This window comes from Scyliorhinus torazame, chromosome 4 (genome assembly GCF_047496885.1).
Source record: "Scyliorhinus torazame isolate Kashiwa2021f chromosome 4, sScyTor2.1, whole genome shotgun sequence".
NCBI classification, from domain to species: Eukaryota; Metazoa; Chordata; class Chondrichthyes; order Carcharhiniformes; family Scyliorhinidae; genus Scyliorhinus; species Scyliorhinus torazame.
In genome coordinates, this window is record NC_092710.1 from 49,712,784 (window position 1) to 49,818,485 (window position 105,702).

The 105,702-nt window shown below is 43.4% G+C and overlaps 17 non-coding genes across 17 annotated transcripts; all 17 read right to left on the bottom strand.

Annotated features, from left to right (window-relative positions):
* Nucleotides 1-10,253: 10,253 nt before the first annotated feature.
* trnat-agu (transfer RNA threonine (anticodon AGU)) lies at nt 10,254-10,327 on the bottom strand. Its single transcript has one exon. It is a non-coding gene; the product is annotated as a tRNA-Thr (tRNA).
* A 7,937-nt stretch (nt 10,328-18,264) lies between these two features.
* trnat-agu (transfer RNA threonine (anticodon AGU)) lies at nt 18,265-18,338 on the bottom strand. Its single transcript has one exon. It is a non-coding gene; the product is annotated as a tRNA-Thr (tRNA).
* Nucleotides 18,339-19,912: 1,574 nt separating this feature from the next.
* trnat-agu (transfer RNA threonine (anticodon AGU)) lies at nt 19,913-19,986 on the bottom strand. The gene has a single exon. It is a non-coding gene; the product is annotated as a tRNA-Thr (tRNA).
* A 7,501-nt stretch (nt 19,987-27,487) lies between these two features.
* trnat-cgu (transfer RNA threonine (anticodon CGU)) lies at nt 27,488-27,561 on the bottom strand. The gene has a single exon. It is a non-coding gene; the product is annotated as a tRNA-Thr (tRNA).
* Nucleotides 27,562-35,915: 8,354 nt separating this feature from the next.
* On the bottom strand, nt 35,916-35,989 carry trnat-agu (transfer RNA threonine (anticodon AGU)). Its single transcript has one exon. It is a non-coding gene; the product is annotated as a tRNA-Thr (tRNA).
* Nucleotides 35,990-37,581: 1,592 nt separating this feature from the next.
* On the bottom strand, nt 37,582-37,655 carry trnat-agu (transfer RNA threonine (anticodon AGU)). Its single transcript has one exon. It is a non-coding gene; the product is annotated as a tRNA-Thr (tRNA).
* Nucleotides 37,656-43,237: 5,582 nt separating this feature from the next.
* Nucleotides 43,238-43,311, bottom strand: trnat-agu (transfer RNA threonine (anticodon AGU)). Its single transcript has one exon. It is a non-coding gene; the product is annotated as a tRNA-Thr (tRNA).
* Nucleotides 43,312-44,887: 1,576 nt separating this feature from the next.
* On the bottom strand, nt 44,888-44,961 carry trnat-agu (transfer RNA threonine (anticodon AGU)). The gene has a single exon. It is a non-coding gene; the product is annotated as a tRNA-Thr (tRNA).
* Nucleotides 44,962-46,538: 1,577 nt separating this feature from the next.
* On the bottom strand, nt 46,539-46,612 carry trnat-agu (transfer RNA threonine (anticodon AGU)). The gene has a single exon. It is a non-coding gene; the product is annotated as a tRNA-Thr (tRNA).
* An 8,902-nt stretch (nt 46,613-55,514) lies between these two features.
* On the bottom strand, nt 55,515-55,588 carry trnat-agu (transfer RNA threonine (anticodon AGU)). The gene has a single exon. It is a non-coding gene; the product is annotated as a tRNA-Thr (tRNA).
* Nucleotides 55,589-67,925: 12,337 nt separating this feature from the next.
* trnat-agu (transfer RNA threonine (anticodon AGU)) lies at nt 67,926-67,999 on the bottom strand. Its single transcript has one exon. It is a non-coding gene; the product is annotated as a tRNA-Thr (tRNA).
* A 3,259-nt stretch (nt 68,000-71,258) lies between these two features.
* On the bottom strand, nt 71,259-71,332 carry trnat-agu (transfer RNA threonine (anticodon AGU)). Its single transcript has one exon. It is a non-coding gene; the product is annotated as a tRNA-Thr (tRNA).
* An 11,899-nt stretch (nt 71,333-83,231) lies between these two features.
* On the bottom strand, nt 83,232-83,305 carry trnap-agg (transfer RNA proline (anticodon AGG)). The gene has a single exon. It is a non-coding gene; the product is annotated as a tRNA-Pro (tRNA).
* Nucleotides 83,306-84,891: 1,586 nt separating this feature from the next.
* Nucleotides 84,892-84,965, bottom strand: trnat-agu (transfer RNA threonine (anticodon AGU)). The gene has a single exon. It is a non-coding gene; the product is annotated as a tRNA-Thr (tRNA).
* A 4,909-nt stretch (nt 84,966-89,874) lies between these two features.
* Nucleotides 89,875-89,948, bottom strand: trnat-cgu (transfer RNA threonine (anticodon CGU)). Its single transcript has one exon. It is a non-coding gene; the product is annotated as a tRNA-Thr (tRNA).
* A 3,236-nt stretch (nt 89,949-93,184) lies between these two features.
* trnat-agu (transfer RNA threonine (anticodon AGU)) lies at nt 93,185-93,258 on the bottom strand. The gene has a single exon. It is a non-coding gene; the product is annotated as a tRNA-Thr (tRNA).
* Nucleotides 93,259-104,853: 11,595 nt separating this feature from the next.
* Nucleotides 104,854-104,927, bottom strand: trnat-agu (transfer RNA threonine (anticodon AGU)). The gene has a single exon. It is a non-coding gene; the product is annotated as a tRNA-Thr (tRNA).
* Nucleotides 104,928-105,702: the final 775 nt, after the last annotated feature.

The following is a 105,702-nucleotide window of genomic DNA, read 5'->3' on the forward strand; positions in this document are numbered from 1 at the left end:
TGTCCTCTGGGCGATCACGGAGACCGCTGCGCCAGTATCCAACTCCATCTCCAGCGGGTGGCCGTTGACCCGTACTGTCACCTTAATGGGGGCCACACGGGGAGCTGCCACACAATGCAGCTGCAGGCAGTCGTCCCCCGTCTCCACGTCCTCAGGAGTGGTCGCCGCAGGTTCATCCACATGGAAGGTACGGCCTCTGGGCTGGTCCCAGTTACGGCCCCTGGGCTGGTCCCAGTTTCGGTCGGAAACGACGGCGCCTCTGGCGTCCCCAGGACCGCCGTCCGCGACGGGGTCGGCGCCTACAAGTCTGACACGGACATGGCTCCTCATCCATTGGCTCTGGAGAAGGCTCCCTTCGGGCAGGAATGTCCGATGGCCACTGGCGTCGGTCTGGTCGTTGCCTCGCCCAAGGTACCGCAGGAGTGCGGGGGGACGTTTTTGGGCGGAAAGGGTTTCGCCCCAAGGCATGCACTTCCATTCCCTGTAGCTCCTGTACTCCTCGCTCTGCGCTTCTCGGGACAAGACTATTTGTATTGCCTGTTGAAAAGTCAATGTTGGCTCCGCTAACAGCTTTCTCTGGGTGGCCGCATTGTTAATACCGCAAACCAAACGGTCGCGTAACATTTCTGACAAGGTCTCACCATAGTCACAGTATTCTGCAATCCCGCGGAGCCTGGATAAAAAATCGGCAAGGGATTCTCCAGGGGTCCTCTCAGCGGTATTAAACCGGTAACGCTGGACTATCGTGGACGGGGTTGGGTTAAAGTGTTGCCCCACTATATTCACAAGTTCGTCAAACGTTTTGGTGTCCGGCGCAGCTGGGTACGTAAGGCTCCTAATCACCCCAAACGTATGCGGCCCGCAGGCGGTGAGCAATATGACCACCTGGCGCTCGTTTTCAGTGATATTGTTTGCCCGGAAATAGTAACGCATCCGTTGCGTGTACTAGTTCCAGCTTTCCAGCGCAGCATCAAAAACATCCAAACGTCCGTACAGAGGCATGGTATAATAGAAAACAACTTCCAACCTGTATCCAACAAAAATCCAGGGAGGTGGCTTCAGCAGTGTAGACAGCTATTCACTTTTACCTTCGTCGCCAGTTTTGTAAGGGCCCCGAAGAACCCAGCACGAGTTTTAAGGATACAAAATAATAAAGTTTATTTACTATAACAATATATACATAGTAGTAGCAGTAACTTCCCTTGCTACCTTCTCCTTCCTCCTGGTTCCTGGACTGGCCAGCTTATTTATAGTAGGAGTTTCTCCGCCCCCCTCATTGCGGAAGTTCATACTCCCATAGGATTGTGGGATATTCATTATTCCCCAGCCAATCGTCAGTAGGCAGGTTATAACACAAACTTAGGTGGATTGGCCATGATAAATTGCCCTTAGTGTCCAAAATTGCCCTTAGAGTGTTGGGTGGGGTTACTGGGTTATGGGGATAGGGTGAGGTGTTGACCTTGGGTAGGGTGCTCTTCCCAAGAGCCGGTGCAGACTCGATGGGCCGAATGGCCTCCTTCTGCACTGTAAATTCTATGATAATCTATGAAACAGGAAATGCTTGGTCGAATTGGGAAGTGAGTGAACATGATCAGAAATCTATTGTGGTATAATACAGGACAATGTCAGGGGAGAATTTTAACATGAACTGAAAATGTAGCAAACGTCTTGACAATTCTCCATGGCTGTTGCACTTTAGCAAAGATGATATTGTCACCCTTCTTCCATTTTCCCTGACCCGTTCTGCATTCTTTATTCTTCTTTTTTGTTGTTCATTGGGAAGCAAACGTCTTGAGCCAAAGTAAGAGCCCTGATAGGGACTTGAACGCTGGACCCTCATATTAAAAGTCTGAAGGTCTACCGAATGAGCTACCAAGGCCCAATCTTTGCTGGTTCTCATAAGTTACTTCAACATCTCATGAGGGATGTTTTGAATTTCCTTCTTTGGTGATGCAGCCTCTCCAGCTCATTTTACTCGCAGGCAGAGCAGCAGCCTCCGTTTGGCTTCCTTTCACAAATTCTTCAGCTTGCACCAACTACTCGCTTCTTACCAGTGACTTGTGATGTGGCATCAGTTGTTACCCCCGGACCTGCACTGTCACGTCAAGGCTTTGAAGATTACGTTTAATTCGGTGAAATCTAAGTGGGAAGCTACAAAGACACAGATTGTATTGTGAGAGAGAGTAAAGGGTGTCATCTGGTGTTTGTTGTGGCAGAGTGTGAATGCAAGTAAGGTTAACCGGTCAAGTTGCAAAGTGTCAAAATCTCAAAGTTTTTGGGTGGAAATAGATTTGTCAGCACCAAATCTTCATGCAAAACGGACCGCTATTTCTCCCGCCCGAATTGTTCTTGCTAACGTGCAGCAACAGAAATTGTTCAATATAAAAGCAAATTATTGCGGATGTGAAATCTCAAAGAAAAAGGGGAAAATATGGAAAATCTCAGCGGTTCTGGCGGCATCTGGGAAGAGAGAACTGAGCAATTTTTTCGACTCAGGGTGACTCTTCGGCAGAGCAAATCAGTTAATCATTCAATCGTTACACTCTGTTGTCGTTGCTATACTTTTAAAATGTTCCTCCAGGTTTTCTTGAGGTAAATCCTCTTATGCATTCAAAGGAAAATACCGCGGATGCTGCAAATCTGCAAGAGAAACTAAAAGTGAGAGGATAAAATCTTTAAAAATCTGAGGATATCCGTGGTGCCAGACACAGAGTTAAAGTTTCAAATGCGCGTGATCCTGTCAAATCCCAAATTTCTTTACCCGTCAGTCTGGCCTCAATAAAAGTCGAGATGGATTTGCAGGTACAGCATTAGTTATTTTATTTGACTTGCAAGCTTGATTCATCTCAGAGGCATAAGACACATCCAGTCTCCTACACCCCGGAAAGCGAATGAACAAAGAGACAAAGGGATCTCTGCAAATCAATTCAAATGGTATCAAGTTTCACATACACGATTCCCATAGGTCATCCTATACCCCTCCTGACCTAGTCAGACATTCTGATTGGCTTACTTCCAATCCCTTCCTCTGGCCCCTGTTACCCAGCATCCTTTTCTCCTCCTTTGGTGGACACACCTCCTCCTTGCTTTGCCAGGCGGTCTGAAATCATTTGTCTGTGAACTCACCAGAATGAGACTGGCGTATCTCTACATTACAGTAACTAATATCTCTAAAGTAACTATTTCATATCACATTCGTCATTCCCTCCTTTTATCATTCCATGATAACCGAACTATCAAATCCATAGCTACGGTCCCTCATCTAAAAAGTTCTGTCACTGCATTTCCAATTCCTGGCGTAGCTGCACCCCCATGGATTTTGACAGCTAAGATTTTAGGGGCGTTGATCTGTTCCAGTGTACCCCACATTCTACCCATCACACATTTAAGGATGGCTGGGCCCACAAAGATGCAGCCGATAGCCACCACTAAATGCATGACCATATTTATCAACCAGTCCTTCCAACCTCCAAATCCCCAGTTACCCCAAGCGCCAGGATCCTGCATTCCGTCTAGGTGATCCCGTATGTGATCCATAAATTTAGTGATGTTAGCGGTCAAGTCCTGAACTCCCATGATACACTTGTCCTGCACTATGGCGCATACCCCACCCTCACGGGCCAGAAGATAGTCAAGAGCATACCGGTTCTGCATTGCAAACAACCGTAGCTGAGGCAATTCCTTGGTTATTGCCCCGAGGGCTCCCAAGGTTTCATTTCCCAAGATGGTAAGGCCACAAATAAAATAATTCCTATTGCTGAAAGCCAAGGAACCCCCCAGTAGCCCAGTTTATCTAGCTTCGAAACGCCCATTCGGGCCGCCTAGCAATGCGGAAAGCCCTCGTCCCAACAGTGATATGAGAGACATTCCCCCAGCCACAAAGGAGCTGGAGGCCGGCGTTCAATGGAACGCAAGTGGTGTTGTAACAAACGCATTGGCCAGATGCCTGGGTGATATGGCACCTCCTGTCCGTACAGGTGGGAAACAGACATGTTATATTCGTTTCCACCTGTACCAGCAAACAGCCGTATCCTTCACTGCTGAAACAATTCTCGTACGACCGGGAATCCCTATTGGGAGTGAAGTGGCTAGGTATATATGCCCTCCACCGTTGCAGCCTATCATACTGTGAATGGGAATTATCCCGAGGAAGGGATAGGCAAATAGCCAGTGGTACGGAACCCGGATCGTAAGGAAGAGTGACTTGCTCGGGCGGTGGCTCGGAACGTTGACAATGAACCACCGTTTGGGGAGTTCCCCAAAGCGGTGAAACAGAAAATAACCTAGACACAGCTGCGGGTATTGGGTAGCAGACAACCCGTCCATGGCCATACAAGCAGTGGTAAATCTGGTAGAAGTGATTCATTGATTTTGGATGTGTTAAGATTGGTGCGATAAAGGTAACATCAGACTGTCAGGAGAGCGTAGGAAGAGATTGTGAGAGAGCGAGAGGGACGAGAGAGAGGACGGGGCGTGTGAGAAGGGAAGTACAGCTAGAACGTAGGTTATCGGGAGATACACTTAACACTCCGGGTTCCGTACCACTGGCTATTTGCCTATCCCTTCCTCGGGATAATTCCCATTCACAGTATGATAGGCTGCAACGGTGGAGGGCATATATACCTAGCCACTTCACTCCCAATAGGGATTCCCGGTCGTACGAGAAGTGATTCATACTACCCAGGTTTTCCTCAGTTTGGCCTTTAACTAAATTAAGTGTATCTCCCGATAACCTACGTTCTAGCTGTACTTCCCTTCTCACACGCCCCGTCCTCTCTCTCGTCCCTCTCGCTCTCTCACAATCTCTTCCTACGCTCTCCTGACAGTCTGATGTTACCTTTATCGCACCAATCTTAACACATCCAAAATCAAACTTACATGTACTCCAAAAACGAGGCAATGTCCATATAATGTTCCCTTCCCATCGCCGGGACCAGTGCAATTGCTTCATGACTCCTGCATTCTCCTTAACTTTGACGACCTTCCATGAGTCGATACCATGTCTTCGTATATGGGGGCAGCGAAGAACATCACCTTTGCATAGGTGATGTATCCTTGTAGATTGGTTGGGGTTACAAATATAGATAATATTCCCCTTTTCTATGTCCGTCGCCAATAACACTCCAAGCGAGGTGAGGCCAAATATCACACAGACGGTGCGTAGCCACCCCATCATGCTCCACACTTGTAAAATAGCACTGGAGAAGGGAGGCAGGTTAATCTGTCCAAGAAAATGAGGCCCGTTATCAGAACTCAACTGAGCTGGTCTACTGTACCGGGGAATGATTTCCCGCATCAGAACTTTAACCACAGTAGCAGCTTTATTATCGGTAGTCGGATATGCCTCAACCCATCTGCTGAACCCATCCACAATGACCAAAACATATTTATAACATTGACACCTTTCCAACTCAATGTAATCCAGTTGGAGCGTCTCAAAGGGACCACTGGGCAATGGGGTTTACCCCAACCCACAAGGGATACCTTTTCCGGTGTTATATTGCTGACAAATCAAACACCGATTACTGATACTCTGGGCCAACCCCTGCATTTTAGGGTGCCACCAAGTGTCCAGCAACAAATCACTAGACCCCTTGTCACTTGTCAGAAGCAGACATATTTATAGTAGATCGTTTAGTCTGACTTAACATTTTAGGCACCATCACTTGCTGAATTTGCGCGGCTGTCCGCGCTGCACAATCTGCTTGTTCATTACCAACGTCAACTGGGGTCTCACCATTTGTGTGGGCAGCGCATTTAATAACTGAAATCTGCGCGGGCATAAGGAGGGCCTGCAGTAAGTCATTAACTAAACCCCGGTGGGATATTTGACCACACATAATCATGTCAGATTGTTCTGACGAAATGTCACTCAAATCGACCCTTATTGTGGTAGTTTCCTGAATCAAGGCTAAACAGTCGTGGCCAGGTGCGTCTTCATGGACCACTAAGAAAACAGGCTGGATTGATAGTGGTACAGTGTTTAAATGTCAGACGTGGATTGTTCTCATACCTATTCTGACGAGCTGCGGTAAGATGCTGAGTCTGCAGTTGCCTCAGTAATGCGATGACCGAGTGGGAGCTATACACCGTAATATCCTGTTGGAGGGTGAGAGCATGTAACGGCTATGCGATGGCATTGATTGAACGTAAATCCTGTACTAATCGGTACTGGTCTGGTTTGGCTGGTTTAGGCACAGCAAGTATGGGGGTGTTACATTCTGATTGGCAAGGGACCAAAATACCCTGTTGCAACAGCTCTTGGGTTAATTTGTCTATAGACGGAGCAGCTTGGGATTTCAGGGGGTATTGCCGAATGGAAGGTAGCTTTACATGATCCTTAATCGTTACCTTTATAGGTGTAACATTTGTCTTTCCCACTTGTGATGGTTATTTCGCCCAGACCTGTGGATTGACATATTCCAAAACATCATGTCCCCAGTGATGCTGCAGTCGAGTGTTAATTGTTTCAGGGACCTCAAAATATTTTATGGCAGTGCCGTCCGGCATGACTTGAAGTGCGTACTCTGTTGGATCTGAATGATCCACTGCCCTCCTTACCATTTGCCCCAGATCCCTGGCATGGTACTGGTCGTGGACCTGACGTGTAATATGAGGGCTTACCGAAGCTGACTGTGGCCATAAATGTGGTGGTATTGTAACAAAATCGGCTGTACCTTCTTTTCCCGTGACTGTGGCTGTACCTTTGACTGGCCATTCGGTCCCAATTAATGGCCGGTATTTGTCCTCCAACTCCCTGTTTTGTCCGGTTCTGTCATAGGCCAGGGTAACGTGATGCAGTGACTGTTCAATGTCTAACGTCCACCACTGGGGGTGATAGAAATATAGCACTGTTGTCTCATCCTCCATGATTGGACCGTTACCCCTTCGTCTCCGTACTCTAGCTGCAGCTGGAAGATACACAGTAAATCTCGGGCCAACAAATTACTGTCCAATCCAGTAGTCACTACAAACTGATGATCTGCAGACTTATTCTCGCAAGTGACTGTCACAGGTTCAGAAATAGGATACTCACACACCTGTCCTTGGAACCCCGACAATTGCTGTGTGTGGTCGGATAATGGTAGTCGAAGTTCTGATTGCACAGAAGACATGGCTGCTCCAGTGTCGATTACAAATGAGTGACGTTAATCTCCAATCTGCAGAGAGATAATAGGTTCCCTGTCCGATTGGAGAGTCCTTATGACTAAATTAGCTAGTCAATCCTGTGTTGGGAAAGGGTTTGCCTGGGAGAAGTCAGTGTATCTCGTCTGTCCTCCCCTTGGTGGGTACCCCCTCCTTTGGGTCGGATAATCTCCTTCCGCTGCCTGTCTTTTAAAGGGGCATTCCTGTTGCCAATGATCTGCACGGCCGCAAATAAAACATGCATTTCTCCCTCTATATCTGCCCCGTCCTCTTCTCCCAGTAACCAATGGCCCCTCAGAGGGGGCGTCGGTTGTAAAGCTGTTGGTGCATACGGTGGGCCATAAAAAGGAGCTGAGGGTCCCTTTGGGTGGGTTTGATATCCTCCCCCTCGCTGATCCACCCACCCAGAGTCACAATATTGGGGCTCCTGCTGGTAAACTACCATTTCTGCCGCTTGTTGGGGTCGCAGATCATCCTTTTTCATTACATACTCAGTCTTAACCTTTGTAACCGAGCCTCCTTCCTGGCCTACACTCTCCTTCCAATAAAATCTGACTGCCCTTGCCATCTGGGAAGGGTCGTTCTCTGTCCAATTCATGTTATTACATTTCACAGCAGTAGCCACAGAAGGTGGTAGGAAATGCATTAACATAGCACAATATTGAGGGGAATTCTGACTATTTTGATATGGCAAGTCGCCTGACTGCCCACGGTAGATTTCATTAAAACGCTCCAGAAATTCCTTGGGCTCTTCAGTCTTCTTAGGTTTTAGGTCTAAGATAGCAGAAATATTTATGGGCTTTTGAAATGTGTTATTCAACGCATTCAGGATCTGTGTCCGTCTATCGTCGTCTAACGCATGGGCTTGCTGAAGTGCGGCGTGGCTAGCATAATTCAGGTGATTGGTATCTTCCTAATCGGCAACTGTCTCCGAGTCCCACCAGGGGGCACTCTAGCTATTTCCTCTGGTTCTTCCAAGACTTCAACGTCCCTCCCTGTCACGAGTGGGAGTTATTTCTCTTCAAAATCATCTGTTGCAGCTCCCTTTGTTCTCAAAATTTGCAGTTTCCCCTTGGTTTGGAGGGATTTAGGTGGTATGCTTAATTGTTTCTGGTTAGGACCAAGCCCTTCTCTCGCTGTCCGAGATCTGTTCCTAGAGCTAACTGGGCTTGCGGAACAGAGCTCCTCTTTCTCTACTGATCGTGAAGATGGTAAATCGGGACCCACACTATCAACCAAAAAGGGCTGGAGTTACTGGCATGATTAGAATCTGGGGAGCAGTGACTGGATATAAATTATTATACTCTGGTGGTTCTGGAATTAGTGCAGACAATGCTACAGGTGCAGTCAAAACTTTTACTGACATTTTTAAATTATTGAATTAATCATTTTCTGTCAATTCAAGGCCAGCCATTGAACTACGTAGCTCATCTTTTGTTTGACCCGAGCCTTTCCTGTCTCTACTTGCGCGTTTTGTTTTCTTGGCAAAACGATTGAAAAGGTTCTAACAGTGTTCTTTTAAAACATAAAAATGTTTGAAAATTCAAATTGAATTATTGCAACTTGCAAGCTTAGCTCTGATCTCAACTCAGAACTAAATTTACGATTTGCTTAACACAAACTTGTATAACATTTACAACTTAATTAATTCTTTATCTTAACAATTTTTCTTGAAACGAGTTTTTTTTACATTCACAAAAATGTTGGCAAAGTCAACTATCATCTCCAGATTTACACTTTTTAAAATGGTGTCAATGATCTTCTTTAAGTTTCTATTAATTCACAAATAAAATGAGATAAACATTATTTCAAGTAAGTAAAACTTAAGATTCTGGCAATTTCAATCAATTGCTTTCGAAAATAATAACTTTTATCAAAGAGGTGGAGAAACCCACTGGTTTCCTTTAATTAATTCAAAACGTAACTTTGCTGGAGTTCACTGACTCAAAGGAAAGGTATCCGATTACACTATAGGCTGCTGCTGTTATCATCGATTTCATCGAGACGACCTTTCTGTACCAACCGCGAGTGACCAGACTAATCAGACGATAAGAAGAGGGGAACAATCAATGCGCGGTCATTTTCCAGCTGTACATTGTGGGCCCTTTTTCCCCATCCTCCTGTTCATAATCAGTCAAATTCTGATTTCGCAGTTGGTCAGAACCGTCTTGAGAAATCCCGGGTTTCGGCACTAATTGTCAAATCCCAAATTTCTTTACCCGTCAGTCTGGCCTCAATAAAAGTCGAGATGGATTTGCAGTTACAGCATTAGTTATTTTATTTGGCTTGCAAGCTTGATTCATCTCAGAGGCATAAGACACATCCAGTCTACTACACCCCGGAAAGCGAATGAACAAAGAGACAAAGGGATCTCTGCAAATCAATTCAAATGGTATCACGTTTCACCTACACGATTCCCATAGGTCATCCTATACCCCTCCTGACCTAGTAAGACATTCTGATTGGCTCACTTCCAATCCCTTCCACTGGCCCCTATTACCCAGCATCATTTTCTCCTCCTTTGGTGAACAATTGTTCAATATAAAAGCAAATTACTGCGGATGTGAAATCTCAAAGAAAAAGGGGAAAAGATGGAAAATCTCAGCGGTTCTGGCGGCATCTGGGAAGAGAGAACTGAGCAATTTTTTCGACTCAGGGTGACTCTTCGGCAGAGCAAATCAGTTAATCATTCAATCGTTACACTCTGTTGTCATTGCTATACTTTTAAAATGTTCCTCCAGGTTTTCTTGAGGTAAATCCTATTATGCATTCAAAGGAAAATACCGCGGATGCTGCAAATCTGCGAGAGAAACTAAAAGTGAGAGTATAAAATCTTTAAAATTCTGAGGTTATCCGTGGTGCCAGACACAGAGTTAAAGTTTCAAATGCGCGTGATCCTTCTACAAGGCTGAAGCGAGGAGGAAATGCGATGGTGTAGGTGAGCAAAATTGAAGATGAGCGGAAAATGTGAGTTTAAAGGTTTGAAAAAATTGCTTCAGCACACAAGTGAACGCAAGTTTTAAGGCTCGCGTTGCAGGGATTGTGCCAACATTTTCTGCATTCACCATGAAAAGTTGAGCATCACTCCAGCTGTTAATTTCCAGTGAAGGCACTGCTGAGATTTAAACTCAGGATCTCCTGTTTACTAGACAGGCGCTTTAACCATCTAAGCCACAGCACCAGCATGCATGCTTAGCATGCAAGTTTAGAACAGATTTCAATCATTTTGATTCAACATCAGTTTTCCTGACATCTCATACGGGCCTTCCGAGTGCAAATTAAAATATTCATTGGCACTAGTCTTTGAAACTGTAAAATTGCATTTATTACTGGAAATGCTGGAGTTGCAGCAGTTCTGCATGGGATAAGCAAACAAACAGGATATGATTGGTCGAACTGGGAAGTGAGTGAACATGACCAGAAATCTATTGTGGTATAATACAGGACAATGTCAGGAGAGAAGTTTAACATGAACTGAAAATGAAGCAAACTTCTAGACAATTCTCCATGGCTGTTGCTCTTCAGCAAAGATGATATTGTCACCGTTCTTCCATTTTCCCTGACCCGTTCTGCATTCATTATTCTTCTTTTTTGTTGTTCATTGGGAAGCAAACGTCTTGAGCCAAAGTAAGAGCCCTGATAGGGACTTGAACGCTGGACCCTCATAATAAAAGTATGAAGCTCTACCGAATGAGCTACCAAGGCCCAATCTTTGCTGGTTCTCATAATTCACTTCAACGTCTCATGATGGATGTTTTGAATTTCCTTCTTTGGTGATGCAGCCTCTCCAGCTCATTTTACTCGCAGGCATAGCAGCAGCCTCCGTTTGGCTTCCTTTCACAAATTCTTCAGCTTGCACCAACTACTCGCTTCTCACCAGTGACTTGTGATGTGATATCAGTTGTTACCCCCGGACCTGCACTGTCACTTCAAGGCTTTGAAGGTTACGTTTAATTCGGTGAAATATAAGTGGGAAGCTACAAAGACACAGATTGTATTGTGAGAGAGAGTAAACGGTGTCATCTGGCGTTTGTTGTGGCAGAGTGTGAATGCAAGTAAGGTTAACCGGTCAAGTTGCAAAGTGTCAAAATCTCAAAGTTTCTGGGTGGAAATAGATTTGTCAACACCAAACCTTCATGCAAAACAGACCGCTATTTCTCCCGCCCGAATTGTTCTTGCTAACGTACAGCAACAGAAATTGTTCAATATTAAAGCAAATTACTGCGGATGTGAAATCTCAAAGAAAAAGGGGAAAAGTTGGAAAAGCTCAGCGGTTCTGGCGGCATCTGGGAAGAGAGAACTGAGCAAATTCTTCGACTCAGGGTGACTCTTCGGCAGAGCAAATCAGTTAATCATTCAATCGTTACACTCTGTTGTCGTTGCTATACTTTTAAAATGTTCCTCCAGGTTTTCTTGAGGTAAATACTATTATGCATTCAAAGGAAAATACCGCGGATGCTGCAAATCTGCAAGAGAAACTAAAAGTGAGAGGATAAAATCTTTAAAATTCTGAGGTTATCCGTGGTGCCAGACACAGAGTTAAAGTTTCAAATGCGCGATATCCATCTGCAAGGCTGAAGCGAGGAGGAAATGCGATGGTGCAGGTGAGCAAAATTGAAGATGAGCGGAAAATGTGAGTTTAAAGGTTTGAAAAAATTGCTTTAGCACACATGGGAATGCAAGCTTTAAGGTTCGCGTTGCAGGGATTGCAACAACATTTTCTGCATTTACCATGAAATGTTGAGCATCACTCCAGCCGTTAATTTCCATTGAAGTCACTACTGAGATTTGAACTCAGGATCTTCCTGTTTACTAGACAGGCGCTTTAACCATCTAAGCCACAGCACCACCACGCAAGCTTAGCATGCAAGTTTAGAACAGATTTCAATCATTTTGATTCAACATCAGTTTTCTTGCCATCTCATGCGGGCCTTCCGAGTGCAAATTAAAACATTCTTTGGAACTGTAAAATTGCATTTATTACTGGAAATGCTGGATTTGTAGCAGTTCTGCATAGAACATAGAACAATACAGCGCAGTACAGGCCCTTCGGCCCACGATGTTGCACCGAAACAAAAGCCATCTAACCTACACTATGCCATTATCATCCATATGTTTATCCAATAAACTTTTAAATGCCCTCAATGTTGGCGAGTTCACTACTGTAGCAGGTAGGGCATTCCACGGCCTCACTACTCTTTGCGTAAAGAACCTACCTCTGACCTCTGTCCTATATCTATTACCCCTCAGTTTAAAGTTATGTCCCCTCGTGCCAGCCATATCCATCCGCGGGAGAAAGCTCTCACTGTCCACCCTATCCAACCCCCTGATCATTTTGTATGCCTCTATTAAGTCTCCTCTTAACCTTCTTCTCTCCAACGAAAACAACCTCAAGTCCGTCCGCCTTTCCTCATAAGATTTTCCCTCCATACCAGGCAACATCCTGGTAAATCTCCTCTGCACCCGCTCCAAAGCCTCCACGTCCTTCCTATAATGCGGTGACCAGAACTGTACGCAATACTCCAAATGCGGCCGTACCAGAGTTCTGTACAGCTGCAACATGACCTCCCGACTCCGGAACTCAATCCCTCTACCAATAAAGGCCAACACTCCATAGGCCTTCTTCACAACCCTATCAACCTGGGTGGAAACTTTCAGGGATCTATGTACATGGACACCTAGATCCCTCTGCTCAGCCACACTTTCAAGAACTTTACCATTAGCCAAATATTCCGCATTCCTGTTATTCCTTCCAAAGTGAATCACCTCACACTTCTCTACATTAAACTCCATTTGCCACCTCTCAGCCCAGCTCTGCAGCTTATCTATATCCCTCTGTAACCTGCTACATCCTTCCACACTATCGACAACACCACCGACTTTAGTATCGTCTGCAAATTTACTCACCCACCCTTCTGCGCCTTCCTCTAGGTCATTGATAAAAATGACAAACAGCAACGGCCCCAGAACAGATCCTTGTGGTACTCCACTTGTGACTGTACTCCATTCTGAACATTTCCCATCAACCACCACCCTCTGTCTTCTTTCAGCTAGCCAATTTCTGATCCACATCTCTAAATCACCCTCAATCCCCAGCCTCCGTATTTTTTGCAATAGCCTACCGTGGGGAACCTTATCAAACGCTTTGCTGAAATCCATATACACCACATCAACTGCTCTACCCTCGTCTACCTGTTCAGTCACCTTCTCAAAGAACTCAATAAGGTTTGTGAGGCATGACCTACCCTTCACAAAGCCATGCTGACTATCCCTAATCATATTATTCCTATCTAGATGATTATAAATCTTGTCCCTTATAATCCCCTCCAAGACTTTACCCACTACAGACGTGAGGCTCACCGGTCTATAGTTGCCGGGGTTGTCTCTGCTCCCCTTTTTGAACAAAGGGACCACATTTGCTGTCCTCCAGTCCTCTGGCACTATTCCTGTAGCCAATGATGACATAAAAATCAAAGCCAAAGGTCCAGCAATCTCTTCCCTGGCCTCCCATAGAATCCTAGGATAAATCCCATCAGGTCCCGGGGACTTATCTATTTTCAGCCTGTCCAGAATTGCCAACACCTCTTCCCTACGTACCTCAATGCCATCTATTCTATTAGCCTGGGGCTCAGCATTCTCCTCCACAACATTATCTTTTTCCTGAGTGAATACTGACGAAAAATATTCATTTAGTATCTCGCCTATCTCTTCAGACTCCACACACAATTTCCCATCCCTGTCCTTGACTGGTCCTACTCTTTCCCTAGTCATTCGCTTATTCCTGACATACCTATAGAAAGCTTTTGGGTTTTCCTTGATCCTTCCTGCCAAATACTTCTCATGTCCCCTCCTTGCTCGTCTTAGCTCTCTCTTTAGATCCTTCCTCGCTACCTTGTAACTATCCATCGCCCCAACCGAAACTTCACACTTCATCTTCACATAGGCCTTCTTCTTCCTCTTAACAAGAGATTCCACTTCCCTGGTAAACCACGGTTCCCTCGCTCGACGCCTTCCTCCCTGTCTGACCGGTACATACTTATCAAGAACACGCAGTAGCTGATCCTTGAACAAGCCCCACTTATCCAGTGTGCCCAACACTTGCAGCCTACTTCTCCACCTTATCCCCCCCAAGTCACGTCTAATGGCATCATAATTGCCCTTCCCCCAGCTATAACTCTTGCCCTGCGGTGTATACTTATCCCTTTCCATCATTAACGTAAACGTCACCGAATTGTGGTCACTGTCCCCAAAGTGCTCTCCTACCTCCAAATCCAACACCTGGCCTGGTTCATTACCCAAAACCAAATCCAACGTGGCCTCGCCTCTTGTTGGCCTGTCAACATATTGTTTCAGGAAACCCTCCTGCACACACTGTACAAAAAACGACCCATCTATTGTACTCAAACTATATCTTTTCCAGTCAATATTTGGAAAGTAAAAGTCTCCCATAATAACTACCCTGTTACTTTCGCTCATATCCAGAATCATCTTCGCCATCCTTTCCTCTACATCCCTAGAACTATTAGGAGGCCTATAAAAAACTCCCAACAGGGTGACCTCTCCTTTCCTGTTTCTAACTTCAGCCAATACTACCTCGGAAGAAGAGTCCCCATCTAGCATCCTCTCCGCCACCGTAATACTGCTCTTGACTAGCAGCGCCACACCTCCCCCTCTTTTGCCTCCTTCTCTGAGCTTACTAAAACACCTAAACCCCGGAACCTGCAACATCCATTCCTGTCCCTGCTCTATCCATGTCTCCGAAATGGCCACAACATCGAAGTCCCAGGTACCAACCCACGCTGCCAGTTCCCCTACCTTGTTTCGTATACTCCTGGCATTGAAGTAGACACACTTCAAACCACCTACCTGAACGCTGGCCCCCTCCTGCGACGTCAAATCTGTGCTCCTGACCTCTATACTCTCATTCTCCCTTACCCTAAAACTACAATCCAGGTTCCCATGCCCCTGCTGCATTAGTTTAAACCCCCCCAAAGAGCACTAACAAATCTCCCCCCCAGGATATTTGTGCCCCTCAGGTTCAGATGTAGACCATCCTGTCTGTAGAGGTCCCACCTTCCCCAGAAAGAGCCCCAGTTATCCAAAAATCTGAAACCCTCCCGCCTGCACCATCCCTGTAGCCACGTGTTTAAATGCTCTCTCTCCCTATTCCTCATCTCACTATCACGTGGCACGGGCAACAACCCAGAGATAACAACTCTGTTTGTTCTAGTTCTGAGCTTCCATCCTAGCTCCCTGAAAGCCTGCCTGACATCCTTGTCCCCTTTCCTACCTATGTCGTTGGTGCCAATGTGGACCACGACTTGGGGCTGCTCCCCCTCCCCCCTAAGGACCCGGAAAACACGATCCGAGACATCACGTACCCTTGCACCTGGGAGGCAACATACCAAACGTGAGTCTCTCACGCTCCCACAAAATCTCCTATCTGTGCCCCTGACTATAGAGTCCCCAATTACTAATGCTCTGCTCCTCTCCCCCCTTCCCTTCTGAGCAACAGGGACAGACTCCGTGCCAGAGGCCCGTACCCCATGGCTTACCCCTGGTAAGTCGTCCCCCCCACAAGTATCCAAAGCGGTATACTTGTTTCTCAGGGGAACGACCGCAGGGGATCCCTGCACTGACTGTTTTTTCCCAGTCCCTCTTACAGTTACCCACCTATCTCCAATCTTTGGTGTAACTAATTCCCTGAAGCTGCTATCTATGATCCCTTCTGCCTCCCGAATGATCCGAAGTTCTTCCAACTCCAGCTCCAGTTCCCTAACTCGGTCTTGGAGGAGCTGGAGATGGCAGCACTTCCTGCAGGTAAAATCAGCAGGGACACTAACTGCATCCCTCACCTCAAACATCCTGCAGGAGGAACATTGCACTCCCTTCCCTGCCATTCCTCTAACTTTCTACCAAGATCTGGCTAACAACTAAATTAAATTTTTATAAAAAATAATAATAATATAATAAAAATATGGTACTTACCTCAGACCAATGGGTTTTATTATTAGGTTAGAGGAGGAGGGCGGGTGGGAGACACTACACGTGTAGTGTCTCGGGTTTCCTCTCCACCAGAATTTATTGGTGAGGGTCTTCCCAGACGTCCGCGGGTCGACTTCCTGATCCCGTCTAAAAAAACTAATTTAAAAAAAAATAAGAAAAATTCTCAGCTCCTGCTGAACTGACTCACCACTCACCAGCTGTTCTCCCGCCGAAATCGACTGGCCTGCCCCTGCAAAGAGAAGTGCTTTTAAAGGTTGACTTACCTCCCAGCAACCTCCTTCCGCAATGCTCCCGCTGAAACTGACTAACCAGCTGCTCTCACGCCGCCGAAATCGACTGGCCTGCCCCTGCAAAGAGAAGTGCTTTTAAAGGTTGACTTACCTCCCAGCAACCTCCTTCCGCAATGCTCCCGCTCAAACTGACAAACCAGCTGCTCTCACGCCGCCGAAATCGACTGGCCTGCCCCTGCAAAGAGAAGTGCTTTTAAAGGTTGACTTACCTCCCAGCAACCTCCTTCCGCAATGCTCCCGCTGAAACTGACTAACCAGCTGCTCTCACGCCGCCGAAATCGACTGGCCTGCCCCTGCAAAGAGAAGTGCTTTTAAAGGTTGACTCACCTCCCAGCAACCTCCTTCCGCAATGCTCCCGCTGAAACTGACTAACCAGCTGCTCTCACGCCGCCGAAATCGACTCAATTGCATGGGATAAGTAAACAAACAGGAAATGATTGGTCGAACTGGGAAGTGAGTGAACATGACCAGAAATCTATTGTGGTATAATACAGGACAATGTCAGGAGAGAATTTTAACATGAACTGAAAATGAAGCAAACTTCTTGACAATTCTCCATGGCTGTTGCACTTTAGCAAAGATGATATTGTCACCGTTCTTCCATTTTCCCTGACCCGTTCTGCATTCTTTCTTCTTCTTTTTTGTTGTTCATTGGGAAGCAAACGTCTTGAGCCAAAGTAAGAGCCCTGATAGGGACTTGAACGCTGGACCCTCATAATAAAAGTATGAAGCTCTACCGAATGAGCTACCAAGGCCCAATCTTTGCTGGTTCTCATAATTTACTTCAACGTCTCATGAGGGATGTTTTGAATTTCCTTCTTTGGTGATGCAGCCTCTCCAGCTCATTTTACTCGCAGGCATAGCAGCAGCCTCCGTTTGGCTTCCTTTCACAAATTCTTCAGCTTGCACCAACTACTCGCTTCTTACCAGTGACTTGTGATGTGACATCAGTTGTTACCCCCGGACCTGCACTGTCACTTCAAGGCTTTGAAGGTTACGTTTAATTCGGTGAAATATAAGTGGGAAGCTACAAAGACACAGATTGTATTGTGAGAGAGAGTAAACGGTGTCATCTGGCGTTTGTTGTGGCAGAGTGTGAATGCAAGTAAGGTTAACCGGTCAAGTTGCAAAGTGTCACAATCTCAAAGTATTTGGGTGGAAATAGATTTGTCAGCACCAAATCATCATGCAAAACGGACCGCTATTTCTCCCGCCCGAATTGTTCTTGCTAACGTACAGCAACAGAAATTGTTCAATATTAAAGCAAATTACTGCGGATGTGAAATCTCAAAGAAAAAGGGGAAAAGATGGAAATTCTCAGCAGTTCTGGCGGCATCTGGGAAGAGAGAACTGAGCAATTTTTTCGACTCAGGGTCACTCTTCGGCAGAGCAAATCAGTTAATCATTCAATCGTTACACTCTGTTGTCGTTGCTATACTTTTAAAATGTTCCTCCAGGTTTTCTTGAGGTAAATCGTATTATGCATTCAAAGGAAAATACCACGGATGCTGCAAATCTGCAAGAGAAACTAAAAGTGAGAGGATAAAATCTTTAAAATTCTGAGGTTATCCGTGGTGCCAGACACAGAGTTAAAGTTTCAAATGCGCGATATCTTCTACAAGGCTGAAGCGAGGAGGAAATGCGATGGTGTCGGTGAGCAAAATTGAAGATGAGCGGAAAATGTGAGTTTAACGGTTTGAAAAATTTGCTTCAGCACACAATGGAATGCAAGCTTTAAGGTTCGCGTTGAAGGGATTGCACCAACATTTTCTGCATTCACCATGAAATGTTCAGCATCACTACAGCTATTAATTTCCAATGAAGGTACTGCTGAGATTTGAACTCAGGATTTCCTGTTTACTAGACAGGTGCTTTAACCATCTAAGCCACAGCACCAGCATGCAAGCTTAACATGCAAGTTTAGAACAGATTTCAATCATTTTGATTCAACATCAGTTTTCTTGCCATCTCATACGGGCCTTCCGAGTGCATATTAAAACATTCTTTGGAACTGTAAAATTGCATTTATTACTGGAAATGCTGGATTTGTAGCAGTTCTGCATGGGATTAGTAAACAAACAGGAAATGATTGGTCGAACTGGGAAGTGAGTGAACATGACCAGAAATCTATTGTGGTATAATACAGGACAATGTCAGGAGAGAATTTTAACATTAACTGAAAATGATGCAAACTTCTAGACAATTCTCCATGGCTGTTGCTCTTTAGCAAAGATGATATTGTCACCGTTCTTCCATTTCCCTGTCCCGTTCTGCATTCTTTATTCTTCTTTTTGTTATTCATTGGGAAGCAAACATCTTGAGCCAAAGTAAGAGCCCTGATAGGGCCTTGAACGCTGGACCCTCATAATAAAAGTATGAAGCTCTACCGAATGAGCTACCAAGGCCCAATCTTTGCTGGTTCTCATAATTTACTTCAACCTCTCATGAGGGATGTTTTGAATTTCCTTCTTTGGTGATGCAGCCTCTCCAGCTCATTTTACTCGCAGGCATAGCAGCAGCCTCCGTTTGGCTTCCTTTCACAAATTCTTCAGCTTGCACCAACTACTCGCTTCTCACCAGTGAATTGTGATGTGACATCAGTTGTTACCCCAGGACCTGCACTGTCACTTCAAGGCTTTGAAGGTTACGTTTAATTCGGTGAAATATAAGTGGGAAGCTACAAAGACACAGATTGTATTGTGAGAGAGTAAAGGGTGTCTTCTAGTGTTTGTTGTGGCAGAGTGTGAATGCAAGTAAGGTTAACCGGTCAAGTTGCAAAGTGTCAAAATCTCAAAGTTTTTGGGTGGAAATAGATTTGTCAGCACCAAATCTTCATGGAAAACGGATCGCTATTTCTCCCGCCCGAATTGTTCTTGCTAACGCACAGCAACAGAAATTGTTCAATATTAAAGCAAATTACTGCGGATGTGAAATCTCAAAGAAAAAGGGGAAAAGATGGAAAAGCTCAGCGGTTCTGGCGGCATCTGGGAAGAGAGAACTGAGCAATTTTTTCGACTCAGGGTGACTCTTCGGCAGAGCAAATCGGTTAATCATTCAATCGTTACACTCTGTTGTCGTTGCTATACTTTTAAAATGTTCCTCCAGGTTTTCTTGAGGTAAATCCTATTATGCATTCAAAGGAAAATACCGCGGATGCTGCAAATCTGCAAGAGAAACTAAAAGTGAGAGGATAAAATCTTTAAAATTCTGAGGTTATCCGTGGTGCCAGACATAGAGTAAAAGTTTCAAATGCGCGATATCCTTCTACAAGGCTGAAGCGAGGAGGAAATGCGATGGTGTAGGTGAGCAAAATTGAAGATGAGCGGAAAATGTGAGTTTAAAGTTTTGAAAAATTGCTTCAGCACAAAAGGAAAAGCAAGCTTTAAGGTTCGCGTTGCAGGGATTGCACCAACATTTTCTGCATTTACCATGAAATGTTCAGCATCACTCCAGCTGTTAATTTCCATTGAAGGCACTGCTGAGATTTGAACTCAGGATCTCCTGTTTACTACACAGGCGCTTTAACCATCTAAGCCACAGCACCAGCATGCATGCTTAGCGTGCAAGTTTAGAACAGATTTCAATCATTTTGATTCAACATCAGTTTTCCTGACATCTCATCCGGGCCTTCCGAGTGCAAATTAAAATATTCATTGGCACTAGTCTTTGAAACTGTAAACTTGCATTTATTACTGGAAATGCTGGATTTGTAGCAGTTCTGCATGGGATAAGTAAACAAACAGGAAATGATTGGTCGAACTGGGAAGTGAGTGAACATGACCAGAAATCTATTGTGGTATAACACAGGACAATGTCAGGAGAGAATTTTAACATGAACTGAAAATGAAGCAAACTTCTAGACAATTCTCCATGGCTGTTGCGCTTTAGCAAAGATGATATTGTCACCGTTCTTCAGTTTTCCCTGACCCGTTCTGCATTCTTTATTCTTCTTTTTTGTTGTTCATTGGGAAGCAAACGTCTTGAACCAAAGTAAGAGCCCTGATAGGGACTTGAACGCTGGACCCTCATAATAAAAGTATGAAGCTCTACCGAATGAGCTACCAAGGCCCAATCTTTGCTGGTTCTCATAATTTACTTCAACGTCTCATGAGGGATGTTTTGAATTTCCTTCTTTGGTGATGCAGCCTCTCCAGCTCATTTTACTCGCTTGCATTGCAGCAGCCTCCGTTTGGCTTCCTTTCACAAATTCTTCAGCTTGCACCAACTACTCGCTTCTCACCAGTGACTTGTGATGTGACATCAGTTGTTACCCCCGGACCTGCACAGTCACTTCAAGGCTTTGAAGGTTACGTTTAATTCGGTGAAATATAAGTGGGAAGCTACAAAGACACAGATTGTATTGTGAGAGAGAGTAAACGGTGTCATCTGGCGTTTGTTGTGGCAGAGTGTGAATGCAAGTAAGGTTAACCGGTCAAGTTGCAAAGTGTCAAAATCTCAAAGTTTTTGGGTGGAAATAGATTTGGCTTCCTTTCACAAATTCTTCAGCTTGCACCAACTACTCGCTTCTTACCAGTGACTTGTGATGTGACATCAGTTGTTACCCCCGGACCTGCACTGTCACTTCAAGGCTTTGAAGATTACGTTTAATTCGGTGAAATATAAGTGGGAAGCTAAAAAGACACAGATTGTATTGTGAGAGAGAGTAAAGGGTGTCATCTGGTGTTTGTTGTGGCAGAGTGTGAATGCAAGTAAGGTTAACCGGTCAAGTTGCAAAGTGTCAAAATCTCAAAGTTTTTGGGTGGAAATAGATTTGTCAGCACCAAATCTTCATGCAAAACGGACCGCTATTTCTCCCGCCCGAATTGTTCTTGCTAACGTACCGCAACAGAAATTGTTCAATATAAAAGAAAATTACTGCGGATGTGAAATCTCAAAGAAAAAGGGGAAAAGATGGAAAATCTCAGCGGTTCTGGCGGCATCTGGGAAGAGAGAACTGAGCAATTTTTTCGACTCAGGGTCACTCTTCGGCAGAGCAAATCAGTTAATTATTCAATCGTTACACTCTGTTGTCGTTGCTATACTTTTAAAATGTTGCTCCAGGTTTTCTTGAGGTAAATCCTATTATGCATTCAAAGGAAAATACCGCGGATGCTGCAAATCTGCAAGAGAAACTAAAAGTGAGAGGGTAAAATCTTAAAAAATCTGAGGATATCCGTGGTGCCAGACACAGAGTTAAAGTTTCAAATGCGCGTGATCCTTCTACAGGGCTGAAGCGAGGAGGAAATGCGATGGTGTAGGTGAGCAAAATTGAAGATGAGTTGAAAATGCGAGTTAAAAGGTTTGAAAAAAGTGCTTCAGCACACAAGGGAAAGCAAGCTTTAAGGTTCGCGTTGCAGGGATTGTGCCAACATTTTTTGCATTTACCATGAAATGTTGAGCATTTCTCCAGCTGTTATTTTCCATTGAAGGCACTGCTGAGATTTAAACTCAGGATCTCCTGTTTACTAGACAGGCGCTTAAACCATCGAAGCCACAGCACCAGCATGCAAGCTTAGCGTGCAAGTTTAGAACAGATTTCAATCATTTTGATTCAACATCAGTTTTCTTGCCATCTCATACGGGCCTTCCGAGTGCATATTAAAACATTCTTTGGAACTGTAAAATTGCATTTATTACTGGAAATGCTGGATTTGTAGCAGTTCTGCATGGGATTAGTAAACAAACAGGAAATGATTGGTCGAACTGGGAAGTGAGTGAACATGACCAGAAATCGATTGTGGTATAATACAGGACAATGTCAGGAGAGAATTTTAACATGAACTGAAAATGAAGCAAACTTCTTGACAATTCTCCATGGCTGTTGCACTTTAGGAAAGATGATATTGTCACCGTTCTTCCATTTTCCCTGACTCGTTCTGCATTCTTTATTCTTCTTTTTTGTTGTTCATTGGGAAGCAAACGTCTTGAGCCAAAGTAAGAGCCCTGATAGGGACTTGAACGCTGGACCCTCATAATAAAAGTCTGAAGCTCTACCGAATGAGCTACCAAGGCCTAATCTTTGCTGGCTCTCATAATTTACTTCAACGTCTCAGTGAGGGATTTTTTGAATTTCCTTCTTTGGTGATGCAGCCTCTCCAGCTCATTTTACTCGCAGGCATAGCAGCAACTTCCACAAGACCATAAGACCGTAAGACATAGGAGCTGAAGTAAGGCCATTCGGCCCATCGAGTCCACTCCGCCATTCAATCATGGCTGATTTCAACTCCATTTACCCGCTCTCTCTCCATAGCCCTTAATTCCTCGAGAAATCAAGAATTTATCAACTTCTGTCTTAAAGACACTCAACGTCCCGGCCTCCACCGCCCTCTGTGGCAATGAATTCCACAGACCCACCACTCTCTGGCTGAAGAAATTTCTCCTCATCTCTGTTCTAAAGTGACTCCCTTTTATTCTAAGGCTGTGCCCCCGGGTCCTAGTCTCCCCTGCTAATGGAAACAACTTCCCTACATCCACCCTATCTAAGCCATTCATTATCTTGTAAGTTTCTATTAGATCTCCCCTCAACCTCCTAAACTCCAATGAATATACTCGCAGGCATAGCAGCAGCCTCCGTTTGGCTTCCTTTCACAAATTCTTCAGCTTGCACCAACTACTCGCTTCTTACCAGTGACTTGTGATATGACATCAGTTGTTACCCCCGGACCTGCACTGTCACTTCAAGGCTTTGAAGATGACGTTTAATTCGGTGAAATATAAGTGGGAAGCTACAAAGACACAGATTGTATTGTGAAAGAGAGAAAAGGGTGTCATCTGGTGTTTGTTGTGGCAGAGTGTGAATGCAGGTAAGGTTAACCGGTCAAGTTGCAAAGTGTCAAAATCTCAAAGTTTTTGGGTGGAAATAGAATTGTCAGCACCAAATCTTCATGCAAAACGGACCGCTATTTCTCCCGCCCAAATTGTTCTTGCTAACATACAGCAACATAAATTGTTCAATATAAAAGCAAATTAGTGCGGATGTGAAATCTCAAAGAAAAAGGTGAAAAGCTGGAAAATCTCAGCGGTTCTGGCAGCATCTGTGAAGAAAGAACTGAGCAATGTTTTCGACTCAGGGTCACTCTTAGGCAGAGCAAATCAGTTAATCATTCAATCGTTACACTCTGTTGTCGTTGCTATACTTTTAAAATGTTCCTCCAGGTTTTCTTGAGGTAAATCCTATTATGCATTCAAAGGAAAATACCGCGGATGCTGCAAATCTGCAAGAGAAACTAAAAGTGAGAGGGTAAAATCTTTAAAAATCTGAGGATATCCGTGGTGCCAGACACAGAGTTAAAGTTTCAAATGCGCGATATCCTTCTACGGGGCTGAAGCGAGGATGAAATGCGATGGTGTAGGTGAGCAAAATTGAAAATGAGCGGAAAAAGGGAGTTTAAAGGTTTGAAAAAAGTGCTTCAGCACACAAGGGAAAACAAGCTTTTATGTTCATGTTGCAGGGATTGTGCCAACATTTTCTGCATTCACCATGAAATGTTGAGCATCAGTCCAGTTGTTAATTTCCATTGAAAGAACTGCTGAGATTTAAACTCAGAATCTCTTGTTTACTAGACAGGCGCTTTAACCATCTAAGCCACAGCATCAGCATGCAGGGTTTGCGTGCAAGTTTAGAACAGATTTCAATCATTTTGATTCAACATCAGTTTTCCTGACATCTCATACGGGCCTTGCGAGTGCAAATTAAAATATTCATTGGCACTAGTCTTTGAAACAGTAAAATTGCATTTATTACTGGAAATGGTGAATTTGTAGCAGTTCTGCATGGGATAAGTAAACAAACTTAGGTGGATTGGCCATGATAAATTGCCCTTAGTGTCCAAAATTGCCCTTAGAGTGTTGAGTGGGGTTACTGGGTTATGGGGATAGGGTGAGGTGTTGACCTTGGGTAGGGTGCTCTTCCCAAGAGCCGGTGCAGACTCGATGGGCCGAATGGCCTCCTTCTGCACTGTAAATTCGATGATAATCTATGAAACAGGAAATGCTTGGTCGAATTGGGAAGTGAGTGAACATGATCAGAAATCTATTGTGGTATAATATAGGACAATGTCAGGAGAGAATTTTAACATGAACTGAAAATGTAGCAAACGTCTTGACAATTCTCCATGGCTGTTGCACTTTAGCAAAGATGATATTGTCACCGTTCTTCCATTTTCCCTGACCCGTTCTGCATTCTTTATTCTTCTTTTTTGTTGTTCATTGGGAAGCAAACGTCTTGAGCCAAAGTAAAAGCCCTGATAGGGACTTGAACGCTGGACCCTCATATTAAAAGTCTGATGCTCTACCGGATGAGCTACCAAGGCCCAATCTTTGCTGGTTCTCATAAGTTACTTCAACATCTCATGAGGGATGTTTTGAATTTCCTTCTTTGGTGATGCAGCCTCTCCAGCTCATTTTACTCGTAGGCATAGCAGCAGCCTCCGTTTGGCTTCCTGTCACAAATTCTTCAGCTTGCACCAACTACTCGCTTCTTACCAGTGATTTGTGATGTGACATCAGTTGTTACCCCCGGACCTGCACTGTCACTTCAAGGCGTTGAAGATTACGTTTAATTCGGTGAAATATAAGTGGGAAGCTACAAAGACACAGATTGTATTGTGAGAGAGAGTAAAGGGTGTCATCTGGTGTTTGTTGTGGCAGAGTGTGAATGCAAGTAAGGTTAACCGGTCAAGTTGCAAAGTGTCAAAATCTCAAAGTTTTTGGGTGGAAATAGATTTGTCAGCACCAAATCTTCATGCAAAACGGACCGCTATTTCTCCCGCCCGAATTGTTCTTGCTCACGTACAGCAACAGAAATTGTTCAATATAAAAGCAAATTACTGCGGATGTGAAATCTCAAAGAAAAAGGGAAAAAGATGGAAAATCTCAGTGGTTCTGGCGGCATCTGGGAAGAGAGAACTGAGCAATTTTTTCGACTTAGGGTGACTCTTCGGCAGAGCAAATCAGTTAATCATTCAATCGTTACTCTCTGTTGTTGTTGCTATACATTTAAAATGTTGCTCCAGGTTTTCTTGAGGTAAATCCCATTATGCATTCAAAGGAAAATACCGCGGATGCTGCAAATCTGCAAGAGAAACTAAAAGTGAGAGGATAAAATCTTTAAAAATCGGAGGGTATCCGTGGTGCCAGACACAGAGTTAAAGTTTCAAATGCGCGATATCCTTCTGCAAGGCTGAAGCGAGGATGAAATGCGATGGTGTATGTGAGCAAAATTGAAGATGAGCGGAAAATGTGAGTTAAAAGGTTTGAAAAAAGGGCTTCAGCACACAAGGGAAAGCAAGCTTTAATGTTTGCGTTGCAGGGATTGTGCCAACATTCACAGTATTCACCTTGAAATGTTGAGCATCACTCCAGCAGTTAATTTCCATTGAAGGTACTGCTGAGATTGGAACTCAGGATATTCTGTTTACTAGACAGGCGCTTTAACCATCTAAGCCACAGCACCAGCATGCAACCTTAGCGTGCAAGTTTAGAACAGATTTCAATCATTTTGATTCAACATCAGTTTTCCTGACATCTCATACGGGCCTTCCGAGTGCAAATTAAAATATTCATTGGCACTGGTCTTTGAAACTGTAAAATTGCATTTATTACTGGAAATGCTGGATTTGCAGCAGTTCTGCATGGGATAAGTAAACAAACAGGAAATGATTGGTCGAACTGGGAAGTGAGTGAACATGACCAGAAATCTATTGTGGTATAATACAGGACAATGTCAGGCGAGAGTTTTAGCATGAACTGAAAATGTAGCAAACTTCTTGACAATTCTCCATGGCTGTTACACTTTAGCAAAGATGATATGGTTACCGTTCTTCCATTTTTCCTGACCCATTTTGCATTCTTTATTCATCTTTTTTGTTGTTCATTGGGAAGCAAACGTCTTGAGCCAAAGTAAGAGCCCTGATCGGGACTTGAACGCTGGGTCCTCATATTAAAATTCTGAAGCTCTATCGAATGAGCTACCAAGGCCTAATCTTTGCTGGTTCTCGAAGTTACTTCAAAGTCTCATGAGGGATGTTTTGAATTTCCTTCTTTGGTGATGCAGCCTCTCCAGCTCATTTTACTCGCAGGCACAGCAGCAGCCTCCGTTTGTCTTCCTTTCACAAATTCTTCAGCTTGCACCAACTACTGACTTCTTACCAGTGACTTGTGATGTGACAACAGTTGTTACCCCCGGACCTGCACTGTCACTTCAAGGCTTTGAAGATTACGTTTAATTCGGTGAAATATAAGTGGGAAGCTACAAAGACACAGATTGTATTGTGAGAGAGAGTAAAGGGTGTCATCTGGTGTTTGTTGTGGCAGAGTGTGAATGCAAGTAAGGTTAACCGGTCAAGTTGCAAAGTGTCAAAATCTCAAAGTTTTTGGGTGGAAATAGATTTGTCAGCACCAAATCTTCATGCAAAACGGACCGCTATTTCTCCCGCCCGAATTGTTCTTGCTAACGTACAGCAACAGAAATTGTTCAATATAAAAGCAAATTACTGCGGATGTGAAATCTCAAAGAAAAAGGGAAAAAGATGGAAAATCTCAGTGGTTCTGGCGGCATCTGGGAAGAGAGAACTGAGCAATTTTTTCGACTCAGGGTGACTCTTCGGCAGAGCAAATCAGTTAATCATTCAATCGTTACTCTCTGTTGTTGTTGCTATACATTTAAAATGTTGCTCCAGGTTTTCTTGAGGTAAATCCCATTATGCATTCAAAGGAAAATACCGCGGATGCTGCAAATCTGCAAGAGAAACTAAAAGTGAGAGGATAAAATCTTTAAAAATCGGAGGGTATCCGTGGTGCCAGACACAGAGTTAAAGTTTCAAATGCGCGATATCCTTCTGCAAGGCTGAAGCGAGGATGAAATGCGATGGTGTATGTGAGCAAAATTGAAGATGAGCGGAAAATGTGAGTTAGAAGGTTTGAAAAAAGGGCTTCAGCACACAAGGGAAAGCAAGCTTTAATGTTTGCGTTGCAGGGATTGTGCCAACATTCACAGTATTCACCTTGAAATGTTGAGCATCACTCCAGCAGTTAATTTCCATTGAAGGTACTGCTGAGATTGGAACTCAGGATATCCTGTTTACGAGACAGGCGCTTTAACCATCTAAGCCACAGCACCAGCATGCAACCTTAGCGTGCAAGTTTAGAACAGATTTCAATCATTTTGATTCAACATCAGTTTTCCTGACATCTCATACGGGCCTTCCGAGTGCAAATTAAAATATTCATTGGCACTGGTCTTTGAAACTGTAAAATTGCATTTATTACTGGAAATGCTGGATTTGCAGCAGTTCTGCATGGGATAAGTAAACAAACAGGAAATGATTGGTCGAACTGGGAAGTGAGTGAACATGACCAGAAATCTATTGTGGTATAATACAGGACAATGTCAGGCGAGAGTTTTAGCATGAACTGAAAATGTAGCAAACTTCTTGACAATTCTCCATGGCTGTTACACTTTAGCAAAGATGATATGGTCACCGTTCTTCCATTTTTCCTGACCCATTTTGCATTCTTTATTCATCTTTTTTGTTGTTCATTGGGAAGCAAACGTCTTGAGCCAAAGTAAGAGCCCTGATCGGGACTTGAACGCTGGGTCCTCATATTAAAATTCTGAAGCTCTATCGAATGAGCTACCAAGGCCTAATCTTTGCTGGTTCTCGAAGTTACTTCAAAGTCTCATGAGGGATGTTTTGAATTTCCTTCTTTGGTGATGCAGCCTCTCCAGCTCATTTTACTCGCAGGCACAGCAGCAGCCTCCGTTTGTCTTCCTTTCACAAATTCTTCAGCTTGCACCAACTACTGACTTCTTACCAGTGACTTGTGATGTGACAACAGTTGTTACCCCCGGACCTGCACTGTCACTTCAAGGCTTTGAAGATTACGTTTAATTCGGTGAAATATAAGTGGGAAGCTACAAAGACACAGATTGTATTGTGAGAGAGAGTAAAGGGTGTCATCTGGTGTTTGTTGTGGCAGAGTGTGAATGCAAGTAAGGTTAACCGGTCAAGTTGCAAAGTGTCAAAATCTCAAAGTTTTTGGGTGGAAATAGATTTGTCAGCACCAAATCTTCATGCAAAATGGACCGCTATTTCTCCCGCCCGAATTGTTCTTGCTAACGTACAGCAACAGAAATTGTTCAATATAAAAGCAAATTACTGCGGATGTGAAATCTCAAAGAAAAGGGGGAAAAGATGGAAAATCTCAGCGGTTCTGGCGGCATCTGGGAAGAGAGAACTGAGCATTTTTTTCGACTCAGGCTCACTCTTAGGCAGAGCAAATCAGTTAATCATTCAATCGTTACACTCTGTTGTCGTTGCTATACTATTAAAATGTTCCTCCAGGTTTTCTTGAGGTAAATGCTATTCTGCAATCAAAGGAAAATACCGCGGATGCTGCAAATCTGCAAGAGAAACTAAAAGTGAGAGGATAAAATCTTTAAAAATCTGAGGATATCCGTGGTGCCAGGCACAGAGTTAAAGTTTCAAATGCGCGTGATCCTTCTACAGAGCTGAAACGAGGAGGAACTGCGATGGTGTTGGTGAGTAAAATTGAAGATGAGCGGAATATGGGAGTTAAAAGGTTTGAAAAAAGTGCTTCAGCACACAAGGGAAAGCAAGCTTTAACATTCGTGTTGCAGGGATTGTGCCAACATTCACTGCATTCACAATGAAATGTTGAGCATCACTCCAGCTGTTAATTTCCATTGAAGGCACTGCTGTGATTTGAATTCAGGATCTCCTGTTTACTAGACAGGCACTCTAACCATCTATGCCATAGCACCAGCATGCAAGCGTAGCGTGCAAGTTTAGAACAGATTTCAATCATTTTGATTCAACATCCGTTTTCCTGACATCTCATACGGGCCTTCCGAGTGCAAATTAAAATATTCATTGGCATTGGTATTTGGAACTGTAAAATTGCATTTATTACTGGAAATGCTGGATTTGTAGCAGTTCTGCATGGGATAAGTAAACAAACAGGAAATGATTGGTCGAACTGGGAAGTGAGTGAACATGACCAGAAATCGATTGTTGTTTAATACAGGACAATGTCAGGAGAGAGTTTTAACATGAACTGAAAATGTAGCAAACTTCTTGACAATTCTCCATGGTGTGGTGTTGGGTGTTCTGACACACAGATGAGCCAACACGGTTGCATATGGTACAACGCTATTTTATTTAAACTTACTATTTACAGTTTGGTCTTTGCACTCTGCACGTGGGGGTTCCCTGCTTGTGATGTTTTAACAGCTCTTTCTTGTTCCCTTCTCCCCAGACCTACTGACCACCAGGTGTCGTGCTCGTGCTTTTTATGTGGTTGGTGTTCTTGTCTGTGATTGGTTGTGGTGTTGTGTACTCTGATTTGCCTGTTAGTGTGTCCATCATGATGTGCGTGTTTGAGTATCATGACATCCCCCCTTTTTACAAAGATATGTGCCTACGTGGTAATAAATATGATCGTGTCGTGAGTGCATCTAAGAGTGTGTGTGTGTCGTGTGCAGCATGTGCATATGACGGAACTATGTACATGGGGCGATGTCGGGTGCGTCACATGAACCAAGTTGTACCATAACATCACATAATTGCGAACGAGAGAAGAAGAAAAAAAAAAACTTGAACAGTTGTCCAGTCAGACGACATCTGGAACGATAAACAACAACAGGTTATCATGTAAAATTGTGCAACTTGTTAAACATATGAACGGTATTATAAGTCCAGTCTAATGGGCTTGCGACGAGTTCGGGTTGACCGCCTCAAGGGTGGATCAAGAACCACCGGCTGCTGTGCAGGCATGGCCATGGGTGGCGATGGAAAGGGCGTGATGTGCGGCAGCTCCACAAAGTCATCCTCGGAAGCCTGTTGAGGATCTGGCGTGTGCGTACTTTGTGGCTGTGAGCGTGGAAGTCGGCGAAGGGCGCGCCGATTGCGGCGACGCACGGAACCATCCGGCATGCGAACCAGGAACGAGCGGGGAGCCACTTGTCGGAGGACTTAGGCCGGTGCTGACCAGCCACCATACGGTTGATGGATGCGTACTTTGTCTCCGGAGGACAGGGGGGGCAGGTCCGTCGCTCGTGTGTCGTACCGACTTTTCTGGCGATCACGCTGCAGTTGCATGTTCCGAAGAACCGCCTCATGGTCTGTTGTTGGTGCCAGGATGGAAGGTACCGTTGTCCTGAGGGAGCGACCCATTAGTAGCTGCGCTGGCGAGAGACCCGTGGATAGCGGGGCCGATCGATAGGCCAGCAAGGCAAGGTTAAAGTCCGATCCGGCAGCAGCCGCCTTGCACAGGAGCCGCTTGGCGATGTGGACACCCTTTTCAGCCTTCCCGTTCGATTGTGGATGCAGAGGGCTGGATGTCACATGAGTGAAACCATATGCTGCGGCAAAGGACGACCATTCACGGCTGGCGAAACAGGGTCCATTGTCTGACATGACAGTCCTTGGAATGCCATAGCGAGCAAATGTTTCCTTGCAGGCCCCAATGACTGCGGACGACGTCAGATCATGGAGAGGCATGACTTCCGGGTAGTTTGAGAAGTAGTCTATAATAACGATGTAATCTCTGCCGAGCGCGTGAAATAGGTCAACACCCACCTTCGCCCAGGGGGACGTCACCATCTCGTGTGGTAGAAGTGTTTCCGGAGGTTGCGCCGGCTGAAACCTCTGACAGGTTGTGCAGTTGAGCACCATGTTGGCTATGTCTTCATTAATACCCGGCCAATATACCGCCTCCCGGGCCCTTCGTCTGCATTTTTCGACGCCCAAGTGGCCTTCGTGTAGTTGATGAAGAATCATCTGGCGCACGCTGTGCGGAATAACGATCCTGTGTGATTTCATAAGGACCCCGTCTATGTTGGTGAGATCATCTCGCACATTATAAAACTGGGGGCACTGCCCTTTTAGCCACCCTTCCGTCATGTGGCGCATCACTCGCTGCAGAAGGGGGTCAGTCGCCGTCTCTGCGCGTATGTGGGCCAGACTAGGATCATCAGCTGGCAGATTTGCTGCTGTCAGAGTTACGTGTGCCTCAATTTGACGCACGAACCCCTCCGCATCTGGTGGTGTGCTCACTGCTCGGGAAAGAGTGTCCGCCACGATGAGCTCCTTCCCCGGAGTGTAGATCAGTTCAAAATCGTACCTCCTGAGTTTAAGTAAGATGCGCTGGAGGCGAGGAGTCATGTCGTTCAGGTCTTTGTTAATGATGTTGACCAGGGGGCGGTGGTCAGTTTCGACCGTAAATCGTGGTAGGCCATACACATAGTCGTGGAACTTGTCCAGTCCAGTTAACAAGCCCAGGCATTCTTTTTCGATTTGCGCGTAGCGCTGTTCGGTAGGGGTCATGGCTCGTGAGGCATATGCAACCGGGGCCCATGACGACCTGCTGTCTTTTTGCAGGAGTACCGCTCCAATACCAGATTGGCTGGCGTCTGTTGAGATCTTTGTAGGGCGAGTCGTGTCAAAGAAGGCCAGCACTGGTGCCGTGACCAGTTTGTGCTTGAGCTCCTCCCATTCCCGCTGATGCGATTGGTGCCAGTTGAATTCTGTCGATTTTTTTACGAGATGGCGCATATTTGTTGTATGAGAAGCCAGGTTGGGAATGAACTTCCCAAGGAAGTTGACCATGCCCAGGAATCTTAAGACAGCCTTCTTGTCAGCCGGTCGTGGCATGGCTGTGATGGCGCTAACCTTGTCTGCATCGGGACGGACCCCTGACCTTGAGATGTGGTCCCCGAGGAATTTCAGCTCCGTCTGGCCGAAGGCACACTTCGCACGGTTGAGACGCAGGCCATTTTGTCGTATGCGGGCAAAGACACGTCGTAGACGATGCATGTGTTCCTGCGGAGTGGTGGACCAAATGATGATATCGTCCACATATACACGTACCCCTTCGATGCCTTCCATCATCTGCTCCATAATGCGGTGGAAAACTTCAGATGCTGAAATGATGCCGAATGGCATCCGGTTGTAGCAGAATCTGCCAAAAGGGGTGTTGAATGTGCATAGTCTTCGGCTGGCCGGGTCCAGTTGGATCTGCCAGAATCCTTTGGACGCATCCAATTTAGTGAATATTTTGGCTCGCGCCATCTCGCTGGTGAGGTCTTCTCGTTTCGGGATGGGATAGTGTTCCCGCATGATGTTGTTATTCAGATCTTTAGGATCTATACATATACGGAGCTCGCCAGAGGGCTTCTTTACACAGACCATGGAGCTGACCCATGGCGTGGGCTCCGTGACCCTGGATAGGACCCCTTGGTCCTGAAGAATCTGCAGTTGTGCCTTGAGGCGGTCTTTGAGTGGCGCAGGAACCCTGCGAGGTGCGTGAACGACAGGGATGGCGTCCGGTCTGAGTCGAATCTTGTACGTGTATGGCAATGTCCCCATGCCTTCAAAAACCTCCTGGTTGTGAGCAAGGAGGGAATGGAGATTTGCGTGGAACTCAGCATCCGGGAAGTCGGATATCTCATCTGGAGAGAGAGACATAATGCGCTGTACCAGGTGAAGGACCTTACACGCCTGTGCGCCCAGTAACGAGTCCTTTGATGAGCCGACAACTTCGAAGGGGAGTGTGGCCGTGTACATCTTGTGAGTCACCTGTAGCTGGCAAGATCCTATGGACGGGATGACGTTCCCGTTATAGTCAACCATCTTGAGCCGGGATGGCGTGATGGGTGGTTTGACCTTCATGGCCTGGTCTGCAGAGTAAGCAATCAGGTTGGCGGATGCGCCGGTGTCCAGACGGAAGGCGACGCGCGATCGGTTGACCGTCAGGGTGGCACACCACTCATCGGCTGGATTGATGGCATTGACCTTGTTGACATCAATGACGGAAACGTGGAAGGCATCCTGGTCATCTGCATCACTTAACTGGAAGTCTTGATGCGTGGGCTGGACGGTCCTGACTTGTCTGCGAGATTGTCGAGGATGCGCCGGATCCATGGGTTGAGCCGAGCGACAGTGGGCTGCGTAGTGGCCCATCTTGCCACATCTGAGGCACTGTCGGTTTTTTGCAGGACATTGCCCTTTTAAATGTAGAGCTCCACAATTGCCGCACGTCATGACGTCACGGCGTTCGTTGCGCCACTGCGCATGCGCAGTGCGATCTTGCGGTGGGCGCGCCTGCGCAGTGCGTCCCTCGTTGTGGCCGTTATTTTTGGCGCGCACCTGCGCGGGAGACCGCGAAAAGCGCGGGAAGCGGCCGCTGTCGTCCGGGCCGTGGGTCGGGAAGTAATCGACGGCCTGGATGCGTTCGACGTCGTGGGCGGCCTGGCTTGCCGATTCGACGGCTGGGGACCCCCTCCGTGCCAACTCGGACGCCTGAAATCGGGCAAAACGGCAGGTAGCATTTTCGTGGAGGACACAGGCTTCCACAGCAGACGCTAAGGTGAGGCTTTTCATTTTAAGAAGCTGCTGGCATAGGCCACTAGAGGCAACGCCAAAAACAATCTGGTCCCTGATCATGGACTCTGTGGTGGTGCCGTAACCGCAGGACTGCGCTAGAATCCGGAGGTGCGTCAAGAAGGGTTGAAAAAGCTCCTCCTTACCTTGCAGGCGTTGCTGAAAGAGGTATCTTTCAAAACTTTCATTTACTTCAACTTGAAAGTGCTGGTCCAGTTTAAGGATGACCGTGTCATATTTGGCTTGGTTTTCGCCTTCTTCGAACACCAGTGAGTTGAAGACGTTGGTGGCATGCTGACCTGCGTAGAAGAGGAGCATTGCAATCTTCGTGTCATCCGAGGCATTCTGTTTTTCGGTGGCACGGATGTACAGGTCAAATCGCTGCCTGTAGAGCTTCCAGTTGGTACCTAGGTTCCCCGCGACTTGCATCGGCTGCGGTTTGTCGGTGTGGTCCATGTCCAGAATGGCAGGTTAGTAGGCAGGTATCGATCCACTCCTGTACCATGTGGTGTTGGGTGTTCTGACACACAGATGAGCCAACACGGTTGCATATGGTACAACGCTATTTTATTTAAACTTACTATTTACAGTTTGGTCTTTGCACTCTGCACGTGGGGGTTCCCTGCTTGTGATGTTTTAACAGCTCTTTCTTGTTCCCTTCTCCCCAGACCTACTGACCACCAGGTGCCGTGCTCGTGCTTTTTATGTGGTTGGTGTTCTTGTCTGTGATTGGTTGTGGTGTTGTGTACTCTGATTTGCCTGTTAGTGTGTCCATCATGATGTGTGTGTTTGAGTATCATGACACATGGCTGTTGCACTTTAGCAAAGGTGATATTGTCACCGCTCTTCCATTTTCCCTGACCCGTTCTGCATTCTTCATTCTTCTTTTTTGTTGTTCATTGGGAAGCAAACGTCTTGAGCCAAAGTAAGAGCCCTGATCGGGACTTGAACGCTGGACCCTCATATTAAAATTCTGAAGCTCGACCGAATGACCTACCAAGGCCTAATCTTTGCTGGTTCTCATAAGTTACTTCAAAGTCTCATGAGGGATGTTTTGAATTTCCTTCTTTGGTGATGCAGCCTCTCCAGCTCATTTTACTCGCAGGCATAGCAGCCGCCTCCGTTTGGCGTCCTTTCACAAATTCTTCAGCTTGCACCAACTACTCGCTTCTTACCAGTGACTTGTGATGTGACATCAGTTGTTACCCCCGGACCTGCACTGTCACTTCAAGGCTTTGAAGATTACGTTTAATTCGGTGAAATATAAGTGGGAAGCTACAAAGACACAGATTGTATTGTGAGAGAGAGTAAAGGGTGTCATCTGGTGTTTGTTGTGGCAGAGTGTGAATGCAAGTAAGGTTAACCAGTCAAGTTGCAAAGTGTCAAAATCTCAAAGTTTTTGGGTGGGAATAGATTTGTCAGCACCAAATCTTCATGCAAAACGGACCGCTATTTCTCCCGCCCGAATTGTTTTTGCTAACGTACAGCAACAGAAATTGTTCAATATTAAAGCAAATTACTGCGGATGTGAAATCTAAAAGAAAAAGGGGAAAAGATGGAAAATCTCAGCGGTTCTGGCGGCATCTGGGAAGAGAGAACTGAGCAATCTTTTCGACTCAGGGTGACTCTTCGGCAGAGCAAATCAGTTAATCATTCAATCGTTACACTCTGTTGTCGTTGCTATACTTTTAAAATGTTCCTCCAGGTTTTCTTGAGGGAAATCCTATTATGCATTCAAAGGAAAATACCGCGGATGCTGCAAATCTGCAAGAGAAACTAAAAGTGAGAGGATAAAATCTTTAAAATTCTGAGGTTATCCGTGGTGCCAGACACAGAGTTAAAGTTTCAAATGCGCGATATCCTTCTACAAGGCTGAAGCGAGGAGAAAATGCGATGGTGTAGGTGAGCAAAATTGAAGATGAGCGGAAAATGTGAGTTTAAAGGTTTGAAAAAATTGCTTCAGCACACAAGGAAAAGTGAGCTTTAAGGTTCGCTTTGCAGGGATGGTGCCAACATTTTCTGCATTTACCATGAAATGTCAGGCATTATTCCAGCTGTTAATTTCCATTGAAGGCACTGCTGAGATTTGAACTCAGGATCTCCTGTTTACTAGACAGGCGCTTTAACCATCTAAGCCACAGCACCAGCATGCAAGCTTAGCGTGCAAGTTTAGAATAGATTTCAATCATTTTGATTCAGCATCAGTTTTCCTGACATCTCATAAGGGCCTTCCGAGTGCAAATTAAAATATTCATTGGCACTAGTCTTTGAAACTGTAAAATTGCATTTATTACTGGAAATGCTGGATTTGTAGCAGTTCTGCATGGGATTAGTAAACAAACAGGAAATGATTGGTCGAACTGGGAAGTGAGTGAACATGACCAGAAATCTATTGTGGTATAATGCAGGACAATGTCAGGAGAGAATTTTAACATGAACTGAAAATGAAGCAAACTTCTAGACAATTCTCCATGGCTGTTGCACTTTAGCAAAGATGATATTGTCACCGTTCTTCCATTTTCCCTGACCCGTTCTGCATTCTTTATTCTTCTTTTTTGTTGTTCATGGGGAAGCAAACGTCTTGAGCCAAAGTAAGAGCCCTGATAGGGACTTGAACGCTGGACCCTCATAATAAAAGTATGAAGCTCTACCGAATGAGCTACCAAGGCCCAATCTTTGCTGGTTCTCATAATTTACTTCAACGTCTCATGAGGGATGTTTTGAATTTCCTTCTTTGGTGATGCAGCCTCTCCAGCTCATTTTACTCGCAGGCATAGCAGCAGCCTCCGTTTGGCTTCCTTTCACAAATTCTTCAGCTTGCACCAACTACTCGCTTCTTACCAGTGACTTGTGATGTGACATCAGTTGTTACCCCCGGACCTGCACTGTCACTTCAAGGCTTTGAAGGTTACGTTTGATTCGGTGAAATATAAGTGGGAAGCTACAAAGACACAGATTGTATTGTGAGAGAGAGTAAAGGGTGTCATCTGGTGTTTGTTGTGGCAGAGTGTGAATGCAAGTAAGGTTAACCAGTCAAGTTGCAAAGTGTCAAAATCTCAACGTTTTTGGGTGGGAATAGATTTGTCAGCACCAAATCTTCATGCAAAACGAACCGCTATTTCTCCCGCCCGAATTGTTTTTGCTAACGTACAGCAACAGAAATTGTTCAATATTAAAGCAAATTACTGCGGATGTGAAATCTCAAAGAAAAAGGGGAAAAGATGGAAAATCTCAGCGGTTCTGGCGGCATCTGGGAAGAGAGAACTGAGCAATCTTTTCGACTCAGGGTGACTCTTCGGCAGAGCAAATCAGTTAATCATTCAATCGTTACACTCTGTTGTCGTTGCTATACTTTTAAAATGTTCCTCCAGGTTTTCTTGAGGGAAATCCTATTATGCATTCAAAGGAAAATACCGCGGTTGCTGCAAATCTGCAAGAGAAACTAAAAGTGAGAGGATAAAATCTATAAAATTCTGAAGTTATCCGTGGTGCCAGACACAGAATTAAAGTTTCAAATGCGCGATATCCTTCTACAAGGCTGAAGCGAGGAGGAAATGCGATGGTGTAGGTGAGCAAAATTGAAGATGAGCGGAAAAAGTGAGTTTAAAGGTTTGAAAAAACTGCTTCAGCACACATGGGAAAGCAAGCTTTAAGGTTCGCGTTGCAGGGATTGCGCCAACATTTTCTGCATTGACCATGAAATGTTGAGCATCACTCCAGCTGTTAATTTCCATTGAAGGCACTGCTGAGATTCGAACTCAGGATCTCCTATTTACTAGACAGGCACTTTAACCATCTAAGCCACAGCACCAGCATGCAAGCTTAGCGTGCAAGTTTAGAACAGATTTCAATCATTTTGATTCAACATCAGTTTTCCTGACATCTCATTCGGGCCTTCCGAGTGCAAATTAAAATATTCATTGGAACTGGTCTTTGAAACTGTAAAATTGCATTTATTACTGGAAATGCTGGATTTGTAGCAGTTCTGCATGGGATAAGTAAACAAACAGGAAATGATTGGTCGAACTGGGAAGTGAGTGAACATGACCAGAAATCTATTGTGGTATAATACAGGACAATGTCAGGAGAGAATTTTAACATGAACTGAAAATGAAGCAAACTTCTAGACAATTCTCCATGGCTGTTGCACTTTAGCAAAGATGATATTGTCACCGTTCTTCCATTTTCCCTGACCCGTTCTGCATTCTTTATTCTTCTTTTTTGTTGTTCATTGGGAAGCAAACGTCTTGAGCCAAAGTAAGAGCCCTGATAGGGACTTGAACGCTGGACCCGCATAATAAAAGTATGAAGCTCTACCGAATGAGCTACCAAGGCCCAATCTTTGCTGGTTCTCATAATTTACTTCAACGTCTCATGAGGGATGTTTTGAATTTCCTTCTTTGGTGATGCAGCCTCTCCAGCTCATTTTACTCGCAGGCATAGCAGCAGCCTCCGTTTGGCTTCCTTTCACAAATTCTTCAGCTTGCACCAACTACTCGCTTCTCACCAGTGACTCGTGATGTGACAACAGTTGTTACCCCCGGACCTGCACTGTCACTTCAAGGCTTTGAAGGTTACGTTTAATTCGGTGAAATATAAGTGGGAAGCTACAAAGACACAGATTGTATTGTGAGAGAGAGTAAACGGTGTCATCTGGCATTTGTTGTGGCAGAGGGTGAATGCAAGTAAGGTTAACCGGTCAAGTTGCAAAGTGTCAAAATCTCAAAGTTTTTGGGTGGAAATAGATTTGTCAGCACCAAATCTTCATGCAAAACGGACCGCTATTTCTCCCGCCCGAATTGTTCTTGCTAACGTACAGCAACAGAAATTGTTCAATATTAAAGCAAATTACTGCGGATGTGAAATCTCAAAGAAAAAGGGGAAAAGATGGAAAAGCTCAGCGGTTCTGGCGGCATCTGGGAAGAGAGAACTGATCAATTTTTTCGACTCAGGGTGACTCTTCGGCAGAGCAAATCAGTTAATCATTCAATCGTTACACTCTGTTGTCGTTGCTATGCTTTTAAAATGTTCCTCCAGGTTTTCTTGAGGTAAATCCTATTATGCATTCAAAGGAAAATACCGCGGATGCTGCAAATCTGCAAGAGAAACTAAAAGTGAGAGGATAAAATCTTTAAAATTCTGAGGTTATCCGTGGTGCCAGACACAGAGTTAAAATTTCAAATGCGCGATATCCTTCTACAAGGCTGAAGCGAGGAGGAAATGCGATGGTGTAGGTGAGCAAAATTGAAGATGAGTCGAAAATGTGAGTTTAAAGGTTTGAAAAAATTGTTTCTGCACACAAGGGAATACAAGCTTTAAGGTTCGTGTTGCAGGGATTGCACCAACATTTTCTGCATTGACCATGAAATGTTGAGCATCACTCCAGCTGTAAATTTCCATTGAAGGCACTGCTGAAATTTTAACTCAGGATCTCCTGTTTACTAAACAGGCGCTTTAACCATCAAAGCCACAGCACCAGCATGCAAGCTTAGCGTGCAAGTTTAGAACAGATTTCAATCATTTTGATTCAACATCAGTTTTCCTGACATCTCATACGGGCCTTCCGAGTGCAAATTAAAATATTCATTGGCACTGGTCTTTGAAACTGTAAAATTGCATTTATTACTGGAAATGCTAGATTTGTATGTAGCAGTTCTGCATGGGATAAGTAAACAAACAGGAAATGATTGGTCGAACTGGGAAGTGAGTGAACATGACCAGAAATCTATTGTGGTATAATACAGGACAATGTCAGGAGAGAATTTTAACATGAACTGAAAATGAAGCAAACTTCTTGACAATTCTCCATGGCTGTTGCAGTTTAGGAAAGATGATATTGTCACCGCTCTTCCATTTTCCCTGACCCGTTCTGCATTCTTTATTCTTCTTTTTTGTTGTTCATTGGGAAGCAAACATCTTGAGCCAAAGTAAGAGCCCTGATAGGGACTTAAACGCTGGACCCTCATAATTAAAGTCTGAAGCTCTACCGAATGAGCTACCAAGCCTAATCTTTGCTGGTTCTCAGAATTTACTTCAACTTCTCATGAGGGATGTTTTGAATTTCCTTCTTTGGTGATGCAGCCTCTCCAGCTCATTTTACTCGCAGGCACAGCAGAAGCCTCCGTTTGGCTTCCTTTCACAAATTCTTAAGCTTGCACCAACTACTCGCTTCTTACCAGTCACTTGTGATGTGACAACAGCTGTCACCCCCGGACCTGCACTGTCACTTCAAGGCTTTGAAGATTACGTTTAATTCGGTGAAATATAAGTGGGAAGCTACAAAGACACAGATTGTATTGTGAGAGAGAGTAAAGGGTGTCATCTGGTGTTTGTTGTGGCAGAGTGTGAATGCAAGTAAGGTAAACCGGTCATGTTGCAAAGTGTCAAAATCTCAAGGTTTTTGGGTGGGAATAGATTTGTCAGCACCAAATCTTCATGCAAAACGGACCGCTATTTCTCCCGCCCGAATTGTTCTTGCTAACGTACAGCAACAGAAATTGTTCAATATAAAAGCAAATTACTGCGGATGTGAAATCTCAAAGAAAAAGGGGAAAAGATGGAAAATCTCAGCGGTTCTGGCGGCATCTGGGAAGAGAGAACTGAGCAATTTTTTCGACTCAGGGTCACTCTTCGGCAGAGCAAATCAGTTAATCATTCAATCGTTACACTCTGTTGTCGTTGCTATACTTTTAAAATGTTCCTCCAGGTTTTCTTGAGGTAAATCCTATTATGCATTCAAAGGAAAATACCGCAGATGCTGCAAATCTGCAAGAGAAACTAAAAGTGAGAGGATAAAATCTTTAAAAATCTGAGGAGTGGTGCAGACACAGAGTTAAAGTTTCAAATGCGCGTGATCCTTCTACAAGGCTGAAGCGAGGGTGAAATGCGATGGTGTTGGTGAGCAAAATTGAAGATGAGCGGAAAAATAGAGTTAAAAGGTTTGAAAAAAGTGCTTCAGCACACAAGGGAAAGCGAGCTTTAAGGTTCGCGTTGCAGGGATTGTGTCAACATTTACTGCATTCACCATGAAATGTTGAGCATCACTCCAGCTGTTAATTTCCATTGAAGGTACTGCTGCGATTTGAACTCAGGATCTCTTGTTTACTAGACAGGCGCTTTAACTATCTAAGCCACAGCACCAGCATGCAAGGTTAGCGTGCAAGTTTAGAACAGATTTCAATCATTTTGATTCAACATCAGTTTTCCTGACATCTCATACGGGCCTTCCGAGTGCAAATTAAAATATTCATTGGCAATGGCCTTTGAAAGTGTAAAATTGCATTTATTACTGGAAATGCTGGATTTGTAGCAGTTCTGCATGGGATAAGTAAGCAAACAGGAAATGATTGGTCGAACTGGGAAGTGAGTGAACATGACCAGAAATCTATTGTGGTATAATACAGGACAATGTCAGGAGAGAATTTTAACATGAACTCAAAATGTAGCAAACTGCTTGACAATTCTCCATGGCTGTTGCACTTTAGCAAAGATGATATTGTCACCGTTCTTCCATTTTCTTGAGTATAAGAATTGGCAAGTTTGAGTATAAGAATTGGCAAGTTTGAGTATAAGAATTGGCAAGTCATGTTGCAGCTGTATAGAACCTTAGTTAGGCCACACTTGGAGTATAGTGTTCAATTCTGGTCACCACACTACCAGAAGGATGTGGAGGCTTTAGAGAGGGTGCAGAAGAGATTTACCAGAATGTTGCCTGGTATGGAGGGCATAAGCTATGACGAGCGATTGAATAAACTCGGTTTGTTCTCACTGGAACGAAGGAGGTTGAGGGGCGACCTGATAGAGCTATACAAAATTATGAGGGGCATAGACAGAGTGGATAGTCAGAGGCTTTTCCCCAGGGTAGAGGGGTCAATTACTAGGGGGCATAGGTTTAAGGTGAGAGGGGCAAGGTTTAGAGGAGATGTACGAGGCAAGTTTTTTACGCAGAGGGTAGTGGGTGCCTGGAACTCACTACCGGAGGAGGTAGTGGAAGCAGGGACGATAGGGACATTTAAGGGGCATCTTGACAAATATATGAATAGGATGGGAATAGAAGGATACGGACCCAGGAAGTGTAGAAGATTGTAGTTTAGTCGGGCAGTATGGTCGGCACGGGCTTGGAGGGCCGAAGGGCCTGTTCCTGTGCTGTACATTTCTTTGTTCTTTGTTTGTTCTTTCCCTGACCCGTTCTGCATTCTTTATTCTTCTTTTTTGTTGTTCATTGGTAAGCAAACGCCTTGAGCCAAAGTAAGAGCCCTGATAGGGACATGAACACTGGCGCCTCAGATTAAAAGTCCGAAGCTCTACCTAATGAGCTACAAAGGCCTAATCTTTGCTTGTTCTCATAAGTTACTTCAAAGTCTCAAGAGGGATGTTTTGAATTTCCTTCTTTGGTGATGCAGCCTCTCCAGCTCATTTTAATCACAGGCATGGCAGCAGCCTCCGTTTGGCTTCCTTTCACAAATTATTCAGCTTGCACCAACTACTCGCTTCTTACCAGTGACTTGTGATGTGACATCAGTTGTTACCCCCGGACCTGCACTGTCACTTCAATGCTTTGAAGATTACGTTTAATTCGGTGAAATATAAGTGGGAAGCTACAAAGACACAGATTGTATTGTGAGAGAGAGTAAAGGGTGTCATCTGGTGTTTGTTGTGGCAGAGTGTGACTGCAAGTAAGGTTAACCAGTCAAGTTGCAAAGTGTCAAAATCTCAAAGTTTTTGGGTGGGAATAGATTTGTCAGCACCAAATCTTCATGCAAAACGGACCGCTATTTCTCCCGCCCGAATTGTTCTTGCTAACGTACAGCAACAGAAATTGTTCAATATAAAAGCAAATTACTGCGGATGTGAAATCTCAAAGAAAAAGGGGAAAAGATGGAAAATCTCAGCGGTTCTGGCGGCATCTGGGAAGAGAGAACTGAGCAATTTTTTGAAGTCAGGGTGACTCTTAGGCAGAGCAAATCAGTTAATCATTCAATCGTTACACTCTGTTGTCGTTGCTATACTTTTAAAATGTTCCTCCAGGTTTTCTTGAGGTAAATCCTATTCTGGACTCAAAGGAAAATGCCGCGGATGCTGCAAATCTGCCAGAGAAACTAAAAGTGAGAGGATAAAATCTTTAAAATTCTGAGGTTATCCGTGGTGCCAGACACAGAGTTAAAGTTTCAAATGCGTGATATCCTTCTACAAGGCTGAAGCGAGGAGGGAATGCGATGGTATAGGTGAGCAAAATTGAAGATGAGCGGAAAATGTGAGTTTAAAGGTTTGAAAAAATTGCTTTAGCACACATGGGAATGCAAGCTTTGAGGTTCGCGTTGCGGGGATTGTGTCAACATTTTCTGCATTTACCATGAAATGTTCAGCATCACTCCAGCCGTTAATTTCCATTGAAGGCACTGCTGAGATTCAAACTCAGAATCTCCTGTATACTAGACAGGCACTTTAACCATCTAAGCCACAGCACCAGCATGCAAGCTCAGCGGGCAAGTTTACAACAGATTTCAATCATTTTGATTCAACATCAGTTTTCTTGCCATCTCATACAGGCCTTCCGAGTGCATATTAAAACATTCTTTGGAACTGTAAAATTGCATTTATTACTGGAAATGCTGGATTTGTAGCAGTTCTGCATGGGATTAGGAAACAAACAGGAAATGATTGGTCGAACTGGGAAATGAGTGAACATGACCAGAAATCTATTGTGGTATAATACAGGACAATGTCAGGAGAGAATTTTAACATGAACTGAAAATGATGCAAACTGCTTGACAATTCTCCATGGCTGTTGCACTTTAGCAAAGATGATATTGTCACCGTTCTTCCATTTCCCTGACCCGTTCTGCATTCTTTATTCTTCTTTTTGTTGTTCATTGGGAAGCAAACGTCTTGAGCCAAAGTAAGAGCCCTGATAGGGACTTGAACGCTGGACCCTCATAATAAAAGTATGAAGCTCTACCGAATGAGCTACCAAGGCCTAATCTTTGCTGGTTCTCATAATTTACTTCAACGTCTCATGAGGGATGTTTTGAATTTCCTTCTTTGGTGATGCAGCCTCTCCAGCTCATTTTACTCGCTTGCAGTGCAGCAGCCTCCGTTTGGCTTCCTTTCACAAATTCTTAAGCTTGCACCAACTACTCGCTTCTTACCAGTCACTTGTGATGTGACATCAGTTGTTACCCCCGGACCTGCACTGTCACTTCAAGGCTTTGAAGGTTACGTTTAATTCGGTGAAATATAAGTGGGAAGCTACAAAGACACAGATTGTATTGTGAGAGAGAGTAAACGGTGTCATCTGGCGTTTGTTGTGGCAGAGTGTGAATGCAAGTAAGGTTAACCGGTCATGTTGCAAAGTGTCAAAATCTCAAGGTTTTTGGGTGGGAATAGATTTGTCAGCACCAAATCTTCATGCAAACGGACCGATATTTCTCCCGCCCGAATTGTTCTTGCTAACGTACAGCAACAGAAATTGTTCAATATAAAAGCAAATTACTGCGGATGTGAAATCTCAAAGAAAAAGGGGAAAAGATGGAAAATCTCAGCGGTTCTGGCGGCATCTGGGAAGAGAGAACTGAGCAATTTTTTCGACTCAGGGTCACTCTTCGGCAGAGCAAATCAGTTAATCATTCAATCGTTACACTCTGTTGTCGTTGCTATACTTTTAAAATGTTCCTCCAGGTTTTCTTGAGGTAAATCCTATTATGCATTCAAAGGAAAATACCGCAGATGCTGTAAATCTGCAAGAGAAACTAAAAGTGAGAGGATAAAATCTTTAAAATTCTGAGGTTATCCGTGGTGCCAGACACAGAGTTAAAGTTTCAAATGCGCGATATCCTTCTACAAGGCTGAAGCGAGTAGGAAATGCGATGGTGTAGGTGAGCAAAATTGAAGATGAGTGGAAAATGTGAGTTTAAAGGTTTGAAAAAATTGCTTCAGCACACAAGGGAAAACGAGCTTTAAGGTTGGCGTTGCAGGAATTGTGCCAACATTTTCTGCATTCACCATGAAATGTTCAGCATTACTCCAGCCGTGAATTTCCATTGAAGGCACTGCTGAGATTCAAACTCAGAATCTCCTGTTTACTAGACAAGCGCTTTAACCATCTAAGCCACAGCACCAGCATGCAAGCTCAGCGTGCAAGTTTACAACAGATTTCAATCATTTTGATTCAACATCAGTTTTCTTGCCATCTCATACGGGCCTTCCGAGTGCATATTAAAACATTCTTTGGAACTGTAAAATTGCATTTATTACTGGAAATGCTGGATTTGTAGCAGTTCTGCATGGGATTAGGAAACAAACAGGAAATGATTGGTCGAACTGGGAAGTGAGTGAACATGACCAGAAATCTATTGTGGTATAATACAGGACAATGTCAGGAGAGAATTTTAACATTAACTGAAAATGATGCAAACTTCTAGACAATTCTCCATGGCTGTTGCTCTTTAGCAAAGATGATATTGTCACCGTTCTTCCATTTCCCTGACCCGTTCTGCATTCTTTATTCTTCTTTTTGTTATTCATTGGGAAGCAAACATCTTGAGCCAAAGTAAGAGTCCTGATAGGGCCTTGAACGCTGGACCCTCATAATAAAAGTATGAAGCTCTACCGAATGAGCTACCAAGGCCCAATCTTTGCTGGTTCTCATAATTTACTTCAACGTCTCATGAGGGATGTTTTGAATTTCCTTCTTTGGTGATGCAGCCTCTCCAGCTCATTTTACTCGCAGGCACAGCAGCAGCCTCCGTTTGGCTTCCTTTCACAAATTCTTCAGCTTGCACCAACTACTCGCTTCTCACCAGTGACTTGTGATGTGACATCAGTTGTTACCCCCGGACCTGCACTGTCACTTCAAGGCTTTGAAGGTTACGTTTAATTCGGTGAAATATAAGTGGGAAGCTACAAAGACACAGATTGTATTGTGAGAGAGAGTACACGGTGTCATCTGGTGTTTGTTGTGGCAGAGTGTGAATGCAAGTAAGGTTAACCGGTCAAGTTGCAAAGTGTCAAAATCTCAAAGTTTTTGGGTGGAAATAGATTTGTCAGCACCAAATCTTCATGGAAAACGGACCGCTATTTCTCCCGCCCGAATTGTTCTTGCTAACGTACAGCAACAGAAATTGTTCAATATAAAAGCAAATTACTGCGGATGTGAAATCTCAAAGAAAAAGGGGAAAAGATGGAAAAGCTCAGCGGTTCTGGCGGCATCTGGGAAGAGAGAACTGAGCAATTTTTTCGACTCAGGGTCACTCTTCGGCAGAGCAAATCAGTTCATCATTCAATCGTTACACTCTGTTGTCGTTGCTATACTTTTAAAATGTTCCTCCAGGTTTTCTTGAGGTAAATCCTATTATGCATTCAAAGGAAAATACCGCGGATGCTGCAAATCTGCAAGAGAAACTAAAAGTGAGAGGATAAAATCTTTAAAATTCTGAGGTTATCCGTGGTGCCAGACACAGAGTTAAAGTTTCAAATGCGCGATATCCTTCTACAAGGCTGAAGCGAGGAGGAAATGCGATGGTGTAGGTGAGCAAAATTGAAGATGAGCGGAAAATGTGAGTTTAAAGATTTGAAAAAATTGCTTCAGCACACAAGGAAAAGCAAGCTTTAAGGTTCGTGTTGCAGGGATTGCGCCAACTTTTTCTGCATTTACCATGAAATGTCTGGCATTACTCCAGCTGTTAATTTCCATTGCAGGAACTGCTGAGATTTGAACTCATGATCTCCTGTTTACTAGACAGGTGCTTTAACCATCTAAGCCACAGCACCAGCATGCAAGCTTAGTGTGCAAGTTTAGAACAGATTTCAATCATTTTGATTCAACATCAGTTTTCCTGACATCTCATACGGGCCTTCCGAGTGCAAATTAAAATATTCATTGGCACTAGTCTTTGAAACTGTAAACTTGCATTTATTACTGGAAATGCTGGATTTGTAGCAGTTCTGCATGGGATAAGTAAACAAACAGGAAATGATTGGTCGAACTGGGAAGTGAGTGAACATGACTAGAAATCTATTCTGGTTTAATACAGGACAATGTCAGGAGAGAGTTTTAACATGAACTGAAAATGAAGCAAACTTCTAGACAATTCTCCATGGCTGTTGCACTTTAGCAAAGATGATATTGTCACCGCTCTTCCATTTTCCTTGACCCGTTCTGCATTCTTTCTTTGTCTTTTTTGTTGTTCATTGGGAAGCAAACATCTTGAGCCAAAGTAAGAGCCCTGATAGGAACTTGAACGCTGGACCCTCATATTAAAAGTCTGAAGCTCTACCGAATGAGCTACCAAGGCCTAATCTTTGCTGGTTCTCATAATTTACTTCAACGTCTCATGAGGGATGTTTTGAATTTCCTTCTTTGGTGATGCAGCCTCTCCAGCTCATTTTACTCGCAGGCACAGCAGCAGCCTCCGTTTGGCTTCCTGTCACAAATTCTTCAGTTTGCACCAACTACTCGCTTCTTACCAGTGACTTGTGATGTGACATCAGTTGTTACCCCCGGACCTGCACTGTCACTTCAAGGCTTTGAAGATTACGTTTAATTCGGTGAAATATAAGTGGAAAGCTATAAAGACATAGATTGTATTGTGAGAGAGAGTAAAGGGTGTCATCTGGTGTTTGTTGTGGCAGAGTGTGAATGCAAGTAAGGTTAACCGGTCAAGTTGCAAAGTGTCAAAATCTCAAAGTTTTTGGGTGGAAATAGATTTGTCAGCGCCAAATCTTCATGCAAAACGGACCGCTATTTCTCCCGCACGAATTGTTCTTGCTAACGTACAGCAACAGAAATTGTTCAATATAAAAGCAAATTATTGCGGATGTGAAATCTCAAAGAAAAAGGGGAAAAGATGGAAAATCTCAGCGGTTCTGGCGGCATCTGGGAAGTGAGAACTGGGCAATTTTTTCGACAAATGGGTCACTATTCGGCAGAGCAAATCAGTTAATCATTCAATCGTTACACTCTGTTGTCGTTGCTATACTTTTAAAATGTTCCTCCAGTTTTTCTTGAGGTAAATCCTATTATGCATTCAAAGGAAAATACCGCGGATGCTGCAAATCTGCAAGAGAAACTAAAAGTGAGAGGATAAAATCTTAAAAAATCTGAGGATATCCGTGGTGCCAGACACAGAATTAAAGTTTAAAATAAGCGATATCCTTCTACAAGGCTGAAGCGAGGAGGAAATGCGATGGTGTAGGTGAGCAAAATTGAAGATGAGCGGAAAATGTGAGTTTAAAGGTTTGAAAAAATTGCTTCAGCTCACAAGGGAACGCAAGCTTTAAGGTTCGCGTTGCAGGGTTTGTGCCAACATTTTCTGCATTCACCATGAAATGTTAAGCATCACTCCAGCTGTTAATTTCCATTCAAGGCACTGCTGAGATATGAACTCATGATCTCCTGGTTACTAGACAGGCACTTTAACCATCTAAGCCACAGCACCAGCATGCAAGCTTAACCTGCAAGTTTAGAACAGATTTCAATCATTTTGATTCAACATCAGTTTTCTTGCCATCTCATACGGGCCTTCCGAGTGCATATTAAAACATTCTTTGGAACTGTAAAATTGCACTTATTACTGGAAATGCTGGATTTGTAGCAGTTCTGCATGGGATTAGTAAACAAACAGGAAATGATTGGTCGAACTGGGAAGTGAGTGAACATGACCAGAAATCTATTGTGGTATAATACAGGACAATGTCAGGAGAGAATTTTAACATTAACTGAAAATGATGCAAACTTCTTGACAATTCTCCATGGCTGTTGCTCTTTAGCAAAGATCATATTGTCACCGTTCTTCCATTTTCCCTGACCCGTTCTGCATTCTTTATTCTTCTTTTTTGTTGTTCATTGGGAAGCAAACATCTTGAGCCAAAGTAAGAGCCCTCATAGGGACTTGAACGCTGGACCCTCATAATAAAAGTCTGAAGCTCTACCGAATGAGCTACCAAGGCCCAATCTTTGCTGGTTCTCATAATTTACTTCAACGTCTCATGAGGGATGTTTTGAATTTCCTTCTTTGGTGATGCAGCCTCTCCAGCTCATTTTACTCGCAGGCAGAGCAGCAGCCTCCGTTTGGCTTCCTTTCACAAATTCTTCAGCTTGCACCAACTACTCGCTTCTTACCAGTGACTTGTGATGTGACAACAGCTGTTACCCCCGGTCCTGCACTGTCACTTCAAGGCTTTGAAGATTCCGTTTAATTCGGTGAAATAGAAGTGGGAAGCTACAAAGAAACAGATTGTATTGTGAGAGAGAGTAAAGGGTGTCATCTGGTGTTTGTTGTGGCAGAGTGTGAATGCAAGTAAGGTTAACCAGTCAAGTTGCAAAGTGTCAAAATCTCAAAGTTTTTGGGTGGGAATAGATTTGTCAGCACCAAATCTTCATGCAAAACGGACCGCTATTTCTCCCGCCCGAATTGTTTTTGCTAACGTACAGCAACAGAAATTGTTCAGTATTAAAGCAAATTACTGCGGATGTGAAATCTCAAAGAAAAAGGGGAAAAGATGGAAAATCTCAGCGGTTCTGGCGGCATCTGGGAAGAGAGAACTGAGCAATCTTTTCGACTCAGGGTGACTCTTCGGCAGAGCAAATCAGTTAATCATTCAATCGTTACACTCTGTTGTCGTTGCTATACTTTAAAAATGTTCCTCCAGGTTTTCTTGAGGGAAATCCTATTATGCATTCAAAGGAAAATACCGCGGATGCTGCAAATCTGCAAGAGAAACTAAAAGTGAGAGGATAAAATCTTTAAAATTCTGAGGTTATCCGTGGTGCCAGACACAGAGTTAAAGTTTCAAATGCGCGATATCCTTCTACAAGGCTGAAGCGAGGAGGAAATGCGATGGTGTAGGTGAGCAAAATTGAAGATGAGCAGAAAATGTGAGTTTAAAGGTTTGAAAAAATTGCTTCAGCACACATGGGAATGCAAGCTTTAAGGTTCGCGTTGCAGGGATGGTGCCAACATTTTCTGCATTTACCATGAAATGTTCAGCATCACTCCAGCTGTTAATTTCCATTGAAGGCACTGCTGAGATTTGAACTCAGGATCTCCTGTTTACTGGACAGGCACATGCACCATCTAAGCCACAGCACCCGCATGCAAGCTTAGCATGCAAGTTTAGAACAGATTTCAATCATTTTGATTCAACATCAGTTTTCCTGACATCTCATACGGGCCTTTCGAGTGCAAATTAAAATATTCATTGGCACTAGTCTTTGAAACTGTAAAATTGCATTTATTACTGGAAATGCTGAAGATGTAGCAGTTCTGCATGGGATAAGTAAATAAACTTAGGTGGATTGGCCATGATAAATTGCCCATAGTGTCCAAAATTGCCCTTAGAGTGTTGGGTGGGGTTACTGGGTTATGGGGATAGGGTGAGGTGTTCACCTTGGGTAGGGTGCTCTTCCCAAGAGCCGGTGCAGACTCGATAGGCCGAATGGCCTCCTTCTGCACTGTAAATTCTATGATAATCTATGAAACAGGAAATGCTTGGTCGAATTGGGAAGTGAGTGAACATGACCAGAAATCTATTGTGGTACAATATAGGACAATGTCAGGAGAGAATTTTAACATGAACTGAAAATGTAGCAAACTTCTTGACAATTCTCCATGGCTGTTGCACTTTAGCAAAGATGATATTGTCACCGTTCTTCCATTTTCCCTGACCCGTTCTGCATTCTTTATTCTTCTTTTTTGTTGTTCATTGGGAAGCAAACGTCTTGAGCCAAAGTAAGAGCCCTGATCGGCACTTGAACGCTGGACCCTCATATTAAAATTCTGAAGCTCTAACGAATGAGCTACCAAGGCCCAATCTTTGCTGGTTCTCATAAGTTACTTCAACATCTCATGAGGGATGTTTTGAATTTCCTTCTTTGGTGATGCAGCCTCTCCAGCTCATTTTACTCGCAGGCAGAGCTGCAGCCTCCGTTTGGCTTCCTTTCACAAAGTCTTCAGCTTGCACCAACTACTCGCTTCTTACCAGTGACTTGTGATGTGACATCAGTTGTTACCCCCGGACCTGCACTGTCACGTCAAGGCTTTGAAGATTACGTTTAATTCGGTGAAATATAAGTGGGAAGCTACAAAGACACAGATTGTATTGTGAGAGAGAGTAAAGGGTGTCATCTGGTGTTTGTTGTGGCAGAGTGTGAATGCAAGTAAGGTTAACCGGTCAAGTTGCAAAGTGTCAAAATCTCAAAGTTTTTGGGTGGAAATAGATTTGTCAGCACCAAACCTTCATGCAAAACGGACCGCTATTTCTCCCGCCCGAATTGTTCTTGCTAACGTACAGCAACAGAAATTGTTCAATATAAAAGCAAATTACTGCGGATGTGAAATCTCTAAAAAAAAGGGGAAAAGTTGGAAAATCTCAGCGGTTCTGGCAGCATCTGTGAGATTAATAGAAACTTAAAGAAGATCATGGACACCATTTTAAAAAGTGTCAATCTGGAGATGATAGTTGATTTTGCTAATACTTATGTGTATGTAAAAGAAAAAAAACTTGTTAAAAGAAAAATTGTTAAGATAAAGAAATAATTAAGTTGTAAATGTTATACAAGTTTGTGTTAAGCAAATTGTAAATTTAGTTCTGAGTTGAGATCAGAGCTAAGCTTGCAAGTTGCAGTAATTCAATTTGAATTTTCAAACATTTTTAAGTTTTAAAAAAAAAAGAGAGCAAATAGAGAAAAGAAGGACACAGATCTTGAATGCGTTGAATAGCACATTTCAAAGGCCCATAAATCTTTCTGTTACCTTAGACCTAAAACCTAGGAAGATTGACGAGCCAGAGGAATTTCTGGAGCGTTTTAATGAAATCTACCGCGGGCAGTCAGGCGATTTGCTGTATCGAAATGGTCAGAATTCCCCTCAATACTGTGCTATGTTAATGCATTGCCTACCACCTTCTGTGGTTACTGCTGTGAAATGTAATAACATGAATTGGACAGAGAACGACCATTCCCAGATGGCAAGGGCAGTCAGATTTTACTGGAAGGAGGGTGTAGGCCAAGAAGGAGGCTCAGTTACAAAGGTTAAGACTGAGTATGTAATGAAAAAGGATGATCTGCGACCCCAACAAGCGGCAGAAATGGTAGTTTACCGGCAGGAGCTCCAATATAGTGACTTTGGGTGGGTGTATCAGCGAAGAGGAGGATGAGACAACAGTGCTATATTTCTATCACCCCCCCAGTGGTGGACGTTAGATGTTGAACAGTCACTGCATCACGTTACCCTGGCCTATGACAGAACTGGACGAAACAGGGAGTTGGAGGACAAATACCGGCCATTACTTGAGACCGAATGGCCAGTCAAGGTTACAGCCACAGTCACGGGAAAAGAAGGTACAGCCGATTTTGTTACAATATCACCACATTTACGGCCACAGTCAGCTTCGGTAAGCCCTCATATTACACGTCAGGTCCATGACCAGTACCATGCCAGGGATATGGGGCGAATGGTCAGCATCTTACCGCAGCTCGTCAGAATAGGTATGAGATATACCTTTTGAACAATCCACGTCTCACATTTAAATACTGTACCACTATCAATCCAGCCTGTTTTCTTAGTGGTCCCCCTGTCCATGAAGACGCACCTGGCCACGACTGTTTAGCCTTGATTCAGGAAACTACCACAATAAGGGGCGATTTGAGTGACATTTCGTCAGAACAACCTGACATGATTATGTGTGGTCAAATATCCCACCGGGGTTTAGTTAATGACCTACTGCAGGCCCTCCTTATGCCCGCGCAGATTTCCGTTATTAAATGCGCTGCCCACACGAATGGTACAACCCCAGTTGACGTTGGTAATGAACGAGCAGATCGTGCAGCGCGCACAGCCGCACAAATTCAGCAAGTGATGGTGCCTAAAATGTTAAGTCAGACTAAACGATCTACTATGAATATGTCTGCTTCTGACAAGCGAATGCCAACCATCCAAGACGTCATAAGGTTACAGGAGGACGCTCCTGAGAGTGATAAACAAATGTGGAAACGGTTAGGTTGTACATATGATTCTGTTTCCTCTTTATGGACCACGCCTGCACATCAGACTTGTATGTCTGATGCGTTGGCTTTATGGGTCATTGAATGTGTACACTTTGCAACTCATTGTGGGGCTCGAGGGACTAGTGATTTGTTGTTGGACACTTGGTGGCACCCTAAAATGCAGGGGTTGGCCCAAAGTATCAGTAATCGGTGTTTGATTTGTCAGCAATATAACACCGGAAAAGGTATCCCTTGTGGGAAGGGGCAAACCCCGTTGCCCAGTGGTCCCTTTGAGACGCTCCAAATGGATTACATTGAGTTGGAAAGGTGTCAATGTTACAAATATGTTTTGGTCATTGTGGATGTGTTCAGCAGATGGGTCGAGGCGTATCCGACTATCTATAGTAAAGCTGCTCCTGTGGTTAAAGTCTTGATGAGGGAAATCATTCCCCGGTATGGTATACCAGCTCAGTTAAGTTCTGATAATGGGCCTCATTTTATTGGACAAATTAACAAGGAGTTTTGCTCCCAGTTGGGCATACGCCAGCAGTTACACTGTGCTTATAGACCGCAGGCGGCCGGGTTGGTTGAGAGACACAATCAGACCCTCAAAACTAAATTGGCTAAATTAAGAGCAGATACGGGACTGACATGGCTTAAGTTGCTCCCCGTTGCCCTCTTCCAGCTGCGGGTTACACCTGCGGGACCGGCCCGGCTCTCTCCCGCCGAGATTCTTTATGGCAGTCCTCTTAGAACTCCTTGGAGCCTGCAGGTTCCCAGACGGGTTCAGTTTCATCAGATGACTGAAGAAATGACCACCTATGTTCTAGCCCTTACGCAAGTGCTCAAGGAACTCCATGGCCAAGTCCGCGCGGCTCACCAGCCATTGCCCCAGTACCTAGCTCACTTTCAGTCCAGCCCGGTAGTTATGTCATGGTCAAAAAATTGGACTAGGAAGGGGTCGGAGCCGCGATGGGACGGGCCCTTCCAAGTTCTCCTTACCACCCCCACAGCAGTTAAAGTGGAGGGGCGAAGTGCTTGGGTCCACCTACATCACTGTAAATTGAGTCCATCTCCACTACTGTAAAAGGTCGGATACTAACCTGCCTCCCTTCTCCAGTGCTATTTTACAGGTGTGGAGCATGATGGAGTGGCTACGCATCGTCTGTCTGATATTTGGCCTCACTTCGCTTGGTGTGTTATTGGCGATGGATATGGAAAAGGGGAATATTATGTATCTGTGTAGCCCCAACCAATCTACAAGGATACATCACCTATGCAAAGGTGATGTTCTTCGCTGCCCCCATATACGAGGACATGGTATCAACTCATGGAAGGTCATCAAAGTTAAGGAGAATGCAGGAGTCATGAAGCAGCTGCACCGGTCCCGGCGATGGGAAGGGAACATTATATGGACATTGCCTTGTTTTTGGAATACATGTAAATTTGATTTTGGATGTGTTAAAAGTGGTACAATAAAGGTAAAATCAGGCTGTCAGAAGAGTGTAGGAAGAGACCATGAGAAAGAGAAAGGGACTAGAGAGAGGACGGGGCGTGTGAGAAGGGAAGTACAGCTAGAACGTAGGTTACCGGGAGATACACTTAAGTTAGTTAAAGGCCAAACTGAGGAAAACCCGGGTAGTAAACCTTGGGAGCCCTCGGGGCAATAACCAAGGAGTTGTCTCAGCTACGGTTGTTTGCAATGCAGAACCGGTATGCTCTTGACTATCTTCTGGCCCGTGAGGGTGGGGTATGCGCCATAGTACAGGGCAAGTGTATCATGGGTGTTCAGGACTTGACCGCTAACATTACTAAATTTATGGATCGCATACGGGATCACTTGGACGGGATGCAGGATCCTGACTCTTGGGGTAACTGGGGGTTTGGAGGATGGAAGGACTGGTTGATAAATATGGCCATGTATCTAGTGGTAGCTATCGGCTGCATCTTTGTGGGCCTAGCCATCCTTAAATGTGTGATGGGTAGAATGCGGGGTGCACTAGATCAGATCTATTCAAAAAGTTTTTGGGTGGAAATAGATTTGTCAGCACCAAATCTTCATGCAAAACGGACCGCTATTTCTCCCGTCCGAATTGTTCTTGCTAACGTACAGCAACAGAAATTGTTCAATATTAAAGCAAATTACTGCGGATGTGAAATCTCAAAGAAAAAGGGGAAAAGATGGAAAATCTCAGTGGTTCTGGCTGCATCTGGGAAGAGAGAACTGAGCAATTTTTTCGACTCAGGGTGACTGTTCGGCAGAGCAAATCAGTTAATCATTCAATCGTTACACTCTGTTGTCGTTGCTATACTTTTAAAATGTTCCTCCAGGTTTTCTTGAGGTAAATCCTATTATGCATTCAAAGGAAAATACCGCGGATGCTGCAAATCTGCAAGAGAAACTAAAAGTGAGAGGATAAAATCTTTAAAATTCTGAGGTTATCCGTGGTGCCAGACACAGAGTTAAAGTTTCAAATGCGCGATATCCTTCTACAAGGCTGAAGCGAGGAGGAAATGCGATGGTGTAGGTGAGCAAAATTGAAGATGAGCGGAAAATGTGAGTTTAAAGGTTTGAAAAAATAGCTTCAGCACACAAGGGAATGCAAGCTGCGTTGTAGTGATTGTCGCAACATTTTCTGCATTCACCATGAAATGTTGAGCATCACTCCAGCTGTTAATTTCCATTGAAGGCACTGCTGAGAGTTGAACTCAGGATCTCCTGTTTACTAGACAGGCGCTTTAACCATCTAAGCCACAGCACCAGCATGCAAGCTTAGCATGCAAGTTTAGAACAGATTTCAATCATTTTGATTCAACATCAGTTTTCCTGACATCTCATACGGGCCTTCCGAGTGCAAATTAAAATATTCATTGGCACTAGTCTTTGAAACTGTAAAATTGCATTTATTACTGGAAATGCTGGATTTGTAGCAGTTCTGCATGGGATAAGTAAACAAACAGGAAATGATTGGTCGAACTGGGAAGTGAGTGAACATGACCAGAAATCTATTGTGGTATAATACAGGACAATGTTAGGAGAGAATTTTAACATGAACTGAAAATGAAGCAAACTTCTAGACAATTCTCCATGGCAGTAAAAAATGTTTTGAATTTCCTTCTTTGGTGATGCAGCCTCTCCAGCTCATTTTACTCGCAGGCATAGCAGCAACCTTCGTTTGGCGTCCTTTCACAAATTCTTCAGCTTGCACCAACTACCCGCTTCTTACCAGTGACTTGTGATGTGACATCAGTTGTTACCCCCGGACCTGCACTGTCACTTCAAGGCTTTGAAGATTACGTTTAATTCGGTGAAATATAAGTGGGAAGCTACAAAGACACAGATTGTATTGTGAGAGAGAGTAAAGGGTGTCATCTGGTGTTTGTTGTGGCAGAGTGTGAATGCAAGTAAGGTTAACCGGTCAAGTTGCAAAGTGTCAAAATCTCAAAGTTTTTGGGTGGAAATAGATTTGTCAGCACCAAATCTTCATGCAAAACGGACCGCTATTTCTCCCGCCCGAATTGTTCTTGCGAATGTACAGCAACAGAAATTGTTCAATATAAAAGCAAATTACTTCGGATGTGAAATCTCAAAGAAAAAAGGGAAAAGATGGAAAATCTCAGCGGTTCTGGCGGCATCTGTGAAGAGAGAACTGAGCAATTTTTTCAACTCAGGGTCACTCGTAGTCAGAGCAAATCAGTTAATCATTCAATCGTTACACTCTGTTGTCGTTGCTATACTTTTAAAATGTGCCTGCAGGTTTTCTTGAGGTAAATCCTATTATGCATTCAAAGGAAAATACCGCGGATGCTGCAAATCTGCAAGAGAAACTAAAAGTGAGAGGGTAAAATCTTTAAAAATCTGAGGATCTCCGTGGTGCCAGACACAGAGTTAAAGTTTCAAATGCGCGTGATCCTGTCAAATCCCAAATTTCTTTACCCGTCAGTCTGGCCTCAATAAAAGTCGAGATGGATTTGCAGGTACAGCATTAGTTATTTTATTTGACTTGCAAGCTTGATTCATCTCAGAGGCATAAGACACATCCAGTATCCTACACCACGGAAAGCGAATGAACAAAGAGACAAAGGGATCTCTGCAAATCAATTCAAATGGTATCAAGTTTCACATACACGATTCCCATAGGTCATCCTATGCCCCTCCTGACCTAGTCAGACATTCTGATTGGCTCACTTCCAATCCCTTCCTCTGGCCCCTATTACCCAGCATCCTTTTCTCCTCCTTTGGTGGACACACCTCCTCCTTGCTTTGCCATGCGGTCTGAAATCATTTGTCTGTGAACTCACCAGAATGAGACTGGCGTATCTCTACATTACAGTAACTAATATCTCTAAAGTAACTATTTGATATCACATTCGTCATTCCCTCCTTTTATCATTCCATGATAACCGAACTATCAAATCCATAGCTATGGTCCCTCATCTAAAAAGATCTTTCACTGCATTTCAAATTCCTGGCGTAGCTGCACCCTCATGGATTTTGACAGCTAAGATTTTAGGGGCGTTGATCTGTTCCAGTGTACCCCACATTCTACCCATCACACATTTAAGGATGGCTGGGCCCACAAAGATGCAGCCGATAGCCACCACTAAATGCATGACCATATTTATCAACCAGTCCTTCCAACCTCCAAATACCCAGTTACCCCAAGCGCCAGGATCCTGCATTCCGTCTAGGTGATCCCGTATGTGATCCATAAATTTAGTGATGTTAGCGGTCAAGTCCTGAACTCCCATGATACACTTGTCCTGCACTATGGCGTATACCCCACCCTCACGGGCCAGAAGATAGTCAAGAGCATACCGGTTCTGCATTGCAAACAACCGTAGCTGAGGCAATTCCTTGGTTATTGCCCCGAGGGCTCCCAAGGTTTCATATCCCAAGATGGTAAGGCCACAAATAAAATAATTCCTATTGCTGACAGCCAAGGAACCCCCCAGTAGCCCAGTTTATCTATCTTCGAAACGCCCATTCGGGCCGCCTAGCAATGCGGAAAGCCCTCGTCCCAACAGTGATATGAGAGACATTCCCCCAGCCACAAAGGAGCTGGAGGCCGGCGTTCAATGGAACGCAAGTGGTGTTGTAACAAACGCATTGGCCAGACGCCTGGGTGATATGGCACCTCCTGTCCGTACAGGTGGGGAACAGACATGTTATATTCGTTTCCACCTGTACCAGCAAACAGCCGTATCCTTCACTGCTGAAACAATTCTCGTACGACCGGGAATCCCTATTGGGAGTGAAGTGGCTAGGTATATATGCCCTCCACCGTTGCAGCCTATCATACTGTGAATGGGAATTATCCCGAGGAAGGGATAGGCAAATAGCCGGTGGTACGGAACCCGGATCGTAAGGAAGAGTGACTTGCTCGGGCGGTGGCTCGGAACGTTGACAATGAACCACCGTTTGGGGAGTTCCCCAAAGCGGTGAAACAGAAAATAACCTAGACACAGCTGCGGGTATTGGGTAGCAGACAACCCGTCCATGGCCATACAAGCAGTGGTAAATCTGGTAGAAGTGATTCATACTACCCAGGTTTTCCTCAGTTTGGCCTTTAACTAAATTAAGTGTATCTCCCGATAACCTACGTTCTAACTGTACTTCCCTTCTCACACGCCCCGTCCTCTCTCTCGTCCCTCTCGCTCTCTCACAATCTCTTCCTACGCTCTCCTGACGGTCTGATGTTACCTTTATCGCACCAATCTTAACACATCCAAAATCAAACTTACATGTACTCCAAAAACGAGGCAATGTCCATATAATGTTCCCTTCCCATCGCCGGGACCAGTGCAATTGCTTCATGACTCCTGCATTCTCCTTAACTTTGACGACCTTCCATGAGTCGATACCATGTCTTCGTATATGGGGGCAGCGAAGAACATCACCTTTGCATAGGTGATGTATCCTTGTAGATTGGTTGGGGTTACAAATATAGATAATATTCCCCTTTTCTATGTCCGTCGCCAATAACACTCCAAGCGAGGTGAGGCCAAATATCACACAGACGGTGCGTAGCCACCCCATCATGCTCCACACCTGTAAAATAGCACTGGAGAAGGGAGGCAGGTTAATCTGTCCAAGAAAATGAGGCCCGTTATCAGAACTCAACTGAGCTGGTCTACTGTACCGGGGAATGATTTCCCGCATCAGAACTTTAACCACAGTAGCAGCTTTATTATCGGTAGTCGGATATGCCTCAACCCATCTGCTGAACCCATCCACAATGACCAAAACATATTTATAACATTGACACCTTTCCAACTCAATGTAATCCATTTGGAGCGTCTCAAAGGGACCACTGGGCAATGGGGTTTGCCCCAACCCACAAGGGATACCTTTTCCGGTGTTATATTGCTGACAAATCAAACACCGATTACTGATACTCTGGGCCAACCCCTGCATTTTAGGGTGCCACCAAGTGTCCAGCAACAAATCACTAGTCCCCCGAGCCCCACAATGAGTTGCAAAGTGTACACATTCGATGACCCATAAAGCCAGTACATCAGACATACAAGTCTGATGTGCTGGCGTGGTCCATAAAGAAGAAACAGAATCATATGTACAACCTAACCGTTTCCACATTTGTTTATCACTCTCAGGAGCGTCCTCCTGTAACCTTATGATGTCTTGGATGGTTGGCATTGACTTGTCAGAAGCAGACATATTTATAGTAGATCGTTTAGTCTGACTTAACATTTTAGGCACCATCACTTGCTGAATTTGCGCGGCTGTCCGCGCTGCACAATCTGCTTGTTCATTACCAACGTCAACTGGGGTCTAACCATTTGTGTGGGCAGCGCATTTAATAACTGAAATCTGCGCGGGCATAAGGAGGGCCTGCAGTAAGTCATTAACTAAACCCCGGTGGGATATTTGACCACACATAATCATGTCAGGTTGTTCTGACGAAATGTCACTCAAATCGACCCTTATTGTGGTAGTTTCCTGAATCAAGGCTAAACAGTCGTGGCCAGGTGCGTCTTCATGGACCACTAAGAAAACAGGCTGGATTGATAGTGGTACAGTGTTTAAATGTCAGACGTGGATTGTTCAAAAGGTATATCTCATACCTATTCTGACGAGCTGCGGTAAGATGCTGAGTCTGCAGTTGCCTCAGTAGTGCGATGACCGAGTGGGAGCTATACACCGTAATATCCTGTTGGAGGGTGAGAGCAAACAACGGCTATGCGATGGCATTGATTGAACGTAAATCCTGTACTAATCGGTACTGGTCTGGTTTGGCTGGTTTAGGCACAGCAAGTATGGGGGTGTTACATTCTGATTGGCAAGGGACCAAAATACTCTGTTGCAACAGCTCTTGAATTAATTTGTCTATAGACGGAGCAGCTTGGGATTTCAGGGGGTATTACCGAATGGAATGTAGCTTTACATGATCCTTAATCGTTACCTTTATAGGTGTAACATTTGTCTTTCCCACTTGTGATGGGTATTTCGCCCAGACCTGTGGATTGACATATTCCAAAACATCATGTCCCCAGTGATGCTGCAGTCGAGTGTTCATTGTTTCAGGGACCTCAAAATATTTTATGGCAGTGCCGTCCGCCATGACTTGAAGTGTGTACTCTGTTGGATCCGAATGATCCACTGCCCTCCTTACCATTTGCCCCAGATCCCTGGCATGGTACTGGTCGTGGACCTGACGTGTAATATGAGGGCTTACCGAAGCTGACTGTGGCCATAAATGTGGTGGTATTGTAACAAAATCGGCTGTACCTTCTTTTCCCGTGACTGTGGCTGTACCTTTGACTGGCCATTCGGTCCCAATTAATGGCCGGTATTTGTCCTCCAACTCCCTGTTTTGTCCGGTTCTGTCATAGGCCAGGGTAACGTGATGCAGTGACTGTTCAATGTCTAACGTCCACCACTGGGGGTGATAGAAATATAGCACTGTTGTCTCATCCTCCACGATTGGACCGTTACCCCTTCGTCTCCGTATTCTAGCTGCAGCTGGAAGATACACAGTAAATCTCGGGCCAACAAATTACTGTCCAATCCAGTAGTCACTACAAACTGATGATCTGCAGACTTATTCTCGCAAGTGACTGTCACAGGTTCAGAAATAGGATACTCACACACCTGTCCTTGGAACCCCGACAATTGCTGCGTGTGGTCGGATAATGGTAGTCGAAGTTCTGATTGCACAGAAGACATGGCTGCTCCAGTGTCGATTACAAATGAGTGACGTTAATCTCCAATCTGCAGAGAGATAATAGGTTCCCTGTCCGATTGGAGAGTCCTTATGACTAAATTAGCTAGTCAATCCTGTGTTGGGAAAGGGTTTGCCTGGGAGAAGTCAGTGTATCTCGTCTGTCCTCCCCTTGGTGGGTACCCCCTCCTTTGGGTCGGATAATCTCCTTCTGCTGCCTGTCTTTTAAAGGGGCATTCCTGTTGCCAGTGATCTGCACGGCCGCAATTAAAACATGCATTGCTCCCTCTATATCTGCCCCGTCCTCTTCTCCCAGTAGACCAATGGCCCCTCAGAGGGTGCGGCGGTTGTAAAGCTGTTGGTGCATACGGTGGGCCATAAAAAGGAGCTGAGGGTCCCTTTGGGTGGGTTTGATATCCTCCCCCTCGCTGATCCACCCACCCAGAGTCACAATATTGGGGCTCCTGCTGGTAAACTACCATTTCTGCCGCTTGTTGGGGTCGCAGATCATCCTTTTTCATTACATACTCAGTCTTAACCTTTGTAACTGAGCCTCCTTCCTGGCCTACACTTTCCTTCCAATAAAATCTGACTGCTCTTGCCATCTGGGAAGGGTCGTTCTCTGTCCAATTCATGTTATTACATTTCACAGCAGTAGCCACAGAAGGTGGTAGGAAATGCATTAACATAGCACAACATTGAGGGGAATTCTGACCATTTTGATATGGCAAGTTGCCTGACTGCCCACGGTAGATTTCATTAAAACGCTCCAGAAATTCCTCTGGCTCTTCAGTCTTCTTAGGTTTTAGGTCTAAGATAGCAGAAATATTTATGGGCTTTTGAAATGTGTTATTCAACGCATTCAGGATCTGTGTCCGTCTATCGTCGTCTAACGCATGGGCTTGCTGAAGTGCGGCGTGGCTAGCATAATTCAGGTGATTGGTTTCTTCCTAATCGGCAACTGTCTCCGAGTCCCACCAGGGGGCACTCTAGCTATTTCCTCTGGTTCTTCCAAGACTTCGACGTCCCTCCCTGTCACTAGAGGGAGTTCTTTCTCTTCAAAATCATCTGTTGCAGCTCCCTTTGTTCTCGAAATTTGCAGTTTCCCCTTGGTTTGGAGGGATTTAGGTGGTATGCTTAATTGTTTCTGGTTAGGGCCAAGCCCTTCTCTCGCTGTCCGAGATCTGGTCCTCGAGCTAACTGGGCTTGCGGAACAGAGCTCCTCTTTCTCTACTGATCGTGAAGATGGTAAATCGGGACCCACACTATCAACCAAAAAGGGCTGGAGTTACTGGCATGATTAGAATCTGGGGAGCAGTGACTGGATATAAATTATTATACTCTGGTGGTTCTGGAATTAGTGCAGACAATGCTACAGGTGCAGTCAAAACTTTTACTGACATTTTTAAATTATTGAATTAATCATTTTCTGTCAATTCAAGGCCAGCCATTGAACTACGTAGCTCATCTTTTGTTTGACCCGAGCCTTTCCTGTCTCTACTTGCGCGTTTTTTTTTCTTGGCAAAACGATTGAAAAGGTTCTAACAGTGTTCTTTTAAAACTTAAAAATGTTTGAAAATTCAAATTGAATTACTGCAACTTGCAAGCTTAGCTCTGATCTCAACTCAGAACTAAATTTACGATTTGCTTAACACAAACTTGTATAACATTTACAACTTAATTAATTCTTTATCTTAACAATTTTTCTTGAAACGAGTTTTTCTTACATTCACAAAAATGTTGGCAAAGTCAACTATCATCTCCAGATTTACACTTTTTTAAATGGTGTCAATGATCTTCTTTAAGTTTCTATTAATTCACAAATAAAATGAGATAAACATTATTTCAAGTAAGTAAAACTTAAGATTCTGGCAATTTCAATCAATTGCTTTCGAAAATAATAACTTTTATCAAAGAGGTGGAGAAACCCACTGGTTTCCTTTAATTAATTCAAAACGTAACTTTGCTGGAGTTCACTGACTCAAAGGAAAGGTATCCGATTACACTATAGGCTGCTGCTGTTATCTCAAGGCCTGAGTGAGAAGCACTGCCTGTCGTCTTTAATTTTGGCTGCTGCTGTTAACCCTTTGAGAGACTTCTGCTTCAACCAATATGCAGCATTCCCCACAATCTCAACTAGTCCTCAGAACTGCGCCCTTCGCCACTACAGCCCAAGGGTACAATTTTTTAGCTTAATCAACTATAGATTTAAAACACTCACACATGGAATTGAATCATCTTCAGATTTAAAAACACTTATACTTGACTGAACCTTCACTACTGAAGTCACATCAGCCATAACAACACTTATACTTGACTGAACCTCCATCTACTGAAGTCACATCAGCCATAAAACCACTTATACTTGACTGAATCTCCATCTACTGAAGTCACATCAGCCATAAAAACACTTATACTTGGAATTAAATCATCTCTTAGATGTCCCATCAACCCAAAACCTAACCCAAGCCGAATCAACAATATGAAATCCCATCAATTAAATTTCTAATCCCCAGACTGACCTTTGATTTCATCGAGACGATCTTTCTGTACCAACCGCGAGTGACCAGACTAATCAGATGATAAGAAGAGGGGAAAAATCAATGCGCGGTCATTTTCCAGCTGTACATTGTGGGCCCTTTTTCCCCATCCTCCTGTTCATAATCAGTCAAATTCTGATTTCGCAGTTGGTCAGAACCGTCTTGAGAAATCCCGGGTTTCGGCACTAATTGTCAAATCCCAAATTTCTTTACCCGTCAGTCTGGCCTCAATAAAAGTCGAGATGGATTTGCAGGTACAGCATTAGTTATTTTATTACGCTTGCAAGCTTGATTCATCTCAGAGGCATAAGACACATCCAGCCTACTACACCCCGGAAAGCGAATGAACAAAGAGACAAAGGGATCTCTGCAAATCAATTCAAATGGTATCAAGTTTCACCTACACGATTCCTATAGGTCATCCTATAGCCCTCCTGACCTAGTCAGACATTCTGATTGGCTCACTTCCAATCCCTTCCACTGGCCCCTATTACCCAGCATCATTTTCTCCTCCTTTGGTGGACACACCTCCTCCTTGCTTTGCCATGCGGTGTGAAATCCTTTGTATGTGAACTCACCAGAATGAGACTGGCCTATCTCTACATTACAGTAACTAATATATCTAAAGTAACTATTTTATATCACATTCGTCAATCCTTCTACAGGGCTGAAGCGAGGAGGAAATGCGATGGTGTAGGTGAGCAAAACTGAAGATGAGCGGAAAATGGGAGTTTAAAGGTTTGAAAAAAGAACTTCAGCACACAAGGGAAAGCGAGCTTTAAGGTACGCGTTGCAGGGATTGTGCCAACATCTTCTGCATTCACCATGAAATGTTGAGCATCACTCCAGCTGTTAATTTCCATTGAAGGCACTGCTGAGAGTTGAACTCAGGAACTTCTGTCTATTAGACAAGCGCTTTAACCATCTAAGCCACAGCACCAGCATATAAGCTTAGCGTGGAAGTTTAGAACAGATTTCAATCATTTTGATTCAACATCAGTTTTCCTGACATCTCATACGGGCCTTCCGAGTGCAAATTAAAATATTCATTGGCACTGGCCTTTGAAACTGTAAAATTGCATTTATTACTGGAAATGCTGGATTTGCAGCAGTGTTGCATGGGATAAGTAAACAAACAGGAAATGATTGGTCGAACTGGAAAGTGAGTGAACATGACCAGAAATCTATTGTGGTTTAATACAGGACAATGTCAGGAGAGAGTTTTAACATGAACTGAAAATGTAGCAAACTTCTTGACAATTCTCCATGGCTGTTGCTCTTTAGCAAAGATGATATTGTCACCGCTCTTCCATTTTCCTTGACCCGTTCTGCATTCTTTCTTTGTCTTTTTTGTTGTTCATTGGGAAGCAAACGTCTTGAGCCAAAGTAAGAGCCCTGATAGGGACCTGAACGCTGGACCCTCATATTAAAAGTCTGAAGCTCTACCGAATGAGCTACCAAGGCCTAATCTTTGCTGGTTCTCATAATTTACTTCAACGTCTCATGAGGGATGTTTTGAATTTCCTTCTTTGGTGATGCAGCCTCTCCAGTTCATTTTACTCGCAGGCATTGCAGCAGCCCCCGTTTGGCTTCCTTTCACAAATTCTTCAGCTTGCACCAACTACTCGCTTCTTACCAGTGACTTGTGATGTGACATCAGTTGTTACCCCCGGACCTGCACTGTCACTTCAAGGCTTTGAAGATTACGTTTAATTCGGTGAAATATAAGTGGAAAGCTACAAAGACACAGATTGTATTGTGAGAGAGAGTAAAGGGTGTCATCTGGTGTTTGTTGCGGCAGAGTGTGAATGCAAGTAAGGTTAACCGGTCAAGTTGCAAAGTGTCAAAATCTCAAAGTTTTTGGGTGGAAATAGATTTGTCAGCGCCAAATCTTCATGCAAAACGGACCGCTATTTCTCCCGCCCGAATTGTTCTTGCTAACGTACAGCAACAGAAATTGTTCAATATAAAAGCAAATTATTGCGGATGTGCAATCTCAAAGAAAAAGGGGAAAAGATGGAAATTCTCAGCGGTTCTGGCGGGATCTGGGAAGAGAGAACTGAGCAATTTTTTCGAAAAATGTGTCACTATTCTGCAGAGCAAATCAGTTAATCATTCAATCGTTACACTCTGTTGTCGTTGCTATACTTTTAAAATGTTCCTCCAGGTTTTCTTGAGGTAAATCCTATTATGCATTTAAAGGAAAATACCGCGGATGCTGCAAATCTGCAAGAGAAACTAAAAGTGAGAGGGTAAAATCTTTAAAAATCTGTGGATCTCCGTGGTGCCAGACACAGAGTTAAAGTTTCAAATGCGCGTGATCCTTCTACAGGGCTGATGCGAGGAGGAAATGCAAAATTGAAGATGAGTTGAAAATGGGAGTAAAAAGGTTTGAAAAAAGTGCTTCAGCACACAAGGGAAAGCGAGCTTTAAAGTTCGCATTGCAGAGATTGTGCCAACATTTACTGCATTCACCTTGAAATGTTGAGCATCACTCCAGCTGTTAATTTCCATTGAAGGCAATTCTGAGATTTGAACACAAGATCTCCTGTTTACTAGACGGGCGCTTTACCCATCTAAGCCACAGCACCTGCATGTAAGCTTAGCGTGCAAGTTTAGAACAGATTTCAATCATTTTGATTCAACATCAGTTTTCCTGACATCTCATACGGGCCTTGCGAGTGCAAATTAAAATATTCATTGGCACTAGTCTTTGAAACTGTAAAATTGCATTTATTACTGGAAATGCTGAATTTGTAGCAGTTCAGCATGGGATAAGTAAACAAACTTAGGTGGATTGGCCATGATAAATTGCCCATAGTGTCCAAAATTGCCCTTAGAGGGTTGGGTGGGGTTACTGGGTTATGGGGATAGGGTGAGGTGTTGACCTTGGGTAGGGTGCTCTTCCCAAGAGCCGGTGCAGACTCGATAGGCCGAATGGCCTCCTTCTGCACTGTAAATTCTATGATAATCTATGAAACAGGAAATGCTTGGTCGAATTGGGAAGTGAGTGAACATGATCAGAAATCTATTGTGGTATAATATAGGACAATGTCAGGAGAGAATTTTAACATGAACGGAAAATGTAGCAAACGTCTTGACAATTCTCCATGGCTGTTGCAATTTAGCAAAGATGATATTGTCACCGTTCTTCCATTTTCCCTGACCCGTTCTGCATTCTTTCTTCGTCTTTTTTGTTGTTCATTGGGAAGCAAACGTCTTGAGCCAAAGTAAGAGTCCTGATAGGGACTTGAACGCTGGACCCTCATATTAAAAGTCTGAAGCTCTACCGAATGAGCTACCAAGGCCCAATCTTTGCTGGTTCTCATAAGTTACTTCAACGTCTCATGAGGGATATTTTGAATTTCCTTCTTTGGTGATGCAGCCTCTCCAGCTCCTTTTACTCGCAGGCATAGCAGCAGTCTCCGTTTGGCTTCCTGTCACAAATTCTTCAGCTTGCACCAACTACTCGCTTCTTACCAGTGACTTGTGATGTGACATCAGTTGTTACCCCCGGACCTGCACTGTCACTTCAAGGCTTTGAAGATTACGTTTAATTCGGTGAAATATAAGTGGGAAGCTACAAAGACACAGATTGTATTGTGAGAGAGAGTAAAGGGTATCATCTGGTGTTTGTTGTGGCAGAGTGTGAATGCAAGTAAGGTTAACCGGTCAAGTTGCAAAGTGTCAAAATCTCAAAGTTTTTGGGTGGAAATAGATTTGTCTGCACCAAATCTTCATGCAAAACGGACCGCTATTTCTCCCGCCCGAATTGTTCTTGCTAACGTACAGCAACAGAAATTGTTCAATATAAAAGCAAATTAGTGAGGATGTGAAATCTCAAAAAAAAAGGGGAAAAGATGGAAAATCTCAGCGGTTCTGGCAGCATCTGTGAAGAGAGAACTGAGCAATTTTTTCGACTCAGGGTCACTCTTAGGCAGAGCAAATCAGTTAATCATTCAATCGTTACTCTCTGTTGTCGTTGCTATACATTTAAAATGTTGCTCCAGGTTTTCTTGAGGTAAATCCTATAATGCATTCAAAGGAAAATACCGCGGATGCTGCAAATCTGCAAGAGAAACTAAAAGTGAGAGGATAAAATCTTTAAAAATCGGAGGGTATCCGTGGCGCCAGACACAGAGTTAAAGTTTCAAATGCGCATGATCCTACTACAGGGCTGAAGCGAGGAGGAAACGCGATGGTGTAGGTGAGCAAAATTGAAGATGAGTTGAAAATAGGAGTTAAAAGGTTTGAAAAAAGTGCTTCAGCACACAAGGGGAAGCGAGCTTTAAGGTTTGCGTTGCAGGGATTGTGCTAACATTCACAACATTCCCCTTGAAATGTTGAGCATCACTCCAGCTGTTAATTGCCATTGAAGGCACTGCTGAGATTTGAACTCAGGATCTCCTGTTTACTAAACAGGCGCTTTAAGCATCTAAGCCACAGCACCTGCATGCAAGCTTAGCGTGCAAGTTTAGAACAGATTTCAATCATTTTGATTCAACAACGGTTTTCCTGTCATCTCATACGGGCCTTCCGAGTGCAAATTAAAATATTCAGTGGCACTAGTCTTTGATACTGTAAAATTGCATTTATTACTGGAAATGCTGGAATTGTAGCAGTTCTGCATGGGATTAGTAAACAAACAGGAAATGATTGGTCGAACTGGGAAGTGAGTGAACATGACCAGAAATCTATTGTGGTATAATACAGGACAATGTCAGGAGAGAATTTTAACATTAACTGAAAATGATGCAAACTTCTTGACAATGCTCCATGGCTGTTGCTCTTCAGCAAAGATGATATTGTCACCGTTCTTCCATTTCCCTGACCCGTTCTGCATTCTCTCTTCTTCTTTTTTGTTATTCATTGGGAAGCAAACATCTTGAGCCAAAGTAAGAGCCCTGATAGGGCCTTGAACGCTGGACCCTCATAATAAAAGTATGAAGCGCTACCGAATGAGCTACCAAGGCCCAATCTTTGCTGGTTCTCATAATTTACTTCAACGTCTCATGAGGGATGTTTTGTATTTCCTTCTTTGGTGATGCAGCCTCTCCAGCTCATTTTACTCGCAGGCATAGCAGCAGCCTCCGTTTGGCTTCCTTTCACAAATTCTTCAGCTTGCACCAACTACTCGCTTCTCACCAGTGACTTGTGATGTGACATCAGTTGTTACCCCCGGACCAGCACTGTCACTTCAAGGCTTTGAAGATTACGTTTAATTCGGTGAAATATAAGTGGGAAGCTACAAAGACACAGATTGTATTGTGAGAGAGAGTAAAGGGTGTCATCTGGTGTTTGTTGTGGCAGAGTGTGAATGCAAGTAAGTTTAAACGGTCAAGTTGCAAAGTGTCAAAATCTCAAAGTATTTGGGTGGAAATAGATTTGTCAGCACCAAATCTTCATGTAAAACGGACCGCTATTTCTCCCGCCCGAATTGTTCTTGCTGACGTACAGCAACAGAAATTGTTCAATATAAAAGCAAATTATTGCGGATGTGAAATCTCAAAGAAAAAGGGTAAAAGATGGAAAATCTCAGCGGTTCTGGCAGCATCTGTGAAGAGAGAAATGAGCAATCTTTTCGACTCAGGGTCACTCTTAGGCAGAGCAAATCAGTTAATCATTCAATCGTTACACTCTGTTGTCGTTGCTATACTTTTAAAATGATCCTCCAGGTTTTCTTGAGGTAAATCCTATTATGCATTCAAAGGAAAATACCGTGGATGCTGCAAATCTGCAAGAGAAACTAAAAGTGAGAGGATAAAATCTTTAAAAGTCTGAGGATATCCGTGGTGCCAGACACAGAGTTAAAGTTTCAAATGCGCGATATCCTTCAACAAGGCTGAAGCGAGGAGGAAATGCGATGGTGTAGGTGAGCAAAATTGAAGATGAGCGGAAAATGGGAGATTAAAGGTTTGAAAAAAGTGCTTCAGCACACAAGGGAAAGCGAGCTTGAACATTCATGTTGCAGGGATTGTGCCAACATTTACTGCATTCACCTTGAAAAGTTGAGCATCACTCCAGCTGTTAATTTCCATTGAAGGCACTGCTGAGATTGAAACTCAGGATCTCCTGTTTACTAGACAGGTGCTTTAACCATCTAAGCCACTGCACCAGCATGCCTGCTTAGCGTGCAAGTTTAGAACAGATTTCAATCATTTCGATTCAACATCAGTTTTCCTGACATCTCATACGGGCCTTGCAAGTGCAAATTAAAATATTAATTGGCACTGGCCTTTGAATCTGTAAAATTGCACTTATTACTGGAAATGCTGGATTTGTAGCAGTTCTGCATGGGATAAGTAAACAAACAGGAAATGATTGGTCGAACTGGGAAGTGAGTGAACATGACCAGAAATCTATTGTGGTTCAATACAGGACAATGTCAGGAGAGAGTTTTAACATGAACTGAAAATGAAGCAAACTTCTTGACAATTCTCCACGGCTGTTGCACTTTAGCAAAGATGATATTGTCACCGTTCTTCCATTTTTCCTGACCCGGTCTGCATTCTTTATTCATCTTTTTTGTTGTTCATTGGGAAGCAAACGCCTTGAGCCAAAGTAAGAGCCCTGATAGGGAAATGAACACTGGCGCCTCAGATTAAAAGTCTCAACCTCTACCTGATGAGCTACAAAGGCCTCATCTTTGCTGGTTCTCATAAGTTACTTCAAAGTCTCATGAGGGATGTTTTGAATTTCCTTCTTTGGTGATGCAGCCTCTCCAGCTCATTTTAATCACAGGCATGGCAGCAGCCTCCGTTAGGCTTCCTTTCACAAATTCTTCAGCTTGCACCAACTACTCGCTTCTTACCAGTGACTTGTGATGTGACATCAGTTGTTACCCCCGGACCTGCACTGTCACTTCAAGGCTTTGAAGATTACGTCTAATTCGATGAAATATAAGTGGGAAGCTACAAAGACACAAAGATTGTATTGTGAGAGAGAGTAAAGGGTGTCTTCTAGTGTTTGTTGTGGCAGAGTGTGAATGCAAGTAAGGTTAACCAGTCAAGTTGCAAAGTGTCAAAATCTCAAAGTTTTTGGGTGGAAATAGGTTTGTCAGCAGCAAATCTTCATGCAAAACGGACCGCTATTTCTCCCGCCCGAATTGTTCTTGCTAACGTACAGCAACAGAAATTGTTCAATATAAAAGCAAATTACTGCGGATGTGAAATCTCAAAGAAAAAGGGGAAAAGATGGAAAATCTCAGCGGTTCTGGCAGCATCTGTGAAGAGAGAACTGAGCAATTTTTTCGACTCAGGGTCACTCTTAGGCAGAGCAAATCAGTTAATCATTCAATCGTTACTCTCTGTTGTCGTTGCTATACATTTAAAATGTTGCTCCAGGTTTTCTTGAGGTAAATCCTATAATGCATTCAAAGGAAAATACCCCGGATGCTGCAAATCTGCAAGAGAAACTAAAAGTGAGAGGATAAAATCTTTAAAAATCGGAGGGTATCCGTGGCGCCAGACACAGAGTTAAAGTTTCAAATGCGCATGATCCTACTACAGGGCTGAAGCGAGGAGGAAACGCGATGGTGTAGGTGAGCAAAATTGAAGATGAGTTGAAAATAGGAGTTAAAAGGTTTGAAAAAAGTGCTTCAGCACACAAGGGAAAGCGAGCTTTAAGGTTGGCGTTGCAGGGATTGTGCTAACATTCACAACATTCCCCTTGAAATGTTGAGCATCACTCCAGCTGTTAATTGCCATTGAAGGCACTGCTGAGATTTGAACTCAGGATCTCCTGTTTACTAAACAGGCGCTTTAAGCATCTAAGCCACAGCACCTGCATGCAAGCTTAGCGTGCAAGTTTAGAACAGATTTCAATCATTTTGATTCAACAACGGTTTTCCTGTCATCTCATACGGGCCTTCCGAGTGCAAATTAAAATATTCAGTGGCACTAGTCTTTGATACTGTAAAATTGCATTTATTACTGGAAATGCTGGAATTGTAGCAGTTCTGCATGGGATTAGTAAACAAACAGGAAATGATTGGTCGAACTGGGAAGTGAGTGAACATGACCAGAAATCTATTGTGGTATAATACAGGACAATGTCAGGAGAGAATTTTAACATTAACTGAAAATGATGCAAACTTCTTGACAATGCTCCATGGCTGTTGCTCTTCAGCAAAGATGATATTGTCACCGTTCTTCCATTTCCCTGACCCGTTCTGCATTCTCTCTTCTTCTTTTTTGTTATTCATTGGGAAGCAAACATCTTGAGCCAAAGTAAGAGCCCTGATAGGGCCTTGAACGCTGGACCCTCATAATAAAAGTATGAAGCGCTACCGAATGAGCTACCAAGGCCCAATCTTTGCTGGTTCTCATAATTTACTTCAACGTCTCATGAGGGATGTTTTGTATTTCCTTCTTTGGTGATGCAGCCTCTCCAGCTCATTTTACTCGCAGGCATAGCAGCAGCCTCCGTTTGGCTTCCTTTCACAAATTCTTCAGCTTGCACCAACTACTCGCTTCTCACCAGTGACTTGTGATGTGACATCAGTTGTTACCCCCGGACCAGCACTGTCACTTCAAGGCTTTGAAGATTACGTTTAATTCGGTGAAATATAAGTGGGAAGCTACAAAGACACAGATTGTATTGTGAGAGAGAGTAAAGGGTGTCATCTGGTGTTTGTTGTGGCAGAGTGTGAATGCAAGTAAGTTTAAACGGTCAAGTTGCAAAGTGTCAAAATCTCAAAGTATTTGGGTGGAAATAGATTTGTCAGCACCAAATCTTCATGTAAAACGGACCGCTATTTCTCCCGCCCGAATTGTTCTTGCTGACGTACAGCAACAGAAATTGTTCAATATAAAAGCAAATTATTGCGGATGTGAAATCTCAAAGAAAAAGGGGAAAAGATGGAAAATCTCAGCGGTTCTGGCAGCATCTGTGAAGAGAGAAATGAGCAATCTTTTCGACTCAGGGTCACTCTTAGGCAGAGCAAATCAGTTAATCATTCAATCGTTACACTCTGTTGTCGTTGCTATACTTTTAAAATGATCCTCCAGGTTTTCTTGAGGTAAATCCTATTATGCTTTCAAAGGAAAATACCGTGGATGCTGCAAATCTGCAAGAGAAACTAAAAGTGAGAGGATAAAATCTTTAAAAGTCTGAGGATATCCGTGGTGCCAGACACAGAGTTAAAGTTTCAAATGCGCGATATCCTTCAACAAGGCTGAAGCGAGGAGGAAATGCGATGGTGTAGGTGAGCAAAATTGAAGATGAGCGGAAAATGGGAGTTTAAAGGTTTGAAAAAAGTGCTTCAGCACACAAGGGAAAGCGAGCTTGAACATTCATGTTGCAGGGATTGTGCCAACATTTACTGCATTCACCTTGAAATGTTGAGCATCACTCCAGCTGTTAATTTCCATTGAAGGCACTGCTGAGATTGAAACTCAGGATCTCCTGTTTACTAGACAGGCGCTTTAACCATCTAAGCCACTGCACCAGCATGCCAGCTTAGCGTGCAAGTTTAGAACAGATTTCAATCATTTCGATTCAACATCAGTTTTCCTGACATCTCATACGGGCCTTGCAAGTGCAAATTAAAATATAAATTGGCACTGGCCTTTGAATCTGTAAAATTGCACTTATTACTGGAAATGCTGGATTTGTAGCAGTTCTGCATGGGATAAGTAAACAAACAGGAAATGATTGGTCGAACTGGGAAGTGAGTGAACATGACCAGAAATCTATTGTGGTTCAATACAGGACAATGTCAGGAGAGAGTTTTAACATGAACTGAAAATGACGCAAACTTCTTGACAATTCTCCACGGCTGTTGCACTTTAGCAAAGATGATATTGTCACCGTTCTTCCATTTTTCCTGACCCGGTCTGCATTCTTTATTCATCTTTTTTGTTGTTCATTGGGAAGCAAACGCCTTGAGCCAAAGTAAGAGCCCTGATAGGGAAATGAACACTGGCGCCTCAGATTAAAAGTCTCAACCTCTACCTGATGAGCTACAAAGGCCTCATCTTTGCTGGTTCTCATAAGTTACTTCAAAGTCTCATGAGGGATGTTTTGAATTTCCTTCTTTGGTGATGCAGCCTCTCCAGCTCATTTTAATCACAGGCATGGCAGCAGCCTCCGTTAGGCTTCCTTTCACAAATTCTTCAGCTTGCACCAACTACTCGCTTCTTACCAGTGACTTGTGATGTGACATCAGTTGTTACCCCCGGACCTGCACTGTCACTTCAAGGCTTTGAAGATTACGTCTAATTCGATGAAATATAAGTGGGAAGCTACAAAGACACAAAGATTGTATTGTGAGAGAGAGTAAAGGGTGTCTTCTAGTGTTTGTTGTGGCAGAGTGTGAATGCAAGTAAGGTTAACCAGTCAAGTTGCAAAGTGTCAAAATCTCAAAGTTTTTGGGTGGAAATAGGTTTGTCAGCAGCAAATCTTCATGCAAAACGGACCGCTATTTCTCCCGCCCGAATTGTTCTTGCTAACGTACAGCAACAGAAATTGTTCAATATAAAAGCAAATTACCGCGGATGTGAAATCTCAAAGAAAAAGGGGAAAAGATGGAAAAGCTCAGCGGTTCTGGCGGCATCTGGGAAGAGAGAACTGAGCAATTTTTTCGACTCAGGGTGACTTTTCGGCAGAGCAAATCAGTTAATCATTCAATCGTTACACTCTGTTGTCGTTGCTATACTTTTAAAATGTTCCTCCAGGTTTTCTTGAGGTAAATCCTATTATGCATTCAAAGGAAAATACCGCGGATGCTGCAAATCTGCAAGAGAAACTAAAAGTGATAGGATAAAATCTTTAAAATTCTGAGGTTATCCGTGGTGCCAGACACAGAGTTAAAGTTTCAAATGCGCGATATCCTTCTACAAGGCTGAAGCGAGGAGGAAATGCGATGGTGTAGGTGAGCAAAATTGAAGATGAGCGGAAAATGTGAGTTTAAAGGTTTGAAAAAATTGCATCAGCACACAAGGGAATGCAAGCTTTAAGGTTCGCGTTGCAGGGATTGCGCCAACATTTTCTGCATTTACCATGAAATGTTCAGCATCACTCCAGCTGTTAATTTCCATTAAAGGCACTGCTGAGATTTGAACTCAAAATTTCCTGTTTACTAGACAGGCACTTTAACCATCTAAGCCACAGCACCAGCATGCATGGCGTGCAAGTTTAGAACAGATTTCAATCATTTTGATTCAACATCAGTTTTCCAGACATCTCATAGGGGCCTTCCGAGTGCAAATTAAAATATTCATTGGCACTAGTCTTTGAAACTGTAAACTTGCATTTATTACTGGAAATGCTGGATTTGTAGCAGTTCTACATGGGATAAGTAAACAAACAGGAATTGATTGGTCGAACTGGGAAGTGAGTGAACATGACCAGAAATCTATTGTGGTATAATACAGGACAATGTCAGGAGAGAATTTTAACATGAACTGAAAATGAAGCAAACTTCTACACAATTCTCCATGGCTGTTGCTCTTTAGCAAAGATGATATTGTCACCGTTCTTCCATTTTCCCTGACCCGTTCTGCATTCTTTATTCTTCTATTTTGTTGTTCATTGGGAAGCAAACGTCTTGAGCCAAAGTAAGAGCCCTGATAGGGACTTGAACGCTGGACCCTCATAATAAAAGTATGAAGCTCTACCGAATGAGCTACCAAGGCCTAATCTTTGCTGGTTCTCATAATTTACTTCAACGTCTGATGAGGGATGTTTTGAATTTCCTTCTTTGGTGATGCAGCCTCTCCAGCTCATTTTACTCGCAGGCAGAGCAGCAGCCTCCGTTTGGCTTCCTTTCACAAATTCTTCAGCTTGCACCAACTACTCGCTTCTTACCAGTGACTTGTGATGTGACACCAGTTGTTACCCCCGGACCTGCACTGTCACTTCAATGCTTTGAAGATTACGTTTAATTCGGTGAAATAGAAGTGGGAAGCTACAAAGACACAGATTGTATTGTGAGAGAGAGTAAAGGGTGACATCTGGTGTTTGTTGTGGCAGAGTGTGAATGCAAGTAAGGTTAACCGGTCAAGTTGCAAAGTGTCAAAATCTCAAAGTTTTTGGGTGGGAATAGATTTGTCAGCACCAAATCTTCATGCAAAACGGACCGCTATTTCTCCCGCCCGAATTGTTCTTGCTAACGTACAGCAACAGAAATTGTTCAATATAAAAGCAAATTACTGCGGATGTGAAATCTCAAAGAAAAAGGGGAAAAGATGGAAATTCTCAGCGGTTCTGGCGGCATCTGTGAAGAGAGAACCGAGCAATTTTTTCGACTCAGGGTGACTCTTCGGCAGAGCAAATCAGTTAATCATTCAATCGTTACACTCTGTTGTCGTTGCTATACTTTTAAAATGTTCCTCCAGGTTTTCTTGAGGTAAATCCTATTATGCATTCAAAGGAAAATACCGCGGATGCTGCAAATCTGCAAGAGAAACTAAAAGTGAGAAGATAAAATCTTTAAAAATCTGAGGTTATCCGTGGTGCCAGACACAGAGTTAAAGTTTCAAATGCGCGAGATCCTTCTACAAGGCTGAAGCGAGGAGGAAATGCGATGGTGTAGGTGAGCAAAATTGAAGATGAGCGGAAAATGTGAGTTAAAAGGTTTGAAAAAATTGCTTCAGCAAACAAGGGAAAACAAGCTTTAAGGTTCGCGTTGCAGGGATTGTGCCAACATTTTCTGCATTTACCATGAAATGTTCAGCATCACTCCAGCTGTTAATTTCCATTAAAGGCACTGCTGAGATTTGAACTCAGGATTTCCTATTTACTAGACAGGCACTTTAACCATCTAAGCCACAGCACCAGCATGCATGCTTAGCGTGCAAGTTTAGAACAGATTTCAATCATTTTGATTCAACATCAGTTTTCCAGACATCTCATAGGGGCCTTCCGAGTGCAAATTAAAATATTCATTGGCACTAGTCTTTGAAACTGTAAACTTGCATTTATTACTGGAAATGCTGGATTTGTAGCAGTTCTGCATGGGATAAGTAAACAAACAGGAATTGATTGGTCGAACTGGGAAGTGAGTGAACATGACCAGAAATCTATTGTGGTATAATACAGGACAATGTCAGGAGAGAATTTTAACATGAACTGAAAATGAAGCAAACTTCTAGACAATTCTCCATGGCTGTTGCACTTTAGCAAAGATGATATTGTCACCGTTTTTCCATTTTCCCTGACCCGTTCTGCATTCTTTATTCTTCTTATTTGTTGTTCATTGGGAAGCAAACGTCTTGAGCCAAAGTAAGAGCCCTGATAGGGACTTGAATGCTGGACCCTCATAATAAAAGTCTGAAGCTCTACCGAATGAGCTACCAAGGCCTAATCTTTGCTGGTTCTCATAATTTACTTCAACGTCTCATGAGGGATGTTTTGAATTTCCTTCTTTGGTGATGCAGCCTCTCCAGCTCATTTTACTCGCAGGCACAGCAGAAGCCTCCGTTTGGCTTCCTTTCACAAATTCTTCAGCTTGCACCAACTACTCGCTTCTTACCAGTCACTTGTGATGTGACAACAGCTGTCACCCCCGGACCTGCACTGTCACTTCAAGGCTTTGAAGATTACGTTTAATTCGGTGAAATATAAGTGGGAAGCTACAAAGACACAGATTGTATTGTGAGAGAGAGTAAAGGGTTTCATCTGGTGTTTGTTGTGGCAGAGTGTGAATGCAAGTAAGGTAAACCGGTCATGTTGCAAAGTGTCAAAATCTCAAGGTTTTTGGGTGGGAATAGATTTGTCAGCACCAAATCTTCATGCAAAACGGACCGCTATTTCTCCCGCCCGAATTGTTCTTGCTAACGTACAGCAACAGAAATTGTTCAATATAAAAGCAAATTACTGAGGATGTGAAATCTCAAAGAAAAAGGGCAAAAGATGGAAAATCTCAGCGGTTCTGGTGGCATCTGGGAAGAGAGAACTGAGCAATTTTTTCGACTCAGGGTCACTCTTCGGCAGAGCAAATTAGTTAATCATTCAATCGTTGCACTCTGTTGTCGTTGCTATACTTTTAAAATGTTCCTCCAGGTTTTCTTGAGGTAAATCCTATTATGCATTCAAAGGAAAATACCGCGGATGCTGCAAATCTGCAAGAGAAACTAAAAGTGAGAGGGTAAAATCTTTAAAAATCTGAGGATATCCGTGGTGCCAGACACAGAGTTAAAGTTTCAATTGCGCGCTATCATTCTACAAGGCTGATGCGAGGAGGGAACGCGATGGTGTAGGTGAGAAAAATTGAAGATGAGCGGAAAATGTGAGTTCAAAGGTTTGAAAAAAGTGCTACAGCACACAAGGGAAAGCGAGCTTTAAGGTTCGCGTTGCAGGGATTGTGCCAACATTTTCTGCATTCACCATGAAATGTTGAGCATTACTCCAGCTGTTAATTTCCATTGAAGGCACTGCTGAGATTTGAACTCAGGATCTGCCTGTTTACTAGACAGGCGCTTCAACCATCTAAGCCACAGCACCAGCATGCCAGATTAGTGTGCAAGCTTAGAACAGATTTCAATCATTTTGATTCAACATCAGTTTTCTTGCCATCTCATACGGGCATTCCGAGTGCAAATTAAAATATTCATTGGCAATGGTCTTTGAAAGTGTAAAATTGCATTTATTACTGGAAATGCTGGATTTGTAGCAGTTCTGCATGGGATAAGTAAGCAAACAGGAAATGATTGGTCGAACTGGGAAGTGAGTGAACAGGACCAGAAATCAATTGTGGTATCATACAGGACAATGTCAGGAGAGGATTTTAACATGAACTGAAAATGAAGCAAACTTCTAGACAATTCTCCATGGCTGTTGCACTTTAGCAAAGATGATATTGTCACCGTTTTTCCATTTTCCCTGACCCGTTCTGCATTCTTTATTCTTCTTATTTGTTGTTCATTGGGAAGCAAACGTCTTGAGCCAAAGTAAGAGCCCTGATAGGGACTTGAATGCTGGACCCTCATAATAAAAGTCTGAAGCTCTACCGAATGAGCTACCAAGGCCTAATCTTTGCTGGTTCTCATAATTTACTTCAACGTCTCATGAGGGATGTTTTGAATTTCCTTCTTTGGTGATGCAGCCTCTCCAGCTCATTTTACTCGCAGGCACAGCAGAAGCCTCCGTTTGGTTCCTTTCACAAATTCTTCAGCTTGCACCAACTACTCGCTTCTTACCAGTCACTTGTGATGTGACAACAGCTGTCACCCCCGGACCTACACTGTCACTTCAAGGCTTTGAAGATTACGTTTAATTCGGTGAAATACAAGTGGGAAGCTACAAAGACACAGATTGTATTGTGAGAGAGAGTAAAGGGTGTCATCTGGTGTTTGTTGTGGCAGAGTGTGAATGCAAGTAAGGTAAACCGGTCATGTTGCAAAGTGTCAAAATCTCAAGGTTTTTGGGTGGGAATAGATTTGTCAGCACCAAATCTTCATTCAAAACGGACCGCTATTTCTCCCGCCCGAATTGTTCTTGCTAACGTACAGCAACAGAAATTGTTCAATATAAAAGCAAATTACTGCGGATGTGAAATCTCAAAGAAAAAGGGGAAAAGATGGAAAATCTCAGCGGTTCTGGCGGCATCTGGGAAGAGAGAACTGAGCAATTTTTTCGACTCAGGGTGACTCTTCGGCAGAGCAAATCAGTTAATCATTCAATCGTTACACTCTGTTGTCGTTGCTATACTTTTAAAATGTTCCTCCAGGTTTTCTTGAGGGAAATCCTATTATGCATTCAAAGGAAAATACCGCGGATGCTGCAAATCTACAAGAGAAATTAAAAGTGAGAGGATAAAATCTTTATAATTCTGAGGTTATCCGTGGTGCCAGATACAGAGTTAAAGTTTCAAATGCGCGTGATCCTTCTACAAGGCTGAAGCGAGGAGGAAATGCGATGGTGTAGGTGAGCAAAATTGAAGATGAGCGGAAAATGTGAGTTTAAAGGTTTGAAAAAATTGCTTCAGCACACAAGGAAAAGCGAGCTTTAAGGTTCGCGTTGCAGGGATTGTGCCAACATCTTCTGCATTCACTATGAAATGTTCAGCATCACTCCAGCCGTTAATTTCCATTGAAGGCTCTGCTGAGATTTGAACTCAGGATATCCTGTTTACTAGACAAGCACTTTAACCATCTAAGCCACAGCACCACCATGCAAGCTTAGCATGCAAGTTTAGAACAGATTTCAATCATTTTGATTCAACATCAGTTTTCTTGCCATCTCATACGGGCCTTCCGAGTGCATATTAAATCATTTTTTGGAACTGTAAAATTGCATTTATTACTGGAAATGCTGGATTTGTAGCAGTTCTGCATGGGATAAGTAAACAAACAGGAAATGATTGGTCGAACTGGGAAGTGAGTGAACATGACCAGAAATCTATTGTGGTATAATACAGGACAATGTCAGGAGGGGGTTTTAACATGAACTGAAAATGATGCAAACTTCTTGACAATTCTCCATGGCTGTTGCTCTGTAGCAAAGATGATATTGTCACCGTTCTTCCATTTTCGCTTACCCGTTCTGCATTCTTTATTCTTCTTTTTTGTTGTTCATTGGGAAGCAAACGTCTTGAGCCAAAGTAAGAGCCCTGATAGGGACTTGAACGCTGGACCCTCATAATAAAAGTATGAAGCTCTACCGAATGAGCTACTAAGGCCCAATCTTTGCTGGTTCTCATAATTTACTTCAACGTCTCATGAGGGATGTTTTGAATTTCCTTCTTTGGTGAGCAGCCTCTCCAGCTCATTTTACTCGCAGGCATAGCAGCAGCCTCCGTTTGGCTTCCTTTCACAAATTCTTCAGCTTGCACCAACTACTCGCTTCTCACCAGTGACTTGTGATGTGACATCAGTTGTTACCCCCGGACCTGCACTGTCACTTCAAGGCTTTGAAGGTTACGTTTAATTTGGTGAAATATAAGTGGGAAGCTACAAAGACACAGATTGTATTGTGAGAGAGAGTAAAGGGTGTCATCTGGCGTTTGTTGTGGCAGAGTGCGAATGCAAGTAAGGTTAACCGGTCAAGTTGCAAAGTGTCAAAATCTCAAAGTTTTTGGGTGGAAATAGATTTGTCAGCACCAAATCTTCATGCAAAACGGACCGCTATTTCTCCCGCCCGAATTGTTCTTGCTAACGTACAGCAACAGAAATTGTTCAATATTAAAGCAAATTACTGCGGATGTGAAATCTCAAAGAAAAAGGGGAAAAGATGGAAAAGCTCAGCGGTTCTGGCGGCATCTGGGAAGAGAGAACTGAGCAATTTTTTCGACTCAGGGTGACTTTTCGGCAGAGCAAATCAGTTAATCATTCAATCGTTACACTCTGTTGTCGTTGCTATACTTTTAAAATGTTCCTCCAGGTTTTCTTGAGGTAAATCCTATTATGCATTCAAAGGAAAATACCGCTGCAAATCTGCAAGAGAAACTAAAAGTGAGAAGATAAAATCTTTAAAAATCTGAGGTTATCCGTGGTGCCAGACACAGAGTTAAAGTTTCAAATGCACGAGATCCTTCTACAAGGCTGAAGCGAGGAGGAAATGCGATGGTGTAGGTGAGCAAAATTGAAGATGAGCGGAAAATGTGAGTTAAAAGGTTTGAAAAAACTGCTTCAGCAAACAAGGGAAAACGAGCTTTAAGGTTCGCGTTGCAGGGATTGTGCCAACATTTTCTGCATTTACCATGAAATGTTCAGCATCACTCCAGCTGTTAATTTCCATTAAAGGCACTGCTGAGATTTGAACTCAGGATTTCTTATTTACTAGACAGGCACTTTAACCATCTAAGCCACAGCACCAGCATGCATGCTTAGCGTGCAAGTTTAGAACAGATTTCAATCATTTTGATTCAACATCAGTTTTCCAGACATCTCATAGGGGCCTTCCGAGTGCAAATTAAAATATTCATTGGCACTAGTCTTTGAAACTGTAAACTTGCATTTATTACTGGAAATGCTGGATTTGTAGCAGTTCTGCATGGGATAAGTAAACAAACAGGAATTGATTGGTCGAACTGGGAAGTGAGTGAACATGACCAGAAATCTATTGTGGTATAATACAGGACAATGTCAGGAGAGAATTTTAACATGAACTGAAAATGAAGCAAACTTCTAGACAATTCTCCATGGCTGTTGCACTTTAGCAAAGATGATATTGTCACCGTTTTTCCATTTTCCCTGACCCGTTCTGCATTCTTTATTCTTCTTATTTGTTGTTCATTGGGAAGCAAACGTCTTGAGCCAAAGTAAGAGCCCTGATACGGACTTGAATGCTGGACCCTCATAATATTTGTGGGCAGCACGGTAGCACAAGTGGATAGCACTGTGGCTTCACAGCGCCAGGGTCCGAGGTTCGATTCCCCGCTGGGTCACTGTCTGTGCGGAGTCTGCACGTTCTCCCCGTGTCTGCGTGGGTTTCCTCCGAGTGCTCCGGTTTCCTCCCGCAGTCCAAAGACGTGCAGGTTAGGTGGATTGGCCATGCTAAAAATTGCCCGTAGTGTCCGTAAGGGTTGGGAGGGGTTATTGGGTTGCGGGGATAGTGTGGAAGTGAGGGATTAATGTGGGTCGGTGCAGACTCGATGGGCTGAATGGCCTCCTCCTGCACTGTATGTTCTATGTAATAAAAGTCAGAAGCTCTACCGAATGAGCTACCAAGGCCTAATCTTTGCTGGTTCTCATAATTTACTTCAACGTCTCATGAGGGATGTTTTGAATTTCCTTCTTTGGTGATGCAGCCTCTCCAGCTCATTTTACTCGCAGGCACAGCAGAAGCCTCCGTTTGGCTTCCTTTCACAAATTCTTCAGCTTGCACCAACTACTCGCTTCTTACCAGTCACTTGTGATGTGACAACAGCTGTCACCCCCGGACCTGCACTGTCACTTCAAGGCTTTGAAGATTACGTTTAATTCGGTGAAATATAAGTGGGAAGCTACAAAGACACAGATTGTATTGTGAGAGAGAGTAAAGGGTTTCATCTGGTGTTTGTTGTGGCAGAGTGTGAATGCAAGTAAGGTAAACCGGTCATGTTGCAAAGTGTCAAAATCTCAAGGTTTTTGGGTGGGAATAGATTTGTCAGCACCAAATCTTCATGCAAAACGGACCGCTATTTCTCCCGCCCGAATTGTTCTTGCTAACGTACGGCAACAGAAATTGTTCAATATAAAAGCAAATTACTGAGGATGTGAAATCTCAAAGAAAAAGGGCAAAAGATGGAAAATCTCAGCGGTTCTGGCGGCATCTGGGAAGAGATAACTGAGCAATTTTTTCGACTCAGGGTCACTCTTCGGCAGAGCAAATCAGTTAATCATTCAATCGTTACACTCTGTTGTCGTTGCTATACTTTTAAAATGTTCCTCCAGGTTTTCTTGAGGTAAATCCTATTATGCATTCAAAGGAAACTACCGCGGATGCTGCAAATCTGCAAGAGAAACTAAAAGTGAGAGGGTAAAATCTTTAAAAATCTGAGGATATCCGTGGTGCCAGACACAGAGTTAAAGTTTCAATTGCGCGCTATCATTCTACAAGGCTGATGCGAGGAGGGAATGCGATGGTGTAGGTGAGAAAAATTGAAGATGAGCGGAAAATGTGAGTTCAAAGGTTTGAAAAAAGTGCTTTAGCACACAAGGGAAAGCGAGCTTTAAGGTTCGCGTTGCAGGGATTGTGCCAACATTTTCTGCATTCACCATGAAATGTTGAGCATTACTCCAGCTGTTAATTTCCATTGAAGGCACTGCTGAGATTTGAACTCAGGACCTCCTGTTTCCTAGACAGGCGCTTTAACCATCTAAGCCACAGCACCAGCATGCCAGATTAGTGTGCAAGCTTAGAACAGGTTTCAATCATTTTGATTCAACATCAGTTTTCTTGCCATCTCATACGGGCCTTCCGAGTGCAAATTAAAATATTCATTGGCAATGGTCTTTGAAAGTGTAAAATTGCATTTATTACTGGAAATGCTGGATTTGTAGCAGTTCTGCATGGGATAAGTAAGCAAACAGGAAATGATTGGTCGAACTGGGAAGTGAGTGAACAGGACCAGAAATCAATTGTGGTATCATACAGGACAATGTCAGGAGAGGATTTTAACATGAACTGAAAATGAAGCAAACTTCTAGACAATTCTCCATGGCTGTTGCACTTTAGCAAAGATGATATTGTCACCGTTTTTCCATTTTCCCTGACCCGTTCTGCATTCTTTATTCTTCTTATTTGTTGTTCATTGGGAAGCAAACGTCTTGAGCCAAAGTAAGAGCCCTGATAGGGACTTGAATGCTGGACCCTCATAATAAAAGTCTGAAGCTCTACCGAAAGAGCTACCAAGGCCTAATCTTTGCTGGTTCTCATAATTTACTTCAACGTCTCATGAGGGATGTTTTGAATTTCCTTCTTTGGTGATGCAGCCTCTCCAGCTCATTTTACTCGCAGGCACAGCAGAAGCCTCCGTTTGGCTTCCTTTCACAAATTCTTCAGCTTGCACCAACTACTCGCTTCTTACCAGTCACTTGTGATGTGACAACAGCTGTCACCCCCGGACCTGCACTGTCACTTCAAGGCTTTGAAGATTACGTTTAATTCGGTGAAATATAAGTGGGAAGCTACAAAGACACAGATTGTATTGTGAGAGAGAGTAAAGGGTGTCATCTGGTGTTTGTTGTGGCAGAGTGTGAATGCAAGTAAGGTAAACCGGTCATGTTGCAAAGTGTCAAAATCTCAAGGTTTTTGGGTGGGAATAGATTTGTCAGCACCAAATCTTCATGCAAAACGGACCGCTATTTCTCCCGCCCGAATTGTTCTTGCTAACGTACAGCAACAGAAATTGTTCAATATAAAAGCAAATTACTGAGGATGTGAAATCTCAAAGAAAAAGGGGAAAAGATGGAAAATCTCAGCGGTTCTGGCGGCATCTGGGAAGAGAGAACTGAGCAATTTTTTCGACTCAGGGTCACTCTTCGGCAGAGCAAATCAGTTAATCATTCAATCGTTACACTCTGTTGTCGTTGCTATACTTTTAAAATGTTCCTCCAGGTTTTCTTGAGTTAAATCCTATTATGCATTCAAAGGAAAATACCGCAGATGCTGCAAATCTGCAAGAGAAACTTAAAGTGAGAGGATAAAATCTTTAAAAATCTGAGGAGTGGTGCAGACACAGAGTTAAAGTTTCAAATGCGCGTGATCCTTCTACAGGGCTGAAGCGAGGAGGAAATGCGATGGTGTAGGTGAGCAAAATTGAAGATGAGCGGAAAAATAGAGTTAAAAGGTTTGAAAAAAGTGCTTCAGCACACAAGGGAAAGCGAGCTTTAAGGTTCGCGTTGCAGGGATTGTGTCAACATTTACTGCATTCACCTTGAAATGTTGAGCATCACTCCAGCTGTTAATTTCCATTGAAGGTACTGCTGAGATTTAAACTTAGGATCTCCTGTTTACTAGACAGGCGCTTTAACCATCTAAGCCACAGCACCAGCATGCCAGCTTAGTGTGCAAGCTTAGAACAGATTTCAATCATTTTGATTCAACATCAGTTTTCTTGCGATCTCATACGGGCCTTCCGAGTGCAAATTAAAATATTCATTGGCAATGGTCTTTGAAAGTGTAAAATTGCATTTATTACTGGAAATGCTGGATTTGTAGCAGTTCTGCATGGGATAAGTAAGCAAACAGGAAATGATTGGTCGAACTGGGAAGTGAGTGAACATGACCAGAAATCTATTGTGGTATCATACAGGATAATGTCAGTAGAGAATTTTAACATGAACTGAAAATGAAGCAAACTTCTAGACAATTCTCCATGGCTGTTGCACTTTAGCAAAGATGATATTGTCACCGTTTTTCCATTTTCCCTGACCCCTTCTGCATTCTTTATTCTTCTTATTTGTTGTTCATTGGGAAGCAAACGTCTTGAGCCAAAGTAAGAGCCCTGATAGGGACTTGAATGCTGGACCCTCATAATAAAAGTCTGAAGCTCTACCGAATGAGCTACCAAGGCCTAATCTTTGCTGGTTCTCATAATTTACTTCAACGTCTCATGAGGGATGTTTTGAATTTCCTTCTTTGGTGATGCAGCCTCTCCAGCTCATTTTACTCGCAGGCACAGCAGAAGCCTCCGTTTGGCTTCCTTTCACAAATTCTTCAGCTTGCACCAACTACTCGCTTCTTACCAGTCACTTGTGATGTGACAACAGCTGTCACCCCCGGACCTGCACTGTCACTTCAAGGCTTTGAAGATTACGTTTAATTCGGTGAAATATAAGTGGGAAGCTACAAAGGCACAGATTGTATTGTGAGAGAGAGTAAAGGGTGTCATCTGGTGTTTGTTGTGGCAGAGTGTGAATGCAAGTAAGGTAAACCGGTCATGTTGCAAAGTGTCAAAATCTCAAGGTTTTTGGGTGGGAATAGATTTGTCAGCACCAAATCTTCATGCAAAACGGACCGCTATTTCTCCCGCCCGAATTGTTCTTGCTAACGTACAGCAACAGAAATTGTTCAATATAAAAGCAAATTACTGAGGATGTGAAATCTCAAAGAAAAAGGGGAAAAGATGGAAAATCTCAGCGGTTCTGGCGGCATCTGGGAAGAGAGAGCTGAGCAATTTTTTCGACTCAGGGTCACTCTTCGGCAGAGCAAATCAGTTAATCATTCAATCGTTACACTCTGTTGTCGTTGCTATACTTTTAAAATGTTCCTCCAGGTTTTCTTGAGTTAAATCCTATTATGCATTCAAAGGAAAATACCGCAGATGCTGCAAATCTGCAAGAGAAACTAAAAGTGAGAGGATAAAATCTTTAAAAATCTGAGGAGTGGTGCAGACACAGAGTTAAAGTTTCAAATGCGCGTGATCCTTCTACAGGGCTGAAGCGAGAGGAAATGCGATGGTGTAGGTGAGCAAAATTGAAGATGAGCGGACAAATAGAGTTAAAAGGTTTGAAAAAAGTGCTTCAGCACACAAGGGAAAGCGAGCTTTAAGGTTCGCGTTGCAGGGATTGTGTCAACATTTACTGCATTCACCTTGAAATGTTGAGCATCACTCCAGCTGTTAATTTCCTTTGAAGGCACTGCTGAGATTTGAACTCAGGATCTCCTGTTCCTCGACAGGCGCTTTAACCATCTAAGCCACAGCACCAGCATGCAAGCTTGGGGTGCAAGTATAGAACAAATTTCAATCATTTTGATTCAACATCAGTTTTCCTGACATCTCATACGGGCCTTCCGAGTGCAAATTAAAATATTCATTGGCACTGGTCTTTGAAACTGTAAAATTGCATTTATTACTGGAAATGCTGGATTTGTAGCAGTTCTGCATGGGATAAGTAAACAAACAGGAAATGATTGGTCGAACTGGGAAGTGAGTGAACATGACCAGAAATCTATTGTGGTATAATACAGGACAATGTCAGGAGAGAATTTTAACATGAACTGAAAATGAAGCAAACTTCTTGACAATTCTCCATGGCTGTTGCACTTCAGCAAAGATGATATTGTCACCGTTCTTCCATTTTCCCTGACTCGTTCTGCATTCTTTATTCTTCTTTTTTGTTGTTCATTGGGAAGCAAACGTCTTGAGCCAAAGTAGGAGCCCTGATAGGGACTTAAACACTGGACCCTCATAATAAAAGTCTGAAGATCTACCGAATGAGCTACCAAGTACTAATCTTTGCTGGTTCTCATAAGTTACTTCAACGTCTCATGAGGGATGTTTTGAATTTCCTTCTTTGGTGATGCAGCCTCTCCAGCTCATTTTACTCGCAGGCAGAGCAGCAGCCTCCGTTTGGCTTCCTTTCACAAATTCTTCAGCTTGCACCAACTACTCGCTTCTCACCAGTGACTTGTGATGTGACATCAGTTGTTACCCCCGGTCCTGCACTGTCACTTCAAGGCTTTGAAGATTACGTTTAATTCGGTGAAATATAAGTGGGAAGCTACAAAGACACAGATTGTATTGTGAGAGAGAGTAAAGGGTGTCATCTGGTGTTTGTTGTGGCAGAGTGTGAATGCAAGTAAGGTTAACCGGTCAAGTTGCAAAGTGTCAAAATCTCAAAGTTTTTGGGTGGAAAGAGATTTGTCAGCACCAAATCTTGACGCAAAACGGATCGCTATTTCTCCCGCCCGAATTGTTCTTGCTAACGTATAGCAACAGAAATTGTTCAATATAAAAGCAAATTATTGCGGATGTGAAATCTCAAAGAAAAAGGGGAAAAGATGGAAAACCTCAGCGTTTCTGGTGGCATCTGTGAAGAGAGAACTGAGCAATTTTTTTGTCTCAGGGTCACTCGTAGGCAGGGCAAATCAGTTCATCATTCAATCGTTACACTCTGTTGTTGTCGCTATACTTTTAAAATGTTCCTCCAGGTTTTCTTGAGGTAAATCCTATTACGCATTCAAAGGAAAATACCGTGGATGCTGCAAATCTGCAAGAGAAACTAAAAGTTGGAGGATAAAATCTTAAAAAATCTGAGGATATCCGTGGTGCCAGACACAGAGTTAAAGTTTCAAATGCGCGATATCCTTCTACAGGGCTGAAGCGAGGAGGAAATGCGATGGTGTAGGTGAGCAAAATTGAAGATCAGCCGGAAATGGGAGTTAATATGTTTGAAAAAGGTGCTTCAGCACACAAGTGAAAGCAAGCTTTAAGTTACAAGGATTCTGCCGATATTTCCCTCATTCACCATGAAATGTTGAGCATCACGCCAGCCGTTAATTTCCAGTGAAGGCACTGCTGAGCTTTGAACTCAAGATTGCTTGTTTACTAGACAGGTGCTTTAACCATCCAAGCCACAACACCAGCATGCAAGCTTAGCGTGCAAGTTTAGAACAGATTTCAATCATTTTGATTCAACATCAGTTTTCCTGACATCTCATACGGGCCTTCCGAGTGCAAATTAAAATATTCATTGGCACTGGTCTTTGAAACTGTAAAATTGCATTTATTACTGGAAATGCTGGATTTGCAGCAGTGTTGCATGGGATAAGTAAACAAACAGGAAATGATTGGTCGAACTGGGAAGTGAGTGAACATGACCAGAAATCTATTGTGGTTTAATACAGGACAATGTCAGGAGAGAGTTTTAACATGAACTGAAAATGTAGCAAACTTCTTGACAATTCTCCATGGCTGTTGCTCTTTAGCAAAGATGATATTGTCACCGCTCTTCCATTTTCTTTGACCCGTTCTGCATTCTTTCTTTGTCTTTTTTGTTGTTCATTGGGAAGCAAACATCTTGAGCCAAAGTAAGAGCCCTGATAGGGACTTGAACGCTGGACCCTCATATTAAAAGTCTGAAGCTCTACCGAATGAGCTACCAAGGCCTAATCTTTGCTGGTTCTCATAATTTATTTCAACGTCTCATGAGGGATGTTTTGAATTTCCTTCTTTGGCGATGCAGCCTCTCCAGCTCATTTTACTCGCAGGCATAGCAGCAGCCTCCGTTTGGCTTCCTTTCACAAATTCTTCAGCTTGCACCAACTACTCGCTTCTTACCAGTGACTTGTGATGTGACATCAGTTGTTACCCCCGGACCTGCACAGTCACTTCAAGGCTTTGAAGATTACGTTTAATTCGGTGAAATATAAGTGGAAAGCTACAAAGACACAGATTGTATTGTGAGAGAGAGTAAACGGTGTCATCTGGCGTTTGTTGTGGCAGAGTGTGAATGCAAGTAAGGTTAACCGGTCAAGTTGCAAAGTGTCAAAATCTCAAAGTTTTTGGGTGGAAATAGATTTGTCAGCACCAAATCATCATGCAAAACGGACCGCTATTTCTCCCGCCCGAATTGTTCTTGCTAACGTACAGCAACAGAAATTGTTCAATATTAAAGCAAATTACTGCGGATGTGAAATCTCAAAGAAAAAGGGGAAAAGATGCAAAATCTCAGCGGTTCTGGCGGCATCTGGGAAGAGAGAACTGAGCAATTTTTTCGACTCAGGGTCACTCTTCGGCAGAGCAAATCAGTTAATCATTCAATCGTTACACTCTGTTGTCGTTGCTATACTATTAAAATGTTCCTCCAGGTTTTCTTGAGGTAAATCCTATGATGCATTCAAAGGAAAATACCGCGGATGCTGCAAATCTGCAAGAGAAACTAAAAGTGAGAGGATAAAATCTTTAAAAATCTGAGCATATCCGTGGTGCCAGACACAGAGTTAAAGTTTCAAATGCGCGTGATCCTTCTACAGGGCTGAAACGAGGAGGAAATGCGATGGTGTAGGTGAGCAAAATTGAAGATGGGCGGAAAATGGGAGTTAAATGGTTAGAAGGAAGTGCTGCAGCACACAAGGAAAAGCGAGCTTTAAGGTTCGCGTTGCAGGGATTGTGCCAACATTTTCTGCATTGACCATGAAATGTCAGGCATTACTCCAGCTGTTAATTTCCTTTGAAGGCACTGCTGAGATTTAAACTCAGGATCTCCTGTTTACGAGACAGGAACTTTAACCATCTAAGCCACAGCACCAGCATGCAAGCTTAGCGTGCAAGTTTAGAACAGATTTCAATCATTTTGATTCAACATCAGTTTTCCTGACATCTCATACGGGCCTTCCGAGTGCAAATTAAAATATTCATTGGCACTGGTCTTTGAAACTGTAAAATTGCATCTATTACTGGAAATGCTGGATTTGTAGCAGTTCTGCATGGGATTAGTAAACAAACAGGAAATGATTGGTCGAACTGGGAAGTGAGTAAACATGACCAGAAATCTATTGTGGTTTAATACAGGACAATGTCAGGAGAGAATTTTAACATGAACTGAAAATGAAGCAAACTTCTAGACAATTCTCCATGGCTGTTGCACTTTAGCAAAGATGATATTGTCACCGTTCTTCCATTTTCCCTGACCCGTTCTGCATTCTTTATTCTTCTTTTTTGCTGTTCATTGGGAAGCAAACGTCTTGAGCCAAAGTAAGAGCCCTGATAGGGACTTGAACGCTGGACCCTCATATTAAAAGTCTGAAGCTCTACCGAATGAGCTACCAAGGCCTAATCTTTGCGGGTTCTCATAATGTACTTCAACGTCTCATGAGGGATGTTTTGAATTTCCTTCTTTGGTGATGCAGCCTCTCCAGCTCATTTTACTCGCAGGCATAGCAGCCTCCTCCGTTTGGCTTCCTTTCACAAATTCTTCAGCTTGCACCAACTACTCGCTTCTTACCAGTGACTTGTGATGTGACATCAGTTGTTACCCCCGGACCTGCACTGTCACTTCAAGGCTTTGAAGGTTACGTTTAATTCGGTGAAATATAAGTGGGAAGCTACAAAGACACAGATTGTATTGTGAGAGAGAGTAAACGGTGTCATCTGGCGTTTGTTGTGGCAGAGTGTGAATGCAGGTAAGGTTAACCGGTCAAGTTGCAAAGTGTCAAAATCTCAAAGTTTTTGGGTAGAAATAGATTTGTCAGCACCAAATCTTCATGCAAAACGGACCGCTATTTCTCCCGCCCGAATTGTTCTTGCTAACGTACAGCAACAGAAATTGTTCAATATTAAAGCAAATTACTGCGGATGTGAAATCTCAAAGAAAATGGGGAAAAGATGGAAAAGCTCAGCGGTTCTGGCGGCATCTGGGAAGAGAGAACTGAGCAATTTTTTCGACTCAGGGTGACTCTTCGGCAGAGCAAATCAGTTAATCATTCAATCGTTACACTCTGTTGTCGTTGCTATACTTTTAAAATGTTCCTCCAGGTTTTCTTGAGGTAAATCCTATGATGCATTCAAAGGAAAATACCGCGGATGCTGCAAATCTGCAAGAGAAACTAAAAGTGAGAGGATAAAATCTTTAAAATTCTGAGGTTATCCGTGGTGCCAGACACAGAGTTAAAGTTTCAAATGCGCGATATCCTTCTACAAGGCTGAAGCGAGGAGGAAATGCGATGGTGTAGGTGAGCAAAATTGAAGATGAGCGGAAAATGTGAGTTTAAAGGTTTGAAAAAATTGCTGCAGCACAGAAGGGAAAGCGAGCTTTACGGTTCGCGTTGGGTGGATTGTGCCAACATTTTCTGCATTCACCAAGAAATGTTCAGCATCACTCCAGCTGTTAATTTCCATTGAAGGCACTGCTGAGATTTGAACTCAAGATCTCCTGCTTAATAGACAGTCGCTTTAACCATCTAAGCCACAGCACCAGCATGTAAGCTTAGCGTGCAAGTTTAGAACAGATTTCAATCATTTTGATTCAACATCAGTTTTCATGCCATCTCATACGGGCCTTCCGAGTGCATATTAAAACATTCTTTGGAACTGTAAAATTGCATTTATTACTGGAAATGCTGGATTTGTAGCAGTTCTGCATGGGATTAGTAAACAAACAGGAAATGATTGGTCGAACTGGGAAGTGAGTGAACATGACCAGAAATCTATTGTGGTATAATACAGGACAATGTCAGGAGAGAATTTTGACATGAACTGAAAATGATGCAAACTTCTTGACAATTCTCCATGGCTGTTGCTCTTTAGCAAAGATGATATTGTCACCGTTCTTCCATTTTCCCTGACCCGTTCTGCATTCTTTATTCTTCTATTTTGTTGTTCATTGGGAAGCAAACGTCTTGAGCCAAAGTAAGAGCCCTGATAGGGACTTGAACGCTGGACCCTCATAATAAAAGTCTGAAGCTCTACCGAATGAGCTACCAAGGCCCAATCTTTGCTGGTTCTCATAATTTACTTCAATGTCTCATGAGGGATGTTTTGAATTTCCTTCTTTGGTGATGCAGCCTCTCCAGCTCATTTTACTCGCAGGCAGAGCAGCAGCCTCCGTTTGGCTTCCTTTCACAAATTCTTCAGCTTGCACCATCTACTCGCTTCTTACCAGTGACTTGTGATGTGACAACAGTTGGACCTGCACTGTCACTTCAAGGCTTTGAAGGTTACGTTTAATTCGGTGAAATATAAGTGGGAAGCTACAAAGACACAGATTGTATTGTGAGAGAGAGTAAACGGTGTCATCTGGTGTTTTTTGTGGCAGAGTGTGAATGCAAGTAAGGGTAACTGGTCAAGTTGCAAAGTGTTAAAATCTCAAAGTTTTTGGGTGAAAATAGATTTGTCAGCACCAAATCTTCATGCAAAATGGACCGCTATTTCTCCCGCCCGAATTGTTCTTGCTAACGTACAGCAACAGAAATTGTTCAATATAAAAGCAAATTACTGCGGATGTGAAATCTCAAAGAAAAAGGGGAAAAGATGGAAAATCTCAGCGGTTCTGGCGGCATCTGGGAAGAGAGAACTGAGCAATTTTTTCGACTCAGGGTCACTCTTAGGCAGAGCAAATCAGTTAATCATTCAATCGTTACACTCTGTTGTCGTTGCTATACTATTAAAATGTTCCTCCAGGTTTTCTTCAGGTAAATCCTATTCTGCAATCAAAGGAAAATACACCGGATGCTGCAAATCTGCAAGAGAAACTAAAAGTGAGAGGATAAAATCTTTAAAAATCTGAGGATATCCGTGGTGCCAGACACAGAGTTAAAGTTTCAAATGCGCGTGATCCTTCTACAAGGCTGAAGCGAGGAGGAAATGCAATTGTGTAGGTGAGCAAAATTGAAGATGAGCGGAAAATGGGAGTTAAAAGGTTTGAAAAAAGAGCTTCAGCACACAATGGAAAGCAAGCTTAAAGGTTCGCGTTGCGGGGACATCACCAACATTTTTTGCGTTAACCATGAAATGTTGAGCATCACTCTAGCTGTTAATTTCCATTGAAGGCACTGCTGAGATTTGAACTCAGGATCTCCTGTTTACTAGACAGGCGCTTTAACCATCTAGGCCACAGCACCAGCATGTAAACCTTGCGTGCAAGTTTAGAACAGATTTCAATCATTTTGATTCAACATCAGTTTTCCTGAGATCTCATACGGGCCTTCCGATTGCAAATTAAAATATTCATGGGCACTGGTCATTGGAACTGTAAAATTGCATTTATTACTGGAAATGCTGGATTTGTAGCAGTTCTGCATGGGATAAGTAAACAAACAGGAAATGATTGGTCGAACTGGGAAGTGAGTGAACATGACCAGAAATCTATTGTGGTATAATACAGGACAATGTCAGGAGAGAATTTTAACATGAACTGAAAATGAAGCAAATTTCTTGACAATTCTCCATGGCTGTTGCTCTTTAGCAAAGATGATATTGTCACCGTTCTTCCATTTTCCCTGACCCGTTCTGCATTCCTAATTCTTCTTTTTTGTTGTTCATTGGGAAGCAAACGTCTTGAGCCAAAGTAAGAGCCGTGATAGGGACTTGAACGCTGGACCCTCATAATAAAAGTATGAAGCTCTACCGAATGAGCTACTAAGGCCCAATCTTTGCTGGTTCTCATAATTTACTTCAACGTCTCATGAGGGATTTTTTGAATTTCCTACTTTGGTGATGCAGCCTCTCCAGCTCATTTTACTCGCAGGCATAGCAGCAGCCTCCATAAGACCATAAGACAGTAAGACATAGGAGCGGAAGTAAGGCCATTCGGCCCATCGAGTCCACTCCGCCATTCAATCATGGCTGATTTCAACTCCATTTACCCGCTCTCTCTCCATAGCCCTTAATTCCTCGAGAAATCAAGAATTTATCAACTTCTGTCTTAAAGACACTCAACGTCCCGGCCTCCACCGCCCTCTGTGGCAATGAATTCCACAGACCAACCACTCTCTGGCTGAAGAAATTTCTCCTCATCTCTGTTCTAAAGTGACTCCCTTTTATTCTAAGGCTGTGCCCCCGGGTCCTAGTCTCCCCTGCTAATGGAAACAACTTCCCTACATCCACCCTATCTAAGCCATTCATTATCTTGTAAGTTTCTATTAGATCTCCCCTCAACCTCCTAAACTCCAATGAATATAATCCCAGGATCCTCAGACGTTCATCGTATGTTAGGCCTACCATTCCTGGGATCATCCGTGTGAATCTCCGCTGGACCCGCTCCAGTGCCAGTATGTCCTTCCTGAGGGGTGGGGCCCAAAATTGCTCACAGTATTCTAAATGGGGCCTAACTAATGCTTTATAAAGCTTTAGAAGTACATCCATGCTTTTATATTCCAAGCCTCTTGAGATGAATGACAACATTGCATTTGCTTTCTTAATTACGGACTCAACCTGCAAGTTTACCTTCAGAGAATCCTGGACTAGGACTCCCAAGTCCCTTTGCACTTCAGCATTATGAATTTTGTCACCGTTTAGAAAATAGTCCATGCCTCTATTCTTTTTTCCAAAGTGCAAGACCTCGCACTTGCCCACGTTGAATTTCATCAGCCATTTCTTGGACCACTCTCCTAAACTGAAGCGAGGATGAAATGCGATGGTGTAGGTATGCAAAATTGAAGATGAGTTGAAAATGGGAGTTAAAAGATTTGAAAAAAGTGCTTCAGCACACAAGGAAAAGCAAGCTTTAAAGTTCGCGTTGTAGGGATTGTGCCAACATTTTCTGCATTCACCATGAAATGTTGAGCATCACTCCAGCTGTTAATTTCCATTGAAGGCACTGCTGAGATTTGAACTTAGAGATCTCCTGTTTACTAGACAAGTACTTTAACCATCTAAGCCACAGCACCAGTATGCAAGCTTAGCGTGCAAGTTTAGAACAGATTTCAATCATTTTGATTCAACATCAGTTTTCCTGACATCTCATACGGGCCTTCCGAGTGCAAATTAAAATATATTGCCTTTAGTGGCCTGGGAGATCCCCTCGGGTGCCATTAAGACTGGTCCACTTTGTGGAACCCAATACCAAATGGCATCCTGGCGAGGTCTCCCAGGTGTGGCCGTTAGGTTTCTGGTGCTGGGAGAATCCCACGAATGCATATGGCTCATTTTAATATGCAGGTCTGGATCACGCCCAGTGAATCCAGATCGTGATGTTTCATTAAATCCTGCGAGGCATTCCGAGTATCGTAAATGTCGCGAGAGGCCTTTGCGAGATTCACTGACCTCATCCCGTCGCCAAATCGGGCACGACGAGGCTGCTAACTCGCACCTTGAAACCTATTCTCAAAACATTGCGACTGCATTATAAATACAGGATTACTTTTCTTAATTTACAGTTTCGCAATAATATTCAATGAATTCTTCCGTTGCCAGTAACTAATCTGGTTTCTGTCGACCTTTGTCATTTTGTTTTGTCTTTAGACTACTCCCTGTGTCAGTTCAGCAGGGTAGAAGTGCTTTTTTATTTCAGACAAATTGGGCAATGCTTTGATTTTTTTTTTTCTAACCAGTGCATTAGTTCATTGAACACAGTCTTATTGTACTGGTAGACCTGAGATTGCCCTCGGGCACAGAGGATGGCACATGATCTTTGCCCTCAGCAGTGTCACACTATTTTGTGTTTTAATTAGTTTAATGAAGAAGTCGCCAGACAACTGGTTACTGGGAAGTCTTGAAAATCATATTTTAGCAGTGGTGGTTTTGAAATGTTTATACATGTTGCTGTAATGCAGATGTTAACATTGCATATTCTACTTCTAGTTACTTGAAGCAGTTACTTCTCAATTTTACTGTTACAAAAATTAACCCCCATCCTGAATTATCCCAGACAAACTTTGTCCCAAAATTCCAACAATGATTATTGCATGTGAAATGTCCAGGTATGAATGTCCCCTTGGAGTAATTCCTCACTCTCCTCTAGAAGATGCTGTGGCCCTTGGTCAATGTCTCCCCACTCAATCAGTTCACAATAGGGCATTGAACACCGGAAGACTGAAATCCATTCCCAACCTGAGCAATAGTGCCCAGAGGTCTGCAACCCCTACTTACTGGTTCTAAAAGATAATTACAATGACAATTAATCAGCATTTGTTTCCAGTGCTTGTAGTGATATCACTTTAAAAATAAATATTGGGTGCGATTTAACGGAAATGAAATAGAGTCCCATTTTGAGCGCGACTAGCCGGGTGTTTCCCCGCACTGGCAGCGCTGAGAGCAACCCCGCTATTAAACGAGGATATCCAACCAAGGACACTATTGCTCAGTCCTCTCTTAGTCCCATTTCCTACAATAACGAGCTCCTATCGCCAGTGCTGGAAAAAAATCAAGGTGCCATTTTTCAATGACATCCCAATACCTTGAACCCCTCATCGCGACCTCCAGACCCCACAACTCCAATACAAGGGGTCATCGAGCCTCCCACCTCAAAAGGGCAGACACCCCAGGCCCGATCCCTGGCACAGGCAAAATTCCAACCAGGCACCTTGGCACTGCCAACTTTGAACCTTGGCAGTGTCCCTGTCAGGTGTAGTGATGGCACCCAGGTAGAACTACCAGGATGCCCAGATGGAGTGCCAGGCTGGCAGTGTTAAGGTGCCCATAAGACAGCAGTGCCAGGGTACCATTCCGCCCAGAGGCTGACCACCCAGGAACCTCCGATCACCTTGGGGTCCCCCCTGAAAATGCCATTCCGCCGGACCCACGTTTTTGGAGACCAGTGCTAAATGGTGCCCGCCCGGGGTCTCCGAGGCGAGGGGATTCAATCCCGGACACTTGGTAGATCTGGCTGTAAACATTACTATATTTTTTTAAATTTCCAATTAAGGGACAATTTATCATGGTCAATCCACCTACCCTACACATCTTTTGGGTTGTGGGGGTGAGCCCCATGCAGACACGGGGAGAATGTGCAAACTCCACACGGACAGTGGCGCAGGGCTGGGATCGAACCCGGTTGCTCGACGCCATAAGACAGCTAATAACTGTTGGAATCTGGGGGGCTGGATTTTATGGTTTCCTCCCTACCCTTAAGCTGTCCACAATTATATAGGGGCGGGCTAGCTTAGGCCTCACGCTAGTGAGGCCATTAAGTGGTGGGAGAGTTCAGGAGCAGGAGGGGGAGCTAGGCAGAACAATTTGCTTGGACCCTGGCAGGAATGTGAGATGGAGAAGTTGCGCTCTCAATGGCCCCCTTTCCATAACCGGCACCTTCCACTATGACGCCCACCCCCCCCTCCCCTCCCACTCCCCCCCCCCCCCCCCCCCCCATGTCGCCAGGTCTGACTTCCAAGGTTGCTTTGTCGCCCTGGGCTTTGCCTCCCTCCCACCGCCGCTCTTACCTGGTTCTGGGCTCCAGAATTAGGTTTTGGGGACTGCTGGTAATCCCAATCCTGGCCACCATTGTTACTGGCGATGCTAGGACTAAGCTGTGGGCTAAGCAGATTGGCTGGCAGCTCTTTGAGGTAGGACTTCCATCTGAGGGAGGGGAAACCCCACCACCTGAAAAATCCCATTGAAGGTCTTTAATATCCGCTTGAACTAAGTGCAAGCAAAGAGTGGTGGCTGGGGGCTGGGGGCGGGGGGGGGGGGGGAAACAAATCCTGGCCATGTCGGTGATGCAAACATCCCATGAATGATAAAAAGATGGCACCTGCACAAAAGGCAGCACTCCGCATTGGACTGTTGGCCTAGACTTGTGTTCAGTTCTTCATGTTTCTTCATGGGGCAGTGCGGTGGCACAGATGTTAGCACTGCTGCTTCACTGTGTCAGGACCCGGGTTCAATTCCGGCCTTGGGTGACTATACGCTTTTTGCTATGTCTCTGTGGGTTTCCTCCGGGCGTTCCGGTTTCCTCCCACAGTCCAAATATGTGCAGGTTAGGTGCATTGGCCATGCTAAAGTTGCGCCTTAGTGTCCAGGAATGGGCAGGTGGAAACCAGAATGTTAACTTAGAAGGTATAATAACTGAATATAAGAATTGGCAAGTCATGTTGCAGCTGTATAGAACCTTAGTTAGGCCACACTTGGAGTACAGTGTTCAATTCTGGTCGCCACACTACCAGAAGGATGTGGAGGCTTTAGAGAGAGTGCAGAAGAGATTTACCAGAATGTTGCCTGGTATGGAGGGCATTAGCTATGAAGAGCGGTTGAATAAACTCGGTTTGTTCTCACTGGAACGAAGGAGGTTGAGGGGCGACCTGATAGAGGTCTACAAAATTATGAGGGGCATAGACAGAGTGGATAGTCAGAGGCTTTTCCCCGGGGGAGAGGGGTCAAGGTTTAGAGTAGATGTACGAGGCAAGTTTTTTACACAGAGGGTAGTGTGTGCCTGGAACTCGCTACCGGAGGAGGTGGTGGAAGCAGGGACGATAGTGACGTTTAAGGGGCATCTTGACAAATACATGAATAGAATGGTAATAGAGGGATACGGACCCAGGAAATGTAGAAGATTGTAGTTTAGTCGGGCAGCATGGTCGGCACGGGCTTGGAGGGCCGAAGGGCCTGTTCCTGTGCTGTACATTTCTTTGTTCTTTGTTCTTTGTATTCATGGGCACTGGTCATTGGAACTGTAAAATTGCATTTATTACTGGAAATGCTGGATTTGTAGCAGATCTGCATGGGATAAGTAAACAAACAGGAAATGATTGGTCGAACTGGGAAGTGAGTGAACATGACCAGAAATCTATTGTGGTATAATACAGAACAATGTCAGGAGAGAATTTTAACATGAACTGAAAATGTAGCAAACTTGTTGACAATTCTCAATGGCTGTTGCACTTTAGCAAAGATGATATTGTCACCGTTCTTCCATTTTACCTGACCTGTTCTGCATTCGTTATTCATCTTTTTTCTTGTTCACTGGGAAGCAAACGTCTTGAGCCAAAGTAAGAGCCCTGATAGGGACTTAAATGCTGGACCCTCATATTAAAAGTCTGAAGCTCTACCGAATGAGCTACCAAGGTCTAATCTTTGCTGGTTCTCATAATTTACTTCAACGTCTCATGAGGGATGTTTTGAATTTCCTTCTTTGGTGATGCAGCCTCTCCAGCTCATTTTACTCGCAGGCATAGCAGCAGCCTCCGTTTGGCTTCCTTTCACAAATTCTTCAGCTTGCACCAACTACTCGCTTCTTACCAGTGACTTGTGATGTGACATCAGTTGTTACCCACGGACCTGCACTGTCACTTCAAGGATTTGAAGATTACATTTGATTCGGTGAAATATAAGTGGGAAGCTACAAAGACACAGATTGTATTGTGAGAGAGAGTAAAGGGTATCATCTGGCGTTTGTTGTGGCAGAGTGTGAATGCAAGTAAGGTGAACCGGTCAAGTTGCAAAGTGTCAAAATCTCAAGGTTTTTGGGTGGGAATAGATTTGTCAGCACCAAATCTTGATGCAAAACGGACCGCTATTTCTCCCGCCCGAATTGTTCTTGCTAACGTCCTGCAACAGAAATTGTTCAATATAAAAGCAAATTACTGCGGATGTGAAATCTCAAAGAAAAAGGGGAAAAGATGGAACATCTCAGCGGCTCTGGCAGCATCTGTGAAGAGAGAACTGAGCAATTTCTTCGACTCAGGGTCACTTTTAGGCAGAGCAAATCGGTTAATCATTCAATCGTTACACTCTGTTGTCGTTGCTATACTTTTAAAATGATCCTCCAGGTTTTCTTGAGTTAAATCCTATTCCGCATTCAAAGGAAAATACCGCGGATGCTGCAAATCTGCAAGAGAAACGAAAAGTGAGAGGATAAAATCTTTAAAAATCTGAGGATATCCGAGGTGCCAGACACAGAGTTAAAGTTTCAAATGCGCGTGATCCTTCTACAGGGCTGAAACGAGGAGGAAATGCGATGGTGTAGGTGAGCAAAATTGAAGATGAGGGAAAATGGGAGTTAAAAGGTTTGAAAAAAGTGCTTCTGCACACAAGGGAAAGCGAGCTTTAAGGTTGGTGTTGCAGGGATTGCGCCAACATTTCCCACATTCACCATGAGATGTTGAGCTTCACTCCGGATGTTAATTTCGATTGGAAACACTGCTGAGATTTGAACTTAGAATCTCCTGTTTACTAGACAGGCACTTTAACCATCTAAGCCACAGCAGCAGTATGCAAGCTTGGCGTGCAAGTTTAGAACAGATTTCAATCATTTTGATTCAACATCAGTTTTCCTGACATCTCATACGGGCCTTCCGAGTGCAAATTAAAATATTCATTGGCACTGGTCTCTGATACTGTAAAATTGCATTTATTACTGGAAATGCTGGATTTGTAGCAGTTCTGCATGGGATAAGTGAACAAACTGGAAATGATTGGTCGAACTGGGAAGTGAGTGAACATGACCAGAAATCTATTGCGGTATAATACAGGACAATGTCAGGAGAGAATTTTAACATGAACTGAAAATGTAACAAACTTCTTGACAATTCTCCATGGCTGTTGCACTTTAGCAAAGATGATATTGTCACCGTTCTTCCATTTTCCCTGACCCGTTCTGCATTCTTTATTCTTCTTTTTTGTTGTTCATTGGGAAGCAAACGTCTTGAGCCAAAGAAAGAGCCCTGATAGGGACTTGAACGCTGAACCCTCATATTAAAATTCTCAAGCTCTGCCGAATGAGCTACCAAGGCCTAATCTTTGCTGCTTCTCATAAGTTAATTCAAAGTCTCATGAGGGATGTTTTGAATTTCCTTCTTTGGTGATGCAGCCTCTCCAGCTCATTTTACTCGCAGGCAGAGCAGCAGCCTCCGTTTGGCTTCCTTTCACAAATTCTTCAGCTTGAACCAACTACTCGCTTCTCACCAGTGACTTGTGATGTGACATCAGTTGTTACACCCGGACCTGCACTGTCACTTCAAGGCTTTGAAGATTACGTTTAATTCGGTGAAATCGAAATGTGAAGCTACAAAGACACAGATTGTGTTGTGAGAGAGAGTAAAGGGTGTCATCTGGTGTTTGTTGCGGCAGAGTGTGAATGCAAGTTAGCTCATCCGGTAAAGTAGCAAATTGTGTGAATCGCAAAGCTTCAGGGTGCAAATCGATCTTACAGCACCATATCTTTATTCAAAACACTCCATCATTTCTCCCACCCGACTCTTGCTAATGTGCAGAACCATAAATCGCACAATAGAAAAGCAAATTACTGCGGATGTGATATCTGAAGGAAAAATAGGAAATGATGGAAAATCTCAGCGGGTCAGGCAGCAGCTGTGAAGAGAGAACCGAGCAAACGCTTGGAGACTGGGTCACTCTTAAGAGAGTAAATCATTTAATCATTCAATCGTTGCTCACTAAGATCACTGACAAAGATTCAACATGTTCCTTCTGGATTTCCTGAGGTAAATCCTGTCATGCATTCAAAGGAAAATACTGCTGATGCTGCAAATCTGCGTGAGAAACTAAAAATAAGAGGATTCGAGCAAGGGAAATCGGAGTATATCTGTCGAGCCAGACACAAACATAAGGTTGCAAATCCTTGTGATCACTTTTCAGAGCCGAAGCGAGGAGGAAATGCGATGGAGTAGGTGAGCAAAATTGAAGTTTAGCGGGAATGGGAGCTGAAAGATTTGCAAAAAGTGTGATAGAGAACAAGCTTCAAGGTTGGTCCAGCAGGGATTTTGCCAGAGTTTACTACCTTCACCATAAAGAATCTCTTCTCAACCTACTTGCTTTGATCTAAAAGCATGAAGGTACTGCTGAGATTTGAATTCAGTGCATCCTGTTTACAAGGCTGGGACTTTAACCATCTAAGCCACAACACCAATCGGCAATTTAGATTTGCAAGTTTAGAACAGATTCCCATCATTTTAATTCAACATTAGTTTTTTTGATTTCTCATGTGGGCATTGAGAGGGCAAATTGTACAAATGCATTCATTTCTGGAAGAAATTAATTCATAGCAGTTCTGTAGGGAAGAAGTAAACAAACAGGAAATACTTGGCGAGTTGGGAAGTGAGTGAAAATGACCTGAAAACTATAGGCTTATAATGCAGGACAAGCCGAGTTTTAACAGAAACTGAAAACGGAGCAAAATTGTTGAAAAATCTCGATGGGGGTTGCAATTTGGCAGCAGCCTCCGTTTATCTTCCTTTCGCAAATTCTTCAGCTTGCACCAACTACTCGCTTCTTACCAGTGACTTGTGATGTGACATCAGTTGTTACCCCCGGACCTGCACTGTCACTTCAAGGCTTTGAAGATTACGTTTAATTCGGTGAAATATAAGTGGGAAGCTACAAAGACACAGATTGTATTGTGAGAGAGAGTAAAGGCTGTCATCTGGTGTTTGTTGTGGCAGAGTGTGAATGCAAGTAAGGTTAACCGGTCAAGTTGCAAAGTGTCAAAATCTCAATGTTTTTGGGTGGAAATAGACTTGTCAGCACCAAATCTTCATGCAAAACGGACCGCTATTTCTCCTGCCCGAATTGTTCTTGCTAACGTACAGCAACAGAAATTGTTCAATATAAAAGCAAATTACTGCGCATGTGAAATCTCAAAGAAAAAAGGGTAAAGATGGAAAATCTCAGCGGTTCTGGTAGCATCTGTGAAGAGAGAACTGAGCAATTTTTTCGACTCAGGGGCACTTTTAGGCAGTGCAAATCAGTTAATCATTCAATCGTTACACTCTGTTGTCGTTACTATACTTTTAAAATGTTCCTCCAGGTTTTCTTGAGGTAAATCCTATTATGCATTCAAAGGAAAATACCGCGGATGCTGCAAATCTGCAAGAGAAACTAAAAGTGAGAGGACAAAATCTTTAAAAATCTGAGGACGTCCGTGGTGCCAGACACAGAGTAAAAGTTTCAAATGCGCGATATCCTTCTACAAGGCTGAAGCAAGGAGGAAATGCGATGATGTAGGTGAGCAAAATTGAAGATGAGTTGAAAATAGGAGTTAAAAGGTGCTTCAGCACACAGGGGAAAACAAGCTTTAACGTTCGTGTTGCAGGGATTGTGCCAATATTTTCTGCATTCACCATGAAATGTTGAGCATCACTCCAGCCGTTAATTTCCATTGAAAGAACTGCTGAGATTTAAACTCAGGATCTCCTGTTTACTAGACAGGCACTTTAACCATCTAAGCCACAGTACCAGCATGCCAGCTCAGTGTGCAAGTTTAGAACAGATTTCAATCATTTTGATTCAACATCAGTTTTCCTGACATCTCATACGGGCCTTCCGAGTGCAAATTAAAATATTCATTGGCACTAGTCTTTGAAACTGTAAACTTGCATTTATTACTGGAAATGCTGGATTTGTAGCAGTTCTGCATGCGATTAGTAAACAAACAGGAAATGATTGGTCGAACTGGGAAGTGAGTGAACATGACCAGAAATCTATTGTGGTATAATACAGGACAATGTCAGGAGAGAATTTTAACATTAACTGAAAATGATGCAAACTTCTTGACAATTCTCCATGGCTGTTGCTCTTTAGCAAAGATTATATTGTCACCGTTCTTCCATTTTCCCTGACCCGTTCTGCATTCTTTATTCTTCTTTTTTGTTGTTCATTGGGAAGCAAACATCTTGAGCCAAAGTAAGAGCCCTGATAGAGACTTGAACGCTGGATCCTCATAATAAAAGTATGAAGCTCTACCGAATGAGCTACCAAGGCCTAATCTTTGCTGGTTCTCATAAGTTACTTCAACGTCTCATGAGGGATGTTTTGAATTTCCTTCTTTGGTGATGCAGCCTCTCCAGCTCATTTTACTCGCAGGCAGAGCAGCAGCCTCCGATTGGCTTCCTTTCACAAATTCTTCAGCTTGCCCCAACTACTCGCTTCTTACCAGTGACTTGTGATGTGACAACAGTTGTTACCCCCGGTCCTGCACTGTCACTTCAAGGCTATGAAGATTACGTTTAATTCGGTGAAATATAAGTGGGAAGCTGCAAAGACACAGATTCTATTGTGAGAAAGAGTAAAGGGTGTCATCTGGTGTTTGTTGTGGCAGAGTGTGAATGCAAGTAAGGTTAACCGGTCAAGTTGCAAAGTGTAAAATCTCAAAGTTTTTGGGTGGGAATAGATTTGCCAGCACCAAATCTTCATGCTAAACGGACCGCTATTTCTCCCGCCCGAATTGTTCTTGCTAACGTACAGCAACAGAAATTGTTCAATATTAAAGCAAATTGCTGCGGATGTGAAATCTCAAAGAAAAAGGGGAAAAGATGGAAAATCTCAGCGGTTCTGGCGGCATCTGGGAAGAGAGAACTGAGCAATTTTTTCGACTCAGGGTGACTCTTCGGCAGAGCAAATCAGTTAATCATTCAATCGTTACTCTCTGTTGTTGTTGCTATACATTTAAAATGTTGCTCCAGGTTTTCTTGAGGTAAATCCTATTATGCATTCAAAGGAAAATACCGCGGATGCTGCAAATCTGCAAGAGAAATTAAAAGTGAGAGGATAAAATCTTTAAAATTCTGAGGTTATTCGTGGTGCCAGATACAGGGTTAAAGTTTCAGATGCGCGTGATCCTTCTACAAGGCTGAAGCGAGGAGGAAATGCGATGGTGTAGGTGAGCAAAATTGAAGATGAGCGGAAAATGTGAGTTTAAAGGTTTGAAAAAATTGCTTCAGCACACAAGGAAAAGCGAGCTTTAAGGTTCGCGTTGCAGGGATTGCGCCAACATTTTCTGCATTTACCATGAAATGTCAGACATTACTCCAGCTGTTAATTTCCATTGAAGGCACTGCTGAGATTTGAACTCAGGATCTCCTGTTTACTAGACAAGCGCTTTAACCATCTAAGCCACTGCACCAGCATGCCAGCTTAGCGTGCAAGTTTAGAACAGATTTCAATCATTTCGATTCAACATCAGTTTTCCTGACATCTCATACGGGCCTTGCGAGTGCAAATTAAAATATTAATTGGCACTGGTCTTTGAATCTGTAAAATTGCACTTATTACTGGAAATGCTGGATTTGTAGCAGTTCTGCATGGGATAAGTAAACAAACAGGAAATGATTGGTCGAACTGGGAAGTGAGTGAACATGACCAGAAATCTATTGTGGTTTAATACAGGACAATGTCAGGAGAGAGTTTTAACATGAACTGAAAATGAAGCAAACTTCTTGACAATTCTCCACGGCTGTTGCACTTTAGCAAAGATGATATTGTCACCGTTCTTCCATTTACCCTGACCCGGTCTGCATTCTTTATTCATCTTTTTTGTTGTTCATTGGGAAGCAAACGCCTTGAGCCAAAGTAAGAGCCCTGATAGGGACATGAACACTGGCACCTCAGATTAAAAGTCTGAACCTCTACCTGATGAGCTACAAAGGCCTCATCTTTGCTGATTCTCATAATTTACTTCAAAGTCTCATGAGGGATGTTTTGAATTTCCTTCTTTGGTGATGCAGCCTCTCCAGCTCATTTTAATCACAGGCATGGCAGCAGCCTCCGTTAGGCTTCCTTTCACAAATTCTTCAGCTTGCACCAACTACTCGCTTCTTACCAGTGACTTGTGATGTGACATCAGTTGTTACCCCCGGACCTGCACTGTCACTTCAAGGCTTTGAAGATTACGTCTAATT